Source organism: Triticum urartu, chromosome 5A, assembly GCF_056163025.1.
Source record: "Triticum urartu cultivar PI428250 chromosome 5A, HENAU_Tu73, whole genome shotgun sequence".
In the NCBI taxonomy this organism is placed as follows: Eukaryota; Viridiplantae; Streptophyta; class Magnoliopsida; order Poales; family Poaceae; genus Triticum; species Triticum urartu.
In genome coordinates, this window is record NC_141877.1 from 458465903 (window position 1) to 458610081 (window position 144179).

General features: G+C 46.3%; 1 protein-coding gene across 1 annotated transcript; it reads left to right on the forward strand.

Moving 5' to 3' along the window:
• Positions 1–132111: 132111 nt before the first annotated feature.
• Positions 132112–135366, forward strand: LOC125556250 (uncharacterized). The gene is made up of 3 exons (XM_048719022.2): positions 132112–133527; positions 133629–133849; positions 134596–135366. The coding sequence occupies exons 1-3, from the start codon at positions 132267–132269 to the stop codon at positions 135199–135201; spliced, it is 2088 nt and encodes a 695-aa protein (XP_048574979.2). The 5' UTR covers positions 132112–132266; the 3' UTR covers positions 135202–135366.
• Positions 135367–144179: the final 8813 nt, after the last annotated feature.

Genomic DNA, 144179 nt, shown 5'->3' on the forward strand with positions numbered 1-144179 from the left:
ATTACTTTTTGTGCGGCCGTTTATCAAAAATTGAGAGATGGCCAGTTGTCGGCTTCTGCCCCCGTGCCACTAGTGCTGGGGTGTTCGGGATAAACCTGAGCGCTCTTTTTCCCATAGTTGGGTCCTTTGAGGGAGGCGCTCAGCACACCGAACCAGGCAATCAGACTATAATGCTTGAACACTCTCACTTAGCCATAGAACTCTATAATTTTAAATTTCGGCGAAGCCCCTTGTTCGGAAGACCAAGTTCGGGGCGCTATCCACGCCTTGGCCGGACAAAGCCAGCTCCTCGCTTGAAGCGGCATAAGCCTTTAGGGACTCGAAAAACCTCTCGAACAGCGACCGGTCTCTCGCCACATCATGACAATCAGTTTTAGCTTTCTCCACTGAGGTGCTTAACCCAGCTGAACCGGGGCACAATCGTAGTGGTTCTCCTAGTGCTGCCTTAGCCGATAGAGCGGAACGTAAGGCACCAAAACATAGGAGCCGGGCAAACCCAACTATTGACCCAAATCATGATTCGGAGCCGATGCATATTGTGCTATAAGTTCGGGGTGCCGCACTTGTGAAAGTGTACGGACTTCTCACACCATTATGAGGGGTACTGAAGCCCCTGGCGTGTTTGCCGTACCATGGTGTACGGGTGCAATCATGTCATTTAATAAACATAAATGTGAAAACAAGATAATGCAAAAAATAGACAAGAAGCTAAGCATTGTTTATACAGAGGCTATTTATCAAAGCCGGACGATACAAATAGTGCGGTAAGCAAAAGATATTGGACTATTCAGTATGTCCTGACCAGGGGCAGGCCACGGAATTGTATTTAAAACAGGTATACCGCTCGTAACAGAGACCACCTGGGAGTTCCATAATGCGGCATGGCTTGTCTGCCTCCCTCGATCTTGCATCGTTTGTGCGGCAGTCGAATTGCCGAACAGGTCGTCCGAAGTATGGAGTCCTGAAAGTAAGAAAAAAATTAAAAAAGAATCCGGCAGCCCCTAGTACGTTTTAAGCCGTATTTTGGGCGTGCCGTTATTGTGCCCCTTCCCCTGTGCCCATGGTATTTCAAGGGCGTAGTTATGTACGCGAGGTACTGGTTTCGTTATGTCGCAAAAGCTGGGGTTGGGGCCGCATTGCTACGCTTGCTCAGAGTGTGCCAGGCGGTCCTGCTGTGGGTTACTCCAGGCGCGCTTGGTAGTGTCTGGCTTTTTAATGGCCGGACTGGAGAATTGCCTGAGAAGGCTACTTTGTACATCCGCTGCGAGAGCCGCTGTATGCTCCTCCGTACGGAGGGAGCGTTCGGTGTTTCCGTTGACCGTAATTACTCCTCGAGGGCCTGGCATCTTGAGCTTGAGATATGCATAGTGCGGAGCCGCATTGAACTTTGCGAATGCGGTTCGTCCGAGCAGGGCGTGATAGCCACTGCGAAACGGGACTATATCGAAGATTAACTCTTCGCTTTGGAAATTGTCCGGGGATCCGAAGACCACGTCAAGTGTTACTGAGCCTGTACAGTTGGCTTCTACACCTAGTATAACGCCTTTAAAGGTCGTTCTTGTGGGCTTAATCCTTGAGGGATCTATGCCCATTTTCCGCACTGTATCCTGATAAAGCAGGTTCAGGCTACTGCCGCCGTCCATGAGGACTCTTGTGAGATGAAATCCGTCGATGATTGGGTCGAGAACCAATGCGGCGAAGCCGCCATGACGGATGCTAGTGGGATGGTCCCTTCGATCAAAAGTGATCGGGCAGGAGGACCATGGGTTGAACTTTGGGGCAACTGGCTCCATCATGTATACGTCCCATAGCACACGCTTCCGCTCCCGCTTGGGAATGTGGGTTGCGTATATCATGTTCACCGTCCGCACTTGTGGGGGAAAGCCCTTCTGTCCATTGTTGTTCGGCGGCTTGGGCTCCTCGTCGTCGCTGTGCAGCCCCTTGTCTCTGTTTTTGGCCCTTAACTTGCCTGCCTGCTTGAACACCCAACAATCCCTGTTAGTGTGATTGGCTGGCCTTTCGGGGGTGCCATGTATCTGGCACAAGCAATCGAGTATTCGGTCCAAACTGGACGGGCCCTGAGTATTATTTTTGAATGGCTTTTTCCGCTGACCGGATTTATAGCCTTTGAATCCGGCATTGACTGCCGTGTTTTCATTGCTGTCGCTGCTAACGCGGCGTTTTTGCTTATTCCGATGTGTCCTGCCACTTTTGTCCTTGGTATCCGAATTACCAGGGTTCTTTGATAAGTTGTTGCTGCGAGCTAGCCAGCTGTCTTCTCCCGCGCAAAAGCAGGTCATGAGTGTCGTGAGGGCTACCATGGATTTCGGCTTTTCCTGTCCCAGGTGCCGGGCAAGCCACTTGTCGCGGATGTTATACTTGAAGGCTGCTAGGGCCTCTGTGCCCGGACAGTCGACTATCTGGTTTTTCTTTGTTAGGAACCGTGTCCAGAATTGTCTGGCCGATTCCTCTGGCTGCTGAATTATGTGGCTTAAGTCGTCGACATCTGGTGGTCGCATGTAAGTGCCCTGGAAGTTGTCGAGGAATGCGGCTTCCAGGTCCTCCCAAGAACCGATTGAGTCTGCTGGCAAGCTGTTAAGCCAATGTCGGGCCGGTCCTTTAAGTTTGAGCGGGAGGCATTTGATGGCGTGTAGATCATCGCCGCGTGCCATGTGGATGTGAAGGAGATAATCCTCGACCCATACCGCCGGATCTGTTGTGCCATCGTATGATTCGATGTTTACAGGTCTGAAACCCTCTGGGATTTTATGATCCATTACTTCATTCGTGAAGCATAGCGGGTGTGCGGCGCCTCTGTACTGGGCTATATCACGACGCAGCTCGGAAGAGCTATGTCTGTTGTGTTCGGCCCGGTCAGATTTGTTGTATCCGGAGTGAAGATCATTGTCACATGCCGTAGGGCGCCTGCGCGATCCGTAGATCGATCTTGTTTGTCTTGCCTTATCCTCCAGTATGTCTCGCAGGTCGGGCGCATTTTCCCATGCCTTAGTTGAGTGGCGTCGGGGCATGGCTTGGGTGGAGGGCCGAGAGGCCTCTCTGTCGCGGCCGCGAGGTGGCCGGTCTGCCATGTCATGCACTAGTGATGTAGGTGCTTCCTCCTCTGATCGGGGTAGCGGCCTGCGCTTCGGGTAACTCTTGGAGGGGCGTTCGAGTTCATACTCTTCGGCCGCAAGGACTTCAGTCCATCTGTCAGCTAGCAAATCTTGGGCAGCTCTAAGGTGTTGCTGCTTTTTCTTGAGGCTACTTGCCGTGGCTAAAAGCCTGCGTTTAAAACGCTCTTGTTCGGCGGGGTCTGATGGTATGACGAATTCGTCGTCATCGAGGCTTGCCTCGTCTTCGGAGGGAGGCGTATAGTTATCATCCTCGACCTCTCGGTCTGCCGCTGTCTCATGAGGGCTGGCTTCTCCATCTTCCTGTGCCGAATCTTGCTGAGGTGGGTGTTCTTCGGCGCTATCCGGGGTAGTATTATCTCCCGTGCCGGAATCACCGTTTTTGCTTTGGCGGGATTTAGAGCGGTGCCGCTGATGCCGGCGCTTTGGCTGTTTCTTGGGGGCGTCATCCCCCACTGTTCCATCGCCATCTCCATCTTTTGGAGTATCCACCATATATATGTCATATGACGAGGTGGCCTTCCAGCGCCCTACAGGTGCTGGTTCCTGTTCGTCTCCTACATCGTCGTCCATGCCGTCGATGTCTTCGGAGCCAAAGTCAAGCATGTCGGTTAGGTCATCGACAGTGGCTACAAAGTGGGTGGTGGGTGGGCTTTGAATTTCCTCATCGCCGTATCCCACCCTCGCTGACCGTAGTCCGGCCAGGGCTCTCCTGATGAAGAGAGAGACTTAAGAGAATTCAGGATGTCGCCAAAAGGCGAATGCTGAAAGATGTCTGCGGCGGTGAACTCCATTATCGGCGCCCAATCGGATTCGATTGGCAGGGGCGCGGGGGGTTCGGAGTCCGGGGAGGAGTCCGGATCCTCAGAGTCACGGGTTGTGCAGAGTGCGGGGCTAGCGTACGGCTCGATCGCTTTCGGGATCGCAGCCCCCGAGGTGACGTCCAACCGCTCATCCTCGATTGGCGCAATAGGCTCCGAGTTAGGGGTCGGAACCGATGCATGTGCGGCCTCCAGGACACTGTCCGAGGGCAGAGCTAGATCATGCCCCTCGAGGTAGTGCGACGCGCTTGGCCTTGGCTCGAACCCGTCAAAGATCAAGTCTCCGCGGATGTCAGCCGTGTAGTTTAAGCTTCCAAACCGACTTGATGGCCAGGGGCGTTGCTTTCGATCTGCTCCAGGTGGCCGAGCGAATTGGCCCATAGAGCGAAGCCGCCGAAGACGAAGATCTGTCCGGGGAGAAAAGTCTCACCTTGGACCGCATCGTTGTTGATGATCAAAGGAGCCATCGGGCCTAAAGGCGACGACACAGAGGAACTCTCAATGAAAGCACCAATGTCGGTGTCAAAACCGGCGGATCTCGGGTAGTGCGTCCCGAACTGTGCGTCTAGGCCGGATGGTAACAGGAGGCAGGGAACACGATGTTTTACCCAGGTTCGGGCCCTCTTGATGGAGGTAAAACCCTACGTCCTGCTTGATTAATATTGATGATATGGGTAGTACAAGAGTAGATCTACCAAGAGATCAAGGAGGCTAAACCCTAGAAGCTAGCCTATGGTATGATTGTTGTATATGGAGTTCATTGCCTACGGACTACAACCCTCCAGTTTATATAGACACCGGATAGGGCTAGGGTTACATAGAGTCGGTTACAATGGTAGGAGATCTTGAATATCCGCATCGCCAAGCTTGCCTTCCACGCCAAGGAAAGTCCCATCCGGACACGGGACGAAGTCTTCAATCTTGTATCTTCATAGTCCAGGAGTCCGGCTGAAGGTATAGTCCGGCTACCCGAACACCCCCTAATCCAGGACTCCCTCAGTCCCCTTATGACCCAACATCTTAAGCTGTAGATAAACATAACACGGCCCTGCCATGAACTTGGTATAAGCCAGTCGTCCAAACAGGGCATGATATAGAATCTTGATTTTCACCACCTCAAAAGTCAACGTTTCTGACCTTGAATCATGATCATCTCCAAAAGCCACCTCTAGGGCTATCTTGCCCACTGGATACGCAGGCTCACCAGGCACCACACCATGAAAAACGATGTTCGACGGTTTAAGATTCTTATGTGTCAATCCCATACGGCGGAAGGTATCATAGTAAAGGATATTGATACTACTTTCCCCATCCATAAGCACCTTGGTGAACTTATACCCCCCAACTTGGGGTGCCACCACTAAGGGATTATCAACCCGAGGTGGGTGATCCTCTCGACTCCATAAAATTGGTTGTTCAGACCAGCGCAAATACCGAGGCACTGCCGGTTCAACAGAGTGCACGACCCTTTTGTGAAGCTTCTGATCCCTCTTACACAAGCTAGTAGTGAAGACATGATACTTCCCACTATTCAACTGCTTCGGATTGCTCTGCTAACCCGACTACTGCTGCTGCTGATTCCCCTGATGGTTATAACCTCCTTGATTGCCTTGATTGCTGTGTCCGGTCTCATGGCCTTGGAATCCTGAACTGGAGCTGCCACCTCCATAACCTGGCCCATGAAAACCGCCTCCTGAACTGCCGGGCGGGCCATTGTCGTACTGAAACATATCGGAATTTTTGAACTCCCGCATGATGAAACAATCCTTCCAAAGATGTGAAGCTGGCTTCTCCTTCGATCCGTGCTTTGGACAATGTTGATTTAACAGGCGCTCCAGAATGGGGCCTGACCCTCCGCCCCTCTGAGGCGGTTTGCCCTTATGACACTGACTGTTATCCTGAGCGTTGGTGTTAGCCACAAATTCTAGGCTATTATCTGCTTTGCGCTTACCATTATTCCCATGACCTGCGGGATTGGCTGCTACCCCTTGGCATTGCCGTTCTTTTTCACCTTCCCTGTTTTGTCATCCTCCGACTCAGGGTCTTTGGTATTATCTGAATCGGCATATTTCACCAAAGCAGCCATAAGGGTTGACATGTCATTGCAGTGGCGCTTGAGCCTCCCTAACTTCAGTTTTAATGGCAGAAACCGGCAATTGCCCTCCAACGTCAAAACTGATGTATCCGCGTTGATGCGGTCCGACGAATGCAGAATAGCTGAGACTCGCTTCACCCAATGGGTTATAAACTCCCCATCCTCTTGAACACAAGTGGCCAGGTCCACAATCGACATAGGGTGCTTAAAAGTATCCTTAAAATTCTAGATAAACCGGTGTTTTAACTTAGTCCATGACCCGACGGAGTTAGCCGATAAGCTCTTTAACCAAGTACGAGTTGTCCCCTCCAACATCATGGTGAAGTACTTAGCACACACCGCTTCATCCACATCCAGCATCTCCATCGTCATCTCATAAATCTCAACCCATGACTCAGGGGGTAAATCGGCAGTGTAATTGAGCACCTTACGAGGGCCTTTAAAATCTTTGGGCAATCGTACATTACGCAAAGCGGGGGTGAGACACGGCACCCCCAGAGAACTGAAGACCACTCCTGGCTCCACTGAAGCGGTAGGACGAACCGGAGTAAGCTGATGAGCCGCATGTTGTGCTGCCAACTCGGCTTCTCGATGTGCACGACCATGATCCACCACATCCTGCGCATTAGCACCACCGCCTGCCGGGTTATGCCCTCGCGGCAAGTTACGGTGACGTGCACTGCTTGACACGGCCAGTTCATCCTCAACGTGCCTGTTGTAGCTCCGACTCGGCCGGGGGGTGGAATGAATCCTCTCGCGACTATGCGAATAAGCCTGCTGCTGGTTTAAAGCTATTTGAAGGAGCTCTCTGGCCCGTCGTGTCTCAATCGCCATTGGTGACTCGTCATCCATTGGGAGGGCTGCCAATCGTGAAGCGGCGGCCACAATGTTATCCAACAGGTTGGAGTAATGCCCCGGGGGCGTCGGAACATACTGTGGCACAATATTGTTGTGATGAGGCGGGTTCATTGTGCGTGGCTGAACCGACGCTCCTATTACCGGTGCTTCAATACAGTTTACTTCCGGCTGGTTACTGGTTCCTGCTCCTGGCGTGTTGAAGAGATTTCTCGGCTCATAACCCAGCGGAAGGTGCGACTGGTATCTCCTCCTCATGAAATCATCTGAGGCACTCTGATCCAGCCTAAGCCGGTAGGCCTGAGCTTCTAACTCGGCCCGTTCTGTAGCCATCCTGGCGTTCTCTGCTTCCAGGTCCGCTTTAGCCTGAGTTATCTGATCCTTCACCATTGCAATCTCCGCATTGTGTTGATCTTGGGTTGCTGCATCCACTTCTGCTGCCAGCAATGTTGCCAAGGCATCGACCAATTTAGACAAAACCTGAGCCGGAGGCGGCGCAGAGCCCCCTGCTCTTGTTGGTGTTGTTGTTGCTGAACCGGAGAGCATTGTCGCGGCGGTGGAAGAGTGTTGCTGTCGGTGTCAAAACTAGCGGATATCGGGTAGGGGGTCCCAAACTATGCGTCTAAGGCGGATGGTAACAGGAGGCAGGGGACACGATGTTTACCCAGGTTCGGGCCCTCTTGATGTTGGTAATACCCTACGTCCTGCTTGATTTTTCTTGATGATATGAGTATTACAAGGGTTGATCTACAATGAGATCGTAGAGGCTAAACCCTAGAAGCTAGCCAATGGTATGATTGTATGTTGTCCTACGGACTAAACCCTCCGGTTTATATAGACACTGGAGGGGGCTGGGTTACACAAGGTCGGTTACAAGGGAGGAGATCTACATATCCGTATTGCCTAGCTTGCCTTCCATGCCAAGGAGAGTCCCATCCGGACACGTGATGAAGTCTTCAATCTTGTATCTTCATAGTCCAACAGTCCAGCCAAAGGATATAGTCCGGCTGTCCGGAGACCCCCTAATCCAGGACTCCCTCAGTAGCCCCTGAACCAGGCTTCAATGATGATGAGTCCGGCGCGCAGTTTTGTCTTCGGCATTGCAAGGCGGGTTCCTCCTCCGAATACTCCATGGAAGATTTTGAACACAAGGATAGTGTCCGGCCCTACAAAATAATTTCCACATACCACCGTAGAGAGAATAATATTTCCACAAATCTAATCTGCCGACGTGTTTTGACAGCACGACGTTACGTCATGGCCCGGTCATTATTTGAACCGTTTTTCTCAACCAGCACCGCACATATCGCGAGGCGGTTTTCTTGACACGTCTTGTCGAAGCAGAGACCGTGTCCCCCTTATTACGGGATTCTCATCAATACGGACGTGGGTAACCCACTCGTGCCCGTTGGTATGACTCCTCGATTTTAGGCGAGTCCAAACAGGCGCGATGAGGACACTTGACATTCACTCTCTTTATAAAGAGGCCAAGACATGCCCCTTTTTCCTCTCGCGCTCAATCGAATCCTTCCCCCACCTCGAGTTCCAACACCCCAGGCTCAGGTCAGGCACTTCGGACCTTCAAACATGTCCGGATCCAACCTCCGAGGACGGTGGATTCCTTCCTCTATCACAGAGGAGGACATCAAGAAGCTGAGAGAGGCCAGATATCTGACAGCCAAAATTTCGCACAGGCTGCCTGCCCGAGGGCAGGTCATCCCCACTCCTGAACCCAACGAGAGTGTTGTGTTCGTCGCTCACTTCCTCCGAGGATCAGGCCTCGCTCTGGATCCCTTTGTTAGGGGACTCATGTTCTATTATGGGCTGGATTTCCATGATCTGGCCCTGGATTCCCTCCTTCACATCTCGTCGTTCATCGCCGTATGTGAGGCCTTCCTCCGCATTACCCCTCGCTTCGGCCTGTGGCTCAAGACCTTCAGTGTGAAGCCAAAGATGATTGAGGGGCGGCACGCAGAGTGCGGAGGTGTCGTATTAAGCAAAAGCGATGATGCTCCATGGCCAGAGGGTTCCTTCCCAGAGGTATCCAGTTTGTGGCAGTGGGAGTGGTTTTATATCACAGCTCCCCGATGTGCCAAGTGGGCAGCTGTCCCTGTCTTTCGCTACCCTCCACCACAACTGACGTCATGGATCAGCGAGGGGCTAAACTGGGGTCCAGTAAAGGATGTGCCGATATTGCAAAGCCGCATCCGAGATCTCATTGAGAGAGACATCATCCTGGTCACGATGATGCAGGTCATGCTAGTTTGCCAGGTCCCGCCTTGCAAACGTAGACCTCTCCGTTTGTGGGAGTTCAACCCAGAGGGACCGAGAATCATTCAGCACTTCCTCGGCATGACGCTCAAGGAGATGTACAAGTTGTTCTTCGGATCACAAATAAAGTGTCCGGACACCACCGAGGATGTGGGTCTGAGCTGTAATCGCCCGGATACTCAAGTAAGTAATCCCAAGGCCGAACACACTATTTCTCTTATTCATCATAACATCATTCTGAAAAGTCGCTCTTTGACCAGGACTGTATAACAAAGGCGAAGATGATCAGGTGATGTCTACTACACAACCTTCTTCTTGTAGACGTTGTTGGGCCTCCAAGTGCAGAGGTTTGTAGGACATTAGCAAATTTCCCTCAAGTGGATGACCTAAGGTTTATCAATCCGTAGGAGGCGTAGGATGAAGATGGTCTCTCTCAAGCAACCCTGCAACCAAATAACAAAAAGTCTCTTGTGTCCCCAACACACCTAATACAATGGTAAATTGTATAGGTGCACTAGTTCGGCGAAGAGATGGTGATACAAGTGGTATCTGGATAGTAGATATGAGTATTTGTAATCTCAAAATATAAAAAAGCAAGGTAACTAATGGTAAAAGTGAGCGTAAGCAGTATTGCAATGCGTTGAAACAAGGCCTAGGGTTCATACTTTCGCTAGTGCAAGTTCCCTCAACAATAATAACATAATTGGATCACATAACAATCCCTCAACATGCAAAAAAGAGTCACTCCAAAGTCACTAATAGCGGAGAACAAACGAAGAGATTATGGTAGGGTATGAAACCACCTCAAAGTTATTCTTTCCAATCAATCCGTTGGGCTATTCCTATAAGTGTCACAAACAACCCTAGAGTTCGTACTAGAATAACACCTTAAAACACAAATCAATCAAAACCCTAATGTCACCTAGATACTCCAATGTCACCTCAAGTATCTGTGGGTATGATTATACGATATGCATCACACAATCTCAGATTCATCTATTCAACCAACACATAGAACCTCAAAGAGTGCCGCAAAGTTTCTACCGGAGAATCACGACGAAAACGTGTGCCAACCCCTATGCATAGCTTCATGGGCGGAACCCGCAAGTTGATCACCAAAACATACATCAAGTGAATCACGTGATATCTCATTGTCACCACAGATATCTATGGCAAGACATACATCAAGTGTTCTCAAATATTTAAAGACTCAATCCGATAACATAACTTCAAAGGGTAAACTCAATTCATTACAAGAGAGTAGAGGGGGAGGAGAAACATAAGATCCAACTATAATAGCAAAGCTCGTAATACATCAAGATCGTGCCAAATCAAGAACACGAGAGAGAGCGAGAGAGATCAAACACATAGCTACTGGTACATACCCTCAGCCCCGAGGGAGAACTACTCCGTCCTCGTCATGGAGAGCACCGAGATGATGAAGATGGCCACCGGAGATGGATTCCCCCCTCCGGCAAGGTGCCGGAACGGGTCTAGATTGGCTTTCAGTGGCTACGGAGGCTTCTGGCGGCGAAACTCCCGATCTATTGTGCTCCCAAATGTTTTTAGGGCATATGGAGATATATAGGCGGAAGAAGTACGTCAGGGGGGGCCACGAGGGGCCCACGAGGGTGGAGGGCGCGCCCCCTACCTCGTGGCCTCCTCGAAGCTTCCCTTATGTAGACTCCAAGTCTTCTGCGCTTCTTCTGATCCAAAAATAAGTTCCGTGAAGTTTCAGGTCAATTGGACTCCGTTTGATTTTCCTTTTCTTCGAAACCCTAAAACAAGGTAAAAACAGAAACTGGCACTGGGCTCTGGGTTAATAAGTTAGTCCCAAAAATCATATAAAAGTGTATAATAAAGCCCATAAACATCCAAAGCAGTAGATAATATAGCATGGAGCAATCAAAAATTATAGATACGTTGGAGACGTATTAGCATCCCCAAGCTTAATTCCAGCTCGTCCTCGAGTAGGTAAATGATAAAAATAGAATTTTTGATGTGGAATGCTACCTAACATATTCATCATGTATTTCTCTTTATTGTAGCAAGAATTTTCAGATCCATAAGATTCAAGACAAAAGTTTAATATTGACATAAAAATAATAATACTTCAAGCATAATAACTAAGCAATTATGTCTTCTCAAAATAACATGGCCAAAGAAAGCTATCCCTACAAAATCATATAGTCTGGCTATGCTCTATCTTCATCACACAAAATATTTAAATCATGCACAACCCCGATGGCAAGCCAAGCAATTTTTTCATACTTTTGATGTTCTCAAACTTTTACGATCTTCATGCAATAGATGAGCGTGAGCCATGGACATAGCACTATAGGTGGAATAGAATGGTGGTTGTGGAGAAGATAAAAAGGAGAAGATAGTCTCACATCAACTAGGTGTATCAACAGGCTATGGAGATACCCATCAATAGATATCAATGTGAGTGAGTAGGGATTGCCATGCAACAGATGCACTAGAGCTATAAATGTATGAAAGCTCAACAAAAGAAACTAGTGGGTGTGCATCCAACTGGCTTGCTCACGAAGACCTAGGGCATTTTGAGGAAGCCCATCATTGGAATATACAAGCCAAGTTCTATAATGAAAGATTCCCACTAGTATATGAAAGTGATAACATGAGAGACTCTCTACTATGAAGATCATGGTGCTACTTTGAAGCACAAGTGTGGTAAAAGGATAGTAACTTTGTCCCTTCTCTCTTTTTCTCTCATTTTTTATTTGGGCCTTTTCTCTTCTTTATGTCCTCTTTTCTTTCTCTTTTTTTATTTGGGCTTCTTTGGCCTCTTTTATTTATTTTTTGTCCGGAGTCTCATCCCCACTTGTGGGGGAATCATAGTCTCCATCATCCTTTCCTCACTGGGACAATGCTCTAATAATGATGATCATCACACTTTTATTTTTCTTACAACTCAACAATTACAACTCGATACTTAGAACAAAATATGACTCTATATGAATGCCTCCGGCGGTGTACCAGGATGTGCAATGATGCATGAGTGACATGTATGAAAGAATTATGAACGGTGGCTTTGCCACAAATACAATGTCAACTACATGATCATGCAAAGCAGTATGACAATGATGAAACGTGTCATAATAAACGTAACTGTGGAAAGTTGCATGGCAATATATCTCGGAATGGCTATGGAAATGCCATAATAGGTAGGTATGGTGGCTGTTTTGAGGAAGGTATATGGTGGGTTTATGATACCGGCGAAAGGTGCGCGGTATTAGAGAGGCTAGCAATAGTGGAAGGGTGAGAGTGCGTATAATCCATGGACTCAACATTAGTCATAAAGAACTCACATACTTATTGCAAAAATCTATTAGTTATCGAAACAAAGTACTACGCGCATGCTCCTAGGGGAGTAGATTGGTAGTAAAAGACCATCGCTCGTCCCCGACCGCCACTCATAAGGAGGACAATCAATAAATAAATCATGCTCCGACTTCATAACATAACGGTTCACCATACATGCATGCTACGGGAATCACAAACTTCAACAAAAGTATTTCTCAAATTCACAACTACTCAACTAGCATGACTCTAATATTACCATCCTCATATCTCAAAACAATCATCAAGTATCAAACTTCTCATAGTATTCAATGCACTCTATATGAAAGTTTTTATTATATCCCTCTTGGATGCCCATCATATTAGGACTAAATTCATAACCAAAGCAAATTACCATGCTGTTATAAAGACTCTCAAAATAATACAAGTGAAGAACTAGAGTTCATCTATTTCTATAAAATAAAACCACCACCGTGCTCTAAAAAGATATAAGTGAAGCACTAGAGCAACGACAAACTACTTCGAAAGATATAAGTGAAGATCAATGAGTAGTCGAATAATTATGCAGCTATGTGAAGACTCTCTAACATTTAATAATTTCAGATCTTGGTATTTTATTTAAACAACAAGCAAAGAAAAATAAAATGAGATTCTAAGAATGGCAAACATCATGTGAAGAAGCAAAAACTTAGGATCAACCAATACTAACCGATAGTTGTTGAAGAAGAAAGGTGGGATGCCAACCGGGGCATCCCCAAGCTTAGATGCTTGAGACTTCTTGAAATATTATCTTGGGGTGCCTTGGGCATCCCCAAGCTTGAGCTTTTATGTCTCCTTAATTCCTCTCATATCAAGGTCTCCCTAAATCTCAAAAGCTTCATCCACACAAAACGCAACAAGGACTCGTGAGATAAGTTAGTATAAACCATTGCCAAAACCTTATCGTACTCTACTGTAGAAAATACCTAAAATTATTATTCAACATTGCATACTAAATGCCTCTGCATATTTAATAGTCCTATCCTCAAATAGAATCATTAAAGAAGCAAACATATGCAAACAATGCAAACATAACAGCAATCTGCCTAAACAGGACACTCTGTAAAGAATGCAGCAAAATCCATACTTCCCTAGCTCCAAAAATTATGAAAGAAAATTACCACTGTAGTAAATTTATCAGAGCTTAATATTCAAAAGGTTTCAACATTTTATCACATTCTGAATTTTCTAGGGAATTATTGCAACAGAGGTAAACTTTCTGTTTTCAAACAGCAACATGAAGACTTGTAACATAGGCATAGTAAAGACTATCAATGCCACTTTTATTGGAATAAAAGATGAAAAACATTGTTCTAAATAACAGCAAGCAAATCCTAACAAAATAAATTGACGCTCCAAGCAAAACACATATCTTGTGGCGAATACAAATATATCTCCAAGTAAAGTTACCGATGAACAAAGACGAAAGAGGGGATGCCTTCCGGGGCATCCCCAAGCTTAGGATCTTGTCTATCCTTGAATATTACCTTGGGGTGCCTTGGGAATACCCAAGCTTAGGCTCTTGCCACTCCTTATTCCATAGTCCATCGAATCTTTACCCAAAACTTGAAAACTTCACAACACAAAACTTAACAGAAAACTCATAAGCTCCGTTAGTATAAGAAAATAAATCACCACTTAGGTACTGTTGTGAACTCATTATTTATTTATATTGGTGTAATATCTACTGTATTACAACTTCTCTATGGTTTATAAACTCTTTTACTAGCCATAGATTCATCAAAATAAGTAAACAACACATGAAAAACAGAATCTGCCAAAAACAGAACAGTCTGTAGTAATCTGGATCAAACATATACTTATGGAACTCATAAAATTCTCAAATAAATTTCTGGACCTGAGGAATTTATATATTAATCATATTCAAAAATAATTAACTAAATATCACTTTCCAAATAAAAATGGCAGCAGTTCTCGTGAGTGCTAAAGTTTCTGTTTTTTACAGCAAGATCAAAAAGACTTTCCCCAAGTCTTCCCAACGGTTCTACTTGGCACAAACACTAATTAAAACATAAAAACTCAATCATAACAGAGGCTAGATAAATTATTTATTACTAAACAGGAACAAAAAGCAAGGAACAAAAATAAAATTGGGTTGCCTACCAACAAGCGCTATCGTTTAACGCCCCTAGCTAGGCATGATGATCTCAATGATGCTCACATAAAAGATAAGGATTGAAACATAAAGTGAGCATCATGAAGAATATGACTAGAACATTTAAGACTAACCCACTTCCTATTCATAGGGAATTTGTGAGCAAATAACTTGTGGGAACAAGAATCAACTTGCATAGGAAAGCAAAACAAGCATAACTTCAAAATTTTAAGCACATAGAGAGGAAACTTGATATTATTGCAATTCCTACAAGCATATATTCCTCCCTCATAATAAATTTCAGTAACATCATGAATGAATTCAACAATATAACTATCACATAAAGCATTCTTTTCATGATCTACAAGCATAGAAATTTTATTACTCTCCACACAAGCAAAATTCTTCTCATTAATAGTAGTGGGAGCAAACTCAACAAAGTAACTATCATGGGATTGAAAATTGAAATCAAGATGACAAGTTTCATTGTCATCATTATTCTTTAAAGCATACGTGTCATCACAATAATCATCATTGATATGAGGCATGCTTTCATCATAATAAATTTGCTCATCAAAACTTGGGGGACAAAATATGATCTTCATCAAACATAGATTCCCCAAGCTTGTGGCTTTGCATATAATTAGCATCATGGATATTGAAGGAATTCGTACTAACAACATTGCAATCATGCTCATCATTCAAATATTTAGTGCCAAACATTTTATAGATTTCTTCTTCTAGCACTTGAGCACAATTATCCTTTCCATCATACTCACGAAAGATATTAAAAAGGTGAAGCGTATGAGACAAACTCAATTCCATTTTTTATAGTTTTCTTTTATAAACTAAACTTGTGATAAAACAATAAACTAAAAGACTCGACTGCAAGATCTAAATATATACCTTCAAGCACTCACCTCCCCGGCAATGGCGCCAGAAAATAGCTTGATGTCTACTACACAACCTTCTTCTTGTAGACGTCGTTGGGCCTCCAAGTGCAGAGGTTTGTAGGACAGTAGCAAATTTCCCTTAAGTGGATGACCTAAGGTTTATCAATCCGTAGGAGGCGTAGGATGAAGATGGTCTCTCTCAAGCAACCCTGCAACCAAATAACAAAATGTCTCTTGTGTCCTCAACACACCCAATACAATGGTAAATTGTATAGGTGCACTAGTTCGGCGAAGAGATGGTGATACAAGTGGTATATGGATAGTAGATATGAGTATTTGTAATCTGAAAATATAAAAACAGCAATGTAACTAATGGTAAAAGTGAGCGTAAACGGTATTGCAATGCGTTGAAACAAGGCCTAGGGTTCATACTTTCACTAGTGCAAGTTCCCTCAACAATAATAACATAATTGGATCACATAACTATCCCTCAACATGCAACAAAGAGTAACTCCAAAGTCACTAATAGCGGAGAACAAAAGAAGAGATTATGGTAGGGTACAAAACCACCTCAAAGTTATTCTTTCCAATCAATCCGTTGGGCTATTCCTATAAGTGTCACAAACAACCCTAGAGTCCGTACTAGAATAACACCTTAAAACACAAATCAATCAAAACCCTAATGTCACCTAGATACTCCAATGTCACCTCAAGTATCTGTGGGTATGATTATACGATATGCATCACACAATCTCAGATTCATCTATTCAACCAACACATAGAACCTCAAAGAGTGCCCCAAAGTTTCTACCGGAGAATCACGACGAAAACGTGTGCCAACCCCTATGCATAGGTTCATGGGCGGAACCCGCAAGTTGATCACCAAAACATACATCAAATGAATCACGTGATATCTCATTGTCACCATAGATATCCACGGCAAGACATACCAAGTGTTCTCAAATCTTTAAAGACCCAATCTGATAACATAACTTCAAAGGGGAAACTCAATTCATTACAAGAGAGTAGAGGGGGAGGAGAAACATAAGATCCAACTAAAATAGCAAAGCTCGCGATACATCAAGATCATGCCAAATCAAGAACACGAGAGAGAGAGAGAGAGAGAGATCAAACACATAGCTACTGGTACATACCCTCAGCCCCGAGGGAGAACAACTACCTCCTCGTCATGGAGAGCACTGGGATGATGAAGATGGCCACCGGAGAGGGATCCCCCCCTCCGGCAGGGTGCCGGAACGGGTCTAGATTGGCTTTCGGTGGCTATGGAGGCTTCTGGCGGTGGAACTCCCGATCTATTGTGCTCCCGGATGTTTTTAGGGTATATGGAGATATATAGGCGGAAGAAGTACGTTAGGGGGGCACGAGGGGCCCACGAGGGTGGAGGGCACGCCCCCCTACCTCGTGGCCTCCTCGAAGCTTCCCTTACATAGACTCCAAGTCTTCTGGGCTTCTTCTGATCGAAAAATAAGTTCCATGAAGTTTCAGGTCAATTGGACTCCGTTTGATTTTCCTTTTCTTCGAAACCCTAAAACAAGGTAAAAACAGAAACTGGCACTGGGCTCTGGGTTAATAGGTTAGTCCCAAAAATCATATAAAAGTGTATAATAAAGACCATAAACATCCAAAACAGTAGATAATATAGCATGGAGCAATCAAAAATTATAGATACGTTGGAGACGTATCATCAGGTGTCCGGCCCCCCTTCCTGAGGGCTTGGCCAATCCAGTACTAGACAGAATGCTGGAGCCGGCACCTTATCAAGTGCCCTCGAAGGAAGATTAAGGGGGGAATAAAGAGGCTGAAAGCATGTCTCGCTTACTACTCGTCCCAACCGGGGGAATGAGCGCCTCCGCGAAGGAGGATAACCAGGGAGAAGAATCTGACATTCCCTCTCCCCGAGGAAAGAAGAGGACCACCTTTGAAGATCTGAAAAGAGAGGTTTCCAAACGGGGGAAGAAATCTTCGCCAGAGGGTCCTGCCTCGGGTGGTACCCTTGCCGCATAGTGTCCGCAAGGGAATCAGCCCTCTACCGAGCTGTAAGTAATCAAACAGTACTTAGTAGTGAAAATATCCTACCTTACTTCTGAAGACAATAACCGAAGCTTATATCTTGTAGTTCGGATCATAGCCCTTCTTGACTGAGTTCCTCTTTGGGGGATCTTCTTCCGGAGATGATGGAGAGCGAAACACCTCCCCCTGCCACCCCGCCTCATGAGGCGGGCGACCTTGAAGTGTCATCGCGGAGGGTTTCTCTTGATCCGCCAAGGCCAGGGGGCAATCCCTTGGCCACCCGGAGTCCTCAGTATTCGGCTCCTAAAGAGAGCAACAGAAAGAATCCGGGACCGTACAGTGTGCAGTCGGATGCACTGAAGGATCTTCTGGAGCAAGCGGCCATCTCATAAGCGCATCATACGCTAATGGGTACGGTAATTGAAAGTATTTCATCCACTAAAAGCGGATTGCATGAAGCTTTTATGAGTCTGCTGAAAGGCTTTGAGGTACGTGAAATAGTGTATGTTTTTGACGGTACCGCACACGTTAGGTGTGCCCTATGCAGAGAGTAGCCCCTGAGACCCAGGTTGTCGTCGAAAATGGCGGCAAACAGAGGATCATAGTCCCAGGTAATAACCAGACCGCCTTTATGTGCAGGTGGCTGAAGCTCCGGTGGCTATCCGGACTGATGTGTTTGCCGAGCTAAAGCGGCAACTTGATGCGGCAGATGCCGACATCGTGCTTGTCAACAAGCGGCTTGATGAGGCACAGGGTAAGTGATTTCTCTGCATAGTAAGAGGAGCATGATGCCAGTATCTTTAATATGTTGTGACTGCAGATGGAGCTGCCACCGTGGAGACCCTTCGGGCAGGGCTTGCCCGAGCCAAGGAACAAGCAAGGAATAGCGATGCGGCCGCTCTAAGGGCGGTCGAAGAGCTACGGGCCGAACAGTCCGCGCATCGCTAGATCAAGGAAAGGATAGCCAAGATGGCCATTGAGTTGAAATATGCCGCTGACCGTTACCAGCTTCTTGAAAAAGAAAGCCGAACGAGGGTGAAGGATCAAGAGAAGGCCATGGTAGCAGCCAAGGAAGCCAGCTCTAAAATCAGAGCGACAAAGGAGGAGCTGCATCAAGCTGCGGATATCGTGGCTAGGAAGCCCTTCTTGTTGCGGACTAAGTTCGGAGATCCAAAGTATGCTCCTCTTGATCAACTATGGAGTTCTGCGGACGCCAACGTGGATTTGGCGGCAAGTGCTGCTGACGCGGCCAAGTACTTCAAGGATCAAAGAGATCGCGAAGTGGAAAAGTAGGTTTGGTCATAGTTCCATGCTCTAGTGCGTCCGCTGCTATTGAATGAGCAAATGGCCGAGTGGGCGGAGCTCCATAGGTTGTCCGGACTCGCCATGAGGTCCGTTGTGGATCATCTATGGCCGGGAGGGCCAAGGCCGAATAGTTACTTTAGTTTAGTGCAACAATTCCTTGGTGGTGTGCCGCACATCGATGCTATGAAGAGGTTGGTGTGCATAGAGGGTGCGCGGATGGCCTTTGCCCGTGTCAAGACATCCTGGGCAGAGATGGAGGCCACCACTGTTGCAACACAAGGTTCGGCCGTGGGCCGAGTGGCTGCCGAGCACTACTTTGGAGAAGTCCTTGAAGGCGCTCGTTCGATAGAGGCTCAGTGCTCGAAGAATATCATGTTCTAGTGACATGTACTCGCATTGTAAGAACAATGTTTTATTGAGTTATCAAGGCTATGTTTATACTTTTGCCTGAAAGTATTATGATGCCTCATGTGCGGCCGTTTATGTATATATGTATATAACCTGAAAGTTTGCAGTCGTCGGCTTCCGCCCCCACGCATATAATGCGGAGGTGTTCGCAAAAAACGTGTATTCACGCTTGATCCAACGTCTTGGTCCATTAAGGAGGTGGTAGCGCAGCGAACGAGGCAATCGGACTATATTGCTTTAACACTTTCACTTATCCATAGGAGTTTGACGGTGGGGCTACTATATAGCCCCTGGTACTTATGCGCTCATCCGAATATGGGGCGCGTACGTACATGATCGGGAAACGACCCTTCGTTAATGCAGTGGAATCCCGAAGATTCCACTGAGTCATCGAGTGGTTGACCAGTCTCGTGCTATATCATGACAGTCAGTTTTCGGCTTTCTCTACTGAGGTGCTCATCCGGATGAACCAGGACACAATCGCAGTAGTTCTCCCAGTGCTACCTTAGCCGATATAGCGGAACGTAAGGTACCAAAACACGGGAGCCGGGCAAACCCATTATTTGACCAAAGACATGATTCGGAGCTGATGCATATAATGCCAAACTCGCGACGCTGAACACTCCTTAAGGTATTCGGTCTTTATAACATATGCCGGGCTGAACAATGCCCTTAATAATAAACCCCAGGTGTCCAGGTACGTGCAATATCCTGACGTGGCCACATGCCAATACATCGGCATCCTTCTCAATTGTATTGAGTATCTGGAGGATGTGAATAACAAGAGACAGTAAAAAAGGTTTACGCAGGGTCCTAATCTAAAAAGAAACCTTTGAGCGGGTCCCTGTTGCACGTCTGCGCATGTGTCTTCGTTGTGCCGTGTCCTGGACGGGTGTAGCACGATTGTCATCTGTAAAAGAGAAGAACTTAGGTGAAAGTTGTCGTGCCAGAAAATTGGTTATTATCAATAAACCATTGAAATTCAGGATAAGCCAAGTTGAGCTAGACTTGCCCTGATTACACGCGGGAAGCCCCTGGTACCATCTAGGAGGGCTTGATCATCCAACCAATCTCATGTATATGTAGTGGTGCACCGGACTCGACTAACCATGTCTGTGGTCTTGACGACCTGTCATTTTTTCTGGTTGGTGAGGCCGTCTAGTGCTCGGCGGCTAAAGCCGCCGCACATTCTTCCACGCGTAGAGCACGCTCAGTATTTCCGCTAACTGTGATGGTGCCACGTGGACCGGGCATCTTAAGCTTGAGAGAAGCGTAATGCGGGATTGCATTAAAACGAGCGAAAGCCACTCTTCCGAGTAGTGCCTGCTAGCCACTTCAGAATGGAGCGATGTAGAAAGTTAACCTTTCGCTTCGGAAGTTGTCGGAAGAACCGAATACAACCTCTAGTAATAGAGAGCCCGTGCAGCGGGCCTCTAGGCCTGGTATTACTCCCTTGAAGGTAGTAGTACGGTGGCTTATTTTTGTCGGGTCTATCCCCATTTTGCGGATTGTGTCCTGATATATCATATTTAGACCACTGCCGCCATCCATGAGGACTCGTGTGAGATGGTATCCGTTTATTATTGGGTCTAACACCAAGGCAGCCAATCCTTCGTGTCGGATGCTTGTCGCGTGATCCCCACAATCAAAAGTGATCGGGCAGGCCAACCAGGGGTTGAACCTAGGGGTGACGGGCTCTGTGGTGCGTGTGTCTCAGAGTGCATGTTTGCTTCTCCTATTCGTCACATGGATCATGTTGACTGTTTTAACCTCTGGTGGGAATTTTTTCTGTCCTCCAGTGCTTTGCTGGCGAGGCTCGTCCTCGTCTTCGCTTGGTGTCTCCCCCCCTTGTGTTCGGCGTTTAGGTTACCTACCTGCTTGAAGACCCAGCATTCTCTGTGGGTGTGATTTGCAGGTTTATCGGGGGTGCCATGAATCTGACATAGTTTGTCAAGAATCATGTTTAGGCTTTTTCCGTCTCTGCTCCCTTTGAAAGGCTTTTTCCGTCTCTGCTGCCTTTGAAAGGCTTTTTCCGCTGACCTGGTCGAGAGCCCCTGAATCTGGCGTTTACCGTCGTATTATCTGGGCTATCTTCTTTATTTCGATGCTTGCTTTTATTGCGTCATGGTTTTCCATTGTCATCCCTGACTTCGGATGTGCTTGGGTCGCTGGTGCTACTGCAGGCTAACCAACTGTCTTCGCCCGTGCAGAAGCGGGTCATGAGACATGTTAGAGCTGCCATTGTTCTCGGTTTTTCTTGGCCGAGGTGTCCGGCAAGCCATTCGTCTTGGATGCTGTGTTTGAAAGCTGCTAAGGCTTTGGTGTCTGGACAGTCGATGATTTGGTTCTTCTTGGTGAGAAACCTGTTCCAAAGCTTTTGGGTGGACTCTCCGAACTGTTGAATTATATGACTTAAATCTTCTGCATCCGGAGGTCGGACGTAAGTCCCTTGAAAATTAGCCTGAAAAGCGTCCTCGAGCTCCTCCCAACTTCCAATTGAGTTTTCGAGGAGGCTTTTCAGCCAGTGCCGAGCTGGTCCTTTAAGCTTGAGGGGCAAGTATTTAATGGCATGGAGATCATGTCCGTGAGCCATATGGATATGGAGGATAAAGTCCTCAATCCAGACCCCATGGTTTGTGGTCCCGTCGTACGCCTCTATGTTCACTAGCTTGAATCCTTCTGGGAATTCGTGGTCCAGCACCTCATCGGTGAAACATAAGGGTGTGCGGAACCCCTGTACTTGGATGTACCATGGCGATCGGACGGTTGTGGTATTTGGTTTTGATTTTGTGCCGGAGCACACTTCCTAGATCCATAAATGGATCTGGTCATACCGGATTTTTGGCGCGAGTCCTCACGTACATCGTGTGTTGACTTATGTGCGTATTTGTTATCCGCTCTATCGTGGTCACAAGGTGGTGGATCCGGATGGTTGGCCGTTTCATTTTTTGGCTGTGTGGGCTCCAAGGCCTCATCGTCGAATTCAGGTAACAGCTTGCGCTTTGGATAGCTCTCTGCGTGGTAACTTCCACCGTACTTTGCTTCGTTGTCGAGCACTTTGTTCCACCTGCTGTTGAGTGTATTTTGTGCGGCCTTAAGCCTTTGCTTCTTCTTCTTCAGACTCCTCATTGTGGCAATAAGCCTTCTGCGGAGGTTCTCTTGCTCCAAGCGCGTTTCCGGGATGATGTGTGCATCTTCGTCCGGACTGTTTTCCTCCCCAGAGCGGGTTTGATGAGGTTTATACTCGGCGTCGCCGTGTTCGGACGTCGGATCCGTACTATGTTCGCCGCTTGCAGCTTCATCGTGCTCTGCCGCCGGGGCAATGTGGTCGTCGTTTCCTCTGGAGTCGACTGGAGAGTTATTTTCTCTTGCGATGTTATCGCTATTTTTGCTATGGCGGGACTTAGAGTGGCGCCACTGACATCGGCACTTGGGTTGCTTCTTGGAGGGGCCATCCTCCACTATCTCTTCGCCATTGCCTTCTTTGGGTGTATCCACCATGTAAATGTCATGTGACGAAGTGGCTGTCCGGCGCCCTGTGGGCGCTGGTTCCTGTTCGTCTCCTGCATCTTCATCCATGCCGTCGATGTCTTCGGAGTCGAAGTTGAGCATGTTGGTTAAGTCGTCGACAGTGGCTACTAAGTGGGTGGTGGGCGGGCAGCAAATTTCTTCGTCGTCCGTATCCCATTCTAGCCGGACATAGTTCGGCCAAGGTTCTCCTGACAAGGAGAGAGACTTTAATGAATTTAGCACATCGCCGAAAGGCGAGTGCTGAAAGATATCCGTGGAGGTGAACTCCATGATCTGCACCCAGTCGGATTCGATGGGCACGGATGCAGGCGGTTCGGAGTCCGTGGCCGGAGACGAATCCAGTGGTTTGGCGACACGGCTCTCGTAAGGGGTGAAGTCAGTATCCGGCTCCATCGCCACTGAGAGTGCGGCCTCCATGGCGGGGTCTATCCCTCCGTCCTTGGATGTCGCAATTTGCTCTGGATTGAAGGCCAGAGTAGTTGCAGATGCGATCTCCCGAACACTGTCTGACGACAGAGTTACGTCGTGCTCATCGTGACTGTGCGGCGCACCTGACACGGGCTCGAATCCGTCAAAGATCAAGTCTCCGCAGATGTCGGCAGTGTAGTTTAAGTTTCCGAATCTGACTTGACGGCTAGGGGCGTAGCTCTCGATCTGCTCCAGATGGCCAAGCGAATTGGCCCGCAGTGCGAAGCCGCCGAATACAAAGATCTGTCCGGGTAGGAAAACCTCACCCTGGACCATATCATTACCGATGATCGAAGGAGCCATCAAACCTTTTGGCGACGGCACAATGGAACTCTCAATGAAAGCACCAATGTCGGTGTCAAAACCGGCGGATCTTGGGTAGGGGGTCCCGAACTGTGCATCTAAGGCGGATGGTAACAGGAGGCAGGGGACACGATGTTTACCCAGGTTTGTGCCCTCTTGATGGAGGTAATACCCTACGCCCTGCTTGATTGTTCTTGATGATATGAGTCTTACAAGAGTTGATCTACCACGAGATCGTAGAGGCTAAACCCTAGAAGCTAGCCTATGGTATGATTGTATGTTGTCCTACGGACTAAACCCTCCGGTTTATATAGACATCGGAGGGGGCTAGGGTTACACAAGGTCGGTTACAAGGGAGGAGATCTACATATCTATATTGCCTAGCTTGCCTTCCATGCCAAGGAGAGTCCCATCCAGACACAGGACGAAGTCTTCAATCTTGTATCTTCATAGTCCAACAGTCCGGCCAAAGGATACAGTCCGTCTGTCCGGAGACCCCCTAATCCAGGACTCCCTCAGTTGCGCTGGTTATGTATCGGCCATGAAGACCGCGACCCGGCTTGGCAGATCGAGGGGGTCCGGAATACTGTTGCCATCGGAACCTCCACTAATCCGGCTGTCCTGCAGCTGATATAGCGACTCGGTCTCTCCGGTTGAAGACTCGTCGTCAGAACAGACAACGATTTCCCCATCAGATGCCGGTCCATCCTCATATTATGCTCCACGAATGACACCTACAAAAACATGCCTTGCCTCGGGCTGAACCTAGGCAGGGCTTGCACATTGAGCCGTCTCGATGATGTCAGTGCAGGTGTCCGGCTCAGGGCCCGGTTCCCCGATCTTGCCGATGAAGGCGTGAATCCCGCCAAAGGGGACCCGGTACCCGTATTCAATTGAACCGGCCTCGGGACCACATCCTGTGTCGTCGATGTAGAGCTTGCCGTGACGACTCTTAGTCATCCGGCCCATAGCGTATCCCTTGAGTCCTTCGAAGCTGCCCTTCAAGACCTTGAAACATCGTGTAATAGCCCCACGGTGGGCTCCAACTCTTGTGGTTTTGTCACGGCAGATGTCCTCGTGAAAGGACTTAGTCGTGGAGCCATCGCTACGGGTTAGCATAAAGGGGTTAAACCGGATAAGGGACACGAGGGTTTTTATACTAGTTCGGCCCCTTTGATGAAGGTAAAAGCCTACGTCTAGTTGTGTTGGTATTGCTAGGGTTTCGATGACCAGGGGGCGAATTCGCTTTGCCTGGTTCTCGAGTTGTTGTGTGTTGTCCCTAAACCGCTGCCAGGTCGTCCCTTTATATACACAGGTTGACGCCTGCCAGTTTACAGAGTCCCGAGGCCGGATCATAAACGTGTCCGGCTCGGTCTCTATCCTTCCTATCTTACAATGCAAGTTACATGAGAAAGTCGGTTTACATCTACATGCCTTAACTCACCTTTGGGCCTTGGGCCTTCGTAAAGCGCCACCATCCTTACGTCTTCATGGGCTTCTAATCTTCATGGAGTTAACCCGGCTACTCCTGGACGATTTATATCCAGTAGTAATATCCCCAACACAAGGCGAGCCATCGAGCCTTTCATCGATGACACAGTGGAACTCTCAATGAAAGCACCAATGTCGGTGTCAAAACCGGCGGATCTCGGGTAGGGGGTCCCGGACTGTGCATCTAGGATCGATGGTAATAGGAGACGGGGTACACGATGTTTACCCAGGTTCGGGACCTCTCTATGGAGGTAATACCCTACGTCCTGGTTGATTGATCTTGATGAATATGAGTGTTTACAAGAGTTGATCTACCACGAGATCGTAATGGCTAAACCCTAAAAGCCTAGCCTGTATGACTATGGTAATGAGTATATCCTTTCCGGACTAACCCCTCCGGTTTATATGGACACCGTGGGGATCTAGGGTTTACATAGAGTCGGTTACATAAGAAGTAATCTTCATAGTCGGTCGCCAAACTTGCCCTCCACGCCAAGGAGGGTCCAATCCGGACACAGGTACAGTCTTCGGCCTTCATGTCTTCACAGCCCATCAGTCCGGCCCATGGATAACAGGCCGGACGCCCGAGGACCCCTTAGTCCAAGACTCCCTCAGGGGGCACGCCCCACACTCCCCTTGCTGCCCTCTATTTCCACTAAGGCCCATGTAGGCCCATTAAGCCCCCGGGGGGTTCCGGTAACCCCCGGTACTCCGGTATTTATCCGGTAACCCCCGGAACCCTTCCGGTGTCCGAATATAACCTTCCAATATATCAATCTTTATGTATCGACCATTTCGAGACTCCTCGTCATGTCCGTGATCACATCCGAGACTCCGAACTACCTTCTGTACATCAAAACATATAAACTCATAATACCGATCGTCACAGAACTTTAAGTGTGCGGACCCTACGGGTTCAAGAACTATGTAGACATGACCAAGACATGTCTCCGGTCAATAACCAATAGTGGAACCTGGATGTTCATATTGGCTCCTACATATTCTATGAAGATCTTTTATCAGTCAAACCGCATAACAATATACGTTGTTCCCTTTGTCATCGGTATGTTACTTGCCTGAGATTCGATCGTTGGTATCTCAATACCTAGCTCGATCTCGTTACCGGCAAGTATCTTTACTCGTTCCGTAATACATCATCCCACAACTAACTCATTAGTTACATTGCTTGCAAGGCTTATAGTGATGTGCATTACCGAGAGGGCCCAGAGATACCTCTCCGACAATCAGAGTGAAAAATTCTAATCTTGATCTATGCCAACTCAACAAGTACCATCGGAGACACCTGTAGAGCACCTTTATAATCACCCAGTTATGTTGTGACATTTGGTAGCACACAAAGTGTTCCTCCGGTATTCGGTAGTTGCATAATCTCATAGTCATAGGAACATGTATAAGTCATGAAGAAAGCAATAGCAACATACTAAACGATCAAGTGCTAAGCTAACGGAATGGGTCAAGTCAATCACATCATTCTCTAATGATGTGATCCTGTTAATCAAATGACAACTCATGTCTATGGCTAGGAAACTTAACCATCTTTGATTCAACGAGCTAGTCAAGTAGAGGCATACTAGTGACACTCTATTTTTCTATGTATTCACACATGTACTAAGTTTCTGTTTAATACATTTATCATGAAATAAGGAAATAAATAATAACTTTATTATTGCCTCTAGGGCATATTTCCTTCACAAACATAGTCATCCAATATATCAATCTTTATGTCTAGACCATTTCGAGACTCCTCGTCATGTCTGTGATCAAATCCTGGACTCCGAACTATCTTCGGTACATCAAAACACATAAACTCGTAATACCGATCGTCACCGAACGTTAAGCGTGCGGACCCTACGGGTTCGAGAACTATGTAGACATGACCGAGACATGTCCCCGGTCAATAACAAATAGCGGAACATGGATGCTCAAACCGCATAACGGTATACGTTGTTCCCTTTGTCATCGCTATGTTACTTGCCCGAGATTCGATCGTCAGTATCTCAATACCTAGTTCAATCTCGTTACCGGCAAGTCTCTTTTCTCGTTCCGTAATGCTACATCTCGTAACTAACTCATCGGCTACATTGCTTGCAAGGCTTATTGTGATGTACATTACCGAGAGGGCCCGGAGATACCTCTCCGACAATCGGAGTGACAAATCCTAATCTTGATCCATGCCAACTCAACAAACAATATCGGAGACACCTGTAGAGCACCTTTATAATCACCCAGTTACGTTGTGACGTTTGGTACCACACAAAGTGTTCCTCCGGTATTCGGGAGTTGCATGATCTCATAGTCATAGGAACGTGTATAGTTATGGAGAAAGCAATAGCAACAAACTAAATGATCATCGTGCTAAGCTAACGGATGGGTCAAGTCAATCACATAATTCTCTAATGATGTGATCCTGTTAATCAAATGGCAACTCATGTCTATGTTTAGGAAACATAACCATCATTGATTCAACGAGCTAGTCAAGTAGAGGCATACTGGTGACACTTTGTTTGTCTATGTATTCACACATGTACTAAGTTTCCGGTTAATAAAATTCTAGCATGAAAAATAAACATTTAGCATGATATAAGGAAATATAAATAACAACTTTATTATTGCCTCTAGGGCATATTTCCTCCAGTCTCCCACTTGCACTAGAGTCAATAATCTAGATTACATTGTAATGATTCTAACACCCACGGAGTCTTGGTGCTGATCATGTTTTGCTCGTGAGAGAGGCTTAGTCAACGGGTCTGCAACATTCAGATCAGTATGTATCTTGCAAATTTCTTTGTCTTCCTCCTTGACTTGATCGCAGATGGAATTGAAGCGTCTCTTGATGTGCTTGGTTCTCTTGTGAAATCTGGATTCTTTTGCCAAGGCAATTGCTCCAGTACTGTCACAAAGGATTTTCATTGGACCCAATGCACTAGGTATGACACCTAGATCGGATATGAACTCCTTCATCCAGACTCCTTCATTTGCTGCTTCCGAAGCAACTATGCATTCCGCTTCACATGTAGATCCCGCCATGACGCTCTGCTTGGAACTACACCAACTGACAGCTCCAACATTTAATAAAAACATGTGTCCGGTTTGTGACTTAGAGTCATCCAGATCGGTGTCAAAGCTTGCATCAATGTAACCGTTTATGAAAAGCTCTTTGTCACCTCCATATACGAGAAACATATTGTCGGTGTCAAAACCGGCGGATCTCGGGTAGGGGGTCCCGAACTGTGCGTCTAGGCCGGATGGTAACAGGAGACTGGGGACACTTTGTTTTACCCAGGTTCGGGCCCTCTCGATGGAGGTAAAACCCTACTCCTACTTGATTCATATTGATGATATGGGTAGTACAAGAGTAGATCTACCACGAGATCAAGGAGGCTAAACCCTAGAAGCTAGCCTATGGTATGATTGTGTATGGAGTTGATTCTGTCCTACGGACTACAACCCTCCGGTTTATATAGACACCGGATAGGGTTAGGGTTACATAGAGTCGGTTACAATGGTAGGAGATCTTCAATATCCGCATCGCCAAGCTTTCCTTTCACGCCAAGGAAAGTCCCCTCCGGACACGGGACGAAGTCTTCAATCTTGTATCTTCATAATCCAGGAGTCCGGCTGACGGTATAGTCTGGCTACCCGAACACCCCCAAATCCAGGACTCCCTCAGTAGCCCCCGAACCAGGCTTCAATGACTACGAGTCCAGCACGCAAATTGTTCGGCATTGCAAGGCGGGTTCTTCTCCAAATCTTGTGTACCTGTAGGAATAATGTCTGATTCTTGTAATGTAGTGCTCCTCGGCTTCCCCGCCCAATAATGGCCGTCTTCCACGTGTAAAACAAATGCGAACAGTCGGGCTTTTTACATTCACACCCCTAGCCGCATAAACAAGCCGTCTATTTAACGGGATGGGGATTTAGATCCAAACCACACCTTCTCCCTTCCGCGAGTAATCATCAAAGCGCCTCCAGCAAAGGTCTATTCCAACATGACCAGCCGTCGCAGCTCCTCCCCTCGCCCCTCCGGTCCCAAACCCGGGGACTGGGAGAGTTGCACCATCCCACATAGTGAGTTAGCATCGCTTCAGGCCAAGGGATTTCTCCCTCAGGCATGCATGGTCCCGGTCCGAGCCGGTCTCGCCACCTATAATGGCGGAAAACAAGCGGAGAGCACCCCCAATCCTTCTAAAGGAGAGCGGGTATGCCTTGTCCCCTATCTGCTAAGGGGACTGGGATTTCTGATTCACCCATTTCTCCGCGGGCTTCTGGAGTTTTACGGCCTCCAGCTGCACAACCTCACGCCCGGCTCCGTATTGCATATTGCGGGTTTCGTCGCTCTCTGCGAGCTATTTTTAGGCGTTGAAGCCCATTTCGCACTGTGGAAGAGGTTATTCTGCCTGGTGCCCCGTTCTCAGAAGGGGTCCATATACCAAGTGGGCGGAGCCGAAGTATGGTGCATCGCCGGGACCGGATACCTATCCGGAACCCCAAAGGAAGCATCCGAGGGCTGGCCTTCGGAATGGTTTTATATAGAGGATGTCCCGCTACCGGACCCTATCCGGGCCGGTCTCCCTGAGTTCAACAGTGCTCCATTGAAGAAACGCTTGAGCTGGCGTGCGCGGAGCTCTCAGAGAGAAAATGACAGAGACGTCCTTTACCTGATGGGCCGGATAAGGCTGTTAGCTCATTCCAGACTAACCATGATTGGAGTCATGGCCTCATGCATTATGCGGGGGGTACAACCACTTCAATATAGAGGCCACCCAATGTGGGAATTCAACGGGGAGGATGACGCCACCCGTTACGGTCATAAAGGGCCGGACTCGGCCGCCGTTCTAGAAAAGACCTTATCCTCTCTGTACAAGGGCGAAAAGGAGGAATTCCTCCGCGTCAATCCACGGGCCGGATTCAGTATGAACGATCCTCCAAGTTGGGTAAGTGGACAACTGCGCTTGCCCTTTTGTTTTATACCCCCGTGGTTAGATAGGTAGTCTAACGACTTCAATGCAGGGACTGCGACAGGAGGTAAAGAACATAAGCTGCCGCCCTCCACAACCCGAGGACCCAGAACGGTCCCTCGATCCGGACTCCGAAGAGGATCCGGATATATCGGTGGAGCTTATCAATGCTGGGGAACGTAGTAATTTCAAAAAAATTCCTACGCACACGCAAGATCATGGTGATGCATAGCAACGAGAGGGGAGAGTGTGATCTACGTACCCTTGTAGATCGACAACGGAAGCGTTTGGTTGATGTAGTCGTACGTCTCCACGGCCCGACCGATCAAGTACCGAAACTACGGCACCTTCGAGTTCTAGCACACGTTCAGCTCGATGACGATCCCCGGGCTCCGATCCAGCAAAGCGTCGGGGAGGAGCTCTGTCAGCACGACAGCATGGTGACGATCTTGATGTTCTACTGTCGCAGGGCTTCGCCTAAGCACCGCTACAATATGACCGAGGTGGAATATGGTGGAGGGGGCCACCGCACACGGCTAAGGAACGATCACGAAGATCAACTTCTGTGTTCTAGGGTGCCCCCCTTGCCCCCGTATATAAAGGAGCAAGGGGGAGGCCGGCCGGCCCTTGGTGCGCCAAGGAGAGAGGGGGGAGTCCTTCTCCTAGTGGGAGTAGGACTCCCCTTTCCTAGTCCAACTAGGAATAGAGAGGGGGAAGGAAAGAGAGGGAGAGGGAGAGGGAAAGGGGGGGCCGCCCCCCCCCCTCCTAGTCCTATTCGGACTCCCCATGAGGGGGGCGCGCCACCTCCTGGGCTGCTGCCCTCTCTCTCCCCTCAGGCCCAATAAGGCCCATTACTTCCCGGGGGGGTTCCGGTAACCCCTACGGCACTCCGGTTTTATCCGAAATCACCCAGAACACTTTCGGTGTCCGAATATAGCCGTTCAATATATAAATCTTTATGTCTCGACCATTTCGAGACTCCTCGTCATGTCCGTGATCACATCCGGGACTCCGAACAACCTTCGGTACATCAAAACTCATAAACTCATAATATAACTGTCATCGAAACCTTAAGCGTGCGGACCCTACGGGTTCGAGAACAATGTAGACATGACCGAGACATGTCTCTGGTCAATAAACAATAGCGGAACCTGGATGCTCATATTGGCTCCTACATATTCTACGAAGATCTTTATCGGTCAGACCGCATAACAACATACGTTGTTCCCTTTGTCAACGGTATGTTACTTGCCCGAGATTCGATCGTCGGTATCTCAATACCTAGTTCAATCTCGTTACCGGCAAGTCTCTATACTCGTTCCGTAATACATCATCTCGCAACTAACTCATTAGTTGTAATGCTTGCAAGGCTTATGTGATGTGCATTACCGAGAGGGCCCAGAGATACCTCTCCGACATTCGGAGTGACAAATCCTAATCTCGAAATACGCCAACCCAACAAGTACCTTTGGAGACACCTGTAGAGCACCTTTATAATCACCCATTTACGTTGTGATGTTTGGTAGCACACAAAGTGTTCCTCCGGTAAACGGGAGTTGCATAATCTCATAGTCATAGGAACATGTGTAAGTCATGAAGAAAGCAATAGCAACATACTAAATGATCGGGTGCTAAGCTAATGGAATGGGTCATGTCAATCAGATCATTTAACTAATGATGTGATCCCGTTAATCAAATAACAACTCTTTGTCTATGGTTAGGAAACATAACCATCTTTGATTAACGAGCTAGTCAAGTAGAGGCATACTAGTGACACTCTGTTTGTCTATGTATTCACACATGTATTATGTTTCCGGTTAATACAATTCTAGCATGAATAATAAACATTTATCATGATATAAGGAAATAAATAATAACTTTATTATTGCCTCTAGGGCATATTTCCTTCAGTCTCCCACTTGCACTAGAGTCAATAATCTAGATTACACAGTAATGATTCTAACACCCATGGAGCTTTGGTGCTGATCATGTTTTGCTCGTGGAAGAGGCTTAGTCAACGGGTCTGCTACATTCAGATCCATATGTATCTTGCAAATCTCTATGTCTCCCACCTGGACTAGATCCCGGATGGAATTGAAGCGTCTCTTGATGTGTTTGGTTCTCTTGTGAAATCTGGATTCCTTTGCCAAGGCAATTGCACCAGTATTGTCACAAAAGTTTTTCATTGGACCCGATGCACTAGGTATGACACCTAGATCGGATATGAACTCCTTCATCCAGACTCCTTCGTTTGCTGCTTCCGAAGCAGCTATGTACTCCGCTTCACATGTAGATCCCGCCACAACGCTTTGTTTAGAACTGCACCAACTGACAGCTCCACCGTTTAATGTAAACACGTATCCGGTTTGCGATTTAGAATCGTCCGGATCAGTGTCAAAGCTTGCATCAACGTAACCATTTACAATGAGCTCTTTGTCACCTCCATACACGAGAAACATATCCTTAGTCCTTTTCAGGTACTTCAGGATGTTCTTGACCGCTGTCCAGTGATCCACTCCTGGATTACTTTGGTACCTCCCTGCTAAACTTATAGCAAGGCACACATCAGGTCTGGTACACAACATTGCATACATGATAGAGCCTATGGCTGAAGCATAGGGAACATCTTTCATTTTCTCTCTATCTTCTGCAGTGGTCGGGCATTGAGTCTTACTCAATTTCACACCTTGTAACATAGGCAAGAACCCTTTCTTTGCTTGATCCATTTAGAACTTCTTCAAAACTTTGTCAAGGTATGTGCTTTGTGAAAGTCCAATTAAGCGTCTTGATCTATCTCTATAGATCTTAATGCCTAATATGTAAGTAGCTTCACCGAGGTCTTTCATTGAAAAACTCTTATTCAAGTATCCCTTTATGCTATCCAGAAATTCTATATCATTTCCAATCAGTAATATGTCATCTACATATAATATCAGAAATGCTACAGAGCTCCCACTCACTTTCTTGTAAATACAGGCTTCTCCAAAAGTCTGTATAAAACCAAATGCTTTGATCACACTATCAAAGCGTTTATTCCAACTCCGAGAGGCTTGCACCAGTCCATAAATGGATTGCTGGAGCTTGCACACTTTGTTAGCTCCCTTTGGATCGACAAAACCTTCCGGTTGCATCATATACAACTCTTCTTCCAGAAATCCATTCAGGAATGCAGTTTTGACATCCATCTGCCAAATTTCATAATCATAAAATGCGGCAATTGCTAACATGATTCAGACAGACTTAAGCATCGCTACGGGTGAGAAGGTCTCATCATAGTCAACCCCTTGAACTTGTCGAAAACCTTTTGCGACAAGTCGAGCTTTGTAGACAGTAATATTACCGTCAGCGTCAGTCTTCTTCTTGAAGATCCATTTATTCTCAATTGCTTGCCGATCATCGGGCAAGTCAACCAAAGTCCATACTTTGTTCTCATACATGGTTCCCATCTCAGATTTCATGGCTTCAAGCCATTTTGCGGAATCTGGGCTCACCATCGCTTCTTCATAGTTCGTAGGTTCATCATGGTCTAGTAGCATGATTTCCAGAACAGGATTACCGTACCACTCTGGCGCGGTTCTTACTCTGGTTGATCTACGAGGTTCAGTAGTATCTTGTTCTGAAGTTTCATGATCATTATCATTAGCTTCCTCACTAATTGGTGCAGATGTTGCAGAAACAAGTTTTTGTGATGTACTACTTTCCAATAAGGGAGCAGGTACAGTTACCTCATCAAGTTCTACTTTCCTCCCACTCACTTCTTTCGAGAGAAACTCCTTCTCTAGAAAGGATCCATTCTTAGCAACGAATGTCTTGCCTTCGGATCTGTGATAGAAGGTGTACCCAACAGTCTCCTTTGGGTATCCTATGAAGACACATTTCTCCGATTTGGTTTCGAGCTTATCAGGTTGAAGCTTTTTCACATAAGCATCGCAGCCCCAAACTTTAAGAAACGACAACTTTGGTTTCTTGCCAAACCATAGTTCATAAGGTGTCGTCTCAACGGATTTTGATGGTGCCCTATTTAACGTGAATGCGGCCGTCTCTAAAGCATAACCCCAAAACGATAGCGGTAAATCAGTAAGAGACATCATAGATCGCACCATATGTAGTAAAGCACGATTACGACGTTCAGACACACCATTACGCTGTGGTGTTCCGGGTGGCGTGAGTTGCGAAACTATTCCGCATTGTTTCAAATGTACACCAAAATCGTAACTCAAATATTCACCTCCACGATCAGATCGTAGAAACTTTATTTTCTTGTTACGATGATTTTCAACTTCACTCTGAAATTCTTTGAACTTTTCAAATGTTTCAGACTTATGTTTCATTAAGTAGATATACCCATATCTGCTTAAGTCATCTGTGAAGGTGAGAAAATAACGATATCCGCCACGAGCCTCAACATTCATCGGACCACATACATCTGTATGTATGATTTCCAACAAATCTGTTGCTCTCTCCATAGTACCGGAGAACGGTGTTTTAGTCATCTTGCCTATGAGGCACGGTTCGCAAGTACCAAGTGATTCATAATCAAGTGGTTCCAAAAGTCCATCAGTATGGAGTTTCTTCATGCGCTTTACACCGATATGACCTAAACGGCAGTGCCACAAATAAGTTGCACTATCATTATCAACTCTGTATCTTTTGGCTTCAACATTATGAATATGTGTGTTACTACTATCGAGATTTATCAAAAATAGACCACTCTTCAAAGGTGCATGACCATAAAAGATATTACTCATATAAATAGAACAACCATTATTCTCTGATTTAAATGAATAACCGTCTCGCATCAAACAAAATCCAGATATAATGTTCATGCTCAACGCTGGCACCAAATAACAATTATTTAGGTCTAATACTAATCCCGAAGGTAGATGTAGAGGTAGCGTGCCGACCGTGATCACATCGACTTTGGAACCATTTCCCACGCGCATCGTCACCTCGTCCTTTGCCAGTGTTCGCTTAATCCGTAGTCCCTGTTTCGAGTTGCAGATATTAGCAACAGAACCAGTATCAAATACCTAGGTGCTACTGCGAGCTCTAGTAAGGTACACATCAATAACATGTATATCACATATACCTTTGTTCACCTTGCCATCCTTCTTATCCGCCAAATACTTTGGGCAGTTCCGCTTCCAGTGACCAGTCTGCTTGCAGTAGAAGCACTCAGTTTCAGGCTTAGGTCCAGACTTGGGTTTCTTCTCTTGAGCAGCAACTTGCTTGCTGTTCTTCTTGAAGTTCCCCTTCTTCTTCCCTTTGCCCTTTTTCTTGAAACTAGTGGTCTTGTTGACCATCAACACTTGATGCTCCTTCTTGATTTCTACCTCCGCAGCTTTCAGCATTGCGAAGAGCTCGGGAATAGTCTTATTCATCCCTTGCATATTATAGTTCATCACGAAGCTCTTGTAGCTTGGTGGCAGTGATTGGAGAATTCTGTCAATGACGCAATCATCTGGAAGATTAACTCCCAATTGAATCAAGTGATTATTATACCCAGACATTTTGAGTATATGCTCACTGACAGAACTGTTCTCCTCCATCTTGCAGCTATAGAACTTATTGGAGACTTCATATCTCTCAATCCGGGCATTTGCTTGAAATATTAACTTCAACTCCTGGAACATCTCATATGCTCCATGACGTTCAAAACGTCGTTGAAGTCCCGATTCTAAGCCGTAAAGCATGGCACACTGAACTATCGAGTAGTCATCAGCTTTGCTCTGCCAGACATTCATAACATCTGGTGTTGCTCCAGCAGCAGGCCTGGCACCCAGCGGTGCTTCCAGGACGTAATTCTTCTGTGCAGCAATGTGGATAATCCTCAAGTTACGGACCCAGTCCATGTAATTGCTACCATCATCTTTCAACTTTGCTTTCTCAAGGAACGCATTAAAATTCAATGGAACAACAGCACGGGCCATCTATCTACAATCAAACATACATAAGCAAGATACTATCAGGACTAAGTTCATGATAAATTTAAGTTCAATTAATCCTATTACTTAAGAACTCCCACTTAGATAGACATCCCTCTAATCCTCTAAGTGATTACGTGATCCAAATCAACTAAACCATAACCGATCATCACGTGAAATGGATTAGTTTTCAATGGTGAACATCATTATGTTGATCATATCTACTATATGATTCACGCTCGACCTTTCGGTCTCCGTGTTCCGAGGCCATATCTGCATATGCTAGGCTCGTCAAGTTTAACCTGAGTATTCTGCATGTGCAAAAACTGGCTTGCACCCATTGTAGATGGACGTAGAGCTTATCACACCCGATCATCACGTGGTGTCTGGGCACGACGAACTTTGGCAACAGTGCATACTCAGGGAGAACACTTCTTGATAATTTAGTGAGAGATCATATTATAATGCTACCGTCAAACAAAGCAAGATAAGATGCATAAAAGATAAACATCACATGCAATCAATATAAGTGATATGATATGGCCATCATCATCTTGTGCTTGTGATCTCCATCTTCGAAGCACCGTCATGATCACCATTGTCACCGGCGCGACACCTTGATCTCCATCGTAGCATCGTTGTCGTCTCGCCAATCTTATGCTTCTACGACTATCGCTACCGCTTAGTGATAAAGTAAAGCATTACAGGGTGATTGCATTGCATACAATAAAGCGACAACCATATGGCTCCTGCTAGTTGCCGATAACTCGGTTACAAAACATGATCATCTCATACAATAAAATTTAGCATCATGACTTGACTATATCACATCACAACATGCCCTGCAAAAACAAGTTAGACGTCCTCTACTTTGTTGTTGCAAGTTTTACGTGGCTGCTACGGGCTTAAGCAAGAACCAATCTTACCTACGCATCAAAACCACAACGATAGTTTGTCAAGTTGGTGCTGTTTTAACCTTCACAAGGACCGGGCGTAGCCACACTTGGTTCAACTAAAGTTGGAGAAACTGTCACCCGCAAGACACCTCTGTGCAAAGCACGTCGGGAGAACCGGTCTCGCGTAAGCGTACGCGTAATGTTGGTCTGGGCCGCTTCGTCCAACAATACCGCCAAACCAAAGTATGACATGCTGGTAAGCAGTATGACTTATATCGCCCACAACTCACTTGTGTTCTACTCGTGCATATAACATCAACACATAAAACCTAGGCTCGGATGCCACTGTTGGGGAACGTAGTAATTTCAAAAAAATTCCTACGCACATGCAAGATCATGGTGATGCATAGCAACAAGAGGGGAGAGTGTGATCTACGTACCCTTGTAGATTGACAACGGAAGCGTTTGGTTGATGTAGTCGTACGTCTCCACGGCCCGACCGATCAAGTACCGAAACTACGGCACCTCCGAGTTCTAGCACACGTTCAGCTCGATGACGATCCCCAGGCTCCGGTCCAGCAAAGCGTCGGGGAGGAGTTTCGTCAGCACGACGGCGTGGTGACGATCTTGATGTTCTACTGTCGCAGGGCTTCACCTAAGCACCTCTACAATATGACCGAGGTGGAATATGGTGGAGGGGGCACCGCACACGGCTAAGGAACGATCACGAAGATCAACTTCTGTGTTCTAGGGTGCCCCCCTTTGCCCCGTATATAAAGGAGCAAGGGGGAGGCCGACCGGCCCTTGGTGCGCCAAGGAGAGAGGGGGGAGTCCTTCTCCTAGTGGGAGTAGGACTCCCCTTTCCTAGTCCAACTAGGAATAGAGAGGGGGAAGGAAAGAGAGGGAGAGGGAGAGGGAAAGGGGCCCCCCCTCCTAGTCCTATTCGGACTCCCCATGAGGGGGGGCGCGCCACCTCCTGGGCTGCTGCCCTCTCTCTCCCCTCAGGCCCAATAAGGCCCATTACTTCCCCGGGGGTTCCGGTAACCCCTCCGGCACTCCGGTTTTATCCGAAATCACCCGGAACACTTCCGGTGTCCGAATATAGCCGTCCAATATATCAATCTTTATGTCTCGACCATTTCGAGACTCCTCGTCATGTCCGTGATCACATCCGGGACTCCGAACAACCTTCGGTACATCAAAACTCATAAACTCATAATATAACTGTCATCGAAACCCTAAGCGTGCGGACCCTACGGGTTCGAGAACAATGTAGACATGACCGAGACATGTCTCTGGTCAATAACCAATAGCGGAACCTGGATGCTCATATTGGCTCCTACATATTCTACGAAGATCTTTATCAGTCAGACCGCATAACAACATACGTTGTTCCCTTTGTCATCGGTATGTTACTTGCCCGAGATTCGATCGTCGGTATCTCAATACCTAGTTCAATCTCGTTACCGGCAAGTCTCTTTACTCGTTCCGTAATACATCATCTCGCAACTAACTCATTAGTTGTAATTCTTGCAAGGCTTATGTGATGTGCATTACCGATAGGGCCCAGAGATACCTCTCCGACATTCGGAGTGACAAATCCTAATCTCGAAATACGCCAACCCAACAAGTACCTTTGGAGACACCTGTAGAGCACCTTTATAATCACCCAGTTACGTTGTGACGTTTGGTAGCACACAAAGTGTTCCTCCGGTAAACGGGTGTTGCATAATCTCATAGTCATAGGAACATGTATAAGTCATGAAGAAAGCAATAGAGACATACTAAACGACCGGGTGCTAAGCTAATGGAATGGGTCATGTCAATCAGATCCTTCAACTAATGATGTGATCCCGTTAATCAAATAACAACTCTTTGTCTATGGTTAGGAAACATAACCATCTTTGATTAACGAGCTAGTCAAGTAGAGGCATACTAGTGACACTCTGTTTGTCTATGTATTCACACATATATTATGTTTCTGGTTAATACAATTCTAGCATGAATAATAAACATTTATCATGATATAAGGAAATAAATAATAACTTTATTATTGCCTCTAGGACATATTTCCTTCAATCGACGGGGTGTTTTATCAACTAAGCAAGGACAATACCTTGGTAGCCATCACGGCGGATTACCCGGGGTTAATTCTGACCTCCCAGGTGACGGAAACCGGAGTCTTATTCCCTTGAGAGGGATTCCACTCTCGCGTATTTCGGTGTTTCTGACGTCAACCGTGTTTTGCAGGGGAGATTTCCGAGGCAGGAGGCCGAATCTACGGCGGTCAGCCAAAGAGGGGCCGCAGAGCCCCGTAGGGCAAAAAGAAATGAAGTCCGGACTGAAATGTCGGCGCAAAGGTATAGTGCACCCTTTGTTTCCCTGAAGTTACTCTATCAGGGTATATTAACGCTCGTTCTATCTTCAGGACGAAGAGACCTCGCCGGACTGCATCCGAAGAGGTTGCCAATCGCGCCTCCACCAGCCAGGCTCCAACGTCTGGCCAGGAAGCGGAGACGAGTACAAGGCGCGCACCGGACGTTCCTCCGACAAAGGATGCGGATAGGCTGTCCGCCACACATTCAGAAGTGGAGAGTGCCATGAACCACAGGCGTCGCCGGACAACTCTACACGACGCTTGTTTCTCCCGAGAGGCTTTAGATGCCTTTAATTCAGGAGATGCGTACCTCCGTGCTGCTCAAAATGGTTTAACCAGAGCCATGGAGCAGTATGTGAAAGACATACGGGTAAGAAAATTTTGGCTAAATATGCACACATGCCAGTAGCCCCCGAGACTTGAAACAGTTAGACCAACTGATTTAAGGATCATTTAATATGCAGGTTCTTACAGAGAAGAATACTGTACTGTCCCAGGAGCTGGAAAAGTGCAAGGCCCAACTAGAGGCCGCACTAGCCGCAGCAGGGGAGCCCCAAGAGACCCCCTCAGGTAAAATACACTTTGAGAGACTAGTGTTGTGCGGTGTGGGTGCAAATCTGACAAATCAAATTGCAGATGGTGCCGGACTCGATCCGGACAAGCAACAACTCTTACATCAGCTAAAGGCCGGTGAGAGTATGTTGACGAGGGTGAGGCGAGAGAAGAATGATCTTCAGGATGCCAACACCAAGCTGGACGTCAAGCTTAAAGATGTTCGCGGCCAGCTTTTGGATTCCACGAAGGAGAATCAGCGGCTTCGACGCGGCATTTTTAGTAAGTGCTTGAACGAACCTTGAAAAAAGAGTTCGGCGAGGAAGTCGACTAACAGAGTAATGTCTGTAGGTATGCTCACAGGTCGTCCTACAGAGGAGATGCCCGGTTCTACGGGTGATCTTCTTCCCGAACTCATGCAACTGCACGAGCGAGTTCGGCAGGCGATGTGAGGCGTTGCCCAAGCCTTATGGCCTGCCCACTCTGTGCCCGAGGGTCTTGGAGCGCTTGCGGAGAAGCTGAAGGGAGCTCGGCGACGCTTCCGTTTGTGGAAGATATCGGCCTGCCGACAAGGCGCTCGGGAAGCCTGGGCCATGGTGAAGACCCGTTTTACGAAGTCTGATCCAAACCACATGGCCGAGGTCGGACCAGTGGGGCCTGACGGGAAGGAGATCCCTGTGAGCTTAGTATACGGCCAGGTAGAGTTGGCCGCGAAGTATTCCCAGCAGGACTATAAACTAGACAGCCTGTTAGATGGTATAGAAGAGGAATACAATTAGTCGGAATGACTATGTAATATTGAATTGACATGTGTAATGCCTTCTAGCCAGATTGTAAATCGTTTGTCGTTGCCGACCTTTTCGCTTCGACCTCGGGACCTGACGGTCCGGGGTGTGTTCGAATACCATAGCGGTTATATAAGAACCGTGGTATGCGTGGAGACCAGGCGTAGGGGTCATTAGTGCTTTATCAGACAAGTGCCCAACTAGTTATGTTATATTACATGGTTAGTAAGAAACATCTTCCAGAGAGAATAGTTCCGTTAGGGGTTCCTTTCGCTGGGAGGCATGCCCTAAAGTGCATGTCCGGACTGCGTAGAAGGACGCAGAAAAAAAAGCATATGGGGGCGTGTAAAATGGGTAAAAAGATCATCTTTATATCACCGACCGAATATTCCCTTAAGAACGCTAGCTTTCGGCTTCACCCAGTCTGAGGTACACATCTAGCTGACCCGGCAGTAACAATCGCAGAGGTGCTCCCTTTACCGCCTAGCCGAACAATCGGGAACGTAGGGGTAAGCACAGGAGCCAGGCAACCCAGCTTGGCCAAAACTTAAGTCATATCGATGCATATAATGGTGAAGGAAAAGGTATATGCGGAAGTTTGACGCATGTTTTTTTTACAGAAAGACTGTAAGGGAACCCCCTACAGTATAATTGGTGCAACAACCCCAAATTGCAAGTACCATGCCTTGAACCTGGGTGGGTGGGAAGGCATCAGCCCCTTCCAACCACTAGGCTATGCCTTAGTCTGCGTTTGACGCATGTGTTGGGCATGAAGCCCGTATAAATAAGCTTCTGTTAAAGAAGCCCCCAGGTTTAATGAGCGCGAGTGGCGCGTCACTAGATAAGCCTTTAAGGGCTATAAAAGAAAAGAGGGGAAGGAGAGAAATGTAAGACAGAAAAAATGCAAAAAATGGACAGAGGAAGGAGACGAACACAGAGTCCGGCGCTAGGCATAGAATCTTCTGAGACGGGTGGCGTTCCACGAGTTCGGCTCGAGTCAGTTATCCGACGCATCTCGCAGGCGGTATGCCCCGCCATTCAGGACTTGGTCGATTATGAATGGACCCTCCCACTTGGGCTTGAGTTTGTCCTTTTTCTTATCCGGCAGGCGTAGAACTAGTTCGCCAACATTGTAATTTTTGGCCCGTACTTCTCTGCTTTGATATCTTCGGGCCTGCTGTTGATAAAATGCGGAACGGGCTTTTGCCACATCACGCTCCTCCTCCAAGGCGTCCAAGTTGTCCTGCCGATCGAGCTCAGCTTCTCTTTCTTCATACATGCACACTCTAGGTGAGTCATGAATTATGTCGCAGGGCAGAACTGCCTCTGTGCCGTATACCATGAAAAATGGTGTGTATCCGGTGGTGCGATTTGGCGTGGTCCGCAGCCCCCAGAGTATGGAATCGAGCTCCTCTACCCAGTGCGTATCAGATTCCTTAAGGGACCGCACTAATCTGGGTTTGATGCCGCTCATAATGAGACCATTTGCATGTTCGACCTGGCCGTTGGTTTGTGGGTGATAGACGGAAGCATAATCAAGCATGATGCCCATGTTTTTGCACCAGAGTTTTACCTCGTCTGCGGTAAAGTTTGTACCGTTATCGGTTATGATGCTGTGGGGGACGCCATAACGGTGTACAACCCCGGATATGAAGTCTATCACAGGTCTGGATTCGGCTGTTTTAACAGGCTTGGCTTCTATCCATTTGGTGAATTTATCCACCATGACCAGTAAGTATTTTTTCCTATCGGTCCCGCCCTTAAGGGGTCCGACCATGTCAAGCCCCCAAACCGCAAAAGGCCAGGTAATTGGTATAGTTTGGAGTGCGGTTGGTGGCATATGGCTTTGGTTGGCAAAAAGTTGGCAACCAGCGCATCGTTGGACTAAGTCCTGAGCGTCTGCCCAGGCCGTCGGCCAATAAAAGCCTGTATGGAAAGCCTTGCTAACAAGGGACCGAGCAGCGGCGTGGTGACCACTGAGTCCGGCGTGAATTTCAGCCAGAAGGTTCCGCCCTTCCTCTTCGGAGATGCACCTTTGAAGGACTCCGGTAGTGCTTTTCTTATAAAGCTCTCCCTCATGGACTCTGTAGGCTTTAGATCGCCGCACTATGCAGCGGGCCTCATTTTGATCCTCCGGGAGTTCCTGCCTAGTAAGGTAGGCTAGGAATGGTTCTGTCCACGGGGCGATGACCGCCAATATTACGTGGGCTGAAGGTATAATTTCATTGGCAGAGCCTCCAATTGTGTCAGATTGTTCGGCGTCAAGTAGTGCGGCTGGGTCCGGGCTGTTATTTTCGGGTTCCCCCTCCCATGTTATAGATGGCTTGAACAATCTTTCCAAAAAGATGTTGGGGGGACCGCATCGCGTTTAGCTCCGATGCGTGCCAGGACGTCCACTGCTTGATTGTTTTCTCGGGCTATATGATGAAATTCCAGCCCTTCGAACCGAGCTGACATTTTTAGGACGGCGTTGCGGTAAGCTGCCATTTTTGGGTCCTTGGTGTCGAAGTCGCCATTTATTTGGGATATCGCGAGGTTCGAATCCCCGCGTACCTCTAGGCGTTGAATGCCCATGGATACTGCCATCCGGAGGCCATGTAGAAGGGCCTCGTATTCGGCTGCGTTGTTGGAGTCCGTGTACATAATTTGGAGTACATACTGGACTGTGTCTCCTATGGGGGACGTCAGAACGACGCCAGCCCCCAGTCCGGCCAACATTTTGGAGCCGTCGAAATGCATGATCCAGTTTGAGTATGTGCCGTACTCTTTAGGGAGTTCGGCCTCCGTCCATTCTGCGACGAAGTCGGCCAAAACTTGCGATTTGATAGCTCGCCGTGGCTTATAGGTTATGTCGAACGGGAGGAGCTCGATGGCCCATTTTGCAATCCGGCCCGTTGCATCGCGGTTGTTGATAATATCGTTAAGTGGTACTTCCGAGGCTACTGTTATGGAACACTCTTGAAAGTAGTGTCGTAGCTTTCGTGATGCCATGAATACTGCGTATGCAATTTTTTGATAATGCGGGTACCGTGATTTGCATGGAGTGAGGACAGTGGACACGTAGTAGACCGGCCTTTGAAGGGGGAGTTTGTGTCCGTCCGCTTCCCGCTCGACAACGAGCACTGCGCTGACAACTTGATGTGTTGCTGCAATGTACAATAGCATTGGTTCGCCAGTGTTAGGCCCGGCCAAGACTGGGTTTGTTGCCAGTATGGCTTTTATTTCCTCGAGTCCGGCCGTGGCGGCGTCCGTCCACTCGAAGTGTTCGGTGCGCCGGAGTAGGCGATAAAGGGGCAGTGCCTTTTCTCCCAAGCGGGAGATGAAGCGGCTTAGAGCCGCCACGCATCCGGTTAGCTTTTGTATTTGTTTGAGGTCCTTTGGGATATCCAATTGTGACAAAGCTCGGATCTTGGCTGGATTTGCTTCAATTCCTCTACCGGATACGATGAAGCCCAAGAGCTTTCCGGCTGGAACGCCGAAGACGCATTTTTCCGGGTTGAGCTTGATGTCATATTTTCGGAGGTTATCAAATGTGAGCCTCAAGTCGTCTACTAGAGATTCGACATGTCTTGATTTGATGACCACATCATCCACATATGCCTCCACAGTTTTGCCCATCTGATTTGCCAGACATGTCTGGATCATGCGCTGATATGTTGCACCGGCGTTTTTTAGCCCGAAGGGCATTGTGTTGAAGCAGAATGGGCCGTATGGTGTGATGAATGCTGTTGCAGCTTGGTCTGATTCTGCCATCTTGATTTGATGGTAACCGGAGTATGCGTCGAGGAAACACGATGAGTCGTGTCCTGCGGTGGCATCGATAATTTGATCGATACGGGGGAGGGGGAAGGGATCCTTTGGGTAAGCCTTGTTAAGGTCTTTAAAGTCGACACACAGGCGCCAGGATTTGTCCTTCTTTGGTACCATCACCAGGTTTGCTAGCCAGTCCGGATGTTTTATGTCTCTAATGAGTCTGGCCTCCAATAGCTTGGCTAGCTCTTCTCCCATAGCCTGTCTCTTGGGTTCGGAGAAACGCCGAAGGGCTTGTTTGACAGGCTTGAATCCTTTTAGGATATTTAAGCTGTGTTCGGCCAGCCTGCGTGGGATCCCTGGCATGTCTGAAGGGTGCTAGGCAAAAATGTCCCAATTCTCTCGTAGGAACTCTCGCAGTGCGGCATCAACATCGGGGTTCAGTCGTGCCCCGATGGAAGCTGTTTTGTTCGGGTCCGTTGGATGGACCTGGAATTTGACTATTTCGTCAGCTGGCTTAGGATGTGGATTTGGGTCTTTTGTTGAGTATCACGTCATCCCTGTTAACCGTGGAGCGCAGCGCGGTTAGTTCCTCGGCCGCTAAGGCTTCGGATAGTGCCTCAAGGGCTAATGCGGCCGTGTTGTTTTTGGCGCGGAGTGCTATGTCCGGATCACTAGCTAGAGTGATAATTCCATTCGGCCCGGGCATCTTAAGCTTCATGTACCCATAATGGGGTATCGCTTGGAAGATTGTGAATGCTTCCCGCCCTAGTAAGGCGTGATGTCCGCTTTTAAACGGGGCCACCTGAAACGTGACTTCTTCGGACCTGTAATTATCCGGCGTGCCGAACACCACATCTAGTGTGATTTTTCCTGTGCAGCGCGCTTCCCGACTGGGGATTATTCCTCTAAAGGTTGTGCTGCTTTGCTCGACGCGGTTCCAGTCTATTCCCATTTTTTGAAGGGTTTCCTCATAAATGAGGTTCAGTCCGCTGCCTCCATCCATGAGCACCTTGGTGAGGCGAAAGCCATCCACTATGGGACTGAGGACCAATGCGGCTGGTGCTCAGGCTGTTCAGAATCTAGGTTCATCGCTTGCGTTGAAGGTGATAGCAGTGTCGCTCCATGGATTTATTGTTTCAACTTGATAGACTTCGGTGAGGCTGCGGAGTGTTCTTTTTCGCATATTGTTTGATGCGAAAGTCTCGAAGACTGTAAGAAAGGTACTGGTATCCTCGGGCTGGCTTTCTGCGGCCTCCCGATTTAAGAGGTCCTCGCCAATTTTGGCTACCTGCCGGAGTATCCAACAGGCTCTAAGGCTGTGAGTTGGTGTGGCATCCTCTGTACTGTGAATTTTACAGGGTCCATCAAGCCACTTTTCCAGTACGGTTCCATGCCCTAAAAAGGGTTTTGGTTTTTTGCTTTTTATCCCGGGTGTCTTATGGTGATGCACCCTCTTAGTTCGTACGGGGTTATTATTCAAGGTCGGATTATCCCAAAATTTTATTTCGGTTTTCCAGGCACTTTCCATCGCACAGTACTTTTGTACTATGGACGCCAAGTTAGCGAAGCGTGTAATATCACGACGACTTATGGCGTTAAGGATTCCCTCGTCCGTGCAATTACTGCAGAAGATTGATATTGCATCTCCCTCGCGGTAATCCTTTATACTGTTCATAACCAGGAGGAATCTGGCCCAGAAATGATGTACTGTTTCGTCGGGCCTCTGCCTGACTTGGGACAGATCGCTTATGTTCGGGTGGGTGGGTCTCGTTGAATCTGAAACCTCACCCAATCCAAGATTCGGAGGCTGAAGAGTTTCCGAATTCTGAAGTTCGGATTCCTGGACGTTATCCAACGAATCCGGCCCGTTGCCTGATTCTAAGCTCAGGTCTTGAGTTACATCCTCCCCTCCGCGGGTATCCGGCTTGGAGGGATCGGGAATTCGGACGTAACTAGTCCTTAAAATATATGAAGGGTCGCCGCACTGCGCGTCTACCACAGCAACGTGGTGGGTGACTTGAGGAGAGTTAATTTCTCTTAGATCGGGCTTAAGCCCAACCTGGTCGTAATCCGTAGCGACCCCCAGGGCAGCGATGCGATCCAAGAGCTCGTTTACGGAAGAGAGCTCCATTGGATCTAACTGCTCGACGAGCTCCGAGCTGACGTGTAGATTGCTTTTGATGACCCGAGAGGTCACCGTCGGTGCAACAGCCGAACAGGCGGTCATGAGGAAACCACCTAGCCGGAGGGTTTGGCCAACAGCCAAGGCTCCCTTAGCAACGGTGCCGTCTTTGAAGACGGGAGAAGGCATCCTTCCTGATTGTGACGGCACAGAGGAACTCTCAATGAAAGCACCAATGTCGGTGTCAAAACCGGCGGATCTCAGGTAGGGGGTCCCGAACTGTGCGTCTAGGCCGGATGGTAACAGGAGACTGGGGACACTTTGTTTTACCCAGGTTCGGGCCCTCTCGATGGAGGTAAAACCCTACTCCTGCTTGATTAATATTGATGATATGGGTAGTACAAGAGTAGATCTACCACGAGATCAAGGAGGCTAAACCCTAGAAGCTAGCCTATGGTATGATTGTGTATGGAGTTGATTCTGTCCTACGGACTACAACCCTCCAGTTTATATAGACACCGGATAGGGTTAGGGTTACATAGAGTCGGTTACAATGGTAGGAGATCTTGAATATCCGCATTGCCAAGCTTGCCTTTCACGCCAAGGAAAGTCCCCTCCAGACACGGGACGAAGTCTTCAATCTTGTATCTTCATAATCCAGGAGTCCGGCTGACGGTATAGTCCGGCTACCCGAACACCCCCAAATCCAGGACTCCCTCACATATCCTTATTCCTTTTCAGGTATTTCACGATGTTCTTGACCGCTGTCCAGTTATCCACTCCTGTGTTACTTTAGTACCTCCCTGCTAAACTTATAGCAAGGTACACATCAGGTCTGGTACACAACATTGCATACATGATGGGGCCTATGGCTGAAGCATAGGGAACACCTTTCATTTTCTCTCTATCTTCTGCAGTGGTCGGGCATTGAGTTTGACTCAACTTCACACCTTGTAATATAGGCAAGAACCCTTTCTTTGCCTGATCCATTTTGAACTTCTTCAAAACTTTATCAAGGTATGTGCTTTGTGAAAGTCCAATTAAGCGTCTTGATCTATCTCTATAGATCTTGATGCCCAATATATAAGCAGCTTCACCGAGGTCTTTCATTGAAAAATTCTTATTCAAGTATCCTTTTATGCTAGTCAGAAATTCAGTATCATTTCTGATTAACAATATGTCATCTACATATAATGTCAGAAATGCTACGGATCTCCCACTCACTTTCTCGTAAATACAGGCTTCTCCAAAATTCTGTATAAAACCATATGCTTTGATCACACTATCAAAGCATATATTCCAAGTCCGAGAGGCTTGCACCAGTCCATAAATGGATCGCTGGAGCTTACACACTTTCTTAGCACCTTTTGGATCGACAAAACCTTATGGTTGCATCATATACAACTCTTCTTTAAGATATCCATTAAGGAATGCAGTTTTGACATTGTCGGTGTACTAGAGTAGGGGTACCCTAGTATCCCGAATTTGTGCACGGGCAGTCGCAGCATCCCGCGGCAAGGCTTGCCGGGTAACCGCCAAGGTCCTCCGTGGTTCCTTTGGAGCCATTCAAGGACAAAGTATCCAAGCCAAGGAGACAAGACCCCAGCAAGAGGAGCTTGCCGGGAAGGCCAACCAAGGCATCTCAAGGAACTTGCCGCGACGCGCCACGCGTCCCAGCAAGGCCCGGTGAGCGACAAGCTCCCGGACGCAACAAGACAACGACCGCGGCAAGGCGCTTGCCGCGGCAAGCCACCACTCTGTACCCGCGCTCCGGCACATCCACCAACGTGTCGCCCTGGGACCCTTCCAGGCGTACGTGGCGGGAGGCTGTGCAGCCAGCGGTACGCGGTGGCAAGCGGCGCTGACAAGATTGCCATCGTGGCGAGCGGTGGCGTCCCTGACGGTCCCTTTTGCACTATTTGGGCGACGCAGACGGGCATTTAATGCCCTTGTCCCCTACCGTCAGGGTTAGGTATGATACACTGTAGCAGGTAGCTGTACCAACCACAACACCTTTCCATTTTTACCCTTGTCTACGTTGCACCTGTCGGTGTCCCCTTGAGCATATAAAAGGAGGCCCGTGCGCAACGAAGAAGAGGAGGGGAAAAGAAAGAACACTCACGCTCGGTCTCGTTAGCTGCTGGTGTGTACTGTAGCACTCAGCGCTCCCGAGCAAGAACTCAATACAAACCACAAAGCAGGAGTAGGGTTTTACGCATCCGTGCGGCCCGAACCTGGGTAAATTGCTCGTGTGTTTCGCCTCGATCTGCTCTTCGTGTGATCTCCCCCCCCCCCCCCCCCCGCCGAACCAAAAGGGGCTCGGTCCGCCGGTCCCATAGGTGCTCGTGGATTAGTTCCCCGATATCTTTGGCGCGCCAGGTAGGGGGTGCGTCGACGTTGTGTGAACCTGATCCGGCGTTCGCACGAGCTAAATCTTCATCGTCTTCATCGACATGCCGCCGAAGAAGAAGGCTTCGGAGGCGGCTGCTCCGTCCGCGCCGAACCCACCACCGCTGGAGCAAACGGCTGGTGGGGTAGACGCCGGCGGAAGAATGGGCGTCGACGAGGGAGCTCACGGTGCTGCCAGATCCAAGGACAAGGCTGCGCTGCCCATTGGCGGCGCAGTCGACTCCCACAACGACCGGGTGCACTCCAAGACCTCGGCGTCCGTACATGCACCGCGCCCATCCCAGGAGGCGCGGGACCGGCAGCGTCATGGTACTCACGGTACCATACGTTTGCTGGACCAAGATCGAGCTGGTGGATCTCGGAGTGCTCAAGACCAGCATGCACGCCACAATGCTGGCATGAGCGGGGCACGGTCGCCTGGACGAGATACTGCTCCTTCTAACATAGTTAGAAGTCCGAGCATATCCCGCTCCTCACACCGTTCGCCGCCGCCACCCGCCACTTCAGCAGAAGCTTTGGCGTGAGCTCAAATGCTCCTAGACTACCCTCCAGCGGCAGACAAGATCGACGACTGGAGGGCCACCATTCAGAGTCTCATCGGCTTCGCCAACGGCGACACTCCACGGCAGCCGAGTACATCGCAGCCGCGGCAAGTCAGCCAGGCACGAGCCGGTGGCGACAAGACTGGTGGGGGTGCAACCACCGAGCACTCTCCGCCCCGAAGGCCAAGATCGCCGACTCGCCGGATCCACCTCGACATCGACTCCACCGCGTCATCAGATCCACGAGCTCGTCCCGATCAGCGCCAAGTTCTTCACGAACGACAGCAAGAAGACGCTCGTACTCGCATCAAGCGCCGAAGAGAAGCGCAGCGTCAATCAGACCAGCGCGCTGGGCCCTCTGTCGACATGCATGCGCCAGGGGAACCAGGCGACTTGCCATACGCGGTAGGTTACCCTGCGTTTACTCGTGAGCTGCGGCAAGTCCAGTGGCCCAGCAAGAAGAATTTCAAGCCAGATGTACCAGAGAAGTACGACAGCAAGTCGCATCCATCGGAGTTCCTCAGCATCTACACCATCGCGGTGCAAGCTGCCGGGGGGCGGGACGACAAGATCCTTGCCAACTACTTCCCGCTGGTGCTCAAGCCCAACGTCAGGTCCTGGCTCATGCATTTGCCGGACAACTCCATATCCTCCTGGGTAGACCTATGCCATCAGTTTGTCGGCGCCTTTACAGGCGGCCACAAACCTCATGGCCAAGAGAGTGACCTTCACCTGCTCGCCCAGAAGGAAGGAGAGCCCCTGCGCAAGTACATTCAGAGATTCAGCCGTGTACAGCACAACATCCCAGATGTCCACCCTGCCGCGGTCATCAGCGCGTTCCATCAGAACGTGCGTAACCGCAGGATGCGAGAGGAGATGGCGATGTGCAAGATCAGAGACGTCAGTGAGCTGTATGCCCTGGCCGACAAGTGTGCACGTGCTGAGGAAGGGAGGAAACTCCCCGGAGAGAATACAGGAGCAGGAGGATCTGACAGCGAGGATGCTGCCCCGGCAAAGAAAAACCGGCGGGGGAACAACAGGAAGAAGAAAGGCAAAGATGTGCTAGTCATTGAGCAGTCCGGCAACGAAGTGGCGCCAAGAAAGCCAAAGCTGGTAGCTCCGGCAAGGATATTGCCGCATGCACCAACTGCCAGGCTGTGGCGGTCGCCGACAAGCAGGACGGCGACGACAAGCAGTACTGCAAGATCCACCGCACCAAGGGCCATGACCTCCAGAGCTGCAAGAAGGTCCCCAAGATCAACACCAAGAGTGCCGAGGAGTAGTCTGCTCCGGCAAGCCCTAGAGTTTGTTCCGTTGAAGCAGAGGCTCCCGACAAGTTTTTCTCCCGCAAGCTTGCCGGGGAACGTCAAGCTCCGGCTGAGCCGCAGGTTCTCGCCGTAGAAGCGGATCTTCCCGCAGCAGCAGATGTGCCTTTAGTCCTTGTTGTCGAGCCACAAGCTCCAGCATGGGCACAGCAGATTGTCCGTTTCCTTCAGACAGGAGAACTTCCCGAAGAGCAAGAAGAAGCGGAAAGAGTAGCCCGGCAGTCAAGTATGTACCAGTTTGTCGACAACACACTGTACAGAAGAAGACTCAACGGTGTGAAATTGAAGTGTATTCATCAGGAAGATGGACAGAAGCTATTGGCAGAGATACATGGAGGCATATGTGGTCACCACATTGGCGCAAGAGCACTTGCCGACAAAGCATTCAGGCAAGGTTTCGTTTGGCCGACAGCCCTCCAGGATGTAACTGCACAAGTAACCAAGTGTGAAGCGTGCCAGTTCCATTCCAAGAAGATACACCAGCCAGCTCAAGCTCTCCAGACGACCCCTTTATCCTGGCCATTTTTGGTCTCGGGGCTCGACATCCTCGGCCCCTTTCCCCGAGCAGTCGGGGGCTTTGAGTACTTGTACATTGCAATCGACAAGTTCACAAAGTGGCCGGAAGTGGAAGCAGTGAGGAAGGTGACAGCACAGTCAGCAGTCAAGTTCTTCAGGTCGATTGTTTGCCGCTTCGGGATCCCTAACAAGATAGTCACCAACAACGGTACGCAATTCACGAGCCGCACCTTCATGCAGTACATCCAAGATCTTGGCGCCAAGGTCTGCTTCGCTTCCGTTGCTCACCCGAGAAGCAACGGTCAAGCGGAGAGGGCAAATGCTGAAGTGCTGCGTGGGCTCAAGACCAGGACTTTCGACAGGCTGCACAAGTGCGGAAGAAACTGGATTGAGGAGCTGCTGGTGGTTCTTTGGTCGATCAGCACGACGCCAAATCGAGCCACTGGCCAGGCACCTTTCGCTCTAGTCTATGGAGCAGAGGCAGTTCTCCCCATGGAACTCGAATACGGGTCACCTCGAGTGCTTGCTTATGATGAGCTTGAGCAAGAGCGGCTGCGACAAGATGACGCGCTGCTCCTTGAGGAAGACCGTCTTCAGGCTGCTGTGCGAGCTGCTCGCTACCAGCAAGCTTTGCGCCGCTACCATAGCCGCAAAGTTAACGCCAGAAGTCTCGAGGAAGGCGACCTTGTTCTTCGGCGTGTTCAGTCCGCCAAGAATTCCAACAAGTTGACGCCGAAGTGGGAAGGCCCTTACCGGGTGAAACGAGTCACTAGGCCTGGCGCTGTCCGGCTTGAGACCGAAGATGGCATTCCGGTGAGCAACTCCTGGAACATTGAGCATCTTCGTAAGTTTTACCCGTAAGGCGCGGTTGCTGGAACCCGTTCCGGCAACCACCTTTTGTACAAGTCTTGCCGCTGTTGCATGTAATCCTTTGTACAAAGCCCGGCGCAGACCCCGTGCATAAAGCTCATGTGCTCCGCACATCTTGTCAATTTCATGCTTTCTATTTTTTGCATGTGTTATCTGACACTTTGTGCAGCACCTACCCCCGGTAAGCAACAACAAGCCATAAGGCTCCATATCTTTATTTTCTCCTCTTTCTTTTTTCTCAAGGAAAGGCAGGTCCCCTCGCCCACAAGTTTGCCGGGGGGAAAGGAGAAGATAATGGTATGGACCAGGCGTCGTTCAAGAAAGTTTCCCCTTACCGGGAAGCAAACAACAGAAAAGCTAAGTTGCCAAAGTTTGAGCAATCAGATTTTTTAAATTTTTAAGTTATCTTCCTTGAACGACCGTGCTTTGTATGGAAAACCTGTGCGCGGAGGAACCAACTCGTAGCTAGTTGCGCCCTTACTTTGTTTCGAGTCCGCTCAACAACTTAAGTGAGCTGCGACTAGTTGCGACAAGGTTTCTTGTCGGTAGCGGCACCGCCAGCAGGCTGCTGACGTCCCGCACTCAGCGCTCGCAGCTAAGGTGCCTGCGCCGGCAAGTTCCCTAAAAGCGTAGGGCAAAAACATACAAAGGAAGGAATCAAGTAAAGGAAATAACATTGCAATCATTACCCGGAATAGAGTTATATTACAAGGTAGCTTGTCGCGGCTCTAACAGATTGTTCTCATAACATGACCAGCAGCGACAAGAAAAGAAGAAGACGGGCGGCCTAGTCTTCGCGATCGTCCTCAATCCTCTTGATCCCGCTCACCTTGTCCACAATGGGTGCGACAAGGGTCTTGAGCGCCTCCAGGTCAGCATCCGGCGGCAGGGTCTTGAGGACGTTGGTGAGGTTGAGGCCCGGGTTGCGGAAGGCCACCTTCACCAACACCTTTTGAAGAGCTCCCGCGCAGATCTTGCGCGACTCGTCGGCCAGCTGCTTTGGGATCCTCTCCCGGAGTCGCTGGAGGGCCGTCGCCACGCCTTTGAAGAATAAGGTGAGCTTGGTGCTGGGTTGGAGGTTCTCGTCGGAAGGATACCCGAGATCCTCCATCCCCAGCTGCGCCAGCTCCCTGTCAATGTCTGCGGCAACATTTACGAGACCCTCCGTCCAGTGCTTCACATTCTCCCTAAAAGTGTTCTGGGCGGCAGCAGCACTCGCCAGCAGCGCCTTGTCGGCCTTGACCTCCTCCTTCAAGGCCGCCTCCTGCTCCCTGGCGCCGTCCAGCGTCTTGATCAAAGTAGTCAGCTTCAACTCAAGATCTGCGTTGGAGTCCATGGCGGCGCTGAGCTCCTTGCCCTTCTCGGCGAGACGAGCCTGCAGCTCTGAGTGGCTGTAGGCATCCTTCTCCCACTCATGCTTGAGCACGGCAAGCTCCTCACCGCTCGCCTTGAGATCGGCCTCCAGCTGCGCCACCTTTGTCTCCAGCTCCTTCTTGGCGGCCTCGGCAGCTGCTGCAGCATCCTCCGCTTGCTTGAGGGCTCCGCCGAATGTTCGCTCGCACACGGCAAGCTCCTCCTCGTGGGCGTCAAGGTTGACCTTCCGCTGCACCAGCTCGCCCTCCTGCGCAGACAGCTTTTCAGCGGCAAGCCGCTGTTGCTCTTCGACTTCAGCCCTCTCGAGGAGGAAGGCCTTCTGCTCCTCGGCGAGTTGCGCCCGCTCCTCTGCCAGGGACCGGAGAGCTTCCTGTTTGAGACCCCGGAGTTCCTCTGTGCGCTTTTCGATGTCCACTCCCGCCTTCGCAACAAGCGCCTCGCGGGATTCCAGTTTGGCTTGCCGAGCACGGTAGAGCGACACCAGCTTCTGCAGCAGCCGCTCCTCCTCAGGCTCGCTGCTGCTGCTCGGCGCGTCAACCAGCGTCAGCCCAGCGGAGGCGAGCACCTCTCCGTCAAAGCTCTCTCCTTTGACCGGCACCCTGGAGCTCGACGCCCAGGGGAGGTTGATGAAGACGCCATCGCCGGCCTTCAAGTAGACGCCTGGCTGGGGCTCTTCGGAGCCTGACGCTGCGGCAGCGGCAGAGGGATCGGCGGTCGGCGTAGCGCCTGGCGCTCCTGCGGCCTCAGGGCCATCAGTGCGATCGCCAAACCCCCCGCCTGCTTCTGCCGCGGCAGCTTTGGCGGCCTCTGCGCCGGCGGGATCGTCAGCGCCGGCTGCTTCTTCGGTGGTAGCGGCGTCGTCGGCGGCAACCTCGGTCTCCATCGGCTCCGCAGCAGATGGGTCTGACGGCCAAAAAGGGAGAAGAGTCAAGCAAATATCCAAAAAAAGAAGAAGAACCCAAGGGAAGTTTTGAAGCGAGAGGATTACCTATACCGGGTTCTGCAGTCGTGGTCTCCGCCGCCGGGAGGCCGCTGGTGCTGTCCCTTGCCGGAGAACTCTCCCTTGCCGGAGACTTCTCCCTTGCCGGAGAACTCTCCCTTGCCGGAGACCTCTCCCTTGCCGGAGGACTCTCCCTTGGCATTTCGGGGGTGGCCTCCGGGCGCTCCTGGTGGGGCTGCTCTGCTCCTACACAAACCAACAGTCAGATGTCAGCAAAGAAAGAGTATCCATGCGCGCCTAACAGCGGAAAGTGAACCATATACTTACGCTGGGGGCTGCTCTGGAGAACAGTTGCCGGGTCCGGCAAGGTTGCCTCGGACGCACCCCCTGCTGTCGCGGTGGGTTCGTCCTCGATGATAATCACCGGGACCTTGGCTCCCTTCGCTGCTCTCTGGGCCAGAGTCATAAAAAGGAATAAGTTCAGAGTAAAGCAAATGAGATACAAGACAAAACAGCAAGAGAATCTTACTCTTCTTCTTCCTCGTCGGAGCTGAGTGCGGAGAAGTCGAAGTCCGGCTCACGTCCGGCGCGAGGAGGCGGAGGAGTAGGTTCCCTTGGCTGCTTGGCGGGAACAGTGGTGGTGGTCTGAGATGACCCTGCTCCGGCTGCCGCCGTGGCGTGAGAAGCGGCAGGAGCAGAAGCGATGGTCCGGGTGGACTCCGCTCCAGTTGCCGCAGCAACGTGAGGTGCTCCCGCGGCAACAGTGCTTGCCGCAGTGGAGTGTGTCACACGGCGCGGCGACTGTCGACTCGCCCGCCGCCCCGCTATGTCCTCGGCCTTGCGGAGACGCCTTCTTGCTGGAGCTGGGGGCTCTGCTTGCGGCGAGCTGTCTGAGGATGAGGAGGAAGAGGAGTTGATCTCCAACGAGCCGCTCATATCCTCGGCGGGCTCGCTCGACTCGACGTCATGCCCGGCAAGCTCTTCCTCGCCGGCAAGCTCCTCTCGCTCGGTGCGGCTTGCCGCCTCTGCTGCCTCTGCCTCCTCCACGGTGAATCCAAACTCGCCCGCGGCTGCGGCTGCCGCCGCCTCTTCCAGCCTGGTGGCGATGCGTTTCATCTCCGCATCGGTGGTGTCGCGAATGAGGCATTTCTTTTCGTCGGAGCGGACCGGCACTTCTACCAAGCCGTCAAAGAACTCCTGCACGACGTCGTCTGCAGGCTCTTGCCAAGTTGGGACAATTCCATGCGAATCGCACAGTGGCATCATCGCACGGATGCGGTCGAGCGCGGAGTTGTTGCACAGCGGAACGACACCCTTCGGCAACCTGAACACTTCGGGATGTTGAGGGTCGTACTTGAACAGCTCCTGGAGCATCGCGTTAAGCTCCAAAACAGTGAAGTTGAAGTTGAGGCCCGGACGCAGCCTCATGATATCCGCCGCATTCTTGAATTCCCAGACGGGTCTCCTCCGTTCCTGCAGGGGGGCGATGTGGCGGCGAAGAAAATCTGCGCCAACAGCGCCTACAGTGAGCCCGGCAAGCCTGAGGCGTTGGATCCGGGTGACGGCAATCTTCAGCCTATCGTCTTCCGGGGCCACGTCGCTCCAATCGCTGCCGCGTGCTACTGGGGCTTGGCGCCGGGCGGTAAACGGCTGCGGGTTCTCCTCGACAATCCAGCACCAGTCTGCTCTCCATTCCTCCCACTTGCTGCGGAACTCACCCTCCAGATAAGTGTCCTTCTTGCCGGCCCTCGAGATCCAGGCGATTCCGCCGGATAAAGGCTCTCCTCCCTCTACTCGGGGCATAAAGAAGTGGCGAAAAAGGGCTACATTTGGATAGACTCCGACAAAGTTTTCGCAGAGATGTGCGAAAACTGCCATGGTCAGAACAGCATTGGGGGTGAAGTCAAGGAGGCGGAACCCGTAGGTGTTCATAATATCGCAGAAAAACTCAGAGAAAGGTGGGCAGAGCCCGCAGTAGAAGAACAAGGCGAAGAAAGGATATCCATTTGGAGCCATTTTCCAAGCGATGGCTGGAAGTACCTTCGTGCGCGGATGCGCTCGCGTCTCCGTCGACTAGAAGAGGTAGTAATCCTCCCTCAGCTCCCTCGCGGCGAGCTTGGGGGGGAAGATTGCCCGCTCCTTTCGTAGCGCCGCAAGCCGCTGCGCCTCGGTCGACTTCACAACCTTCCCCTTGTCGGCTTTCGAAGCCATGGCAGAAGTGGTGGAGGAGGTCGACGGCGTTGGTGGTGCTGGTGGCGATGGGGGGCAGGGCGCTGCTCTCTTTCAGCTTTAGGAAGACGGGGGAGCGGCGGAGGTTTCCGAGATTGGAGTAGCAACTGGCGAATGGGTGAACTACCCCTGTTTCCCCTGCTTATAAGGAGGGAGGGGACGGACGTTCCGCCTTTCCGAATAAAGAAACCACCCACGATCTCTCCCACGAGACCACATTCAACGCGTGCCGTTCGGGGACGGCACGGTGGATACGGGGAGAGATACGGCGTAACCCAGGCCGCACGTGCCCGTGCCCTGTTTTGGGCCTGGCCCAATAGCGCTCGGCACCGTGTATGGCCCAGGCCCGGGGGCTCCTGTCGGTGTACTAGAGTAGGGGTACCCTAGTATCCCGAATTTGTGCACGGGCAGTCGCAGCATCCCGCGGCAAGGCTTGCCGGGTGACCGCCAAGGTCCTCCATGGTTCCTTTGGAGCCATTCAAGGACAAAGTATCCAAGCCAAGGAGACAAGACCCCGGCAAGAGGAGCTTGCCGGGAAGGCCAACCAAGGCATCTCAAGGAACTTGCCGCGACGCGCCACGCGTCCCGGCAAGGCCCGGTGAGTGACAAGCTCCTGGACGCAAAAAGACAACGACCGCGGCAAGGCGCTTGCCGCGGCAAGCCACCACTCTGTACCCGCGCTCCAGCACATCCACCAACGTGTCGCCCTGGGACCCTTCTAGGCGTACGTGGCGGGAGGCTGTGCAGCCAGCGGTACGCGGTGGCAAGCGGCGCTGACAAGATTGCCATCGTGGCGAGCGGTGGCGTCCCTGACGGTCCCTTTTGCACTATTTGGGTGACGCAGACGGGCATTTAATGCCCTTGTCCCCTGCCGTCAGGGTTAGGTATGATACACTGTAGCAGGTAGCTGCACCAACCACAACACCTTTCCATTTTTACCCTTGTCTATGTTGCCACCTGTCGGTGACCCCTTGAGCATACAAAAGGAGGCCCGTGCGCAACGAAGAAGAGGAGGGGAAAAGAAAGAACACTCACGCTCGGTCTCGTTAGCTGCTGGCGTGTACTGTAGCACTCAGCGCTCCCGAGCAAGAACTCAATACAAACCACAAAGCAGGAGTAGGGTTTTACGCATCCGTGCGGCCCGAACCTGGGTAAATTGCTCGTGTGTTTCGTCTCAATCTGCTCTTTGTGCGATCTCCGCCCCCCCCCCCCCCCCGCCGAACCGAAAGGGGCTCGGTCCGCCGGTCCCATAGGTGCTCGTGGATTAGTTCCCCGACAGACATCCATTTGCCAAATTTCATAATCATAAAATACGGCAATTGCTAACATGATTCAGATGGACTTAAGCATCGCTATGGGTGAGAAGGTCTCATCGTAGTCAACTCCTTGAACTTGTCGAAAACCTTTCACAACAAGTCGAGCTTTGTAGACAGTAACATTACCGTCAGCGCCTGTCTTCTTCTTGAAGATCCATTTATTTTCTATGGCTTGCCGATCATCGGGCAAGTCAACCAAAGTCCACACTTTGTTCTCATACATGGATCCCATCTCAGATTTCATGGCTTCAAGCCATTTTGCGGAATCTGGGCTCATCATCGCTTCCTCATAGTTCGTAGGTTCGTCATGGTCAAGTAACATGACTTCCAGAACAGGATTACCATACCACTCTGGTGATGATCTTACTCTGGTTGACCTATGAGGTTTGGTAGTAACTTGATCAGAAGTTTCATCATCATCATCATTAGCCTCCTCACTTACTGGTGTAGGAATCACTGGAACTGATTTTAGTGATGAACTACTTTCCAACAAGGGAGAAGGTACAATTACCTCATCAAGTTCTACTTTCCTCCCACTCACTTCTTTCGAGAGAAACTCCTTCTCTAGAAAGGATCCATTCTTAGCAACAAATATCTTGCCTTCGGATCTGTGATAGAAGGTTTACCCAACAGTCTCCTTTGGGTATCCTATGAAAACACATTTCTCCGATTTGGGTTCGAGCTTATCAGGTTGAAGTTTTTTTCACATAAGCATCGCAACCCCGAACTTTAAGAAACGACAACTTGGGTTTCTTGCCAAACCACAGTTCATAAGGTGTCGTCTCGACGGATTTAGATGGTGCCCTATTTAACATGAATGCAGTTGTCTCTAAAGCGTAACCCCAAAACGATAGCGGTAAATCAGTGAGAGACATCATAGATCGCGCCATATCTAGTAAAGTACGATTATGACGTTCTGACACACCATTACGCTGTGGTGTTCCAGGTGGCGTGAGTTGTGAAACTATTCCACATTGTTTCAAATGAAGTCCAAACTCATAACTCAAATATTCACCTCCACGATCAGATCGTAGAAACTTGATTTTCTTGTTACGATGATTTTCCACTTCACTCTGAAATTCTTTGAACTTTTCAAATGTTTCAGACTTATGTTTCATCAAGTAGATATACCCATATATGCTCAAATCGTCTGCGAAGGTGTAACATCCGAAATTTTCAATTTGGAATGTTATACATAGCTCATTCTTGCATATCATATTTTATTGCATTTCGTCTCGTGATCCTCGAAACCCTAAGCAACTCAAGGACCCTCAGAGAGAGTTGGGGATTTCCCCGGTTTTCGAATTTGATTTTATCAAATTTTGAAACGAGGATTTTGGTTTTAATTATTTTTCCCTTAGAAAATATTTCATATTAAGATATATGAGAGGAGATAATATGACTTCTCCAAAATAAATGAAATATTGGAGGAAAAATATTAAAATTAATTTTGCTTTTATTTGGATTTTATTGCAATTTTGTTTGCATTAGAAAAATTGCACGTTTTCAAAATTGCATTTTAGGGCCAAGAAAATGTTCATCTTGTTCTAAATATTTTATTTAGACGGAGAGAATTTGTTTTGGCATTTTTAGAATTTTATTTTATTTTCTAGGATTTTTCTTAGTTTCGGCGGATTTTTTTTAAAAAAACAAAGTTTTCAGACCCAGCTGGGCCGAAGCCCAACCGGCCCGTCCTGGCCGTCTCCCTCGTGCGCGGGCCGTCGTGCGTAGCTCGGACGCCGAGGGGAGTCCGAGCCGGACTCCTCCCCGGGCGCCCCCTCGCCCAAGCAAGCCGCTGCCCCCGCCCCCTCTAAATGTCGCCGCCGAGCCCCGCCACCACCACCACCCCGTGCCCCGCAGCCCGCACCCGAGCCGAGCCGCCGCCGCCTCTCGCGCCCATCGCCGCCACCGCAAGCTGCGCCACCGCCGCTTTGCCGCGCCGCGCCGCAGCCGCCCTGCCGCCCCGCCACCCTACCGCCCCGCCGCCCTAGCCCCGCCTCGCCGGAGCCACGCCGGAGGTACCACGCCGCCGTTCGGTTTTTTTAAAACCAATCCGGGTTTTTTTTAGAAAAACCCTAGCCTGTTTTTTCTGATTTTCCTTTTCGCGGACGTTCGTCCAGACGTTCTTCCGGACGTTCGATTTAACAAACGTTTTCGCCCGTTAGCTACAGACAACGAATGCTCGTTCGTTAGCCTGTTCGTTAGTTTTCTTTTATCGGATTATTCTGTAATTATTTCTGATTGCGGTTTTTGATCCGATTTTCGTTTAGCTTATCTTTTCGCTCATTAGTCGGAATCAAGCGATTCAATCGCCTAGATCTTCGTCTCGAGACCCTCTTTCCGCTTAACCAACTTGCACAAGTTTTTGCTATGGTAAAATTTGACCTAGGTCCAGATTAGTAAACGGATCTTGTTTCTTTCGCCGTTTGAGTTTCGTTGCTCCGTTCGATTTGATTGTTTTTGCAACCGGAGTTCTTAAGTTGAACTTTTTGGTTAGATCTTCTTATTTGAGATTTACCCGTGTTTCTTAGCTTGATTGCTTATGTATGCTATTGTTTGTTTGCGATATAATTCCTGGAGTGCGAAGCGTGTTATTTGGAGTCTCTAGGTTACGCGGATCGTCAGCAAGGCAAGTAACACTTTGATCATACCCCTTTATCACCCAGTTTTTATGCATTAGTTCCAATCCTCAAACATTGCATGGTTAGGATGTCATTAACATGTGGGTTGGGAAGTAGTTGATGAGGTAGAACCTATTACCCTGTTATATTCAAACCCTTGGGAGTTACTTCTACGCGTTGCTTATATTGCTATGCTATGCTCGTAGACGTGGTTTGGGTGAGTGAAATCCATGACAGATGTGAGATTGTTAATTAATGGTTCAACTTAAGGTGGCAACTTAAATACACATCTGGGTGGATTGAGGCACCTGGAGTACCCAGTGTTGCCTGTATTTTTTGGAAATCCCGGAGTACCCGTGTGATCTAACTATGGACCGCCACCCAGGCTCAAAGGGAACTGAGATTATCCATGCTAGAAACTTCCGTGTGCAGCCACAAGCTATTATGGGCTGTAGCATAGTTGAGTAAGTTACGTGAAGCTCTTGAAGAGGTGGATCAGCAGGTAGTGGGATTGTAGGTTTGGTATGGTCTGCTCGGAGTAGAGAGTTAATGTTTCTGAAAGACTGTGTCTTGGTCATCCGTTTCTCAAACACCCTGTAGTGCGAGAAAATCAATGGAAGAGATCCAGTCTTGTGGGGAGAAGTGCGCAAACCTCTGCAGAGTGTATAAACTAATCATGGTTAGCCGTGTCCCCGGTTATGAACAAATCTTGAGTATCTAGTACTTGGAGTATCTTAAGTATCTCATCACTTTTAACTTAATATTGTTGGGTTGATAATTACATTAATTGGGATTGAGTTGGAGGAACCTTCTCAATGATGTTTCAACTACCATGATAGTTAAAATAAAATATATTCCTTTGTTGTAGGGAAAAATTGGCTTTTCGCAAAACATTAACATAGAGCTTTCCACCAGCCAAATATGCATGTAGTGATAGCATTATTCTGTTCATGCTCTACTTTGTTATTTTGCCAGCATATTCCATGTGCTGACCCGTTTCGGGCTGCAATGTGTTATGTTGCAGACTTTTCAAACGAGGAGTAAGGTTCGTTAGGTCGTTGCCGTGCAGCTCAGCTATGCCGTTGGAGTTGATGGACTCACTTTATCTTCCAAGCCTTCCGTTGTTATCTTATTAGATGGCCTTAAGCCATATTTATTGTAATAAGTTCTCTTTGGAGACATTTGATGTAATAAGTGTGTGATTGCTACTCTGTTATAAATCCTCGAAGTATTGTGTGTGTCAGCGTTACCGATCTAGGGATGACACTGAAGCACAGAGACTTGACCGTTTTAGGTCTATTCGCTACAAGATGGTATCAGAGCTCACGCTGAGTGTAGGACACGACCACTAAGCTACAGACATAGATCACTATTCTCTTCTCATTTCTGACTCCTCTCCATTTTCTACTCCTTAGGATGGCGGATGCAAGGAACAAGTTTGCACAACCAAGGAAGAATCACCTTTTGGACGACACTTGAAGGAAGTCACTAGGTACCTGAACATAGGAATACCAAGCTTCACCAGGACGTACAATGCCACTTTACCAGAAGAGGAGCGATGGATGATTCAAGTTCAAGTTCGAGGAAGAACCTTCACGCCAGTCACTAAACCCATAGAGTTTTCCTTCGATGCACCAACCTGGAGTCTAGGAAAGAGTATGGCAGCTCATATCACCATGGGACGCATTGGAGAAGTTTATCACAAGGAGCTTAAGGATACTATCTACCAGATCTATGGGCGCCGAGATGAGCAATGGGAGATGATCAGCACCAGGAAGGATAGATCAATTGCAGCTTTCATCCAGGAACTAAACCAGCACATTCGACGCCAGGAGAATCAGATGTGCGCATGCATGATAGATCTGAAGAAGGCAATGACTAGGATCGCGGAACTGGAGGAAGAACTCAAGGCTACACGTGAAGATTATGAAGAGGAAATCACCGTACTAGTGGAGAAGAATGATGTCCTGATTAAGAAGATCAGAATATTCATGGGAGACCCCACACCAGTAGAAGAAGACGAAGAACCCAAGGAGATTTGCCCGGAGGACTACATCATCATCGACGACACCGACTCCGACCTTAGCGATGATGACTTTGAAGACGAAGCTGGAGCAGATATCATGGAGTCTGCAACCCAGGAATATTTTTAGTAGACCACCACATTAGTAGTAGTATTCCACCATGTAAATAGTATAGCTCGAGCACTTTTACGATAGTTAGACCGATTGTATGCCTTGTTTGATTGATTGAGTGAAATGATTATGTTTGTCTCATGTGCATATGGGTAGTGCTTTCTCATTAGACCTCATTCTATTCTAATCTCTCCCCTCTAAACCCATCAGATGCCTCCGAGACGTGACCCCGGATTTGCTTTCCCACCGGAGCTCACTCAGTTGATTCAGCAACAGAATACCCTGATGCAGTTGTTAGTTCAGAACCAAGGCAACAACAACAACAACAACAAAAACAACAACAACAACAATCCACAACCACCAGTGAACAACTTAGCCCGTTTTCTGAGGTTGCAGCCGCCGGTGTTTTCCAGTAGCAGATGATTGGCTCTGCAGGATTGGAAGGGAGTTAACCACTGCAGGATGTACTGGTGCTGAGAAGGTGTGTTTTTCCGCACATCAGTTGGATGGACCAGCAGCATCATGGTGGGAGAATTACACTATCACCTACCCTATAGCCACGGTGACATGGGACAAGTTTTAGCAAGCTTTCCGTACAGCCCATGTCTCAACTGGAGCCATGAATTTGAAGAAGCATGAGTTTCGCAACTTACGCCAGGGGAACCGTACTGTTTCTCAGTACGTGGATGAGTTTAGCAAGTTATCTCGCTATGCCCCTGATGATGTGGCCATAGATGCCGCAAAGCAGGAGAAGTTTATGGAAGGGCTGAATGATGAGATGACTATGCAGTTGATGGTGGCAACATTCACCAACTACCAGGAGTTGGTAGATAAGGCTCTTATGATTGAAGGGAAGCAGCAGCAGATTGAGAGCCGTAAGAGGAAGTATGGACAAGGGAGGTATAACTCGGGAGCTTGGCAGAAGCCTCGCCTAACCCCGAACTCGGGAGGACTTGTTCATAACCATGGAGGCCACACCCATAATGGAGGAAGTAACCATAATCATACTGGCCCTAGGAATGGGACTGGGAATGGAGCAAGCAACAATCAGAACCGCCCAAATCCAGCCACACCCACCAAGAGAGACCTAAGCCATGTTACTTGTTTGAAGTGTGGGAAGACTGGACACTATGCCACGGAGTGCCCTGAAGGGAAGAATGGAAACGGAAACGGGAGCGCTAGGAAGAAACCCAATCCATTCAACAAAGGACAAGTAAACCACTTAACGTGGAGGAGGTTGAAGAGCAGCCAGACGCAGTTATAGGTAAGTTTTTGGTTAAGTCATTTACCGCTCTTGTTCTTTTTGATATTGGTGCATCGCATTCATACATATCAACGGGATTCGTGGATAAGTTTAGACTACCAACCCAAACCCTTAGGACCTCTGTTAGTAAGTTCACCTGGAGCAGAGTATATGGCTAGTCGATGGTGCGACCAGATACCCTTAACCATTGGTAGCCATGTTTTTCCGGCCGACCTAATTATCTTGGAGTCACAAGGATTGGATGTGATATTAGGAATGGACTGGATGTCAAAGTATGGAGGAAACATTGACTGTGTTAGCAAGTCAATTTGGCTCACCACCTCGGAGGGAAAAAGGATCAAGTATATATCTAGGCATGCGCCAAGAAGTAGCCAAGTAAATACCCTCACGGGAGTTGTTTAGGAAGAAGTGCATGTAGTAAAGGATTACCCAGATGTTTTCCAGAGGAGTTACCAGGCATGCCACCGGACCGAGATATTGAGTTTTTGATAGAGCTATTGCCAGGCACAGGGCCAATATCCAAGAGACCCTATAGGATGCCCGCGAATGATCTAGAGGAGATTAAGAAACAAATCAAGGAGTTATTGGAGAAAGGTTACATTTGACGGAGTTCATCACCATGGGGAGCTCCAGTGCTATTGGTTGAAAAGAAGGATAAATCCCTAAGAATGGTTGTTGATTATCGGGCATTGAATGAAGTGACGATTAAGAACAAGTACCCATTGCCGATGATCAATGATCTGTTTGACCAGCTGCAAGGAGCTAAGGTGTTTTCGAAGATCGATCTGCGATTAGGATATCATCAGTTGAAGATACGAGAGGAGGATATACCAAAGACAGCCTTCACCACATGGTACGGGCTATACGAATATACGGTCATGTCATTTGGACTGACTAACGCCCTGCCTATTTCATGAGCATGATGAACAAGGTGTTCATGGAATATTTGGATAAGTTTGTTGTGGTGTTCATTGATGATACAATGGTACATTCGAAGAATGAAGAGGAACACAAGGAGCATTTGCGTTTAGTTCTCGAGAAACTCAGGGAACATCAGTTATATGCCAAGTTCAGCAAATGCGAGTTTTGGTTGAAGGAAGTCGGATTCCTTGGACATGTTATATCAGGAGAAGGTATAGCAGTGGACCCCACCAAGGTTCAGTCAGTCACTGAATGGTTGGCACCCACTTCAGTTAGCGAGATCCGCAGTTTTCTTGGACTCGCAGGATACTACCGTAGATTCATTGAGAATTTTTCAAAGACTGCAAAGCCCATGACCGAATTATTGAAGAAGGATACCAAGTTTAAATTGACAGAAGATTGCGAGGCAAGTTTCCAGGAGCTGGAGAAACGTTTGACTACAGCCCCAGTGCTGACATTGCCAGATATACGTAAGGATTTTCAAGTATATTGCGACACCTCTCGCTTAGGACTTGGAAGTGTGCTTATGCAGGACGGAACAGTTGTTTCGTATGCCTCGCGACAACTAAAGCCACACAAGTTAAATTATGCCACGCATGATTTGGAGCTAGCAGCCGTAGTGCATGCATTGAAGACTTGGAGACATTACCTTATTGGAAACCATTGTGATGTGTACACGGATCATAAGAGTTTGAAGTACATTTTCACCCAGAAGGAGCTGAACCTTAGGCAGAGAAGATGGTTGGATCTTATAAAGCATTGACATGAAGCTTCACTATCATCCAGGAAAATCCAATGTTGTAGCCAATGCTTTGAGCCGGAAGAGCTATGCTAATACCCTAATAAGCACGGGATTGCCAAAGGAGTTAGCAGAGGATCTCAGGGGATTTCGATTGGAGATTGTTCCTAGAGGTTTTATTGCAACAATGTTGGTGCATTCTACATTCTTGTGAAAGATTCGAGAAGCTCAGAAGGGTGACAAAGAGATTGCCGAGATAAAAGAGAAAATGAGCGAAGGAAAGGCCAAAGGTTTTCGTGAGGATGAGCACGACACCTTATGGTTGGAGGACTGTGTTTATGTGCCCAATAACACAGAAATCAGGAAATTAATACTTCAAGAGGCTCATGACTCACCATACTCGATACACTCCAGAAACACCAAGATGTATTTGGATTTGAAGGAACGTTTCTGGTGGACAGGGATGAAGAAGGATATCGCCGAGTACGTGGCCGTATGTGATGTATGTCAGAGAGTGAAGGCAGAGCATTAAAAGCCAGCAGAATTGTTACAGCCTATGCCGATACCCAAATGGAAGTGGGATAAACTTGGCACGGATTTTATCACCGGATTGCCCAGGACCAAATCAGGATATGGTTCTATATGGGTAGTAGTTGACCGTTTGACCAAAGGGGCACACTTTATCCCAGTGAAAACAACTTATACTAGTTTAAAGTTGGCCAAGATATATATGACCAGGAGCGTATGTCTGCATGGAGTTCCGAGGACCATCGTATCGGATAGAGGAACACAGTTTACTTCAAAGTTTTGGCATCAGCTGCACCAGACTTTGGGAACGAGATTGGAGTTCAGTACAGCATTTCACCCGTAGACGGATGGACAGACCGAGAGAGTCAATCAGATTCTGGAGGACATGTTGAGAGCCTGTGCGCTAGATTATGGATCTAGTTGGGATGACAATCTACCTTACGCAGAGTTCCCATACAACAACAGTTACCAAGCCAGCTTGAAGATGCCACTGTTCGAAGCCCTATATGGACGAAGGTGCAGAACACCGTTGATGTGGGATGAAGTTGGAGACCGACAGTTGTTTGGACCAAACTTGATCAAAGAGTCTGAGGAGAAGGTTAAACTGATCCGGGATAGAATGAAGATAGCTCAGTCCAGACAGAAGAGTTATGCAGATTCGAAACGCAAGGAGGTAACCTATGAAATTGGAGATAGAGCATATCTGCGAGTATCACCTTTGCGAGGAGTGAAATGTTTTGGAGTTAAGGGAAAGTTAGCCCCGAGATTTGTAGGACCATATCGTGTTTTGGAACGGATGGGAGAAGTTGCCTACAAGTTGGAGTTACCTGAAGGACTGTCAGGATTTCATGATGTGTTTCACGTTTCCCAGTTGAAGAAGTGCCATGCTGAGATGGCCGACATACCACTAAGAGATATCGTACCCTTGGAGGCGATTCAGTTGGACAATGACATGACTTATGAGGAGAAACCAGTCAAGATTTTGGAGTTTTCCAGTCGAGTCACCCGCAGCAAGGTTATTAAGTATTGCAAAGTTCAGTGGAGCCACCATACCGAGGACGAAGCCACGTGGGAACGAGAGGATGATCTTCGCAAAGACCACCCACACCTATTTTCTAGCCAACCCGAATCTCGAGGGCGAGATTCATCTTAAGGGGGGTAGGTTTGTAACATCCCAAATTTTCAATTTGGAATGTTATACATAGATCATTCTTGCATATCATATTTTATTGCATTTCGTCTCGTGATCCTCGAAACCCTAAGCATCTCAAGGACCCTCGGAAAGAGTTGGGGATTTCCCTGGTTTTCGAATTTGATTTTATCAAATTTTGAAACGAGGATTTTGGTTTAATTATTTTTCTCTCCGAAAATATTTCATATTAAGATATATGAGAGGAGATAATATGACTTCTCCAAAATAAATGAAATATTGGAGGAAAAATATTAAAATCAATTTTGCTTTCATTTGGATTTTATTGCAATTTTGTTTGCATCAGAAAAATTGCACGTTTTCAAAATTGCATTTTAGGGCCAAGAAAATGTTCATCTTGTTCTAAATATTTTATTTAGACAGAGAGAATTTGTTTTGGCATTTTTAGATTTTTATTTTATTTTCTAGGATTTTTCTTAGTTTCGGCGGATTTTTTTTTTTAAAGTTTCCGGGCCCAGCTGGGCCGAAGCCCAGCCGACCCGTCCCGTCCGTCTCCCTCGCGCGCGCTGCCATGCGTAGCTCGGACGCCGAGGGGAGTCTGAGCCGGACTCCTCCCCGGGCGCCCCCTCGCCCAAGCAAGCCGCCGCCCCGCCTCCTTTAAATGCTGCCGCCGAGCCCCGCCACCAACACCACCTCGCGCCCCGCAGCCCGCTCCTGAGCCGAGTCGCGCCGCTGCCACCTCTCGCGCCCGCCGCCGCTGCAAGCCGCGCCCCGCCGCCCTAGCCCCAGCTCACCGGAGCCACGCCGGAGGTACCACGCCGCCTCGCCGCCGTTTGTTTTTTTAACCAATCCGGTTTTTTTAGAAAAACCCTAGCCTATTTTTTTCCGGTTTTTCCTTTTCGCGGATGTTCGTTTTAACGAACGGTTTTTGCCCGTTAGCTACAGACAACGAACGCTCATTCGTTAGCCTGTTCGTCAGTTTTCTTTTATCGGATTATTCCGCGATTATTTCTGATCGCGATTTCTGATCCGATTTTCGTTCTAGCTTATCTTTTCGCTCGTTAGTCAGAATCAGGTGATTCAATCGCCTAGATCTTCGTCTCGAGACCCTCTTTCCGCTTAACCAACTTGCACAAGTTTTTGCTACGGTAAAATTTGACCTAGGTCCAGATTAGTAAACGGATCTTGTTTCTTTCGCCGTTTGAGTTTCGTTTCTCCGTTCGATTTGATTCTTTTTGCAACCGGAGTTCTTAAGTTGAAATTTTTGGTTACATCTTCTTATTTGAGATTTACCCGTGTTTCTTAGCTTGATTTCTTATGTATGCTATTTTTTGTTTGCGATAGAATTCCCGGAGTGTGAAGCGTGTTATTTGGAGTCTCTAGGTTACGCGGATCGTCAGCAAGGCAAGTAACACTTTGATCATACCCCTTTATCACCCAGTTTTTATGCATTAGTTCCAATCCTCAAACATTGCATGGTTAGGATGTCATTAACATGTGGGTTGGGAAGTAGTTGATGAGGTAGAACCTATTACCCTGTTATATTCAAACCCTTGGGAGTTACTTCTACGCGTTGCTTATATTGCTATGCTATGCTCGTAGACGTGGTTTGGGTGAGTGAAATCCATGACAGATGTGAGATTGTTAATTAATGGTTCAACTTAAGGTGGCAACTTAAATACACATCTGGGTGGATTGAGGCACCTGGAGTACCCAGTGTTGCCTGTATTTTTTGGAAATCCCGGAGTACCCGTGTGATCTAACTATGGACCGCCACCCAGGCTCAAAGGGAACTGAGATTATCCATGCTAGAAACTTCCGTGTGCAGCCACAAACTATTATGGGCTCTAGCATAGTTGAGTAAGTTACGTGAAGCACTTGAAGAGGTGGATCAGCAGGTATTGGGATTGTAGGTTTGGTATGGTCTGCTCGGAGTAGAGAGTTAATGTTTCTGAAAGACTGTGTCTTGGTCATCCGTTTCTCAAACACCCTGTAGTGCGAGAAAATCAACGGAAGAGATCGAGTCTTTTGGGGAAAAGTGTGCAAACCTCTGCAGAGTGTATAAACTAATCATGGTTAGCCGTGTCCCCGATTATGGACAAATCTTGAGTATCTAGTACTTGGAGTATCTTAAGTATCTCATCACTTTTAACTTAATATTGTTGGGTTGATAATTACTTTAATTGGGATTGAGTTGGAGGAACCTTCTCAATGATGTTTCAACTACCATGATAGTTAAAATAAAATATATCCCTTTGTTGTAGGAATAAATTGGCTTTTCGCAAAACCATAACCATAGAGCTTTCCACCAACCAAATATGCATGTAGTGATAGCATTATTCTGTTCATGCTCTACTGTGTTATTTTGCCAGCATATTCCATGTGCTGACCCATTTCGGGCTGCAAGGTGTTATGTTGCAGACTTTTCAGACGAGGAGTAAGGTTCGTTAGGTCGTTGCCGTGCAGCTCAACTATGCCGTTGGAGTTGATGGACTCACTTTATCTTCCAAGCCTTCTGTTGTTATCGTATTAGATGGCCTTAAGCCATATTTATTGTAATAAGTTCTCTTTGGAGACATTCGATGTAATAAGTGTGCGATTGCTACTCTATTATAAATCCTCGAAGTATTGTGTGTGTCAGCATTACCGATCCAGGGATGACACTGAAGCACAGAGACTTGACCGTTTGAGGTCGGGTCGCTACAAGATGAGAAAATAATGATATCCGCCGCGAGCTTCAATGTTCATTGGACCACATACATCAGTATGTATGATTTCCAATAACTCTGTTGCTCGCTCCATTGTTCCGAAGAACGGAGTTTTAGTCATCTTGCCCATGAGGCATGGTTCGCAAGTACCAAGTGATTCCAGAAGTCCATCAGAATGGAGTTTCTTCATGCACTTTATATCAATATGACCTAAAAGGCAGTACCACAAATAAGTTGCACTATCATTATCAACTCTGCATCTTTTGGCTTCAATACTATGAACATGTGTATCACTACTATCAAGATTTAGTAAAAATAGACCACTCATCAGGGTTGCATGACCATAAAAGATATTACTCATATAAATAGAACAACCATTATTCTATGATTTAAATGAATAACCGTCTCGCATCAAACAAGATCCAGATATAATGTTCATGCTCAATGCTGGCACCAAATAACAATTTTTTGGGTCTAATACTAATCCCGAAGGTAGATGTAGAGGTAGCGTGCCGACGGCGATCATATCGACTTTGGAACCATTTCCCACGCGCGTCGTCACCTTGTCCTTAGCCAATCTTTGCTTAATCTGTAGCCCCTATCTCGAGTTGCAAATGTTAGCAACTGAACCAGTATCAAATACCCAGGCACTACTGCGAGCATTATTAAGGTACACATAAATAACATGTATATCAAATATACCTTTCACTTTGCCATATTTCTTCTCCGCCAAATACTTGGGGCAGTTCCGCTTCCAGTGACCAGTTCCTTTGCAGTAGAAGCACTCAGTCTCAGGCTTAGGTCCAGACTTGGGTTTCTTCACTTGAGAAGAAATTGGCTTGCTGTTCTTCTTGAAGTTCCCCTTCTTCCCTTTACCCTTTTTCTTGAAACTGGTGGTCTTGTTGACCATAAACACTTGATGCTCCTTCTTGATTTCTACCTCTGCAGCTTTTAGCATTGCGAAGAGCTCAGGAATCGTCTTATTCATCCCTTGCATATTATAGTTCATCACAAAACTCTTGTAGCTTGGTGGCAGTGATTGAAGAACTCTGTCAATGACACTATCATCAGGAAGATTAACTCCCAGTTGAGTCAAGTGGTTGTGGTACCCAGACATTCTGAGCATATGTTCACTGACAAAACTATTCTCCTCCATCTTGCAGCTGTAGAACTTATTAGAGACTTCATATCTCTCAGTCCGGGCATTTTCTTGAAATATTAACTTCAACTCCTGGAACATATCCTATGCTCCATGACGTTCAAAACGTCGTTGAAGTCCCGGTTATAAGCCGTAAAGCATGGCACACTGAACTATCGAGTAGTCATCAGCTTTGCTCTGCCAGGTGTTGATAACATCTGGCGTTACTCCTGCAGCGGGTTTGTCACCTAGCGGTTCTTCTAGGATGTAATTCTTCTGTGCAGCAATGAGGATAATTCTCAAGTTACGGACCCAGTCCATATAGTTGCTACCATCATCTTTCAACTTGGCTTTCTCTAGGAACGCATTAAAATTCAACGGAACAACAGCACGGGCCATCTATCTACAACAACATAGACATGCAAAATACTATCAGGTACTAAGTTCATGATAAATTAAAGTTCAATTAATCAAATTACTTAAGAACTCCCACTTAGATAGACATCTCTCTAATCATCTAAGCGATCACGTGATCCATATCAACTAAACCATGTCCGATCATCAGGTGAGATGGAGTAGTTTTCAATGGTGAACATCACTATGTTGATCATATCTACTATATGATTCACGCTCGACCTTTCGGTCTCCAGTGTTCCGATGCCATATCTGCCTATGCTAGGCTCGTCAAGTTTAACCCGAGTATTCTGTGTGTGCAAAACTGGCTTTCGCCCGTTGTATGTGAACGTAGAGCTTATCACACCCGATCATCACGTGGTGTCTCGGCATGACGAACTATAGCAACGGTGAATACTCAGGGAGAACACCTATACCTTGAAATTTAGTGAGAGATCATCTTATAATGCTACCGCCGAACTAAGCAAAATAAGATGCATAAAGGATAAACATCACATGCAATCAATATAAGTGATATGATATGGTCATCATCATCTTGTGCCTTTGATCTCCATCTCCAAAGCACCGTCATGATCACCATTGTCACCGGCTTGACACCTTGATCTCCATCGAAGCATCGTTGTCGTCTCGCCAACTATTGCTTCTACGACTATCGCTACCGCTTAGTGATAAAGTAAAGCAATTACATGGCGATTGCATTTCATACAATAAAGCGACAACCATATGGCTCCTGCCAGTTGCCGATAACTGTGTTACAAAACATGATCATCTCATACAATAAAATTTAGCATCATGTCTTGACCATATCACATCACAACATGCCCTGCAAAAACAAGTTAGACGTCCTCTACTTTGTTGTTGCAAGTTTTACGTGGCTCCTACGGGCTGAGCAAGAACCGTTCTTACCTACGCATCAAAAACCACAACGCGGTATAGTGACTGCTTTTTGATCTTCAGAAAGAACCTTGTTCATTGAATCCGATTCAACTAAAGCTCGAGAAACATACACCCACTAGCCACCTGTGTGCGAAGCACGTCGATAGAACCAGTCTCGCGTAAGCGTAAGCATAATGTCGGTCTGGGCCGCTTCATCCAACAATGTCACTGAATCAAGAATCAACTAGTGACGGCAAGCAATATGTATATACCCACGCCCACAAATCCTTTGTGTTCTACTCATGCATATAACATCTATGCATAAACCTGGCTCTGATACCACTGTTGGGGAATGTGGTAATTTAAAAATATTTCCTACGCACACGCAAGATCATGGTGATGCATAACAACGAGAGGGAAGAGTATCATCTACGTACCCTCATAGACCGTAAGCGGAAGCGTTATGACAACGCGGTTGATGTAGTCGTACGTCTTCACGATCGACCGATCTAGCACTGAAGGTACGGCACCTCCGCGATCTGCACACGTTCTGCTCGGTGACGTCCCACGAACTCACGATCCAATAGAGCTTCGAGGGAGAGTTTCTTCAGCACGACGGCGTGATGACGGTGATGATGATGCTACCGGAACAGGGCTTCGCCTAAGCACCGCTACGATATGACCGAGGTGGATTATGGTGGAGGGGGGCACCGCACATGACTAAAAGATCAATGATCTACTTGTGTGTCTATGGGGTGCCCCCTCCCCCGTATATAAAGGAGTGGAGGAGGGGTAGGAGGCCAGCCTCCTAGGCGCGCCCCAACGGGAGTCCTACTCCCACCGGGAGTAGGATTCCACCCCTTCCATGAGTAGGAGTAGGAGGGAAGGAAGGACAAGAGAGGGGGAAGGAACATGGGGGCGCCGCCCCCCCTTCCTAGTCCAATTCGGACTAGAGGGGGAGGGGGCGCACAGCCTGCCCTGGCCGCCCCTTCCTCTCTCCACCAAGGCCCATGAGGGCCAATACACTCCCCGGGGGGTTCCGGTAACCCCCGATACTCCGGTATTCATCCAAACTTACTCGGAACCCTTCCGATGTCCAAACATAGTCATCCAATATATCAATCTCTATGTCTCAACCATTTTGAGACTCCTCGTCATGTCCGTGATCAAATCCGGGACTCTGAACTATCTTCGGTACATCAAAACACATAAACTCGTAATACCGATCGTCACCGAACATTAAGCGTGCGGACCCTACGGGTTCGAGAACTATGTAGACATGACCGAGACATGCCTCCGGTCAATAAACAATAGCGAAACCTGGATGTTCATATTGGCTCCTACATATTCTACAAATATCTTTATCGGTCAAATCGCATAATGGTATACATTGTTCCCTTTGTCATCGGTATGTTACTTGCCCAAGATTCGATCGTCGGTATCTCAATACCTAGTTCAATCTCGTTACCGGTAAATCTCTTTACTCGTTTCCTCAATGCTACATCCTGTAACTAACTCATTAGCTACATTTCTTGCAAGGCTTATTGTGATGTACATTACCGAGAGGGCCCAGAGATACCTCTCCGACAATCAGAGTGACAAATCCTAATCTTGATCCATGCCAACTCAACAAAAACCATCGGAGACACCTGTAGAGCACCTTTATAATCACCCAGTTACATTGTGACGTTTGGTAGCACACAAAGTATTCCTCTGGTATTCGGGAGTTGCATGATCTCATAGTCATAGGAACATGTATAGTTATGAAGAAAGCAATAGCAACAAACTAAACGGTCATCGTGCTAAGCAATCAACCAGGAGGCCACAAGGCAGGGGGTGCACCTAACCCCCTGGGCGCGCCCTCCACCCTCGCGGGCCCCTCGTTGCTCCACCGACCTACTTCTTCCTCCTATATATTTTCATATACCCCGCAAACATCCAGGAGCACCACGAAACCCTATTTCCACCGTTGCAACCTTTTGTACCCAAGAGATCCCATCTTGGGGCCTTTTTCGGAGCTCCGCCGGAGGGGGCATCGATCACGTTGGGCCTCTACATCAACTCCATGGCCCCTCCGATGATGTGTGAGTAGTTTACCTCAGACCTTCGGGTCCATAGCCAGTAGCTAGATGGCTTCTTCTCTCTCTTTGGATCTCAATACAAAGTTCTCCTCGATTCTCTTGGAGATCTATTCGATGTAATCTTCTTTTGCGGTGTGTTTATTGCGATCCAATGAATTGTGGGTTTCTAATCAAGTTTATCTATGAACAATATTTGAATCTTCTCTGAATTCTTTTATGTATGATTGGTTTATCTTTGCAAGTCTCTTTGAATTATCAGTTTGGTTTGGCCTACTAGATTGATCTTTCTTGCAACGGGAGAAGTGCTTAGCTTTGGGTTCAATCTTACGGTGCTCGATCCTAGTGACAAAAAGGGAAACAACATGTATTGTATTGTTGCCATCGAGGATAAAAAGATCGGGTTTACATCATATTGCATGAGTTTATCCCTCTACATCATGTCATCTTGCTTAAGGCGTTACTCTGTTCTTATGAACTTAATACTCTAGATGCATGCTGGATAGCGGTCGATGTGTGGAGTAATAGTAGTAGATGCAGGCAGGAGTCAGTCTACTTGTCACGGACGTGATGCCTATATAGATGATCATGCCTAGATATTCTCATAATTATTCGATTTTCTATCGATTGCTCGACAGTAATTTGTTCACCCACTGTAATACTTATGCTATCTTGAGAGAAGCCACTAGTGAAACCTATGGCCCCCGGGTCTATTTTCCATCATACAAGTTTTCAATCTATTTTATTTTGCAATCTTTACTTTCAATCTATATCATAAAAATACCAAAAATACTTATCTTATTATTATCATCTCTATCAGATCTCACTCTTGCAAGTGGCCGTGAAGGGATTGACAACCCCTTTATCGCGTTGGTTGCGAGGTTCTTATTTGTTTGTGTAGGTATGAGGTGACTCGCGCGTGGTCTCCTACTGGATTGATTCCTTGGTTCTCAAAAACTGAGGGAAATACTTACGTTGCTTTACTATACCACCTTCCCTCTTCAAGGGAAAACGAACGCAGTGCTCAAGAGGTAGCATCGAACCCAACGATACAACTCTACGCACACTTGACATTTGCTTTACCGAAAACAAGTATGAAACTATTTTGCAAGAATAAAACTATGAGTACTTTGCGAGAATAAAACTACGAATAAATTGCAAGGTAATAAAAGTAGATAGCTTTTGTCAACAAGAAATTTATTTGTCCCTAGGCAATTGATAACTAGACCGGTAATCATTCATGCAATTTTATAGGAGGGAGAGGCATGAGCTAACATATTTTCTCTACTTAGATCATAGGCACTTATGATTGGAACTCTAGCAAGCATCCTTAACTACTAAAGATCATTAAGGTCATGAAACCCAACCATAGCATTAAGTATCAAGTCCTCTTTACTCCTATATGAAGCAACCCACTTACTCGGGTATGTGCTTCTATCACTCACGCCACCCACCATAAGCGAATCATGAACATATTGCAACACCCTACAGCGAGGATCCCTTCATTTCGCGACACGGAGGGTACCGTAGGACAGCACCATAAATAAAATATACACTCATACCAACCAAGATCACGATTAACCCATAGGACAAAATAGATCTACTCAAACATCATAGGGTAGCCAAATTGAAGGAAATATGCCCTAGAGGCAATAATAAAATTGTTATTTATATTTCCTTATATCATGATAAATGTTTATTATTCATCCTAGACTTGTATTAACCGAAAACTTAGTACATGTGTGAATACATAGAAAAAATTGAGTGTCCCTAGTATGCCTCTACTAGACTAGCTCGTTAACCAAAGATGGTTAAGTTTCCTGACCATAGACATGTGTTATCATTTGATGAATGGGATCACATCATTAGAGAATGATGTGATGGACAAGACCCATCCGTTAGCTTAGCCTTAATGATCGTTTAGTTTTATTGCTATTGCTTTCATCATGACTTATATATATTGCTTTGACTATGAGATTATGCAACTCCCGTATACCGGAGGAATACCTTGTGTGCTATCAAAAGTCACCACATAACTGGGTGATTATAAAGATGCTCTATAGGTATCTTCGAAGGTGTTTTTTGGGTTGTCATAGATTGAGATTAGGATTTGTCACTCCGAGTATCAGAGATGTATCTCTGGGCCCTCTCGGTAATGCACATCACTATAAGCCTTGCAAGCAATGTGACTAATGAGTTAGTTGCAGGACGATGCATTACGGAATGGATAAAGAGACTTGCCGGTAATGAGATTGAACTAGGTATGATGATATCGACGATCAAATCTCGGGCAAGTGACATACTGATGACAAAGTGACATACGTATGTTGTTATGCGGTTTGACCGATAAAGATCTTCGTAGAATATGTAGGAGCCACTATGAGCATCCAGGTTCCGCTATTGTTTATTGACCGAAGATGTGTCTCGGTCATGTCTACATAGTTCTCGAACCCGTAGGGTCCGCACGCTTAACGTTCGATGACGATTTATATTATGAGTTATGTGATTTGATAACCGAAGTTTGTTCGGAGTCCTGGATGAGACCACAGACATGACGAAGAGTCTCAAAATGGTCAAGAGGTAAAGATCGATATATTGGAAGGCTATATTCGGACATCGGAATGGTTCTGAGTGATTTGGGTATTTGTCGGAGTACCGGAGAGTTACGGGAATTCGTCGGGGGAAGTTAATCGGCCTTATTGTGCTTTAGTGGAGAGAGGGAAGAAGGGCCACGAGGTGGCGCGCGCCTCCCCCCTGCCCAAACCGAATTGGACAAGGGGTGGGGGCGCGGCCCCCCTTTCCTTCTCCTTCTCCCTCATTTCCTTCTCTCCTACTCCGGAAAGGAAAGGGAATCCTACTAGGACTTAGTAGGACTCCCTACACTTGGCGCACCCCTAGGAGGGCCGGCCTCTCTCCCTCCCTCCATTATATACATGGGCAGGGGGCACCCCAAAGGCACTCCAAGATTTTTCTTAGCCGTGTGCGGTGCCCCCTCCACAGATTTCCACCTCGATCATAGTATCATAGTGCTTAGGCGAACCCCTGTGTCGGTAACTTCATCATCATTGTCAACACGCCGTCCTGCTGATGAAACTCTCCCTCGGCCTCAGCTGGATCTAGAGTTCGAGGGACGTCACCGAGCTGAACGTGTGCAGATGGAGGTGCCGTGTGTTCGGTTCTTGGATCCATTGGATCGTGAAGACATTCAACTACATCAACTGCGTTATTAAACGCTTCCGCTTTCGGTCTATGAGGGTACGTGGACACACTCTCCCCGCTCATTGCTATGCTTCTACTAGATAGATCTTGCGTGATCGTAGGTAAAATTTTGAAATACTGTGTTCACCAACAGTGGCATCAGAGCTAGGTCTATGCGTAGATGTTATATGCACGAGTAGAACACAAAGGAGTTGTGGGCGTGGGTATATACATATTGCTTGTCGTCACTATTTGTTTCTTGATTCAACGGTATTGTTGAATGAAACGGCCCAGACCGACATTACATGACCGTGTTCATGAGACTGGTTCTACCGACGTGCTTTGCACACAGGTGGCTGGCGGGTCTCTATTTCTCCAACTTTAGTTGAATCGGATTCAACGAACAGGGTTCTTTCTGAAGATCAAGAAGCAATCACTATACCGCATTGTGGTTTTTTGATGCATAGGTAAGAACGGTTCTTGCTAAGCCCGTAGCAGCCACGTAAAACTTGCAACAACAAAGTAGAGGACGTCTAACTTGTTTTTGCGGGGCTTGCTGTGATGTGATATGGTCAAGACGTGATGATATATAAATTGTTGTATGAGATGATCATGTTTTGTAAAAGTTATCGGCAACTGGCAGGAGCCTTATGGTTGTCGCTTTATTGTATGAAATGCAATCGCCATGTAATTGCTTTACTTTATCACTAAGCGGTAGCGACAGTCGTAGAAGCAATAGTTGGCGAGACGACAACGATGCTTCGATGGAGATCAAGGTGTCAAGCCGGTGACGATGGTGATCATGATGGTGCTTTGGAGATGGAGATCAAAGGCACAAGATGATGATGGCCATATCATATCACTTATTTGATTGCATGAGATGTTTATCCTTTATCCATCTTATTTTTCTTAGTACGGTGGTAGCATTATAAGATGATCCCTCCCTAAATTTCAAGGTATAAGTGTTCTCCCTGAGTATGCACCGTTGCGACAGTTCGTCGTGCCGAGACACCACGTGATGATCGGGTGTGATAAGCTCTACGTTCACATACAACGGGTGCAAGCCACTTTTGCACACGTGAAATACTTAGGTTAAACTTGATGAGCCTAGCATATGCAGATATGGCCGCGGAACACTAAGACCAAAAGGTCGAACGTGAATCATATAGTAGATATGATCAACATAGTGATGTTCACCATTGAAAACTACTCCATCTCACGTGATGATCAGACATGGTTTAGTTGATATAGATCACGTGATCATTTAGATGACTAGAGGGATGTCTATCTAAGTGGGAGTTCTTAAGTAATATGATTAATTGAACTTTAATTTATCATGAACTTAGTCCTGATAGGTTTTGCATATCTATGTTGTAGATCAATAGCTCGCGTATAACTCCCCTGTTTTATTTTTTGATATGTTCCTAGAGAAAACTATGTTGAAAGATGTTAGTAGCAATGATGCAGACTGGCTCCGTGATCTGAGGATTATCCTCATTGCTGCACAGAAGAATTATGTCCTTGATGCACCGCTAGGTGATGGACCTATTACAGGAGCAGATGTAGACGTTATGAATGTTTGGCAAAGCTCGGTATGATGACTACTTGATAGTTTAGTGGGCCATGCTTTACGGTTAAGAACCGGGACTTCAAAAATGTTTTGAACGCCACGGAGCATATAAGATGTTCCAAGAGCTGAAATTGGTATTTCAGACTCATGCCTGAGTCGAGAGGTATGAGACCTCTGACAAGTACTTTTCCTACAAGATGGAGGAGAATAGCTCAGCTAGTGAGCATGTGCTCAGAATGTCTGAGTACTAGAATCACTTGAATCAAGTGGGAGTTAATCTTCCAGATAATATAGTGATTGACAGAGTTCTCTAGTCACTATCACCAAGTTACTAGAACTTCATGATGAACTATAATATGCAAGGGATAACAGAAACGATTCCCAAGCTCTTCGCGATGCTTAAATTGGTGAAGGTAGAAGTCAAGAAAAAGCATCAAGTGTTGATGGTTGACAAGACCACTAGTTTCAAGTAAAAGGACAAGGGAAAGAAAGGGAACTTCAAGAAGAATGGCAAGCAAGTTGCCACTCCCGTGAATAAGTGATACGTCTCCAACGTATCTATAATTTTTGATTGCTCCATGCTATATTATCTACTGTTTTAGACATTATTGGGCTTTATTATCCACTTTTATATTATTTTTGGGACTAACCTATTAACCGGAGGCCCAACCAGAATTGCTGTTTTTTCCCTGCTTTAGGGTTTCGAAGAAAAGGAATATCAAACTGAGTCCAAATGGAATGAAACCTTCAGAAACGTGATTTTCTCATCAGATAAGATCCAGGAGACTAGGACCTTCCATCAAGAAAGCCACGAGGTGGTCACGAGGGTAGGGCGCCCCCCCTAGGGCGCGCCCCCTGCCTCGTGGGCCCCTCGAAGCTCCACCGACATACTTCTTCCTCCTATATATATCCACGTACCCCCAAACGATCGGGGACGGAGCCAAAAATCTAATTCCACCGCCGCAACTTTCTGTATCCACGAGATCCCATCTTGGGGCCTGTTCCGGAGCTCCGGAGGAGGCATCGATCGCGGAGGGCTTCTACATCATCATCCAAGCCCCTCCGATGAAGTGTGAGTAGTTTACTTCAGACCTACGGGTCCATAGCTAGTAGCTAGATGGCTTATTCTCTCTTTTTGGATCTCAATACAATGTTCTCCCCCTCTCTCATGGAGATCTATTCGATGTAATCTTCTTTTTGCGGTGTGTTTGTTGAGACCGATGAATTGTGGGTTTATGATCAAGTCTATCTATGAATAATATTTGAATCTTCTCTAAATTCTTTTATGTATGATTGGTTATCTTTGCAAGTCTCTTCGAATTATCAGTTTGGTTTGGCCTACTAGATTGGTTGTTCTTGCCATAGGATAAGTGCTTAGCTTTGGGTTCGATCTTGCGGTGTCCTTTCCCAGTGACAGAAGGGGCAGCAAGGCATGTATTGTATCGTTGCCATCGAGGATAACAAGATGGGGTTTTTATCATATTGCATGAAACTATGCCTCTACATCATGTCATCTTGCATAAGGTGTTACTCTGTTTTTAACTTAATACTCTAGATGCATGCTGGATAGCGGTCGATGAGTGGAGTAATAGTAGTAGATGCAGAATCGTTTCGGTCTACTTGTCTGGACGTGATGCCTATATACATGATCATACCTAGATATCATCATAACTATGCTCAATTCTGTCAATTGCTGAACAGTAATTTGTTCACCCACCGTAGAATACTTATGCTCTTGAGAGAAGCCACTAGTGAAACCTATGGCCCCGGGTCTCTTTCTCATTATATCAATCTCCATCACTTTATTATTGATTTGCTTTTACTTTATTTACTTTGCATCTTTATACCAAAAATACCAAAAATATTATTTATCATCTCTATCAGATCTCACTTTCATAAGTGACTGTGAAGGGATTGACAACCCCTAAGCGCGTTGGTTGCGTTGAGCTATTGTTTTTGTGTAGGTACGAGGGACTCGAGCGTAGCCTCCTACTGGATTGATACCTTGGTTCTCAAAAACTGAGGGAAATACTTACGCTACTTTGCTGCATCATCCCTTCCTCTTCGGGGAAATCCAACACAGTGCTCAAGAGGTAGCAAGAAGAATTTCTGGCGCCGTTGCCGGGGAGTCTGCGCAAAATTCAACATACCAAGTACCCATCACAATCCCTATCTACCGCATTACATTATTTGCCATTTGCCTCTCGTTTTCCTCTCTCCCACTTCACCCTTACCGTTTTATTCCCCTCTCTCTCTCTATCCTCCCTCTCTATTTGCCTCTTTTTGCCCGTTTGCTCTTTATTTGCTTGTGTGTTGGATTGCTTGTTTGTCGCGATGGCTCAAGATAATACCAAATTGTGTGACTTCACCAATACGAACAATAATGATTTCCTTAGCACTCCGATTGCTCCTCTTACCGATGCTGAATCTTGTGAAATTAATACTACTTTGTTAAATCTTGTCATGAAAGATCCGTTCTCCGGCCTTCCTAGTGAAGATGCCGCTACACATCTTAATAGCTTCGTTGATTTGTGTGACATGCAAAAGAAAAAAGATGTCGATAATGATATTGTTAAATTGAAGCTATTTCCTTTTTTGCTTAGAGATCGTGCTAAAGCTTGGTTTTCTTCTTTGCCTAAAAATAGTATTGATTCATGTAACAAGTGCAAAGATGCTTTTATCTCTAAGTATTTTCCTCCCGCTAAGATCATCTCTATTAGAAACGATATTATGAATTTTAAACAACTTGATCATGAACATGTTGCACAAGCTTGGGAGAGAATGAAATTAATGATACGTAATTTCCTTGCTCATGGTTTGAATTTGTGGATGATTATACAAAAATTTTATGCCGGATTGAATTTTGCTTCTAGAAATCTTTTAGACTCGGCCGCGGGAGGCACTTTTATGGAAATCACTTTAGGAGAAGCTACTAAACTCCTAGCTAATATTATGGTTAATTATTCTCAATGGCATACTGAAAGATCTACTAAAAGGTGCATGCGATAGAAGAAATTAATGTTTTGAGTGGAAAGATGGATGAACTTATGAAATTATTTGCTAATAAGAGTGTTTCTTATGATCCTAATGATGTGCCCTTGTCTACTTTGATTGAGAATAATAATGAATCTATGGGTGTGAATTTTGTTGGTAGGAACAATTTTGGTAACAACGCGTATAGAGGAAATTTCAATCCCAGGCCTTATCCTAGTAATCCCTCTAATAATTATGGTAATTCCTACAACAATTCTTATGGAAATTATAATAATATGCCCTCTGATTTTGAATCTAATATTAAAGAATTTATTTCTTCGCAAAAGAATTTTAATGCTATGATTGAAGAAAAATTGCTTAAGATTGATGATTTGGCTAGGAACGTTGATAGAATTGCTCTTGATGTTGATTCTTTGAAACTTAGATCTATTCCACCTAAGCATGATATCAATGAGTCTCTCAAAGCCATGAGAATTTCCATTGACGAGTGCAAAGAAAGAACCGCTTGGATGCGTGCTAAGAAAGATGCCTTTATAAAAGCGTGTTCTTTTAGTTCCTATGAAAATAATGATGAAGATCTAAAAGTTATTGATGTGTCCCCTATTAAATCTTTGTTTTGAAATATGAATCTTGATAATGATGGGACTGAATATGATCCACCTTTACCTAGAAGGCGTTCTAAGAATTCGGAATTTGTTGATACTGATGCTAAATTTAATAAAAGTAGGATTGAAGAAATTAAAACCCTAGATGTTGCTAAACCCACTATTATGGATTTCAAGGAATTTAACTATGAAAATTTCTCTTTGATTGATTGTGTTTCCTTGTTGCAATCCGTGTTAAAATCTCCTCACGCTTATAGTCAAAATAAAGCGTTTACTAAACATATCGTTGATGCCTTGATGCAATCTTATGAAGAAAAACTTGAATTGGAAGTTTCTATCCCTAGAAAACTTTATGATGAGTGGTAACCTACTATTAAGATTAAAATTAAAAATTATGAGTTTTATGCTTTGTGTGATTTGGGTGCTAGTGTCTCTACTATTCCCAAAACTTTGTGTGATTTACTAGATTTCCGTGATTTTGATGATTGCTCTCTAAACTTGCATCTTGCAGATTCCACTATTAAGAAACCTATGGGAAGAATTAATGATGTTCTTATTGTTGCTAATAGGAATTATGTGCCCGTAGATTTTATCGTTCTTGGTATAGATTGCAATCCTTCTTGCCCTATTATTCTCGGTAGACCTTTCCTTAGAACGATTGGTGCAATTATTGATATGAAGGAAGGGAATATTAGATTTCAATTTACATTAAAAAAGGGCAAGGAACACTTCCCTAGAAAGAAAATAAAATTACCATATGAATCTATCATGAGAGCCACTTATGGATTGCCTACCAAAGATGGCAATACCTAGATCTATTCTTGCTTGTTATGCCTAGCTAGGGGCGTTAAACGATAGCGCTTGTTGGGAGGCAACCCAATTTTATTTTTATTCCTTGATTTTTGCTACTGTTTAGTAATAAATAAATTATCTGGCCTCTGTTTTGGTTGTGTTTTTTGTATTTAATTAGTGTTTGTGCCAAGTAGAACCGTTGGGAAGACTTGGGAAAAGTCTTGTTGAACTTGCTGTAAAAAACAGAAACTTTAGCGCTCACGAGAACTGCTGTCATTTTTATTTGGAAAGTGATATTTAGTTAATTATTTTTGCAGATGTTTAATAAATAAATTCCTCATGTCCAGCAATTTATTTTAGAATTTTTGGGGTTCCAGATCTTGTGCTAGCTACAGATTACTACAGACTGTTCTGTTTTTGATAGATTCTGTTTTTCATGTGTTGTTTGCTTATTTTCATGAATCTATACCAATATAAAAAGACCCAAATGGGCAGATCCAAACCATCTCGATCATTAAATCATGTTATCTAGCGGTTCAAATCGCTTCAATGTTGATCACCAAACACGTTTAACGATCTAATTACCCACCACTGCCATTGGTTATAAACACGTTTTGACTCAACGCTATCCCTTGAAATCTGCCATGTAATTAATATCCTACCATTCCCGCGAAAAAGTAATTGATATCTTACCAAATACCAACGTGCAACAGATACACCTTACCTAATATAACGTGCAACTAATATCCTACCTAATATAAACGTGCATTGCACGTACATTATTACTAGTCTATGTCTAGTAAAATAGTTTATAATCCATAGAGAAGTTGGAATACAGTAGGTTTAACACCCATATAAATAAAGAATGAGTTCATTACAGTAACTTGAAGTGGTCTTTTGTTTTTTTTCGCTAACGGAGCTCACGAGTTTTCTACTTTAAGTTTTGTGTTGTGAAGTTTTCAAGTTTTGGGTAAAGATTTGATGGATTATGGAACAAGGAGTGGCAAGAGCCTAAGCTTGGGGATGCCCATGGCACCCCCAAGATAATATAAGGACACCTAAAAGCCAAAGCTTGGGGATGCCCCGGAAGGCATCCCCTCTTTCATCTACTTCTATCGGTAACTTTACTTGGAGCTATATTTTTATTCACCACATGATATGTGTTTTGCTTGGAGCGTCTTTTATGATTTGAGTCTTTGCTTATTAGTTTACCACAATCATCCTTGCTGTACACACCTTTTGAGAGAGCCATACATGATTAGGAATTTGATAGAATACTCTATGCGCTTTACTTATATCTTTTGAGCTTTATAATTTTGCTCTAGCGCTTCACTTATATCTTTTAGAGCACGGTGGTAGATTTGTTTTATAGAAACTATTGATCTCTCATGCTTCACTTAGATTATTTTGAGAGTCTTAATAGCATGGTAATTTTCTTAAAATCCTAATATGCTTGGTATGAATGATTAATAATAAAACTTTCGTATGAGTGTGTTGAATACTAAGAAGAAATTGATGCTTGATAATTGTTTTGAGATATGAGGATGGTGATATTAGAGTTATGCTAGTTGAGTAGTTGTGAATTTGAGAAATGCTTGTGTTAAAGTTTGTGATTCCCGTAGCATGCACGTATGGTGAACCGTTATGTGATGAAGTCGGAGCATGATTTATTTATTGATTGTCTTCCTTATGAGTGGCGGTCGGGGACGAGCGATGGTCTTTTCCTACCAATCTATCCCCCTAGGAGCATGCGCATAATACTTTGCTTTGATAACTTCTAGATTTTTGCAATCAGTATATGAGTTCTTTATGACTAATGTTGAGTCCATGGATTATACGCACTTTCCTTCCTTCCACCATTGCTAGCCTCTCTAATACCGCGCACTTTTCGCCGGTATCATACACCCACCAAATACCTTCCTCAAAACAGCCACCATACCTACCTATCATGGCATTTCCATAGCCATTCCGAGATATATTGCCATGCAATTTTCCACCGTTCCTTTCATTATGACATGCTCCATCATTGTCATATTGCAAGCATGATCATGTAGTTGACATCGTATTTGTGGCAAAGCCACCATTCATAATTCTTTCGTACATGTAACTCTTGATTCATTGCATATCCCGGTACACCGCCGGAGGCATTCATATAGTCATATTTTGTTCTAAGAATCGAGTTGTAATTCATGAGTTGTAAGTAAATAAAAGTGTGATGATCATCATTATTAGAGCATTGTGCCAGTGAGGAATGGATGATGGAGACTATGATTCCCCCACAAGTCGGGATGAGACCCCGGACGAAAAAAAAATAAAAATAAAAGAGGCCATAAAAAAAGAGAAAGGCCCAAATAAAAAAATGAGAGAAAAAGAGAGAAGGGACAATGTTACTATCCTTTTACCACACTTGTGCTTCAAAGTAGTGATACGTCTCCAACGTATCTATAATTTTTGATTGCTCCATGCTATATTATCTACTGTTTTGGGCAATATTGGGCTTTATTATCCACTTTTATAATATTTTTGGGACTAACCTATTAACCGGCGGCCCAGCCCAGATTTGCTGTTTCATGCCTATTTCAGTGTTTTGAAGAAAAGGGATATCAGACGGAGTCGAAACGGAACGAAATCAACTGGAGAAGTTATTTTTGGAAGGAAACACACCTAATGGACTTGGACCCCACGTCAGAAGATACGGGGGCTGCCCACGAGGGTGGGGGCGCGCCCCACCCCCTAGGGCGCGCCCCCCTGCCTCGTGGGGCCCTCGTGGCTCCCCTGACGTGCTTCTTCTGCCTATATATACCCACGTATCCTAAAACTTCTGAAACGAACAATAGATCGGGAGTTCCACCACCAGAAGCCTCCGTAGCCACCAAAAGCCGATCTAGACCCGTTCCGGCACCCTGCCGGAGGGGGCAATCCTTCTTCGGTGGCCATCTTCATCATCCCGATGCTCTCCATGACGAGGAGGGAGTAGTTCTCCCTCGGGGCTGAGGGTATGTACCAGTAGCTATGTGTTTGATCTCTCTCTCTCGTGTTCTTGATTTGGCACGATCTTGATGTATCGCGAGCTTTCCTATTATAGTTGGATCTTATGTTTCTCCTCCCCCTCTTCTCTCTTGTAACGAATTGAGTTTCCCCTTTGGAGTTATCTTATCAGACTGAGTCTTTAAAGACTTGAGAACACTTGATGTATGTCTTGCCGTGGATATCTGTGGTGACAATGGGATACCACGTGCCACTTGATGTATGTTTTGGTGACCAACTTGCAGGTTCCGCCCATGAACCTATGCATAGGGGTTGGCACATGTTTTCGTCGTGATTCTCCGGTAGAAACTTTGGGGCACTCTTTGAGGTTCTATGTGTTGGTTGAATAGATGAATTAAGATTGTGTGATGCATATCGTATAATCATGCCCACGGATACTTGAGGTGACATTGGAGTATCTAGGTGACATTAGGGTTTTGGTTGATTTGTGTCTTAAGGTGTTATTCTAGTACGAACTCTAGGGCTGTTTGTGACACTTATAGGAATAGCCCAACGGATTGATTGGAAAGAATAACTTTGAGGTGGTTTCGTACCCTACCAAATACTCTTCGTTCGTTCTCCGCTATTAGTGACTTTGGAGTGACTCTTTGTTGCATGTTGAGGGATAGTTATGTGATCCAATTATGTTAGTATTGTTGAGGGAACTTACACTAGCGAAAGTATGAACCCTAGGCCTTGTTTCAACACATTGCAATACCGTTTACGCTCACTTTTATCACTTGTTACCTTGCTGTTTTTATTATTTCAGATTACAAAAACTATTATCTACCATCCGTATACCACTTGTTTCACCATCTCTTCGCCGAACTAGTGCACCTATACAATTTACCATTCTATTGGGTGTGTTGGGGACACAAGAGACTCTTTGTTATTTGGTTGCAGGGTTGCTTGAGAGAGACCATCTTCATCCTACGCCTCCTACGGATTGATATACCTTAGGTCATCCACTTGAGGGAAATCAAACCTCTGCACTTGGACGCCCAACAATGTCTACAAGAAGAAGGTTGTGTAGTAGACATCAAGCTCTTTTCTGGCGTCGTTGCCGAGGAGGCAAGGAAAGCGGCACTAACACACCCCGTCAACTAAGCTCTTTTCTGGCGCCGTTGCCGGGGAGGTTAGCACTTGAACGTATATCTTTAGATCTTGCAATCGAGTCTTTTAGTTTCTTGTTTTATCACCAGTTTAGTTTATAAAAGAAAATTACAAAAAAATGGAATTAAGTTTGTCTCATACGCTTCATCTTTTTAATATCTTTCGTGAGTATGATGGAAAGGAAAATTGTGCCCAAGTGCTAGAAGAAGAAATCTATAAAATGTTTGGCACTAAATATGTGAATGATGAGCATGATTGCAATGTCGTTAGTACGAATTCTTTGAATATCCATGATACTAATGATGATTGCACTAGTTATGATGAAAATGTCTCCTATAAATATGTAAATTTTTGTGGAGTGCATTGGGTTTGTAAGTACACACCAAGAAGGGAAGATAGATATTGCAAGAGGCATAAGTACTTAGAAACTAAATTGTTGCAACAAAGGCTAGATGAATGTGCTGGAAGATTCAATATTTTCGTTCCCCTTGTGAACTTTGCAATGAACATGGTCATTTAAAGCTCCAATGCTATTTGTTTCATGATCAAGTCATGTCCAAACATTGTGATAATTTCATTACCCTTGAGCATCATAAAGAGCTTAGCCTTCTTTTGGGTTATGAAGAAATGAAACATATAACTGAGGGTATTCCAAAGTTTAATCTAGATAGAGTTCTTGATTTTGATCTAGAGAAAATTTATATGTATTGTGCGGTGAATTGCATTGAAAATCCTTATATTGCCAACTACATAAAGAAAAGAAAACAAATAGAAGATGAAGAGAATACTAATGAAAGGGAAGAGACTTCCCAATATCCTCCTATTATTTCTTATGATGAATCAGGTAACGAGGAGGAGCCTCCTATTCAACCAATCTCATTAATAAGGAGCTCCAAAAAGAGGATTGAACCCACACATGATGTGGTGAAGAAGAAGAAAAGAAAAAGGAAGAGAGGTAAAAAGATATCTCTCTCAAATAATGCTGCTCCTATTACTATTGTGCATCATGAAAATATAATTGTGGAAGATAATGATACTTCTTATGATCTTGAAAATCTTTTTGGCACTTGCTTGGAAGAATATGATAATTGCTATACTATTGCTGCTATCTATACTATTAATGATGAGAGTGATTATGCTTATGATATGAAAAGGCCCAAGCTTTGGGAAGCTATGTTTGATGAAGATGATGTTTTTGAGAATATATTTTCTGCAATTAATGTTTGTCCCAAGCTTGGGGATGCTATGTTTAATGAAGATGATATTTTTAGTCTCCCAAGTTTTGATATGCAAGTTTATAATGATGATAGCATGCCTCCTACTTATGATGATTATTGTGATGATACTTATGCTATAAAAAGTAGTGATTATATTTATAAAACTTGTCATGATTATGATTACCCCTTCTCTGAACATTACTCTTTTAATGTGGAAGTAATTTATAGTATTCGAGTCTCTTATGATACTCCCACTATTATTCATGAGAAGAATTTTGCTTGTGTGGAGAGTAGTAAATTTTCTATGCTTGTAGATCATGAAAAGAATGCTTTAGATGCTGGTTATATTGTTGAATTAATTCATGATGCTACTGAAAATTATTATGAGGGAGGAACATATGCTTGTAGGAATTGCAATAATATCAAGTTTCCTCTCTATGTGCTTAAAGTTTTGAAGTTATGCTTGTTTTGCCTTTCTATGCTAGTTGATTATTGCTCCCACAAGTTGTTTGCTCACAAAATCCCTATGCATAGGAAGTGGGTTAGACTTAAATGTTCTAGTCATATTCTTCATGATGCTCTCTTTATGTTTCAATTCTTATCCTTTATGTGAGCATCATTGAAATCATCGTGCCTAGCTAGGGGCATTAAACGATAGCGCTTGTTGGGAGGAAACCTAATTTTATTTTAGTTCCTTGATTTTTGTTCCTGTTTAGTAATAAATAATTCATATAGCCTCTGTTTAGATGTGGTTTTATGCTTTTAATTAGTGTGTGTGCCAAGTAGAACCTTTGGGAAGACTTGGGGAAGTCTTGTTGATCATGCTGTCAAAAACAGAAACTTTAGCGCTCGTGAGAACTGCTGTCATTTTTATTTGGAGAGTGATATTTAGTTAATTATTTTTTAAGATGATTAATAGATAAATTCCTCAGGTCCAGAAATTTATTTGAGAATTTTATGAGTTCCAGAAGTATACGTTTGATCCAGATTACTACAGACTGTTCTGTTTTTGACAGATTCTGTTTTCTATGTGTTGTTTACTTATTTTGATGAATATATGGCTAGTAAAATAGTTTATAAACCGTAGAGAAGTTGGAATACAGTAGGTTTAACACCAATATAAATAAAGAATGAGTTCATTACAGTACCTTGAAGTGGTGATTTATTTTCTTATACTAACGGAGCTTACGAGTTTTCTGTTAAGTTTTGTGTTGTGAAGTTTTCAAGTTTTGGGTAAAGATTCGATGGACTATGGAATAAGGAGTGGAAAGAGCATAATCTTTGGGATGCCCAAGGCACCCCAAGGTAATATTCAAGGACAACCAAAAGCCTAAGCTTGGGGATGCCCCGGAAGGCATCCCCTCTTTCGTCTTCGTTCATCGGTAACTTTACTTGGAGCTATATTTTTATTCGCCACATGATATGTGTTTTGCTTGGAGCATAAATTTATTTTGTTAGTATTTGCTTGATTTTATTTAGAACAATGTTTTGCATCTTTTATTTCAATAAAAGTGGCATTGATAGCCTTTACTATGCCTATGTTACAAGTATACATGTCGCTGTTTAAAAACAGAAAGTTTACCGCTGTTGCAATAATTCCCTAGAAAAGTCAGAATGTGATAAAATGTTGAAACCATTTGCATATTAAGATCTGATAAATTTACTACAGTGGTAATTTTATTTCATAATTTTTGGAGGTAGGGAAGTATGGATGTTGCAGCATTCTTTACAGACTATCCTGTTTAGGCAGATTGCTGTTATGTTTGCATTGTTTGCATATGGTTGCTTCTTTAATGATTCTATTTGAGGATAGGACTATTAAATATGCAGAGGCATTTAGTATGCAATGTTGAATAATAATTTTAGTGATTTTCTACAGTAGAGTATTGTAAGGTTTTTGCAATGGTTTATACTAACTTATCTCACGAGTCCTTGTTGAGTTTTGTGTGGATGAAGCTTTTGAGATTTAGGGAGACCGTGATATGAGAGGAATTAAGGAGACACAAAAGATCAAGCTTGGGGATTCCCAAGGCATCCCGAGATAATATTTCAAGAAGTCTCAAGCATCTAAGCTTGGGGATGCCCTGGTTGGCATCCCGCCTTTCTTCTTTAACAACTATCGGTTAGTATCGGTTGATCCTAAGCTTTTGCTTCTTCACATGATGTTTGCTATTATTAGATGTCATTTTCTTTTGCTTTGCTTCCTATTTGAATAAAATACCAAGATCTGAAATTATTAAATGTTAGAGAGTCTTCACATAGTTGCATAATTATTCAACTACTCATTGATCTTCACTTATATCTTTCGGAGTAGTTTGTCGATGCTCTAGTGTTTCACTTATACCTTTTAGAGCATGGTGGTAGTTTTATTTTGAAGAAATAGATGAACTCTCATGCTTCACTTATATTATTTTGAGAGTCTTAAATAGCATGGTAATTTGCTTAAAATCCTAATATGCTAGGTATTCAAGAATAATAAAATTCTCTTTTGAGTGTGTTGAATACTAAGAAAATATTGAAGCATGATAATTGTTTTGAGATATGGAGGTGATAATATTAAAGTCATGCTAGTTGAGTAGTTGTGAATTTAAAGAATACTTGTGTTAAGGTTTGTGATTCCCATAGCATGCACGTATGGTGAACCGTTATGTGATGAAGTCGGAGCATGATTTATTTATTGATTGTCTTCCTTATGAGTGGCGGTCGGGGACGAGCGATGGTCTTTTCCTACCAATCTATACCCCTAGGAGCATGTGCGTAATATTTTGCTTTGATAACTTCTATATTTTTGCAATAAGTATATGAGTTCTTTATGACTAATGTTGAGTCCATGGATTATATGCACTCTCACCCTTCCACCTTTGCTAGCCTCTCTAATACCGCGCACCTTTCGCCGGTATCATACACCTACCATATACCTTCCTCAAAACAGGCACCATACCTACCTATTATGGCATTTCCATAGCCATTCTGAGATATATTGCCATGCAACTTTCCACCATCTAGTTCATCATGACACATTCATCATTGTCATATTGCTTAGCATGATCATGTAGTTGACATAAGTATTTGTGGCAAAGCCACCGTTCATAATTTCTTCATACTCATCACTCTTGATTCATTGCATATCCCGGTACACCGCCGGAGGCATCCATATAGAGTCATACTTTGTTTCAGAATCGAGTTGTAATCATCGAGTTGTAAATAAATAGAAGTGTGATGATCATCATTCAATAGAGCATTGTCCCAAAAAAGGCCAAATAAAAAAAGGAAGGCCAAAAAAAGAAAGGCCAAAAAAAAGAAAATAAATAAAAGGGGGCAATGCTACTATCCTCTTTCCACACTTGTGCTTCAAAGTAGCACCATGATATAGCGAGTCTCATATATTGTGCTTCAAAGTAGCACCGTGTTCTTCATGTAGATAGTCTCATATGTTGTCACTTTCATATACTAGTGGGAATTTTACATTATAGAACTTGGCTTGTATATTCCAATGATGGGCTTCCTCAAAATTGCCCTAGGTCTTCATGAGCAAGCAAGTTGGATGCACACCCACTAGTTTCTTTTGTTGAGCTTTCATACATTTATAGCTCTAGTGCATCCGTTGCATGGCAATCCCTACTCACTCACATTGATATCTATTGATGGGCATCTCCATAGCTCGTTGATACGCCTAGTTGATGTGAGACTATCTTCCCCTCCTTTTTGTCTTCTCCACAACCACCATTCTATTCCACCTATAGTGATATATCCATGGCTCACGCTCATGTATTGCGTGAAGATTGAAAAAGTTTGAGAACATCAAAAGTATGAAACAATTGCTTGGCTTGTCATCGGGGTTGTGCATGATTTAAATACTTTGTGTGGTGAATATGGACCATAGCCAGACTATATGATTTTGTAGGGATAACTTTCTTCGGCCATGTTATTTTGAAGAAGACATGATTGCTTTGTTAGTATGCTTGAAGTATTATTATTTTTATGTCAATATAAACTTTTGTCTTGAATCTTTCTAATCTGAATATTCATACCACAATTAAGAAGAATTACATTGAAATTATGCCAACTAGCATTCCACATCAAAAATTATCTTTTTTATCATTTACCTACTCGAGGACGAGCAAGAATTAAGCTTGGGGATGCTTGATACGTCTCTAACGTATCTATAATTTTTGATTGCTCCATGCTATATTATCCACTGTTTTGGGCAATATTGGGCTTTATTATCCACTTTTATATTATTTTTGGGACTAACCTATTAACCGGAGGCCCAGCCTAGATTTGTTGTTTTATGCCTATTTCAGTGTTTTGAAGAAAAGGAATATCAGACGGAGTCGAAACGGAACGAAATCAACTAGAGAAGTTATTTTTGGAAGGAAACACACCTGATGGACTTGGACCCCACGTCAGAAGATACGGGAGCTGCCCACGAGGGTGGGGGGCGCGCCCACCCCCCTAGGGCGCGCCCCCTGCCTCGTGGGGCCCTCGTGGCTCCCCTGACGTGCTTCTTCTGCCTATATATACCCACGTATCCTAAAACCTCCGAAACGAACAATAGATCGGGAGTTCCACCACCAGAAGCCTCCGTAGCCACCAAAAGCCGATCTAGACCCGTTCCGGCACCCTGCCGGAGGGGGCAATCCTTCTTCGGTGGCCATCTTCATCATCCCGGTGCTCTCCATGACGAGGAGGGAGTAGTTCTCCCTCGGGGCTGAGGGTATGTACCAGTAGCTATGTGTTTGATCTCTCTCTCTCTCTCGTGTTCTTGATTTGGCACGATCTTGATGTATCGCGAGCTTTTCTATTATAGTTGGATCTTATGTTTCTCCTCCCCCTCTTCTCTCTTGTAATGAATTGAGTTTCCCCTTTGGAGATATCTTATTGGATTGAGTCTTTAAAGACTTGAGAACACTTGATGTATGTCTTGCAGTGGATATCTGTGGTGACAATGGGATACCACATGCCACTTGATGTATGTTTTGGTGACCAACTTGCGGGTTCCGCCCATGAACCTATGCATAGGGGTTGGCACACGTTTTCATCGTGATTCTCTGGTAGAAACTTTGGGGCCCTCTTTGAGGTTCTATGTGTTGGTTTAATAGATGAATTGAGATTGTGTGATGCATATCGTATAATCATGCCCACGGATACTTGAGGTGACATTGGAGTATCTAGGTGACATTAGGGTTTTGGTTGATTTGTGTCTTCAGGTGTTATTCTAGTACGAACTCTAGGGCTGTTTGTGACACTTATAGGAATAGCCCAACGGATTGATTGGAAAGAATAACTTTGAGGTGGTTTCGTACCCTACCATAATCTCTTCGTTAGTTCTCCGCTGTTAGTGACTTTGGAGTGACTCTTTGTTGCATGTTGAGGGATAGTTATGTGATCCAATTATGTTAGTATTGTTGAGGGAACTTACACTAGCGAAAGTATGAACCCTAGGCCTTGTTTAAACACATTGCAATACCGTTTACGCTCACTTTTATCACTTATTACCTTGCTGTTTTTATTATTACAAAAACTATTATCTACCATCCATATACCACTTGTTTCACCATCTCTTCGCCGAACTAGTGCACCTATACAATTTACCATTGTATTGGGTGTGCTGGGGACACAAGAGACTCTTTGTTATTTAGTTGCAGGGTTGCTTGAGAGAGACCATCCTCATCCTACGCCTCCTACGGATTGATAAACCTTAGGTCATCCACTTGAGGGAAATTTGCTACTGTCCTACAAACCTCTGCACTTGGAGGCCCAACAACGTCTACAAGAAGAAGGTTGTGTAGTAGACATCAAGTAGCACCATGATCTTCATGATAGAGAGTCTCTCATTATGTCACTTTCATATACTAGTGGGAATTTTTCATTATAGAACTTGGCTTGTATATTCCAATGATGGGCTTCCTCAAAATGCCCTAGGTCTTCGTGAGCAAGCGAGTTGGATGCACACCCACTTAGTTTCTTTTGAGCTTTCATATACTTATAGCTCTAGTGCATCCGTTGCATGGCAATCCCTACTCACTCACATTGATATCTATTGATGGGCATCTCCATAGCCCATTGATACACCTAGTTGATGTGAGACTATCTTCTCCCTTTTTGTCTTCTCCACAACCACCATTCTATTCCACCTATAGTGCTATATCCATGGCTCACGCTCATGTACTGCGTGATGATCGAAAAAGTTTTGAAAATCTCAAAAGTATGAAACAATTGCTTGGCTTGTCATCGGGGTTGTGCATGACTTAAATACTTTGTATGGTGAAGATAGAGCATAGCCAGACTATATGATTTTTTAGGGATAGCTTTCTTTGGCCATGATATTTTGGGAAGACATAATTGCTTTGTTAGTATGCTTAAAGTATTATTATTTTTATATCAATATGAACTTTTGTCATGAATCTTTTGAATTTGAATATTCATACCACAATTAAGAAGATTTACATTGAAATTATGCCAAGTAGCACTCCGCATCAAAAATTCTGTTTTTATCATTTACCTACTTGAGGACGAGCAGGAATTAAGCTTGGTGATGCTTGATACGTCTCCAACGTATCTATAATTTTTGATTGCTCCATGCTATATTATCTACTATTTTAGACATTATTGGGCTTTATTATCCACTTTTATATTATTTTTGGGACTAACCTATTAACCGGAGGCCCAGCCCAGAATTGTTGTTTTTTGCCTGTTTTAGGGTTTCGAAGAAAAGCAATATCAAACGGAGTCCAAACAGAATGAAACCTTCGGAAACGTGATTTTCTCATCAGATAAGATCCAGGAGACTTGGACCCTCTGTCAAAGAAATCCACGAGGTGGTCACGAGGGTAGGGGCGCCCCCCCTAGGGCATGCCCCCTGCCTCATGGGCCCCTCGAAGCTCTACCGACGTACTTCTTCCTCCTATATATATCCACATACACCCAAACGACCGGGGACAGAGCCAAAAACCTAATTTCACCACCGCAACTTTCTGTATCCACGAGATCCCATCTTGGGGCCTGTTCCGGAGCTCCGCCGGAGGAGGCATCGATCACGGAGGGCTTCTACATCATCATCCAAGCCCCTCCGATGAAGTGTGAGTAGTTTACTTCAGACCTACGGGTCCATAGCTAGTAGCTAGATGGCTTATTCTCTCTTTTTGGATCTCAATACAATGTTCTCCCCCTCTCTCGTGGAGATCTATTCGATGTAATCTTCTTTTTGCGGTGTGTTTGTTGAGATCGATGAATTGTGGGTTTATGATCAAGTCTATCTATGAATAATATTTGAATCTTCTCTGAATTCTTTTATGTATGATTGGTTATCTTTGCAAGTCTCTTCGAATTATCAGTTTGGTTTGGCCTACTAGATTGGTTGTTCTTGCCATGGGAGAAGTGCTTAGCTTTGGGTTCGATCTTGCGGTGTCCTTTCCCAGTGACAGAAGGGGCAGCAAGGCACGTATTGTATCATTGCCATCGAGGATAACAAGATGGGTTTTTTATCATATTGCATGAAACTATCCCTCTACATCATGTCATCTTGCTTAAGGCGTTACTCTGTTTTTAACTTAATACTCTAGATGCATGTTGGATAGCGGTCGATGAGTGGAGTAATAGTAGTAGATGCAGAATCGTTTCGGTCTACTTGTCTCGAACGTGATGCCTATATACATGATCATACCTAGATATTCTCATAACTATGCTCAATTCTATCAATTGCACAACAGTAATTTGTTCACCCACCATAGAATACTTATGCTCTTGAGAGAAGCCACTAGTGAAACCTATGGCCCCGGGTCTCTTTCTCATTATATCAATCTCCATCACTATATTATTGCTTTGCTTTTACTTTATTTACTTTGCATCTTTATACCAAAAATACCAAAAATATTATTTATCATCTCTATCAGATCTCACTTTCGTAAGTGACCGTGAAGGGATTGACAACCCCTAAGCACGTTGGTTGCGTTGAGCTATTGTTTTTTTGTGTAGGTACGAGGGACTCGAGTGTAGCCTCCTACTGGATTGATACCTTGGTTCTCAAAAACTGAGGGAAATACTTACGCTACTTTGCTGCATCATCCCTTCCTCTTCGGGGAAATCCAACGCAGTGCTCAAGAGGTAGCAATAAGCTCAAAGCTTGACCTAAGCCTGAAATTGAGTGCTTCTACTACAAAGGAAATGGTCACTGAAAGCGGAACTACCCCAAATATTTGGCAGATAATAAGGATGGCAAAGTGAAAGGTATATTTGATATACATGTTATTGATGTGTACTTTACTAGTGTTCATAGTAACCCCATGGTATTTGATACCGATTCAGTTGCTAATATTAGTAACTCGAAACAGGAGTTGCAAAATGAACAGAGACTAATTAAGGGCAAGGTGACAATGTGTTTTGGAAGTGATTCCAAGGTTGATAAGATCACCATCGCATACTCCCTCTACCTTTGGGATTAGTATTGGACCTAAATAAATGTTATTTAGTGTTTGTGTTGAGCATAATATGATTGGATCATGTTTGTTGTGATACGGTTATTCATTTAAATCAAAGAATAATTGTTGTTCTGTTTACATGAATAAAACCTTCTATGGTCTTACATCCAATGTAAATGGTTTACTGAATCTCGATCACACTGATACACATAATATTGATGCCAAAAGATGCAAAGTTAATAATGATAGTGCAACTTATTTGTGGCACTGCTGTTTAGGTCATATTGGTGTAAAGCGCATGAAGAAACTCCATGCTGATGCGCTTTTGGAATCACTTGATGCTTGCGAACCATGCCTCATGGGCAAGATGACTAAGACTCCGTTCTCCAGAACAATGGAGCGAACCAATGACTTATTGGAAATAATACATACCGATGTATGCGGTCCAATTAGTATTGAGGCTCGTGGCGGGTATCGTTATTTTTAGACCTTCACAGATGATTTGAGCAGATATGAGTATATCTACTTAATGAAACACAAGTCTGAAACCTTTGAAAAGGTTCAAAAGAATTTCAGAGTGAAATGGAGAATCATCGTAACAAGAAAATGAAGTTTTTATGATCTAATCGCACAGGTGAATATTTAAGTTACGAGTTTGGCCTTCATTTAAAAACAAGGTGGAATAGTTTCACGACTCACGCCACCTGGAACACCATAGCGTAATGGTGTGTCCGAACATTGTAACCGTACTTTATTAGATATAGTGCGATCTATGCTATCTCTTACCGATTTACCACTATCGTTTTGGGGTTATGCATTAGAGACAGTTGCATTCACATTAAATAGGGCACCGTCTAAAAATCCGTTGAGATGACACCGTATGAATTGTGGTCTAGCAAGAAACCTAAGCTGTCATTTCTTAAAGTTTGGGGTTGCGATGCTTATGTGAAAAAGTTTCAGCCCGATAAGCTCAAACCCAAATCGGAGAAGTGTGTCTTCATAGGATACCCAAAAGAAACTGTTGGGTACACCTTCTATCACAGATCTGAAGGCAAGATATTTGTTGCTAAGAATGGATCCTTTCTAGAGAAGTAGTTTCTCTCGAAAGAAGTGAGTGGGAGGACAGTAGAACTTGATGAGGTAATTGTACCTTCTCCCTGCTACCTCTTGAGCACTACGTTGGTTTTCCCTTGAAGAGGAAAGGGTGATGCAGTAGAGCAGCGTAAGTATTTCCCTCAGTTTTTTAGAACCAAGGTATCAATCCAGTAGGAGGCCACGCACGAGTCCCTCGCACCTACACAAACAAATAAACTCCTCGCAACCAACATGATAAAGGGGTTGTCAATCCCTTCACGGTCACCTACGAGAGTGAGATCTGATAGATATGATAAGATAATATTTTTGGTATTTTTATGATAAAGAGAAATAAAGATGCAAGTAAAATAAATGGCAAAGGAAATAACTAAGTATTGGAAGATTACTATGATGGAAAATAGACCCGGGGGGGCATAGGTTTCACTAGAGGCTTCTCTTGAGAGCATAAGTATTACGGTGGGTGAACAAATTACTGTTGAGCAATTGACAGAATTGAGCATAGTTATGAGAATATCTAGGTATGATCATGTATATAGGCATCACGTCCAAGACAAGTAGACCGACTCCTGCCTGCATCTACTACTATTACTCCACACATCGACCGCTATCCAACATGCATATAGAGTATTAAGTTCAAGAGAACAGAGTAACGCTTTAAGCAAGATGACATGATGTAGAGGGATAAACTCATGCAGTATGATATAAACCCCATCTTGTTATCCTCGATGGCAACAATACAATACGTGCCTTGCTGCCCCTACTGTCACTGGGAAAGGACAGCGCAAGATTGAACCCAAAGCTAAGCACTTCTCCCATTGTAAGAAAGATCAATCTAGTAGGCCAAACCAAACTGATAATTCAAAGAGACTTGCAAAGATAACCAATCATACATAAAAGAATTCAGAGAAGATTCAAATATTGTTCATAGATAAACTTGATCATAAACCCACAATTCATCGATCTCAACAAACACACCGCAAAAGAAGATTACATCGAATAGATCTCCACAAGAGAGGGGGGAATTTGTATTGAGATCCAAAAAGAGAGAAGAAGCCATCTAGCTAATAACTATGGACCCGTAGGTCTGAAGTAAACTACTCACACTTCATCGGAGAGGCTATGGTGTTGATGTAGAAGCCCTCCGTGATCGATACCCCCTCCGGCGGAGCTCCGGAAAAGGCCCCAAGATGGGATCTTGTGGATACAGAAAGTTACGGCAGTGGAATTAGGGTTTTGGATCTGTATCTGGTAGTTTGGGGGTACGTAGGTATATATAGGAGGAAGGAGTACGTCGGTGGAGCAACGTGGGCCCCACGGGTGGAGGGCGCTCTTGGGGGGGGGGGGGGGGGGGGGTAGGCGCGCCCCCTACCTCGTGCCTTCCTGGTTGATTTCTTGACGTAGGGTCCAAGTCCTCTGGATCATGTTCGTTCCAAAAATCATGTTCCCGAAGGTTTCATTCCGTTTGGACTCCGTTTGATATTCTTTTTTTGCGAAACCCTAAAGTAGGCAAAAAACAGCAATTCTGGGCTGGGCCTCCAGTCAATAGGTTAGTCCCAAAAATAATATAAAAGTGTATAATAAAGCCCAATAATGTCCAAAATAGGATATAATATAGCATGGAACAATCAAAAATTATAGATACGCTGGAGACGTATCACTCCCGAATTGGAAAGTAGTCCATCACATAAATCAGTTCCAGTGATTCCTACACCGATCAGTGAGGAAGCTAATGATGATGATCATGAAACTTCAGGTCAAGTTAATACTGAACCTCGTAGGTCAACCAGAGTACGATCTGCACCAGAGTGGTATGGTAATCCTGTTCTGGAGGTCATGTTACTTGACCATGACGAACCTACGAACTATGAGGAAGCGATGATGAGCCCAGATTCTGCAAAATGGCTTGAGGCCATGAAATCTGAGATGGGATCCATGTATGAGAACAAAGTATGGACTTTGGTTGACTTGCCCGATGATCGGCAAGCCATTGAGAATAAATGGATCTTCAAGAGGAAGACGGACGCTAATAGTAGTGTTACTATCTACAAAGCTCAAATTGTAAAAAAAAAGGTTTTTGACAAGTTCAAAGTGTTGAATACGATGAGATTTTCTCACCCGTATCGATGCTTAAGCCTGTCTGAATCATGCTAGCAATTGCCACATTTTATGAAATCTGGCAAATGGATGTCAAAATCGCATTCCTTAATGGATTTCTTAAAGAAGAGTTGTATATGATGCAACAAGAAGGTTTTGTCAATCCTAAAGGTGCTAACAAAGTGTGCAAGCTCCAGCGATCCATCTATGGACTGGTGCAAGCATCTCAGAGTTGGAATATACACTTTGATGAGTTGATCAAAGCATATAGTTTTATACAGACTTGCAGTGAAGCCTGTTGAGGGAGTCCTGGATTAGGGGGTGTTCGGGTAGCCGGACTATACCTTCAGCCGGACTCCTGGACTATGAAGATACAAGATTGAAGACTTCGTCCCGTGTTCGGATGGGACTTTCCTTGGCGTGGAAGGCAAGCTTGGCGATGCGGATATTCAAGATCTCCTACCATTGTAACCGACTCTATGTAACCCTAACCCTATCCGGTGTCTATATAAACCGGAGGGTTGTAGTCCGTAGGCAATAAACTCCATATACAACAATCATACCATAGGCTAGCTTCTAGGGTTTAGCCTCCTTGATCTCATGGTAGATCTACTCTTGTACTACCCATATCATCAATATTAATCAAGCAGGATGTAGGGTTTTACCTCCATCAAGAGGGCCCGAACCTGGGTAAAACATCATGTTCCCTGCCTCCTGTTACCATCCGGCCTAGATGCACAGTTCGGGACCCACTACCCGAGATCCGCCAGTTTTGACACCGACATTGGTGCTTTCATTGAGAGTTCCTCTGTGTCGTCGCCTTTAGGCCCGATGGCTCCTTTGATCATCAACAACGATGCGGTCCAGGGTGAGACTTTTCTCCCCGGACAGATCTTCGTCTTCGGCGGCTTCGCTCTGCGGGCCAATTTGCTCGGCCACCTGGAGCAGATCGAAAGCTACGCCCCTGGCCATCAAGTCAGGTTTCGAAGCTTAAACTACACGGCTGACATCTGTGGAGACTTGATCTTCGACGGGCTCGAGCCACGGCCAAGCGCGCCGCACTATCTCGAGGGGCATGATCTAGCTCTGCCCCCGGACAGTGTCCTGGAGGCCGCACAAGCATCGGTTCCGACCCCTAACTCGGAGCCTATTGCGCCAATCGAGGATGAGCGGTTGGACGTCACCTCGGGGGCTGCGATCCTGAAAGCGATCGAGCCGAACGCTAGCCCCGCACTCTGCATGATCTGTGACTCCGAGGATCCGGACTCCTTTCCGAACTCCGAACCCCCCGCGCCCCTGCCGATCGAATCCGATTGGGCGCCGATAATGGAGTTCACCGCCGCAGACATCTTTCAGCACTCGCCTTGTGGCGATATCCTGAACTCTCTCAAGTCTCTCTCCTTATCAGGAGAGCCCTGGCCGAACTACGGTCAGCGAGGATGGGATACGGACGATGAGGAAATTCAAAGCCCACCCACCACCCACTTTGTAGCCACTGTCGACGATCTAACCGACATGCTTGACTTCGGCTCCGAAGACATCGACGGCATGGACGACGATGTAGGAGACGAACAGGAACCAGCACCTGTAGGGCACTGGAAGGCCACCTCATCATATGACATATATATGGTGGATACTCCAAAAGATGGAGATGGCGATGGAACAGTGGGGGATGACGCCCCCAAGAAACAGCCAAAGCGCCGGCGTCAGCGGCGCCGCTCTAAATCCCGCCAAAGCAAAAACGGTGATTCCGGCACGGGAGATAATACTACCCCAGATAGCGCCGAAGAACACCCACCTCAGCAAGATTCGGCACTGGAATATGGAGAAGCCAGCCCTCATGAGAGAGCGGCAGACCGAGAGGTCGAGGATGATAACTATACGCCTCCCTCCGAAGACGAGGCAAGCCTCGATGACGACGAATTCGTCATACCATCAGACCCCGCCGAACAAGAGCGTTTTAAATGCAGGCTTTTAGCCACGGCAAGCAGCCTCAAGAAAAAGCAGCAACAGCTTAGAGCTGCCCAAGATTTGCTAGCTGACAGATGGACTGAAGTCCTTGCGGCCGAAGAGTATGAACTCGAACGCCCCTCCAAGAGTTACCCGAAGCGCAGGCCGCTACCCCGATCAGAGGAGGAAGCACCTACATCACCAGCACATGACATGGCAGACCGGCCACCTCGCGGCCGCGACAGAGAGGCCTCTCGGCCCTCCACCCAAGCCATGCCCCGACGCCGCTCAACTAAGGCACGGGAAAATGCGCCCGACCTGCAAGACATACTGGAGGATAAGGCAAGAAAACAAGATCGATCTACGGATCGCGCAGGCGCCCTACGGCATGTGACAATGATCTTCACTCCGGATACAACAAATCCGGCCGGGCCGAACACAACAGACATAGCTCTTCCAAGCTGCGTCGTGATATAGCCCAGTACAGAGGCGCCGCACACCCGCTATGCTTCACGAATGAAGTAATCGATCATAAAATCCCAGAGGGTTTCAAACCCGTAAACATCGAATCATACGATGGCACAACAGATCCGGCGGTATGGATCGAGGATTATCTCCTTCACATCCACATGGCACGCGGCGATGATCTACACGCCATCAAATAACTCCCGCTCAAACTTAAAGGACCGGCCCGGCATTGGCTTAACAGCTTGCCAGCAGACTCAATCGGTTCTTGGGAGGACCTGGAAGCCGCATTCCTCGACAACTTCCAGGGCACTTACATGCGACCACCGGATGCCGACGACTTAAGCCACATAATTCAGCAGCCAGAGGAATCGGCCAGACAATTCTAGACACGGTTCCTAACAAAGAAAAACCAGATAGTCGACTGTCCGGACGCAGAGGCCCTGGCAGCCTTCAAGCATAACATTCGCGACGAGTGGCTTGCCCGGCACCTGGGACAGGAAAAGCCGAAATCCATGGCAGCCCTCACGACACTCATGACCCGCTTTTGCGCGGGAGAAGACAGCTGGCTAGCTCGCAGTAACAACTTATCAAAGAACCCTGGTAATTCGGATACCAAGGACAAAAGTGGCAGGACACGTCGGAATAAGCAAAAACACCGCGTTAGCAGCGACAGCAATGAAGACACGGCAGTCAATGCCGGATTCAAAGGCTATAAATCCGGTCAGCGGAAAAAGCCATTCAAAAAGAATACTCAGGGCCCGTCCAGTTTGGACCGAATACTCGATCGGTTGTGCCAGATACATGGCAGCCCCGAAAGGCCAGCCAATCACACTAACAGGGATTGTTGGATGTTCAAGCAGGCAGGCAAGTTAAGGGCCGAAAACAGAGACAAGGGGCTGCACAGCGACGACGAGGAGCCCAAGCCGCCGAACAACAATGGACAGAAGGGCTTTCCCCCACAAGTGCGTACGGTGAACATGATTGAAGGAAATATGCCCTAGAGGCAATAATAAAGTTATTATTTATTTCCTTATATCATGATAAATGTTTATTATTCATGCTAGAATTGTATTAACCGGAAACATAATACATGTGTGAATACATAGACAAACAGAGTGTCACTAGTATGCCTCTACTTGACTAGCTCGTTAATCAAAGATGGTTATGTTTCCTAACCATGGACAAAAGAGTTGTTATTTGATTAATGAGGTCACATCATTAGTTGAATGATCTGATTGACATGACCCATTCCATTAGCTTAGCACCCGATCGTTTAGTATGTTGCTATTGCTTTCTTCATGACTTATACATGTTCCTATGACTATGAGATTATGCAACTCCCGTTTGCCGGAGGAACACTTTGTGTGCTACCAAACGTCACAACGTAACTGGGTGATTATAAAGGAGCTCTACAGGTGTCTCCAATGGTAGATGTTGGGTTGGCGTATTTCGAGATTAGGATTTGTCACTCCGATTGTCGGAGAGGTATCTCTGGGCCCTCTCGGTAATGCACATCACATAAGCCTTGCAAGCATTGCAACTAATATGTTAGTTGTGAGATGATGTATTACGAAACGAGTAAAGAGACTTGCTAGTAATGAGATTGAACTAGGTATTGGATACCGATGATCGAATCTCGGACAAGTAACATACCGATGACAAAGGGAACAACGTATGTTGTTATGCGGTCTGACCGATAAAGATCTTCGTAGAATATGTAGGGGCCAATATGGGCATCCAGGTCCCGCTATTGGTTATTGACCGGAGATGTGTCTCGGTCATGTCTACATTGTTCTCGAACCGTAGGGTCCGCACGCTTAAGGTTTCAATGACAGTTATATTATGAGTTTATGAGTTTTGATGTACCAAAGGAGTTCGGAGTCCCGGATGAGATCGGGGACATGACGAGGAGTCTCTAAATGGTCGAGACGTAAAGATCGATATATTGGACGACTATATTCGGACATCGGAAAGGTTCCGAGTGATTCGGGTATTTTTCGGAGTACCGGGTAGTTACGGGAGAAGTAATGGGCCTTGATGGGCTTTAGTGGGAAGAGGAAAAAGGCTGCTGCGCCCCCCCTCCCCTCTAGTCCGAATTGGACTAGGGAAAAGGGGGCCGGCCACCTTTCCTACTCCTCCACTTCCTTCTCCCTTCCTCCCCTCTTGGTGGACTCCTACTAGGACTTGGAGTCCTAGTAGGACTCCACACCTGGCGCGCCTCTCCTAGGGCTGGCCTCCTCCCCCTTGGCTCCTTTATATACGGAGGCAGGGGGCACCTCTTGACACACAAATTGATCATTGAGATCGTTCCTTAGCCGTGTGCGGTGCCCCCTGCCACCAAATTCCACCTCGATCATATCATTGTAGTGCTTAGGCGAAGCCCTGCGTCGGTAGTACATCAAGATCGTCACCACGCCGTCGTGCTGACGGAACTCTTCCCCGAAGCTTTGCTGGATCGGAGCCCGGGGATCGTCATCGAGCTGTACGTGCTAAGAACTCGGAGGTGCCGGAGTAACGGTGCTTGGATCGGTCGGATCGGGAAGAAGACGTACGACTACTTCCTCTACGTTGTGTCAACGCTTCCGTTGTGATCTACAAGGGTACGTAGATCAGACTCTCCCCCTCGTTGCTATACATCACCATGATCTTGCGTGTGCGTAGGAAATTTTTTGAAATTACTACATTTCCCAACAATGATATACGCAACCCACATTCCCAAGCGGGAGCGGAAGCGTGCGCTACGGGACGTATACGTGATGGAGCCAGTCGCCCCAAAGTTCAACCCATGGTCCTCCTGCCCGATCACTTTTGATCGAAGGGACCATCCCACTAGCATCCGTCATGGCGGCTTCGCCGCATTGGTTCTCGACCCAATCATCGACGGATTTCATCTCACAAGAGTCCTCATGGACGGCGGCAGTAGCCTGAACCTGCTTTATCAGGATACAGTGCGGAAAATGGGCATAGATCCCTCAAGGATTAAGCCCACAAGAACGACCTTTAAAGGCGTTATACCAGGTGTAGAAGCCAACTGTACAGGCTCAGTAACACTTGACGTGGTCTTCGGAACCCCGGACAATTTTCCGAAGCGAAGAGTTAATCTTCGATATAGTCCCGTTTCGCAGTGGCTATCACGCCCTGCTCGGACGAACCGCATTCGCAAAGTTCAATGCGGTGCCGCACTACGCATATCTCAAGCTCAAGATGCCAGGCCCCCGAGGAGTAATTACGGTCAACGGAAACACCGAACGCTCCCTCCGTACGGAGGAGCATACGGCGGCTCTCGCAGCGGAGGTACAAAGTAGCCTTCTCAGGCAATTCTCCAGTCCGGCCATTAAAAAGCCAGACACTGCCAAGCGCGCCCAGAGTAACCCACAGCAGGACCGCCTGGCACACTCTGAGCAAGCGTAGCAATGCGGCCCCAACCCCAGCTTTCGCGACATAGCGAAACCAGTACCTCGCGTACATAACTACGCCCTTGAAATACCATGGGCATAGGGGAAGGGGCACAATAACGGCACGCCCAAAATACGGCTTAAAACGTACTAGGGGCTGCCGGATTCTTTTTTTAATTTTTTCTTACTTTCACGACTCCATACTTCGGACGACCTGTTCGGCAATTCGACTGCCGCACAAACGATGCAAGATCCAGGGAGGCAGACAAGCCATGCCGCATTATGGAACTCCCAGGTGGTCTCTGTTACGAGCGGTATACCTGTTTTAAATACAATTCCGCGGCCTGCCCCTGGTCAGGACATACTGAATAGTCCAATATCTTTGGCTTACCGCACTATTTGTATCATTCGGCTTTGATAAATAGCCTCTCTATAAACAATGCTTAGCTTCTTGTCTATTTTTTGCATTATCTTCTTTTCACATTTATGGTTATTAAATGACATGATTGCACCCGTACACCATGGTACGGCAAACACGCCAGGGGCTTCAGTACCCCTCATAATGGTGTGAGAAGTTCGTACACTTTCACAAGTGCGGCACCCCGAACTTATAGCACTATATGCATCGGCTCCGAATCATGATTTGGGTCAATAGTTGGGTTTGCCCGGCTCCTATGTTTTGGTGCCTTACGTTCCACTCTATCGGCTAAGGTAGCACTAGGAGAACCACTACGATTGTGCCCCGGTTCAGCTGGGTTAAGCACCTCAGTGGAGAAAGCTAAAACTGACTGTCATGATGTGGCGAGAGACCGGTCGCTGTTCGAGAGGTTTTTCGAGTCCCTAAAGGCTTATGCCGCTTCGAGCGAGGAGCTGGCTTTGTCCGGCCAAGGCGTGGATAGCGCCCCGAACTCGGTCTTCCGAACTAGGGGCTTCGCCGAAATTTAAAATTATAGAGTTCTATGGCTAAGTGAGAGTGTTCAAGCATTATAGTCCGATTGCCTGGTTCGTTGTGCTGAGCGCCTCCCTCGAAGGACCCAACTATGGGAAAAAGAGCGCTCAGGTTTATCCCGAACACCCCAGCACTAGTGGCACGGGGGCAGAAGCCAACGACTGGCCATCTCTCAATTTTTGATAAACGGCCGCACAGAAAGTAATATTTTAAATTCAATAAGCATTGCTTAGCGCATATGAACAAGTTTTCAGCGCACAGGATAAACACGAGCGAGTTCATTCAAATATCACATCCTTGGTACATTCATCCGCCACAAGGCGGGCACCTGCAAGAACATCCTTGTAGTAGTTCTCGGGCTTGCGATGCTCCTTCCCCGGCGGCGGCCCGTCCTTCACAAGCTTCTCACCGTCCAGCTTACCCCAGTGCACCTTTGCACGGGCAAGGGCCCGACGGGCACCTTCGATGCAGACGGAGCGCTTGATGACCTCAAGCCTCGGACAGGCCTCCACCAGCCGCCGCACCAGCCCGAAATAGCTCCCAGGCAGGGCCTCTCTGGGCCACAGCCGAACTATGAAGCCCTTCATGGCCTGCTTGGCCGCCTTGTGGAGCTCGACCAGCTGTTTCAGCTGGTCGCTCAAGGGCACAGGGTGTCCGGCCTCAAAATACTGAGACCAGAACACCTTCTCCGTTGAGCTACCCTCTTCAGCTTGGTAGAATGCGGCGGCGTTGGATACGCTGCAGGGAAGATCTGCGAATGCCCCTGGAGAGCTCCGGATTCAGGTAAGTAATAGGTAGTTCACTTTTATATTTCTGCTTTGCATAAAGAATGCCTTACCCGCTGCTATCTTCCTCATCTCCTCCAACTCTTGGAGGGCCTTTTGGGCTTCGGCCTTGGCAGACTTGGCAGCCTCTAGGGCCGTTGCAAGCTCGGATGCTTGCGCCTTCGACTCCAGCTCCAAACTCTCATGTTTTTTCATGAGAGCCTGAAGCTCTTGCTGCACTTCGCCAACCTGAGCCCCAAGTCTGTCTCGCTCGGTGCGCTCCGCGGCCGTTTTCTTTCGGCCTCAGACAACGCCTGCTTAAGGGGTCGCCACCTCAGTCGTGGCCCCTACAATAAGCAGTTCAATCCTGTTACTCTTTTTGCAATCAAGCCTTTTTATAGGCACTTTTCCTGTAAGGTATTTCTTACCTTCTTCCTCCTCGAGCCGCCGCTTGGCAAGGCCGAGCTCTTGCTCGGTCCGCTCGAGGTCCTGCTTCAAGACACCCACCTCCTCAGTCAGTGCGGCGGTGGATAGCAGCGAAGCCTGCATACGCATATCGACTCTTTTTTAGACTCCTGCGAAATTTAATAGATCCTCTATTCGGCTTTTCTTTCTGAACGCCAAATAGAGCATCAGGGGCTACTATCTATGTGGTAATATTTTTACATATTTTTACTTACCTCGAAGCCTGTTAGAAGGCTAGCGCAAGCTTCAGTCAGTCTGCTCTTGGCGGACTGAACCTTCTGGATCACCGTACTCATAATAGTACGGTGCCCCTCGTCGATGGAGGCGTCGTCAAGCACCTCCAGCAGATTGTCCGGCACCTCCGGTTGGACGGAGGCCGCCGGCTCAGAAGGCTTGCTCCTCTTGGAAGGAGTTCGCCTACCGCGGTCCGGAACTGTGGAAGATTCCGGCGCGGTGTCCGGCACAAAGCCGGACTGAGAGACCTGGGGAGCCTTATCCCCTTCACTACCGGAGTCCGGGAGGTTGCCTTGCGGCTCCTCCGGGACCACCTCCTCCTGCCCCGAAGCTTGTCGCGACGCCACTTCGGCGTCGTCTGCAGTGCGGGGGGAGACAGTGGGCGGAACTGAGTTCACGTCCGATGAGTCCAGGGAGCCGCCCGACGATTCGTCAAATTCGGCCCGGGGCGAACTGCATAATTACATTCGACATTAGGGAAAGCTGTGCAACAAAGGAACATCATGAGTTACTCTGATATCTGAACTTACGATTTTGCCGGACGCTTGGCCCTGTTTGGCCCCTCCTCTTTGCCCTCTTCGGCGTTGGGGGCGTAGTCCGGCGGAGGGGTCTTCCTTTTCCTAGACCCCTCGGCCTCCCCCGTTGGGGCGGCCTTCCTCTTCTCTCCTCCCTCCGCTGGGGAGGAGAGTTTTCTTCTTCCTCCTCCTCGTTTTCGTGGGAGGAGGGCGTCTCGGACTCGCCAGATGACGAGTCTAACACCACCACGTTGCGGGCACTCTTTCGAGTCCCCGTGGTCTTCTTCTTCTTGGCCTTCTTCTCCGGCACCACATAAGGCGCCGGAACCAGCAGCTTTGCTAGTAGAGCTGGGGCTGGGTCTTCGGGCAGCGGAGCCGGACAGTTAATCGGTCCGGATATCGCCCGCCAAGCCTGTCAAAGGTAAGGGAGTTTAGATCCCGCATAGAGTCAAACTATGAAAAAAGCTTAAACATCCTGTAAAAGGTGTAGATGGTATACCTCGCTAGCGTGACGCTGTGAGTTGTATCCGCGGTCCTCGGAAGCGGATGCGGGAGCCTCAACGCCCTTGAATAGCATCTTCCAGGCGTCTTCGTACGTTGTGTCGAAGAGCCTGCTGAGGGTTTGATGCTGCGCCGGGTCGAACTCCCACAGATTAAAATCCCGTTGTGGGCACGAGAGGATCCGGCAGACGAGCATAACCTGGATTACATTAACAAGCCGGATTGGCTTGTTCACCAGGGACTGGATGCATGTTTGCAATCCGGTCACCTCTTTTTTGTCACCCCATGACAGACCCGTCTCTTTCCAGGACATAAGCCGCGTGGGGGGTCCGGATCGGAACTCGGGGGTTGCGGTCCATTTCGGATCGCGCGGCTCGGTGATATAAAACCACCCGGATTGCCATCCCTTTAGGGTCTCCACGAAAGAGCCCTCGAACCATAGGACGTTGGCCATCTTGCCCGCCATGGCGCCTCCGCACTCTGCCTGGCTGCCGCGCACCACCTTGGGCTTGACGTTGAAGGTCTTGAGCCAGAGGCCGAAATGAGGGCGGACGCGGAGAAAAGCCTCGCACACGACGATAAACGCTGAGATGTTGAGGATGAAGTTCGGAGCCAGATCGTGGAAATCTAGGCCGTAGTAGAACATGAGCCCCCGGACAAATGGGTGGAGTGGAAAACCCAGTCCGCAGAGGAAGTGGGGGAGAAATACTACCCCCTCATGGGGCCTTGGGGTGGGGAGAAGCTGCCCCTTTTCGGGAAGCCTGTGCGCGATGTCCTTGGACAGGTATCCGGCCTTCCTTAGCTTCTTAACTTTGCCCTCCGTGGCAGAGGAGACCATCCACTTGCCTCCCGCTCCGGACATTGCTGGAGAAGGTTGAGGTGGGAAGTGCGGGCTTGGGCGCTGGAGCTCGGGTGCGCAGGAGATGGATAGGCAAAGGAGGAAGAAGGAGTAGGTAAAAAGGTGGATCCTTGTCCCCTTATATGGGCGGATGCGGTTGTGCGTTCCCACCTGCCTAGTAAAACTCACTTGCCTCCCAAGCGCCGCGATAAGTGGCACGGTTGGGTTACCCACGTCCGTATTGATGAGAATCCCGTAAAAGGGGGGTACACGATCTCTGCTTTGACAAGACGTGCCAAGGAAACCGCCTCGCAAAACACGCTGAGGTGGAAAAGTGAAAACGATTCGAGTGAAGGACTTGGCTGTAGTGTGATGACGCACTGCGAAATACTTCAGCAAATTTGATTTGTGTTAATATTATTCTCTCTACGGCAATATGTGGAAGCTTATTTTGCAGAGCCGGACACTACTCTTGGTGTTTACAATCTTCTATGAAGGACTTGGAGGAGGAACCCGCCTTGCAATGCCGAAGACAATTTGCGTGCCGGACTCGTCGTCATTGAAGCCTGGTTCAGGGGCTACTGAGGGAGTCTTGGATTAGGGGGTGTTCGGGTAGCCAGACTATACCTTCGGCCGGACTCCTGGACTATGAAGATACAAGATTGAAGACTTCGTCCCGTGTCCGGATGGGACTTTCCTTGGCATGGAAGGCAAGCTTGGCGATGCGGATATTCAAGATCTCCTACCATTGTAACCGACTCTATGTAACCCTAACCCTATCCGGTGTCTATATAAACCAGAGGGTTGTAGTCCGTAGGCAATAAACTCCATATACAACAATCATACCATAGGCTAGCTTCTAGGGTTTAGCCTCCTTGATCTCGTGGTAGATCTACTCTTGTACTACCCATATCATCAATATTAATCAAGCAGGACGTAGGGTTTTACCTCCATCAAGAGGGCCCGAACCTGGGTAAAACATCGTGTTTCCTGCCTCCTGTTACCATCCGGCCTAGACGCACAGTTCGGGACCCACTACCCGAGATCCGCCGGTTTTGACACCGACACCTGTATTTACAAGAAAGTGAGTGGGAGCACTACAACATTTCTGATAAGTATATGTGAATGACATATTGTTGATCGAAAATAATGTAGAATTTTTCTGGAAAGCATAAAGGAGTGCTTGAAAGGAGTTTTTCAATGAAAGACCTCAGTGAAGCTACTTACATATTGGGCATCAAGATCTATAAAGATAGATCAAGACACTTGATAAGACTTTCAATAAGAACATACCTTGATAAGATTTTGAAGGAGTTCAAAATGGATCAGTCAAAGAAGGAGTTCTTGCCTGAATTGTAAGGTGTGAAGTTGAGTGAAGACTCAATACCCGACCACGGCAGAAAATAGAAAGAGAATGAAAAATCTTTCCCTATGCCTTACTCATAGGTTCTATAAAGTATGTTATGCTATGTACCAGACCAATTGTGTACCTCACCATGAGTTTGGCAAGAGGGTACAATAGTGATCCAGGAGTGGATCACTAGACAGCGGTCAAAATTATCCTTAGTGGAATAAGGACATTTTTCTCGGTTATGGAGGTGACAAAAAGTTCATCGTAAAGGGTTACGTCGATACAAGCTTTGACACTGATCCGGATGACTCTAAGTCTCAATCTGGATACATATTGAAAGTGGGAGTGATTAGCTAGAGTAGCTCCATGCAGAGCATTGTAGACATAGAAAATTTGCAAAATACATACGGCTCTGAATGTGGCAGACCCGTTGACTAAACTTCTCTCACAAGCAAAACATGATCACACCTTAGTATTCTTTGGGTGTTAATCACATGGCGATGTGAACTAGATTATTGACACTAGTAAACCCTTTTGGTATTGGTCACATGGTGATGTGAACTAAAGATTGTTAAACCACATGACGATGTGAACTATTGGTGTTAAATCACATGGCGATGTGAACTAGATTATTGACTCTAGTGCAAGTGGGAGACTGAAGGAAATATGCCCTAGAGGCAATAATAAAGTTGTTATTTATATTTCCTTATATCATGATAAATTTTTATTATTCATGCTAGAATTTTATTAACCGGAAACTTAGTACATGTGTGAATACATAGACAAAACGGAGTGTCCCTAGTATGCCTCTACTAGACTAGCTCGTTAATCAAAGATGGTTAAGTTTCCTGGCCATAGACACGTGTTGTCATTTGATGAATGGGATCACATCATTAGAGAATGATGTGATGGACAAGACCCATCTATTAGCTTAGCATTAATGATCGTTTAGTTTTATTGCTAATGCTTTCATCATGACTTATACATATTCCTTTGACTATGGGATTATGCAACTCCCGAATACTGGAGTAATACCTTGTGTGCTATCAAACGTCACAACGTAACTGGGTGATTATAAAGATGCTCTACAGGTATCTCCGAAGGTGTTTATTGGGTTGGCATAGATCGAGATTAGGATTTGTCACTTCGAGTATCGAAGAGGTATGTCTAGGCCCTCTCGGTAATGCACATCACCATAAGCCTTGCAAGCAATGTGACTAATGAGTTAGTTGCGGGGTGATGCATTACGGAACGAGTAAAGAGACTTGCCGGTAATGATATTGAACTAGGTATGATGATACCGGCGATCGAATCTTGGGAAAGTGACATACCGATGACAAAGGGAATGGCATATGTTGATATGCGGTTTGACCGATAAAGATCTTCGTAGAATATGTAGGAGCCCCTATGAGCATCCAGGTTCCGCTATTGGTTATTGACCAGAGATGTGTCTCGGTCATGTATACATAGTTCTCGAACCCGTAGGGTCTGCATGCTTAACGTTCGATGATGATTTATATTATGAGTTATGTGATTTGATGACCGAAGTTTGTTAGGAGTCCCAAATGAGATCACGGCCATGACGAGGAGTCTCGAAATGGTCAAGAGGTAAAGATCGATATAGTGGAAGGCTATATTCGGACATCGGAATGGTTCCGAGTGCTTCGGGTATTTTTCGGAGTACCGGAGAGTTAAGGGAATTCGCCGGGGGAAGTTAATTGGCCTTATTGGGCTTTAGTGGGGAGAGGGAAGAAGGGCCATGAGGTGGCGCGCGCCTCCCCCCTGCCCAAACCGAATTGGACAAGGGGTGGGGCGCGGCACCCCCTTTCCTTCTCCCTCTCCCTCCTTTCCTTCTTTCCTACTCCGAAAAGGAAAGGGAATCCTACTAGGGAGTCCTAGTAGGACTCCATACACTTGGCTCACCCCTAGGAGGGTCGGCCTCTCTCCCTCCCTCCTTTATATACGTGGGCAGGGGGGACCCCAAAGGCACTCCAAGATTTTTCTTAGCCGTGTGTGGTGCCCCCTCCACATATTTACACCTCGATCATATTGTCGTAGTGCTTAGGCGAACCCCTGCGTCGGTAACTTCATCATCACCATCAACACGCCGTCGTGTTGACGAAACTCTCCCTCGGCCTCAGCTGGATCTAGAGTTCGAGGGACGTCACCGAGCTGAACGTGTGAAGATCACGGAGGTGTCGTGCGTTCGGTACTTGGATTGGTTGGATCGCGAATACGTTCGACTGCATCAATCGCGTTACTAAACGCTTTCACTTTTGGTCTATGAGGGTACGTGGACACACTCTCCCAGCTCGTTGCTATGCTTCTCCTAGATAGATCTTGCGTGATCGTAGGTAAATTTTTGAAATACTACGTTCCCCAACACAAATATCATTGGTAAATAATATATGGAGTTGAGCACCATGTTTAAGTACAGATTACAGCGGGAAGAAGGGGTGTTACACCACTGCATTGAGGGGGAGAACTATTGGTGTTGAAGGTAGCAAGATTGTTGATGTAGATCGCCGTCACGATCCTTGCCCCGATGGTGCTCCGGTGCCACCAGGAGAGAGGGGGAGAGTGTTGGGAAACGTAGCATGCAATTTCAAAAAAATTCCTACGCTCACGCAAGATCTATCTAGGAGATGCATAGTAATGAGAGGGGAGAATGTGTCCACGTAACCTCGTAGACCCAAAGCGGAAGCGTTTGACAATGTGGTTGACGTAGTCGAACTTCTTCTAGATCCGACCGATCAAGCACCGAACGTATGACACCTCCGAGTTCTGCACATGTTGAGCTTGATGACGTTCCTCGTCCTCTTGATCTAGCAAAGGTGTCGATGAAGAATATGAGTTCCATTGGAACGACGGCGTGGTGACGGTGATGGTGAAGTGATCCGCGCAGGGCTTCACCTAAGCACTACGAAGATATGGCCGGAAGCGTAAACTGTGGAGGGGGGCACCGCACACGGCTAACGATTGTTGTTTTGTGCTCTAGGCACCCCCTCCCCACGTATGTATAGGTGGGAGGGGGAGGGGAGCAGAAAGGGTGCGCCCCAAGTAGGAGGAATCCTACTTGGGGGCCTCCTCCAATTCGGCCTCCCCCCTTCCTTTTCTGCCGTAGAGAAAAGGGAAGGGGGAAGGAGAGAAGGAAGGGGGGCCGAACCCCTTCTCCTCCTTGTCCAATTCAGCCACATGCCTAGGGGCAGCCCTTGTGGGCTGGTGTGCTCCCCTCTTATGGCCCATATCTTCCCCCCGTGGGTTCCGATACCCCCCCCCCCCCGGTACTCCGATAAATACCCGATGCGATCCGGAACACTTCGGTATCCGAATACTATCATCCTATATATCACTCTTCACCTCTCGACCATTTCGAGACTCCTCGTCATGTACGTGATCTCATCCAGGACTCCTAACAACATTCGGTCACCAAATCACATAACTCATATAATACTAAATCGTCATCGAACGTTAACCATGCGGACCCTACGGGTTCAAGAACTATGTAGACATGACCGAGACACCTCTTCGGTTAATAACCAATAGCGGAACCTGGATGCTCATATTGGCTCCTACATATTCTACGAAGATCTTTATCGGTCGAACCGTTATGACAACATACATTATTCCCTTTGTCATCGGTATGTTACTTGCCCGAGATTCGATCGTTGGTATCCTCATACCTAGTTCAATCTCCTTACCAGAAAGTCTCTTTACATGTTCTGTAATACATCATTCTGCAACTAACTCATTAGTCACTTTGCTTGCAAGGCTTCTTATGATGTGCATTACCGAGAGGGCCCAGAGATACCTCTCCGATACTCGGAGTGACAAATCCTAATCTCGATCTATCCCAACCCAACAAACACCTTCAGAGATACCTGTAGAGCATCTTTAAAATCACCTAGTTACGTTGTGACGTTTGATAGCACACAAGGTATTCCTTCGGTATCTGGGAGTTGCATAATCTCATAGTTGAAGGAATATGTATTTGAGATGAAGAAAGCAATAGCAATAAAACTGAACTATCAATATGCTAAGCTAACGGATGGGTCTTGTCCATCACATCATTCTCCTAATGATGTGATCTTGTTCATCAAATGACAACACATGTCTATGGTTAGGAAACTTAACCATCTTTGATTAACGAGCTAGTCTAGTAGAGGCTTACTAGGGACACAGTGTTTTGTCTATGTATCCACACATGTATCAAGTTTCTGGTTAGTACAATTCTAGCATGAATAATAAACATTTATCATGATATAAGGAAATATAAAATAACAACTTTGTTATTGCCTCTAGGGCATATTTCCTTCAGAGAGAGCCCCCCCACCTTCTTCTTATTCGTTGGCCTCCCCCCTAGATGGGAGGAGAGTTCCCCCTCTAGTCCATGGCCTCCATGGTGGCGGAGGGGCGGGAGCCCCTCCGAGATTGGATCTCCCTCTGTGTTCTCTTCTGTTTCGCATTCCCCAGATCTGGCCGAAAACCGTTTCTTATATTCCCAGAGATCCGTAACTCCGATTGCGCTGAGATTTTAACATGATTTTTTCGGATATAAGCTTCCTTGTGCCCAAATTAGAGATCCAACCGACGTTCGAGGAGGGCACAACCCACCACCACACTCCAGGGTCCTGGGGCGCGCCCTGGTTTCTTGTGGTCACTGTAGGCCTCCGTTTGTGTTGATTCCACCTCCCAAAATTCACAAATATTCCAAAATAATTCTCCGTAAAATTTTATTGCATTTGGACTTCATTTGATATGGATATTATGCGAAACAAATATGCAAAAAACAGGAATTGGCACTGGGCACTGGATCAATAGGTTAGTCCAATAAATCATATAAGATGTTGCCAAAAGTCGTATAATATTGGCATGAAACAATCAAAAATTATAGATACGACAGAGACGTATCAATGATCATCGTTATCATTATCGCTTGGTAAATGCTTTTTACCGCATTGTGTCTCCTTATCTGAAATAGAAATGTTATTAGGATTCTCAACATGTTTTTCTACAACAGGTTCACTAGAAGCATGCAAAGTTTTATTCTTATTCTGTTTCTTCTTCTTCTTCTTAGGTGAACTAGGTGTAGTATCATTAATTGTTTGAGAATCTTGTTCAATTCTTTTAGGATGGTCCCTAGGATATAAAGGTTCGTGAGTCATTCTAGCACCTCTGGTCATTACTCTAACAGCATGATTGAGGGAGTCCTGGATTAGGGGGTGTTCGGATAGCCGGACTATACCTTCCACCGGACTCCAGGACTATGAAGATACAAGATTGAAGACTTCGTCCCGTGTCTGGATGGGACTTTCCTTGGCGTGGAAGGCAAGCTTGGCAATGCGGATATTCAAGATCTCCTACCATTGTAACCGACTCTATGTAACCCTAACCCTATCCGGTGTCTATATAAACCGGAGGGTTGTAGTCCGTAGGCAATCAACTCCATATACAACAATCATACCATAGGCTAGCTTCTAGGGTTTAGCCTCCTTGATCTCGTGTAGATCTACTCTTGTACTACCCATATCATCAATATTAATCAAGCAGGACGTAGGGTTTTACCTCCATCAAGAGGGCCCGAACCTGGGTAAAACATCGTGTTCCCTGCCTCCTGTTACCATCCGGCCTAGACGCACAGTTCGGGACCCACTACCCGAGATCCGCCGGTTTTGACACCGACATTGGTGCTTTCATTGAGAGTTCCTCTGTGCCGTCACAATCAGGAAGGATGCCTCCTCCCGTCTTTAAAGACGGCGCCGTTGTTAAGGGAGCCTTGGCTGTCGGCCAAACCCTCCGGCTAGGTGGTTTCCTCATGACCGCCTGTTCGGCTGTTGCGCCGACGGTGACCTCTCGGGTCATCAAAAGCAACCTACACGTCAGCTCGGAGCTCGTCGAGCAGCTAGATCCAATGGAGCTCTCTTCCGTAAACAAGCTCTTGGATCGCATCGCCGCCCTGGGGGTCGCTATGGATTACGACCAGGTTGGGCTTAAACCCGATCTAAGAGAAATTAACTCTCCCCAAGTCACCCACCACGTTGCCGTGGTAGAGACGCAGTGCGGCGACCCTCATCTATTTTAAGGACTAGCTACGTCCAAATTCCCGACCCCTCCAAGACGGATACCCGCGGAGGGGGAGATGTAACTCAAGACCTGAGCTTAGGATCAGGCAACGGGCCAGATTCACTGGACAACATCCAAGAATCCGAACTTCAGAGTTCGGAAACTCTTCGGCCTCCGAATCTTGGATTGGGTGAGGTTTCAGATTCAACGACACCTGCCCACCCGATCATAAGCGATCTCTCCCAAATCAGGCAGAGGCCCAAGGAAACAGTACATCATTACTGGGCCAGATTCCTCCTGGTTATGAACATGATAAAGGATTGCCGCGAGGAAGACGCAATCTCAATTTTCTGTAGTAATTGCACGGACAAGGGAATCCTTAACGCCGTAAGTCGTCGTGATATCACATGCTTCGCTGACTTGGCGTCCATAGTACAAAAATACTGTGCGATGGAAAGCGCCTGGAAAACCGAAATAAATTTTTGGGATAATCCAGCCTTGAATAGTAATCCCGTCCGAACTAAGAGGGTGCATCATTACAGGACACCCGGGATAAACACCAAAAAGCCAAAACCCTCTACAGGGCATGGAACCGTACTGGAAAGATGGCTTGATGGACCCTGTAGAATTCATAGTACAGAGGACGCCACACCAACTCACAGCCTTAGAGCATGTTGGATACTCCGGCAGGTGGCCAAAATCGGCGAGGACCTCTTAATTCCGGAGGCCGCAGAAAGCCAGCCCAAGGACACCAGTACCGTTCTCACAGTCTTCGAGACTTTCGCATCAAACAATGTGCGAAAAAGAACACTCCGCAGCCTCACCGAAGTCTATCAAGTTGCAACAATAAATCCATGGAGCGACACTGCCATTACCTTCAACACAAGTGATGAACCTAGATTCCGAACAGCCCGAGCACCAGCCGCATTGGTCCTCAGTCTCATAGTGTACGGCTTTCGCCTCACCAAGGTGCTCATGGATGGAGGCAGCGGACTGAACCTCATTTATGAGGAAACCCTTCAAAAAATGGAAATAGACTGGAACCGCGTCGAGCGAAGCAGCACAACCTTTAGAGGAATAATCCCCAGTCGGGAAGCGCGCTGCACAGGAAAAATCACACTAGATGTGGTGTTCGGCACGCCGGATAATTACAGGTCCGAAGAAGTCACGTTTCAGGTGGCCCCGTTTAAGAGCGGATATCACGCTTTACTAGGGCGGGAAGCATTCACAATCTTCCAAGCAATACCCCATTACGGGTACATGAAGCTTAAGATGCCCGGGCCGAATGGAATTATCACTCTAGATAGTGATCTGGACATAGCACTCCATGCCGAAAACAAGACGGCCGCATTAGCCCTTGAGGCGCTATCCGAAGCCTTAGCGGCCGAGGAACTGACTGCGCTGCGCTCCACGGTTAACAGGGATGATGTGATACTCGATAAGAGATCCAAATCCACATCCTTCAAGCCAGCTAACGAAATAGTCAAATTCCAGGTCCATCCAACGGACCCCAATAAAACAGCTTCCATCGGGGCACGACTGAACCCTGACGCAGACGCCGCACTGCGAGAGTTCCTACGAGAGAACTGGGACATCTTCGCCTGGCACCCTTCAGACATGCCAGGGATCCCACGCAGGCTGGCCGAACACAGCTTAAACATCCTAAAAGGATTTAAACCTGTCAAACAAGCCCTTCGGCGTTTTTCCGAACCCAAGAGAAAGGCTATGGGAGAGGAGCTAGCCAAGCTATTAGAGGACGGATTCATCAGAGACATAAAACATCCGGACTGGCTAGCAAACCTGGTGATGGTACCAAAGAAGGACAAATCCTGGCGCCTGTGTGTCGATTTTAAAGACCTTAACAAGGCTTGCCCAAAGGATCCCTTCCCCCTCCCCCGTATCGATCAAATTATCGATGCCACCGCAGGACACGATTTGTTGTGTTTCCTCGACGCATACTCCGGTTACCATCAAATTAAGATGGCAGAATCAGACCAAGCTGCAACAGCATTCATCACACCATACGGCCCATTCTGCTTCAACACAATGCCCTTCGGGCTGAAAAACGCCGGCGTAACATATCAGCGCATGATCCAGACATGTCTGGAAAACCAGATCGGCAAAACAGTGGAGGCGTATGTGGACGACATGGTCGTCAAATCAAGACATGTTGAATCCCTAGTAAAAGACTTGAGGCTTACATTCGATAACCTCCGAAAATATGACATCAAGCTCAACCCAGAAAAATGCGTCTTCGGCGTTCCAGTCGAAAGCTCTTGGGCTTCATTGTATCCGGTAGAGGAATTGAAGCAAACCCAGCCAAGATTCGAGCTTTGTCACAATTGGATGTCCCAAAGGACCTTAAGCAAATACAAAAATTAACCGGGTGCGTGGCGGCGTTAAGCCGCTTCATCTCCCGCTTGGGAGAAAAGGCACTATCCCTTTATCGCCTCCTTCGGCGCACCGAACACTTCGAGTGGACGGATGCCGCCACGGCCGGACTTGATGAAATAAAAGCCATATTGGCAACAAACCCAGTCCTGGCCGTGCCAATCACCGGCGAACCAATGTTATTGTGCATTGCAGCAACAAACCAAGTTGTCAGCGCAGTGCTCGTTGTCGGGCGGGAAACGGACGGACACAAATTCCCCCTTCAAAGGCCGGTCTACTACGTGTCCAGTGTCCTCACTCCATGCAAATCATGGTACCCGCATTATCAAAAGATTGCATACGCGGTATTCATGGCATCCCGGAAGCTACGACACTACTTTCAAGAGTGTTCCATAACAGTAGCCTCGGAAGTGCCACTAAACGATATTATCAACAACCGCGATGCAACGGGCCGGATTGCAAAATGGGCCATCGAGCTTCTCCCGTTCGATATAACCTATAAGCCACGGTGAGCTATTAAATCGCAAGTTTTGGCTGACTTCGTCGCAGAATGGACGGAGGCCGAGCTCCCTAAAGAGTACGGCACATATTCAAACTGGATTATGCATTTCGACGGCTCCAAAATGTTGGCCGGACTGGGGGCCGGCGTCATCCTGACGTCCCCCACAGGAGACACAGTCCAATATGTGCTCCAGATCATGTACACGGATTCCAACAATGCAGCCGAATATGAGGCCCTCCTACATGGCCTCCGGATAGCAGTATCCATGGGTATCCAGCGCCTAGAGGTACGCGGGGATTCAAACCTCGCGATATCCCAAATAAATGGAGACTTCGACGCCAAGGACCCAAAAATGGCAGCTTACCGTGACGCCGTCCTAAAAATGTCAGCTCGGTTCGAAGGGCTGGAGTTTCACCATATAGACCGAGAAAACAATCAAGCGGCGGACATCCTAGCACGCATCGGAGCAAAACGTGAGGCAGTCCCTCCCAACGTCTTTTTGGAAAGATTGTTCAAGCCATATGTAGCATGGGAGGGGGAACCCGCAAATAACAGCCCGAACCCAGCCGCACCACTCGACGCCGAACAATCTGACACAATCGGAGGCTCTGCCAATGAAATTACACCTTCAGCCCACGTAATAATGGCGGTTATTGCCCCGTGGATAGAACCATTCCTAGCCTACCTTACTAGGCAGGAACTCCCGGAGGACCAAAACGAGGCCCGCTACATAGTGCGGCGATCTAAGGCCTACAGAGTCCATGAGGGAGAACTTTATAAGAAAAGCACTACCGGAGTCCTTCAAAGGTGCATCTCCGAAGAGGAAGGGCAGAACCTCCTGGCTGAAATTCATGCCGGACTCGATGGTCACCACGCCGCTGCTCGGTCCCTTGTTAGCAAGGCTTTCTGTACAGGCTTTTACTGGCCGACGGCCCGAGCAGACGCTCAGGCTTAGTCCAACGATGCGCTGGTTGCCAACTTTTTGCCAACCAAAGCCATATGCCACCCACCGCACTCCAAACTATACCCATCACCTGGCCTTTTGCGGTCTGGGGGCTTGACATGGTCGGACCCCTTAAAGGTGGAACCCATAGGAAAAAATACTTACTGGTCATGGTGGATAAGTTCACCAAATGGATAGAAGCCAAGCCTGTTAAAACGGCCGAATCCGGACCTGTGATAGACTTCATATCCGGGGTTGTACACCGTTATGGCGTCCCCCACAGCATCATAACCGACAACGGTACAAACTTTACCGCCGACGAGGTAAAACTCTGGTGCAAAAACATGGGCATCAAGCTCGATTATGCTTCCGTCTATCACCCACAAACCAACGGCCAGGTCGAACGTGCAAATGGTCTTATCATGCGCGGCATTAAACCCAGACTGGTGCGGTCCCTCAAGGAATCTAGCACGCGCTGGGTAGAGGAACTAGACTCCGTGCTATGGGGGCTGCGGACCATGCCAAATCGCACCACCGGGTACACACCATTTTTTATGGTGTACGGCACAGAAGCAGTTCTGCCCTGCGACATAATTCATGACTCACCTAGAGTGTGCATGTACGAAGAAAGAGAAGCCGAGCTCGATCGGCAGGACAACTTGGACGCCTTAGAGGAGGAGCGCGATGTGGCAAAAGCCCGTTCCGCATTTTATCAACAGCAGGCCCGAAGATATCAAAGCAGAGAAGTACGGGCCAAAAATTACAATGTTGGTGAACTAGTTCTACGCCTGCCGGATAAGAAAAAGGACAAACTCAAGCCCAAGTGGGAAGGTCCATTCATAATCGACCAAGTCCTGACTGGTGGGGCATACCGCCTGCGAGATGCGTCGAACAACCGACTCGAGCCGAACCCATGGAACGCCACCCGTCTCCGAAGATTCTATGCCTAGCGCCGGACTCTGTGTTCGTCTCCTTCCTCTGTCCATCCCTTTTTGTATTTTTCTGTCTTAGATTTCTCTCCTTCCCATTTTTTTTCTTTCATAGCCCTTAAAGGCTCATCTAGTGACGCGCCACTCACGCTCATTAAACCTGGGGGCTTCTTTAACAGAAGCTTATTTATACGGGCTTCACGCCCAACACATGCGTCAAACTTCCGCATGTACCTTTTTTCTTCACCATTATATGCATTGATATGACTTAAGTTTTGGCCAAGCTGGGTTGCCTGGCTCCTGTGCTTACCCCTATGTTCCCGATTGTTCGGCTAGGCGGTAAAGGGAGCACCTCTGCGATTGTTACTACCGGGTCAGCCGGATGTGTACCTCAGACTGGGTGAAGCCGAAAGCTAGCGTTCTTAAGGGAATATTCGGTCGAGGAAATAAAAGATGATCTTTTTACTCATTTTATGCGCCCCCAGATGCTTTTTTTTTCTGCGTCTCTTCACGCAGTCCGGACATGCACCTTAGGGCATGCCTCCCAGCGAAAGGAACCCTTAACGGAACTATTCTCTCTGGAAGATGTTTCTTACTAACCATGTAATATAACATAACTAGTTGGGCACTTGTCTGATAAAGCACTGATGACCCCTACGCCTGGTCTCCATGCATACCCCGGTTCTTATATAACCGCTAGGGTATTCGGACACACTCCGGACCGTCAGGTCCCGAGGTTGAAGCGAAAAGGTCGGCAACAACAAACGATCTACAATCCGGCTAGAAGGCATTACACATGTCAATTCAAAATTACACAGTCATTCTGACTGATTGTATTCCTCTTCTATACCATCTAACAGGCTGTCTAATTTACAGTCCTGCTGGGAATACTTCGCGGCCAACTCTACTTGGCCGTATACTAAGCTTACAGGGATCTCCTTCCCGTCAGGCCCCACTGGTCCGACCTCGGCCATGTGGTTTGGGTCAGACTTTGTAAAACGGGTCTTCACCATGGCCCAGGCCTCCCTAGCGCCTTGTCGGCAGGCCGATATCTTCCACAAATGGAAGCGCCACCGAGCTCCCTTCAGCTTCTCCGCAAGCTCTCCAAGGCCCTCGGGCACGGAGTGGGCAGGCCATAAGGCTTGGGCAATACCCCGCATCGCCTGCCGAATTCGCTCGTGCAGTTGCAAGAGTTCAGGAAGAAGGTCACCCGTAGAACCGGGCATCTCCTCTGCAGGACGGCCTGTGAGCATACCTACAGACATTACTCTGTTAGTCGACTTCCTCGCCGAACTCTTTTTTGAAAGTTCGTTCAAGCACTTACTAAAAATGCCGCATCGAAGCCGCTGATTCTCCTTCTTGGAGTCCGACAGCTGGCCACGAACATCTTTAAGTTCGACGTCCAACTTGGTGTTGGCATCCTGAAGATCATTCTTCTCTCGCCTCACCTTTGTCAACGTACTCTCACCGGCCTTTAGCCGGCGTAAGAGTTGTTGCTTGTCTGGATTGAGCCCGGCGCCATCTACAAAATGATTTGTCAGATTTGCACCCACACCGCACAATACTAATCTTTCGAAGTGTATCTTACCTGAGGGGGTCTCTTTGGGCTCCCCTGCTGTGGCTAGTGCGGCCTCTAGTTGGGCCTTGCACTTTTCCAGCTCCTGGGACAGTACGGTATTCTTCTCTGTAAGAAGCTGCATATTACATGATCCTTAAATCAGTTGCTCTAACTGCTTCAAGTCTCGGGGGCTACTGGCATATATATATATATATATATATATATATATATATATATATTTAACCAAAATTTTCTTACCCGTATGTCTTTTACATACTGCTCTGTGGCTCTGGCTAAACCATTTTGAGCGGCACGGAGGTACGCATCTCCCGAATTAAAGGCATCTAAAGCCTCTTGGGAGAAACAAGCGTCGCGTAGAATTGTCCGGCGACGCCTATGGTTCATGGCACTATCCACTTCAGAATTTGTGGCAGACAGCCTGTCCGCATCCTCTGTCGGAGGAGCGTCCGGTGCGCGCCTTGTGCTCGCCTCCGCTTCCTGGCCACACGTTGGAGCCTGGCTGGTGGAGGCGCGATTGGCAACCTCTCCGGATGTAGTCCGGCGAGGTCTCTTCGTTCTGAAGATAGCACGAACGTTAATATGCCCTGACAGAATAACTCCAGGGAAACAAAAGGTGCACTATACCTTTGCGCCGGCATCTCAGTCCGGACTACATTCCTTTTTGCCCCACGGGGCCCTGCGGCCCCTCGTTGGCTAGCCGCCGCAGGTTCGGCCTCCTGCCTCGAAAATCTCCCCTGCAAAACACGGCTGTCGTCAGAAACACCAGGCTACGTGAGGGTGGAATCTCTTTCAAGGGAATAAGACCCCGGTTTCTGTCACCTGGGAGGCCGGGATTAACCCTGGGTAATCCACCGTAATGGCTACCAAGGTATTGTCCTTGCTTAGCTGATGGAACACCCCGTCGATAAGCTCCACCGATATGTCCGGATCCTCTTCGGAGTCCGGATTGAGGGACCGTTCTGGGTCCTCGGGCTGTGGAGGGCGGCTGTTTATATCCTTTACCTCCTGTCGTAGTTCCTGCATTGAAGTCGTTAGACTACCTATCTAACCATGGGAGTATAAAACAAACGGGCAAGCGCAATTATTCACTTACCCAACTTGGAGGATCGTACATACTGAATCCGGCCCGCGGGTTGACGTGGAGGAATTCCTCCTTTTCTCCCTTGTACAAAGAGGATAAGATCTTTACTAAGGCGGCGGCTGAGGCCGGCCCCTTATGACCGTAACGTGTGGCGTCATCCTCCCCCTTGAAATCCCACATGGGGTGGCCTCTATATTGAAGCGGCTGCACCCCCCGCATAATGCATGCGGCCATGATTCCAATCATGGTTAGTCCGGAATGAGCCAACAGTCTTATCCGGCCCATCAGGTAAAGGACGTCTCTGTCGCTTTCTCTCTGAGAGCTCCGCGGACGCCAGCTCAAGCGTTTCTTCAATGGAGCACTGTTGAACTCAGGGAGACCGACCCGGATAGGGTCCGGTAGCGGGACGTCATCTATGTAAAACCATTCCGAAGGCCAGTCCTCGGACGCCTTCTTTGGGGTTCCGGATAGGTATCCGGTCCCAGCGATGCGCCATACTTCGGCTCCGCCCACTTGGTATATAGACCCCTCTTGAGAATGGGGAACCAGGCAGAATAACCTCTTCCACATCGCGAAATGAGCCTCAACGCCTAAAAATAGCTCGCAAAGGGCGACGAAACCCGCAATATGCAATACGGAGGCGGGCGTGAGATTGTGCAGCTGGAGGCCGTAGAACTCCAGAAGCCCGTGGAGAAATGGATGAATTGGAAATCCCAGTCCCCTTATTAGATAGGGGACGAGGCACACCCGCTCTCCTTTAGAAGGATTGGAGGTGCTCTCCGCTTGTTTTCCGCCATTATAGGTGGCGAGACCGGCTCGGACGGGACCATGTATGCCTGAGGAAGAAATCCCTTGGCCTGAAGCGACACTAACTCGCTATGCGGGATGGTGCAACTCTCCCAGTCCCCGGGTTTGGGACCGGAGGGGCGAGGGGAGGAGCTGCGACGGCTGGTCATGTTGGAATGGACCTTTGCTGGCAGCGCTCTGATGATAACTCGCGGAAAGGAGAAGATGTGGTTTGGACCTAAATCCCCATCCCGTTAAATAGGCGGCTCATTTATACGGCTAGGGGTGTGGGTGTAAAAATGCCCCGGCTTTTCGCATTCGTTTGACACGTGGAAGACGACCATTATTGGGCGTGGAAGCCGAGGAGCACTACATTACAAAAATCGGACATTATTCCTACAGGTACACAAGATTTGGAGAAGAACCCGCCTTGCAATGCCGAACAATCTGCGCGCCGGACTCGTCGTCATTGAAGCCTGGTTCGGGGGCTACTGAGGGAGTCCTGGATTAGGGGGTGTTCGGATAGCCGGACTATACCTTCCACCGGACTCCAGGACTATGAAGATACAAGATTGAAGACTTCGTCCCGTGTCCGGATGGGACTTTCCTTGGCGTGGAAGGCAAGCTTGGCGATGCGGATATTCAAGATCTCCTACCATTGTAACCGACTCTATGTAACCCTAACCCTATCCAGTGTCTATATAAACCGGAGGGTTGTAGTCCGTAGGCAATCAACTCCATATACAACAATCATACCATAGGCTAGCTTCTAGGGTTTAGCCTCCTTGATCTCGTGGTAGATCTACTCTTGTACTACCCATATCATCAATATTAATCAAGCAGGACGTAGGGTTTTACCTCCATCAAGAGGGCCCGAACCTAGGTAAAACATCATGTTCCCTGCCTCCTGTTACCATCTGGCCTAGACGCACAGTTCGGGACCCACTACCCGAGATCCGCCGGTTTTGACACCGACAATGATCATTAAGTTTATTGTTCATATCTTTAAGCAAATCATTCTGTAATTTAGAAACTTGTTCAAGTTGAGTGTGAACCATAGCATCATTAGCATCATATCTTTAAGCAAATCATTCACATAATCCTTTAACATCATTAGCAATTCTAAGCATCAAATCACTCAAACGTCCAATCATAATAGCATCACGATTCAATTGATTGCTTATTTGTCTATTAAAATTTTCTTGCTTAATGATAAAATTATCAAATTCATCTAAGCATTGACTCGGAGATTTATTATAAGGGATGTCACCCTCATCAAAACTATTAAGAGAACTTACTAATAAACCACGAGTATAGGGGATCGTTTGTAGCCTTCTTCGATAAATAAGAGTGTCGAACCCAACGAGGAGTTAAAGGTAGAACAAATATACTCTCAAGTTCTATCGACCACCGATACAACTCTGCGCACACTTGACGTTTGCTTTACGTAGAACAAGTATGAAACTATTTTGCAAGAATAAAACTACGAGTACTTTGCGAGAATAAAACTACGAATAAATTGCAAGGTAATAAAAGTGGATAGCTTTTGTCAACAAGAAAGTCATTTGTCCCTAGGAAATCGATAACAAGTACCGGTAATCATTCTTGTAATTATATTTGAGGGAGAGGCATGAGCTAACATACTTTCTCTACTTGGATCATATGCACTTATGATTGGACCCCTAGCAAGCATCCACAACTACTAAATATCATTAAGGTCATGAAACCCAACCATAACATTAAGTATCAGGTCCTCTCTATCCCATACACCATAACCCACTTATCCGCGTTTGGGCTGTTGTCATCCCCCGCAACACTGACAATAAGCAAACCATGAACATATTGCAACACCCTATAGCGGGGGCCCCTCACGTTTGCGAGAGACGGAGGGCACCGTAGGACAACACCATAAATAAAATATACAATCATTCCAACCAAGATCACGATTAACCCACAGGACAAAACGGATCTACTCAAACATCATAAGATAGCCAAATATCATTGGGAAATAATATACGGAGTTGAGCACCATGTTTAAGTAGAGATTACATCGGGGAGAAGGGGTGTTACACCGTTGCATAGAGGGGAAGAAAGTTGGTGTTGACGTTAGCAAGATTGTTGATGTAGATCGCCGTCACGATCCTTGCCCCGACGACACTCCGGTGTTACCGGGAGAGAGGGGGAGAGAGCCCCCCTCCTTCTTCTTCTTCCTTAGCCTCCCCCTAGATGGGTGGAGAGTCCCCCCTCTGGTCCATGGCCTCCATGGCGGCGGAGTGGCGGGAGCCCCTCCGAGATTGGATCTCCCTCTCTGTTCTCTTCTGTTTCGTGATCCCCAGATCTGGCCCTTCACGGTTTCTTAAATTCCCGGAGATCTGTAACTCTGATTGTGCTAAAATTGCTACATGATTTTTTTCATAAATTATCTTTCTTACGCCAGAAGAAGGGCCCCAACCGCCTTACGAGGAGGGCATAAGACACGTGGGTGTGCCTGGCACCCCTTGGCGCGCCCTGGTGTATCTTGGGGGTTGTGGGCCCCCGTTTGCGTTGATTCCACCTCCCAAAAATCACATATATTCCAAAATAATTCTCCTTAAATTTTTATCGTGTTTAGACTTCGTTTGATATGGATTTTGTATGAAACAAAAAATATGCAACAAAGGAACTGGCACTGGGCACTGGATCAATATGTTAGTCCAAATAAATCATATAAAATGTTGCCAAAAGTGTATATATAAGTTGTACAATATTGGCATGAAATAATCAAAAATTATAGATACGACGGAGACATATCACTTACCTCTACTACCTGTGTCGGGATATCGAGTCCATGAATTTCTTCAATAGGTGGTAGATTTTTAACATCTTCAGATTTAATACATTTCTCTTTCATAGATTTCTTGCCTTCTTGACTATTATTGATCCCCTATACTAGTGGGTCATCAGCCACCTAAGTTTGTGGCTTTATGGTGGCCCCCCTCTTGTAACTCCTTGTGCCAGTATTTTTATATATTCCAAAATAATTCTCCGTAAAATCTCGTCCAATTTCGATAACTTTTTATTTCTACACAAAAACAACACCAAGGTAGTTCTGCTAAAAACAACATCACTTTGGGTGAGTTTCATTCAAATCATGCAAATTAGAGTCCATAACAAGAGCACAAGTGTTTGGAAAAGTTGATACCTTGAAGACGTATCAGCTAGCTTTATTACAATCAAATAACACTTACATCGTCCGCTAAAAATTTAGCAATAAAGCCGGGGGTTCTTCCAACCACAAAGCCTGGGGGTTAGAACATCCCCAATAAGCTAGCTCATTCGCTACCATGTTAGACTCTCTATTACAAAAATGAATATAGTAGCCTTCCCAAAATCCGCCAATTCCTTAGGTCAATCATCTAGTATTGGAGCTGCCACCATAGAATGCCCTTCATTAAGCCTTGGAAATTCTAAATTATTCATTTGAACCAGAGGCTTATTGCAATCAGTTCCTTGAGCTAGTTTCAAACCCTCTCTAAAAGAAGTAGCTTTAGCAGACACCACATCAACAACATATTCCAAGACTGCTATCGCGGTACCAATGAAGCCACCACAATGGTCATGAACAACTGCACTGCAAGAACCAGAGTGATCTTCCACTATAAAGGATGCATTACCATTCAACACAATCTATGCCAAAAGGCCTCTACCCCAACTGTTCACTTGTGGTACGTTGAAGGACTTCTGTGCAGGCCGAACAAAATTCAGAGCTAGTGCATGTGATGTGGTGGTTGCACCTCTTCGCCACGAACAAATTGCCGACACTGCCACCAAAAATACAAACAAGTAGTTGCAATCAGCTTGGGCAGTTCAATTGGATCCATGTACGCACACTGGAAAGAAGGATCACATAATAATAACCTGATAACCATTGCACCAGTTATGTCAACGAGAGCTACATTGACAATTTCCTTGTGAAATCCAAGTGCCGACCAGACTACTTTTGCACGCTCACATTTGAACAGAAAATGACATATATCTTTAGCTCCAACCTTGCACACTGAACACTATGCATTAGTTCCAATATGGCAGTTTGCCAATACACACAAGCATGGGATAGCATTATGCAAACAACGTGAAAGATACCTTCGATTATGGCACATTTGGCGCTACAGAACGACATTGTGCACGGGAACAAGGTACCTCCGATTCCTACGTCTGCAGAGTATCTAAGGAGCTACTGACAATCTATTAATGTCGCCGAAAGGTACTTGGTGGAAGATATCTTAATGGGAAATATGCCACTTGTTATCGAATATGTTAAGGCCACACCAACGATTCCTATTACACTTGCCTGGAGGCATCCTCCTGTGGGTAAGGTGGCGCTTTTTCTGAATCGGATGGCACAACGGCATCAAGGATGATCTTGCGGCACAATGATGGGACAGTCGTATTGGCTGCGTACATGTATTTGTTCAATTGTAATGATGCACAACAATGATGCAAGGCATAACTCTTGTACTACAACACACCGAGCTTCCGGTCATCGTGCAGTCAGACACTATCTATCTTCAAAGATGAGTCTCTTTCGGTCACCACATGGTCATTTTGCCATGGAGACCATTGCCCTGAGAGAGGGTTGCGAGTTTATTCCACAAAACTTCACCGTACCCAGAATAGAGTTGCAGATTGCTTAGAGAGATACAACCCTACTGAATGTAGCACAACTAACTGACTACACAAAGGGCCCACGTGTAGTGAGGATTTCTTGTCTCTCAATTGTAACTATCATTTTGGAATAGAACTCTTGTTACTCCTGCAAAAGAAAAAAACAAGTGAGAAATAAATTGGGGGTGGGGGTGTGTTGCAGGTTTTCCAGGCATTAGGGCATGTACAATGGTGCTATCTTAGGGGTGCCACGTAGGATAAATAATGAGGTGGAGAAGAGAGAACTCATAAGAGAAGATTTGTCTTCTCTTATTTAAGATAAGACAAGAAATGATCTCTTAGCACAATATGTCTCACCATATTTTTAGAAATTGCTAGTTATTGAAGATAGGGCTAAGAGATGATCCATTGTAGACATTTTTCTTTGTCATCTCTAAATTACATGCAAAACTTAAGATAAGACTATCTTATCAACCATTGTACATGCCCTTACTCCTCTTGTATTTTTTAGAACTATTAGTAAATGTGTACGTGCAATGCACGTTGATATTAGGCAATATATTAATTGCACGTGGATATCAGGTAGGATATCATCTTGCATGCTAGTTATGTGATTAATTCTAACATTTTTATTTGGTACTATGATATTAATTACACGCTAAATATGTTGAGCGCTCGCCATTGAAGCAGTCTAGGTCGTTGGATTGACCTTGTTTGATGATCAAGATTATTTAGATCTGCCTCTTTGTGTCTTTTTATATTGGTATAGATATAGATATAGATTATTACTCCTCTAGCTAGGTCCTTGGGAAGCCTTTCTCGAGTTGAGTATTAAAAAAAGGAAATCTAATATATTTTTTGAGGAAAAAAATGATATCTAATATTTTTAGGCCAAAAAAGGAAACCTAAATGCTCCAGCACATCTAACACGTCGCTAATGGGCCAAGGTGGGGCGGGCTTGTCTGAATCTGAATTGAAACGAGGCAGGCAGGCCTGCCTAACCGAACTTGGCACGGGGCCAATATATTATTTCTGTCGTGGAGGAACTGGGCTCAAAGCCCTGGACATATATCTGCCCCGGACTAGCTACCGCCACCCTGCGGAGGTGTTTGTTCCTTTTAGTCGGTCGTCTAGGGTTTCCTTCCCGTGCAAGAAGGCAGAGGGGCGGCGGCGACGACGAATCCAGTCCAGAAAAGAAAGAAGGGAGAGGGGCGGCGGCGGTGAATCCAGATGGAGATGGAGTCGTCGAGTGTCGAGTCTTGTGAGCCGGGGGAAAGATCTGTGGCGGGGAAGATATCAAAGATGGGGGGAACAGGGAAGGCGGTGGTGGCGATGGCGACGACGGGGAAGAAGACATATGAGCAGGCGTTTCTGGCGACGACGGGGAAGCAGATATCGTTGCAGGCGTTGCTGGGGACGATGGGGAAGAAGACATCTAAGCAGGAGTTGCTGGCGACGACGGGGAAGACATCTAAGCAGGAGTTGCTGCCGACGGGGAAGACTGCGGGATCTGAAGTGCGGAAGGCGGTGGTGTTGTTGATGCAGGATGCGAGCTTGCGTGGAGGGGCGGGTGATGTGAGAGAGACGAGGGAGCGCCTGATTGGCCAGTCTCTGGAGGCTCTGTCGAATGCAGAAATGTTGGCCTCACTTGAAGAGGAGGAAGCAAGGAGAATGATAGCTAAGGAAGCCAAAACTGATCTAAATGCCTACCAAGTCTGTGATCAGGAGGAGGAGGAGGAGGCGCCGGAGCTCGTGGTGCAGATTATGGCGGATGATGACGATGAATATGTTAAGTGTGAAGCAGCAGCTTCTGAAGAGGCATATGATCCAGCCTTTATTCTCGAGAAGAATGACACGATGACGACGATGATCCTAGCGGACGCCGCTAGGGGGGAAATTGGCCTGGCTGAGGAGGTGGCTGTGGCGGCTAAAAGTGGACAGCAGAAGAATAGAGTTAATCTGTTGACTGAAGAATTTTTGGAGCTACTGGAGGAGGAGGAAGCAGGGAGAAAGATAGCTCACAAAGCCAGCACTGATCCAAATGCCTACCAAGCCTGTGCTCAAGCGGATGATGATTGGTCTGACAAGGAGGAGCAGCATGAGGCGATGGAGCTCCTGAAGCACAATATGGCGGATGACGATGATGCGTCTGCCAAGTTTGAAGCAGTGGCGCCTGAAGAGGCTACTGGGGATGAGATAAGGATGATGAGGATCTCTGAGGAAGCGGCCGAGGTAGCTGCTGAGGAGATGATGATGATGGGATTTGGGGGGCTGGCTGAGGAGGCGGCTGAGGAGGCGGCTGAAAGTTGGGAGCAGAAGAGGAAGAGGAGAGGTGACCTGTCGATTGATGAAATGATGGCTAGAACGAGAGAGATGGTAGGGAAAGTGCCTGAGGAGGCCAACACTGATCATAATGCCTACTGTGCCCGTGTTTACCGTAAAGATTGGGACTGGCTCTTTGCCCCACTCTACGGTCCCTTCGACAAGACCAGTAAGTGTCCTCCTCCTCCAGCCCTATCCTAGCTTTGCTGCTGCTCTTAATAGCATACGCCTCCTATTAGTATATCACTGACTGCGTTATTTGCCATGCAGCGTCTATCCCACCCTCGTGTTGCAGCCACCATCACCGTAACTCCTTGGCCAGGCCACAGCAAACTCTTCAGATCTTCTCAATCAAAGTCGGAAAGATAAAGAAGCCCCTAATGTGGCCATTGCATGTTTTTGGTTCAGTCGCTGTACGGGATAAGGTGGATCACAATCGCATTATGGTCTTCCATCGCCAAAGGGAGAACTGCCAAACCCTCACCAAGAAGGTTTGTTATCCTTGCTACTCCATGCGTACACACACGGCTTCATTGGTCTCTACTTTCAACTAACTTCATGATAAGAGTAGGCATATGATTTGAAACACAAAGCAGTGCCTTCTGCTTGGGTTGCATTAGTATGAATATGAGATTATGCTCTTAAATTTGAGTTGCTCTAACTATAGTTGTCGATGTGGGCATGTACAGTACATGTATAACCTTGCAAAGTGTGTGGTATAAATTTGATGTATTAAACAAACGCCAACAATCACCGAGGAGCTTTGAATACTCCGTGCATGAATACTATTTGGTCTGTTGTTCAGCTAACTTCAATTATTTGCGCACAAGTCTGGTTTGTCTAGAGATTCTAGACATATCTGTTATGGTTTATGCTTTCATTATGCTACTCAACGTTTTCCTCTTCTTTGGCATAACTTGTTAATTTTGCTTCCTTCCATCAATCTTAAATTGCTGTGATAATTTGAAAAGGCTTGCTCACCTTACATAACTTGCCTGCTCATGCCTCCTGGCTAATTTTGCTCAACATAAGTTGGTTGTGCGGTATTTGCCTGCAGCAATAAGTTTCTAATTAAGTTTAGGAACAAGTCCCAGTTAAGAAGTGGTTCATGTATAGGTTGACACTTGTCTTTGTCAAAATGGTGTGGTTTGGGTACATTCGACTGTTGATGGTCCCAGTCTTATTATTATAACTGAAGGATTACTATTTACGCAACCATATATTGCATGCTATGCAGGATCGGTCTCTTATGCTGACGGGTCCCACTCGTGGAGTTGTGGTGGATGTACATCCTACGTATATTGAAGTTGATCTGAAGGTTAAGGGCACCACTGAATCGGAGGACATGGATTTAAGCTATTTAGTAGTTGCGTCTTCTCCTGGCGGCCCGTCTTATCGTGCTGAAGCTAGCAAGCGTAGCACATTGGAGTTGACATATGTTCGAATGTACGACTCTGTGGAAGCTGCAATCAGTGTGAAATTGAAAAAAGATGGGTCATGGCCTGGTTGCCGAGGTTTATTTACTGCCAGTACAGCTAGTTTAGAAGACATGGAAATCTTGTTGCTTGCTTTTAAAGGTGATAGATTGCCAGTTGATGGTAAAGGAATGATTGAGTTTTCACGCCGTGTAGTCAGCGTCGAGCTTCGCGGTAAGCTAATATTTTCGGCGAAGGCACTGCAAGGTAGTGATGAGAAAGGTGTGAGAAGAGTTCGCAAGACTTTTACTCCCAAAAGAGCTGGTAAAAGCAAGGAGAATATTAAGATTGGTTCCTGTGAGATGGAGGTAACTGTGACATGGTCCCTTCTTCCGAGTTGCAAGTTTGACTATGATAGTTCTTTGTAGAGAGCTTAAGGTTGGCTTCCGTGTTCTCTTCTCTGGCAATCTGGTGTAACTGTCTTTGCTGTTATGCTGTGTTATAATCCAGTGGTACTCTAATGGACGGTTGTCAAGTTGTCTGAAGTGATATTCTGTACTTATGACACTATTATGAGTATGCTTTAGTATCAATTGCTGCCTCTAAAGAGAAGCTTATATTCGTTAATAATCTCATTGCAATAGGTCCCTTAGAATGTTATTTTGATTTGTGACGGCACAGCATCCTCATCCCTTTCAAATTGATGCGCTTTTTTAAAGCTAAATTTACATCCGGTGAGCTCGGCCCCCTCTCGTTTCTCTGGCGTGAGGGCCTGTATGCGTTGGTTGGGCGGCCAACTGAGCTGGTGATGTTGGCTTATTAGGCCTTCTCAGATAGGGGTCAAACTTTGGTCATAAATTTAATTTGTATTTATATATCAATACAAGTAGTCCTGTTGCAACGGGAGAAAAAAAAAGACGTGTTTGGTTGTTGGCTGGGTTTTGGTTGTTAGCCGGGTTTAGGATTGATGATATAACTGATGGATCAATTGACAACATAGATTTTTGGGGACATGATTTCTTTGTCAAAAGATTGGGTGAACAACTATTCCCTCCATCTCATAATGTAAGATGTTTTTTTTCATTGTTTTTGATATAGCTGACCACTCATCTCAAGTGATAATGTAAGACTCATCTCCAGTGGTAATGTAAGGCGTTTTTTACAGTACATTAAAGTCAAAAAACATTTTACATTATGAGACGGAGCGAGTATCTTTTTTACCTGCTCGTCGCCTCAGATTTGCGCGGGAGGACGCATCCTGTGCAATGAGCCATCTGATGCAAGTGCACCAATGCAATCTGAGCCGATGGATGCACAATACAGGGATCAGATTCTGTAAACAGATGGGCTGCCGGTGCATTTTATAGCCTTCAAAAATCGTTCATTTGCACCAGTAGTCCTTTCGCAAGACATCTTCTCTTTTCGTTGCCCTCTTGTCTCCTGTACCTAAGCGTATCATAACCAGATCGTGAGCTAGGGTTACTGAAATTGGCCCCGTCACCTCTCTCGCCCGCTCTCCTGGGCCACCCGACTTTCTCCCCTCTCATGTGTGTATCTACTTCCGGCGCCTCTGAAGCACCAGCACCCCTCCTCTGCTCCAAAACTGTTCGCAGCATGGTACAGCAATGTGAGTAGAAACATGTTACAACTCAGTATGATGCCAACATATTTGAGCAATAGTTCTCATGTATACGCCCCGATGCACGTAAATTGAATCCATATACATGTGCTAGCAGCAGACTAACAGTACAGGTGGACTTTATGAACTGTAATTAGACACTTGGTTTGATTAGGCATTTCTTCAGTCGACCATAAAATTTTCAGATTTGCCATACTTATCTTCTTTTTGAATTTTCTGTAACACATTATATTAGATTGCGGGAGTGAAGCAACGGCAAGTACGGAGTTTTTTTATAGACGAGTAAGATCAGCAATGTTGCAGAAATTCTCTACAACATAAAGTTTAATCTTATCCAACCATGTTATTTTGGTGACCTCTCCTGGTTCATATGCATCTGAAAGTTGATGATTTTTGTGATTTTCAGGTATTGTTTGCATGTTTAGCTACAGGCTCGTCTATAAGAAAAACAAGTTTGTTGTAGAAACTAGTGCTCTACTTGCATCAACTTGGTCTCTTTCAGATGATCTGGGGAGTTGCATGGCGCTCATTCATTTGCCCAAAGCAAAGAGATATTATTGTCTGAATGCTTTAGTCGGAATGCACCTCTACCTCTGATTCTAATATGATTGATGTATGTGTGGAGGAACAATCACATGTACAATAGCTCGACAATGTCAAAATTGAGAGCAGGTGGCATTCTTTTTTATGAATTATCACACTAGTAGAAAAAGAGCCATTTGTCCCGGTTCATAAGGCCCATCTGTCCCGGTTGGGGAAGCGGGACTAAAGGGTCGTTATTAATGCCCTAGGCCTTTAGTCCCGGTTCTTACACGAACCGGGACTGATGGGCCTTCACGTGGCCGGTGCTGCGAGCCCAGGCAGGAGGCCCTTTAGTCCCGGTTGGTGGCACCAACCGGGACCAATAGGCATCCACGCATCAGCTGTTCAGGGGCTAGGGTTTTTGTTTTCTGGAAGGGGGGTGGATTTGGGGTTTTTGTATGGTTAATTAAGGTGTTTCATATATTGTGTTAGGTAGCTAATTAATTAATAGAGAGAAGTGCCCTCTCTTATCTCCGTGCTTGGTCGACGCTACGTACTATACATATAGAGAGGCCCTCGACACGCTAGGTAGTAAGAAAATGAAGGAAACCATTAAGTACAGAAGTTTGTCATGCATACCGAGAAAAGTGATCGACCTCTCCTTCTCCGAGAGATTGATCAAACAACAAGTTTTTGTATATCTATCCGACGCTACTGGCTACATATATATACAATATAATATCTCTTACAATATAATCCCCTAATTATATATGAACTCAAGGTCCACATGGTATTCTCCGGTTTTATTGATGACGTGGTCAAGAAAGAATCCCGCTAATTCCTCTTGAATTGCTTTCATGCGATCTTCTGGTAGGAGTTCATTCCGCATCTCCCACGTCTAATTTGAAGAAGGGGGTTAATACATATATATGAATGAAACTCAACAGAAATGATGATGTAATAAAATGAAATTGTGAATATTATTGCTTACGCACATCAAATTGTCTTTTAGAGTAGCCCCGCTTATCTTTGCAAGTCGCGTTGTAGATAAACTCGCACACGTAGTATCCACAGTAATCATTCCCTTGTTCCTGCCACAAGCACTTTACGCGAAATAGAGGTCAATCAAACTGATAATGAAGCATTATAAATGGCATTGATGAAAGTAGCTAGAATCAACGGGAGATGCGCGGAACTAGCTAACTAGTAGTACTTACTTTCGGGTATGTATATCGCAGCTCCTTCGGCAGTCCCGGAGCTTCTTCGGTGAACTTTTTCCAAACCCTGCAAGACAAAGAAAATAATTATTACTTGAGATATCAGGAAATGAACAGAAAGTTGCCGATATGGTGCGATAATGATCGATTGAACTTACTTGTTGAGAATTTTAGTCATGTCCGCATAGGTCTCGGGATCTTTTCGTCTCGAGTCTAAGACGGTTACTAGCCCCTGCTCAAGCTTAATCTCCAGGAGAATATACACTAGTAGAAAAAGGGTCAAATGTGAAGCACATTAGTGCCGATTTGAATTTGAGCCGGCACTAATGTGTCCATTAGTGCCGGTTCCAATGGCTCGGCGAGCGGACATCATTAGTACCGGTTCGTGGGCAACCTTTAGTACCGGTTCATGCCACGAACCGGTACTAATGAGGTTGTGTCGGGCTGTGGTCAGGCTGGGGCCCCCACGAACACCTTTAGTACCGGTTCATGGCATGAACCGGTACTAGAGTTTCTTAGTAAGCTGATTTTTAGTCCCACCTCGCCAAGAGAGAGGCAGTAGGAGCGGTTTATAAGCCATGAGTGCAGAGACGATGAAGGAGAGGCGCAATGCTCACCTGCATGTTGCTTAGCTTCAAGCCTTTCGGAATAGCATAGATTGCACGGAGCTATGTGCAGTGCAGTCTACACTATTCCGAAAGGCTTGAAGCTAATTAACTAGCATTGCATCTTTTTTATTTTTAATAGCTTATTTGAACTCCGGACTTCTTGTGTTCAGTATGCAGCATTCAAAGCGACGTCATCAATTTCCAACACGTTCTCACATCATTTGCTGTTTTTCAGTCATTTACCGATTTGTTTAAAGAGCTAAATGACCGTGAAATTAAAAATCACTACAAAATGAACTCTAAAAATGTTGAAACTTGGCATGGTATCATCATTTCACCCGCATAGCATGTGCGAAAGAGTAGAGAGGGTCACGGCAAAAACTGGACGGACTTCGTGTACAAACTGGACAATCTCTTTCGGAGTATCAGGGTTTCGGACGAGAACTCGTCTGTTACACGGGCACTTCAATGTTTTTAAACTTATTTAAACTCCAGACTTTTTTGCGTTCAGTATGCAGCATTCAAAGCGACGTCATCAATTTCAACACGTTCTGACATCATTTGTTGTTTTTCAGTCATTTACCGATTTGTTTAGAGAGCTAAATGACCGTGAAATTAAAATCACTACCAAATGAAGTCTAAAAATGTTGAAACTTGGCATGCTATCATCATTTCACCCGCATAGCATGTGCGAAAGAGTAGAGAGGGTCACAGCAAAAACTGGACGCACTTCGTGTACAAACTGGACAATCTCTTTCGGAGTATCAGGGTTTCGGACGAGAACTCATCTGTTACACGGGCACTTCAATGTTTTTTAAACTTATTTGAACTCCAGACTTTTTTGCATTTAGTATGCAGCATTCAAAGCGACGTCATCAATTTCCAAAACTGGACGAAAGAGTAGAGAGGGTCACGGCAAAAACTGGACGCACTTCGTGTACAAACTGGACAATCTCTTTCGGAGTATCAGGGTTTCGGACGAGAACTCATCTGTTACACGGGCACTTCAATGTTTTTTAAACTTATTTGAACTCCAGACTTTTTTTGCATTTAGTATGCAGCATTCAAAGCGACGTCATCAATTTCCAACATGTTCTGACATCATTTGTTGTTTTCAGTCATTTACCGATTTGTTTAGAGAGCTAAATGACCGTGAAATTGAAAATCACTACAAAATGAACTCTGAAAATGTTGAAACTTGGCATGGTATCATCATTTCACCCGCATAGCATGTGCTAAAGAGTAGAGAGGGTCACGGCAAAAACTGGATGCACTTCGTGTACAAACTAGACAATCTCTTTCCGAGTATCAGGGTTTCGGACGAGAACTCATCTGTTACATGGGCACTTCAATGTTTTTTAAACTTATTTGAACTCCAGACTTCTTTTGCGTTTAGTATGCAGCATTCAAAGCGACGTCATCAACTTCCAGCATGTTCTGACATCATTTATTGTTTTTCAGTCATTTACCATTTGTTTAGAGAGCTAAATGACCGTGAAATTGAAAATCACTACAAAATGAAGTCTGAAAATGTTGAAACTTGGCATGCTATCATCATTTCACCCGCATAGCATGTGCGAAAGAGTAGAGAGGGTCACGGCAAAAACTGGATGCACTTCGTGTACAAACTGGACAATCTCTTTCGGAGTATTAGGGTTTCCGACGAGAACTCAACTGTTACACGGCCACTTCAATGTTTTTTAAACTTATTTGAACTCCAGAATTTTTTTGCGTTCAGTATGCAACACTAAAGTGACGTCATCAATTTCCAACATGTTCTGACATCATTTGCTGTTTTTCTGTCATTTACCGATTTGTTTAGAGACCTAAATGACTGTGAAATTGAAAATCACTACAAAATGAACTCTGAAAATATCGAAACTTGGCATGGTATCATCATTTCACCCGCATAGCATGTGCGAAAGAGTAGAGAGGGTCACGGCAAAAACTGGACGGACTTCGTGTACAAACTGGACAATCTCTTTCGGAGTATCAGGGTTTCGGACGAGAACTCGTCTGTTACACGGGCACTTCAATGTTTTTTAAACTTATCTGAACTCCAAACTTTTTTCGTGTTCAGTATGCAGAATTCAAAGTGACGTCATCAATTTCCAACACGTTCTGACATCATTTGTTGTTTTTCAGTCATCTACCGATTTGTTTAGAGAGCTAAATGACCGTGAAATTGAAAATCACTACAAAATGAAGTCTAAAAATATTGAAACTTCGCATGCTATCATCATTTCACCCGCATAGCATGTGTGAAAGAGTAGAGAGGGTCATGGCAAAAACTGGACGCACTTCGTGTATAAACTGGACAATCTCTTTCGGAGTATCAGGGTTTCGGACGAGAACTCATCTGTTACACGGGCACTTCAATGTTTTTTAAACTTATTTGAACTCCAGACTTTTTTTTTGCATGCAGTATGCATCATTCAAAGCGACGTCATCAATTTCCAACACGTTCTGACATCATTTGCTGTTTTTCAGTCATTTACCTATTTGCTTAGGGATCTAAATGATCGTGAAATTGAAAATCACTAAAAAATGAACTCTGAAAATGTTGAAACTTGGCATGGTATCATCATTTCAATCGCATAGCATGTGCGAAAGAGTAGAGAGGGTCACGACAAAAACTGGACGCACTTCGTGTACAAACTGGACAACCTCTTTCGGAGTATCACGGTTTCACACGAGAACTCATCTCTTACACGGGCACTTCAATGTTTTTTAAACTTATTTGAACTCCAGACTTTTTTTGCGTTCAGTATGCAGCATTCAAAGCGACGTCATCAATTTCCAACATGTTCTGACATCATTTGTTGTTTTTCAGTCATTTACCGATTTGTTTAGAGAGCTAACTGACCGTGAAATTGAAAATCACTACAAAATGAAGTCTGAAAATGTTGAAACTTGGCATGCTATCATCATTTCACCCGCATAGCATGTGCGAAAGAGTAGAGAGGGTCACGGCAAAAACTGGACGCACTTCGTGTACAAACTGGACAATCTCTTTCGAAGTATCAGGGTTTCAGACGAGAACTCATCTGTTACACGGGCACTTCAATGTTTTTTAAACTTATTTGAACTCCAGACTTTTTTTGCGTTTAGTATGCAGCATTCAAAGCGATGTCATCAATTTCCAACACGTTCTAACATCATTTGCTGTTTTTCAGTCATTTACCGATTTGTTTAGAGAGCTAAATCACCGTGAAATTGAAAATCACTACAATGAACTCTGAAAATGTTGAAACTTGGCATGGTATCATCATTTCACCCGCATAGCATGTGTGAAAGAGTAGAGAGGGTCACGGCAAAAACTGGACGCACTTCATGTACAAACTGGACAATCTCTTTCGGAGTATCAAGGTTTCAGACGAGAACTCATCTGTTACACGGGCACTTCAATGTTTTTTAAACTTATTTGAACTCTAGACTTTTTTGCGTTCATTATGCAGCATTCAAAGCGACATCATCAATTTCCAATATGTTCTGACATCATTTGTTGTTTTTCAGTCATTTACCGATTTGTTTAGAGAGCTAAATAACCGTGAAATTGAAAATCACTACAAAATGAAGTCTGAAAATGTTGAAACTTGGCATGCTATCATCATTTCACCCGCATAGCATGTGTGAAAGAGTAGAGAGGGTCACGACAAAAACTGGACGCACTTCGTGTACAAACTGGACAATCTCTTTCGGAGTATCAGGGTTTCAAACAATAACTCATCTGTTACTCGGGCACTTCAATGTTTTTTAAACTTATTTGAACTCCAGACTTTTTTGCATTCAGTATGCAGCATTGAGAGCGACGTCATCAATTTCCGACATGTTCTGACATCATCTGCGGTTTTTCAGTCATTTACCGATTTGTTTAGAGAGCTAAATGACCGTGAAATTGAAAATCACTACAAAATGAACACTGAAAATGTTGAAACCTGGCATGGTATCATCATTTCACCCTCATAGCATGTGCGAAAGAGTAAAGAGGGTCACGGCGAAAACTGGACGCACTTCGTGTACAAACTGGACAATCTCTTTCAAAGTATCAGGGTTTCGGACGAGAACTCATCTGTTACACGGGCACTTCAATGTTTTCTAAACTTATTTGAAATCTCGACTTCTTGTGTTCACTATGCAGCATTCAAAGTGACGTCATGAATTTCCAACACGTTCTGACATCATTTTCTGTTTTTCAGTCATTTACCAATTTGTTTAGAGAGCTAAATGACCGTGAAATTGAAAATCACTACAAAATGAACTCTGAAAATGTTGAAACTTGGCATGGTATCATCATTTCACCTGCATAGCATGTGTGAAAGAGTAGAGAGGGTCACGGCAAAAACTGGACGCACTTCGTGTACATACTAGACAATCTCTTTAGGAGTATCAGGGTTTCGGACGAGAACTCATCTGTTACACGAGCACTTCAATGTTTTTTAAACTTATTTGAAATCCCGACTTCTTTTGCATTCAGTATGCAGCATTCAAAGCGACGTCATCAATTTCCAACATGTTCTGACATCATTTGTTGTTTTTCAGTCATTTACCGATTTGTTTAGAGAGCTAAATGGCCGTGAAATTGAAAATCACTACAAAATGAAGTCCGAAAATGTTGAAACTTGGCATGGTATCATCATTTCAATCGCATAGCATGTGCGAAAGAGTAGAGAGGGTCACGACAAAAACTGGACGCACTTCGTGTACAAACTGGACAATCTCTTTCGGAGTATCACGGTTTCAGACGAGAACTCATCTCTTACACGGGCACTTCAATGTTTTTTAAACTTATTTGAACTCCAGACTTTTTTTGCGTTCAGTATGCAGCATTCAAAGCGACGTCATCAATTTCCAACACGTTCTGACATCATTTGTTGTTTTTCAGTCATTTACCGATTTGTTTAGAGAGTTAACTGACCGTGAAATTGAAAATCACTACAAAATTAAGTCTGAAAATGTTGAAACTTGGCATGCTATCATCATTTCACCCGCATAGCATGTGCGAAAGAGTAGAGAGGGTGACGGCAAAAACTGGACGCACTTCGTGTACAAACTGGACAATCTCTTTCGGAGTATCAGGGTTTCGGACGAGAACTCATCTGTTACACGGGTACTTCAATGTTTTTTAAACTTATTTGAACTCCAGACTTTTTTTGCGTTTAGTATGCAGCATTCAAAGCAAAGTCATCAATTTCCAACACGTTCTAACATCATTTGTTGTTTTTCAGTCATTTACCGATTTGTTTAGAGAGCTAAATGACCGTGAAATTGAATATCACTACAAAATGAACTCTGAAAATGTAGAAACTTGGCATGGTATCATCATTTCACCCGCATAGCATGTGCGAAAGAGTAGAGAGGGTCACGGCAAAAACTGGACACACTTCGTGTACAAACTGGACAATCACTTTCAGAGTATC

Coding starts and splice junctions, on each gene's coding strand:
- LOC125556250 (XM_048719022.2), top strand. CDS start 132,267: ATGGAGATGGAGTCGTCGAGTGTCGAGTCTTGTGAGCCGGGGGAAAGA. Junction 133,528..133,628: donor CGGTCCCTTCGACAAGACCA/GTAAGTGTCCTC, acceptor TTTGCCATGCAG/CGTCTATCCCACCCTCGTGT. Junction 133,850..134,595: donor GCCAAACCCTCACCAAGAAG/GTTTGTTATCCT, acceptor CATGCTATGCAG/GATCGGTCTCTTATGCTGAC.